Source organism: Mauremys reevesii, linkage group 15, assembly GCF_016161935.1.
Source record: "Mauremys reevesii isolate NIE-2019 linkage group 15, ASM1616193v1, whole genome shotgun sequence".
In the NCBI taxonomy this organism is placed as follows: Eukaryota; Metazoa; Chordata; order Testudines; family Geoemydidae; genus Mauremys; species Mauremys reevesii.
Window position 1 is genome coordinate 2012494 of NC_052637.1, and position 138378 is coordinate 2150871.

The 138378-nt window shown below is 52.0% G+C and overlaps 7 protein-coding genes, 1 long non-coding RNA gene and 2 pseudogenes across 14 annotated transcripts; all 10 read left to right on the top strand.

The window, feature by feature from the left end:
- The first annotated feature begins 10475 nt into the window (after positions 1–10475).
- LOC120382853 (zinc finger protein 11-like) lies at positions 10476–16967 on the top strand. Of its 4 annotated transcripts, none has more exons than XM_039500277.1 (3): positions 10476–10535; positions 11161–11274; positions 11547–15013. In XM_039500277.1, exons 2-3 carry the CDS (start codon positions 11261–11263, stop codon positions 14659–14661), a joined length of 3129 nt encoding a protein of 1042 aa, XP_039356211.1. In that variant the 5' UTR covers positions 10476–10535; positions 11161–11260; the 3' UTR covers positions 14662–15013. The 4 variants fall into 4 exon arrangements, 3 of the variants coding, with proteins under 3 accessions (XP_039356211.1, XP_039356209.1, XP_039356210.1); XM_039500275.1 differs by having other exon boundaries at positions 10482–10535; positions 11582–15013; XM_039500276.1 differs by having other exon boundaries at positions 10482–10535; positions 11585–15013.
- Positions 16968–25521: 8554 nt separating this feature from the next.
- LOC120382870 (zinc finger protein 708-like) lies at positions 25522–28921 on the top strand. The gene is made up of 3 exons (XM_039500306.1): positions 25522–25569; positions 26194–26307; positions 26624–28921. The coding sequence occupies exons 1-3, from the start codon at positions 25536–25538 to the stop codon at positions 28606–28608; spliced, it is 2133 nt and encodes a 710-aa protein (XP_039356240.1). The 5' UTR covers positions 25522–25535; the 3' UTR covers positions 28609–28921.
- An 11691-nt stretch (positions 28922–40612) lies between these two features.
- LOC120382878 lies at positions 40613–44060 on the top strand (annotated as a pseudogene).
- Positions 44061–49268: 5208 nt separating this feature from the next.
- On the top strand, positions 49269–54798 carry LOC120382925 (zinc finger protein 251-like). The gene is made up of 3 exons (XM_039500410.1): positions 49269–49432; positions 49980–50093; positions 54488–54798. The coding sequence occupies exons 1-3, from the start codon at positions 49306–49308 to the stop codon at positions 54649–54651; spliced, it is 405 nt and encodes a 134-aa protein (XP_039356344.1). The 5' UTR covers positions 49269–49305; the 3' UTR covers positions 54652–54798.
- Positions 50061–52184, top strand: LOC120382879 (zinc finger protein 665-like; the record flags this gene model as incomplete). Its single annotated transcript, XM_039500326.1, has 3 exons — positions 50061–50156; positions 50410–51644; positions 51804–52184. Coding segments are annotated over exons 1-3 (1650 nt in total), but the record flags the coding sequence as incomplete, so codon positions are not given.
- Positions 54799–60521: 5723 nt separating the features above from the next.
- LOC120382924 (zinc finger protein 2-like) lies at positions 60522–70031 on the top strand (the record flags this gene model as incomplete). The annotated part of the gene is made up of 4 exons (XM_039500409.1): positions 60522–60572; positions 61093–61206; positions 67194–67406; positions 69985–70031. Coding segments are annotated over exons 1-4 (408 nt in total), but the record flags the coding sequence as incomplete, so codon positions are not given.
- A 28-nt stretch (positions 70032–70059) lies between these two features.
- Positions 70060–75919, top strand: LOC120382938. Its single transcript, XR_005588277.1, has 3 exons — positions 70060–70111; positions 70968–71081; positions 75246–75919. It is a non-coding gene; the product is annotated as an uncharacterized LOC120382938 (long non-coding RNA).
- Positions 75920–82467: 6548 nt separating this feature from the next.
- Positions 82468–89804, top strand: LOC120382881 (annotated as a pseudogene).
- A 10914-nt stretch (positions 89805–100718) lies between these two features.
- LOC120382882 (zinc finger protein 501-like) lies at positions 100719–106528 on the top strand. 3 transcript variants are annotated; one of them, XM_039500332.1, is made up of 3 exons: positions 100719–100778; positions 101344–101530; positions 102835–106528. In XM_039500332.1, exons 2-3 carry the CDS (start codon positions 101422–101424, stop codon positions 104202–104204), a joined length of 1479 nt encoding a protein of 492 aa, XP_039356266.1. In that variant the 5' UTR covers positions 100719–100778; positions 101344–101421; the 3' UTR covers positions 104205–106528. The 3 variants fall into 3 exon arrangements, with proteins under 3 accessions (XP_039356266.1, XP_039356262.1, XP_039356263.1); XM_039500328.1 differs by having other exon boundaries at positions 100725–100778; positions 101344–101457; XM_039500329.1 differs by having other exon boundaries at positions 100725–100778; positions 101344–101457; positions 102838–106528.
- Positions 106529–129575: 23047 nt separating this feature from the next.
- Positions 129576–133724, top strand: LOC120382858 (zinc finger protein 585A-like). Of its 2 annotated transcripts, none has more exons than XM_039500284.1 (3): positions 129576–129613; positions 130239–130352; positions 130666–133724. In XM_039500284.1, exons 1-3 carry the CDS (start codon positions 129580–129582, stop codon positions 132882–132884), a joined length of 2367 nt encoding a protein of 788 aa, XP_039356218.1. In that variant the 5' UTR covers positions 129576–129579; the 3' UTR covers positions 132885–133724. The 2 variants fall into 2 exon arrangements, with proteins under 2 accessions (XP_039356218.1, XP_039356219.1); XM_039500285.1 differs by having other exon boundaries at positions 130669–133724.
- Positions 133725–138378: the final 4654 nt, after the last annotated feature.

A 138378-nucleotide genomic window follows, 5' to 3' on the forward strand; every position in this document is an offset into this window, starting at 1 on the left:
CATGTGGAGCTCACACTTGGAATCTTGTGATCTCAGATGCGGCAAAGTCATCGAAATATGCCGTTGACTTTTTCGGTCTGATTAACAGAATATACGTTATCTTTTCTTCGTCACCTTCACGTTGGGATATACTTCAAGAACATATGCCAATATCTGTTAAAGGGTTATCGGACACTCGTTGGGAGTCGAGAATTGATGCTGTGAAGCCATTGTGTTATCACCTTGAAGAATTGTGCAATGCTTTGTCATCTTTGCGAGAATATGCGCTCGAAAAGAAAGATGGCAATACAGCAACAGAAGCCAGTGCGCTTTTAGACCATGTTACTACGTGGCCTTTTGTTCTGACTGTGTACACGTGGTACGATATACTATTTCACATCAATAAAACCAGCAAATTAATTCAGTCACCAGATGTGTCAATTGACATACTGCAGGCAGAAGTTGGTGCTACAATGAAGTTTTTGGAAGACTATCGAAATACAGGATATAACTCTGTGGTCAGAAATGCACGTGAAATAGCAGAGCATATGGGTATTGAGCAGGTGTTTCCAGAAACCAGGGTGCGACGTAAGAAGAGAATGTTTGATTACGAATGTGCTGATGATTCGAGTCGTCTTTCTGCTGAAGAAAAATTCAAATCGCAGTTCTTTCTTGTTCTCACTGATCAGGCCATATCTTCTGTTTCGTCGCGATTTGACCAACTCGTGGAGTGGTATAAGTTGTTTGGATTTCTGTACAACGCTAACAGCCTGAAGCAGTGTCACAGAGAAAACGAACTGGAGAGTCACACAAAAATTTTGAAAGAAAAATGGGAGACGTTGATGCCAACGAACTCATAATGGAATTGAATCATTTTATTTATGTCATCGAGAAAGAGAGAGGACTTGTCACGGCAAACAATTTTTTAACGTACATATACAAGAACAGCCTTCAGGAGATATATCCAAATCTCTGCATTTGCATCAGAATTCTTCTGACCACACCACTTACTGTCGCCGGTGCTGAAAGGAGCTTCAGCAGAATGAAACTGATCAAGAATATCCTGCGCTCAACCATGAGAGATGACAGGCTTTCTGCGCTTGCAGTTATCTCAATCGAAAACAAGATTGCCAGATCTCTGGACTATGACGCATTGATTAACCAATTTGTGGAGAACAAGGCTGGAAAGAAGCGCTTTGCGTAAATACGGAATACATGTACTCTGTAGACCTATGTATACATAATATGAACCCTGTATATTGTATAAAATAAATACCGCATTCCAGTTTCTGCATTGTAAGGGACCTCGGACATATGTTCGGAGGGGGCCACGTTCTTTGTTGCTACGGCCCTGAGGGAGGGAGTGAACTCTTAGCTGGGGAAGAAGGTGGATTCACTCTTAACAAGGCTGGAGTAGCCCAACACTTTTATTTAGGGGCAAGGGACATTTATTTTTTTCTTGAGGATCCAAGTATCTACAGCTCTGTCTCTCTGGCCGGAAGCAGTTTGAACAAGGGAGAGTTCTAAACAGTGTAGAGTCGAGTGTAGGGTGACCAGACGTCCCGATTTTATCAGGACTGTCCCGATATTTACTTGTTTGTCCCGCATCCCAACTGAACGTCGGTCAGGACACAAACTGTCCCAACATTTTGCCCTCGCGCCCTCCCGGCCCCACCCCGACACCACCCCTTCCCTCCCCCATTGGATCCCTCCCCAAATTCCCGCCCTGGCCCTGCCTCTTCCCCAAGGACGCCGCATTCCTCCTCCTCCTCACCCCTCCCTCCCAGGCTTGCGCCAATCAGCTGTATGGCGGCGCAAGCACTAGAGGGAAGGGGGAGAAGGAGGACTCAGCAGCCAGCTCAGGGGAGGTGGAGGCGCAGCGGAGGGGAGCTGGTGCAGAGGGGTGGAGGGTGGAGCTGCCGGTGGGTGCTCAGCCGGTGGTTGCTATGCTCTGGTGGCACTTTTGCTTTTTTTTTTTTCCTCTGCCACTGGCTCTTGTTTGTTTTTGTTTTTTCACTCTACGAGCACCCCCCCCCCCCGTGGCCGCATCCTGATATTTCATGTCTCTCATCTGGTCACCCTAGTCAAGTGAGACTTTAAACAGCCCTTCAAGAATGCAGCACATGCTTCCTCACCTATGGGAAAGACCTTTAAAAACTGCCTTAAATCATCCTAACCAAAAGCCACTCTTCAAATGAGGCTTGGCCGGCACTGTTGAAAGCGTGTGCCGAGTTATCCCCAGTACAGCCCCACAGAGCCGTGTGTGGCGACTAGGTATGGGATTGTCTACGCTGCCAAGTAGTCGACAAAGCTCTTGTCTTTCCCGGGTACTTTAAAAAGCTCCCCCATCTGAAAGACAAAAGTTTTGCCGCAGCAAGTGGCAGTGTGAACACAGCTTTGCCGGTAGCGCAAACGCCGCTTGTGGGTGTCATAAACAGATAGTTAAGGGTTAATGTCTCTTTTACCTGTAAAGGGTTAAGAAGCTCAGTAAACCTGGTTGACAGCTGACCAGAGAACCAATGAAGGGACAAGATACTTTCAAATCTTGTTGGAGGGAAGTCTTTGTTTTGTGTTCTTTGTTTGGTTGTTGTTCTCTCTTGGATCTAAGAGGGGCCAGACGTGCAACCAGGTTTCTCCAATCTTTCTGAAACAGTTTCTCATGTGCAAGATAGTAAGTACTAGCTAGAAGGTGGATTAGTCTTTTGTTTGTTTTCTTTATTGCAAATGTGTATTTTGCTGGAAGGATTTGTTACCTCTGTTTGCTGTAACTTGTGCTTATGCTAGGGGGGAGGGAATCCCTCTAGTCTATATAAGCTGAATACCCTGTAAGTATTTCCATCCTGATTTTAGAGAGATAATTTTTACCTTTTCTTTTTCTTTAATTAAAAGCTTTCTTTTTAAGAAACTGATTGATTTTTCTCTGATTTTAGATCCAGAAATTGGGTCTGGACTCACCAGGGATTGGTGGGGAAAGGAGGTGGGATGGTTAATTTCTCCTTGTGTTCAGATCCAAGGAGTTTGGATCTGTGTTCCCCAGGGAAAGATTTGGGGGGAATGGGAAGTGTACCAAAACACTCTCTTTTTGGATGGTGGCAGCGCTATCAGATCTAAGCTAGGATTTAAGCTTAGAAGGGTACATGCAGGTCCCCACTTTTGGACGCTAAAGTTCAAAGTGGGGAATCATACCTTGACAGTGGGTCTGGAAGTATTTGGCCGACAAAGAGCATTTACACAGGCCGGCTTTTAGCAACGAGGCTGCATGGACACAGCCTCATCCCCAGGGAAAGATTTGGGGGGAATGGGAAGTGTACCAAAACACTCTCTTTTTGGATGGTGGCAGCGCTATCAGATCTAAGCTAGGATTTAAGCTTAGAAGGGTACATGCAGGTCCCCACTTTTGGACGCTAAAGTTCAAAGTGGGGAATCATACCCTGACAGTGGGGCTGGAAGTATTTGGCCGACAAAGAGCATTTACACAGGCCGGCTTTTAGCAACGAGGCTGCATGGACACAGCCTCATCGCTAAAACTCAGCGTGGTGTAGACAAGTCCTGTGTGAATCAGGGCAGAAAAAAAAGGCTGGTGCCTGAAGAGAATTCCTGTTCTTCCTACACTGCGCACCCCAAGCACTGCTGAGCTGTTCAGGCCTAGAGGGAAATGTTCCATTCTAGGGAGGATGAAAGGCCATTTGGGAGGTGATGGCCCAGAGCCCTGTCAGGCAAGGGCCTGGTGGGGACTGGACTCAACCATTGGTATCAGCTGGACCCTCCATATGTATGTACTGACCAGGGCCCAGGGGGCCGTCCACAAAGTGCGCAGTTATGTGGGCACCAGGAAGTTTGGGGCACCAAAGCCCCTGCCCTGGCTTTGCCCCACCCCGCCTCTTCCTGCCCCTGATCCACCCCAGCCCCGCCCCTGAGGACTCTGCAGCAGGGCCTGGCCTACACTCACAGGCAGGGGCGGCTCTAGCCACCAGCGCGCCAAGCAGGCGCTTGGGGCGGCCGTTTCCCAGGGGGGCGGCATTTGGCTCCGGTGGAGCTCCCGCCGGCATGACTGCGGCGGGTCCCGTCTTCCCGCGGCTCCGGTTGAGCTCCCGCAGGCATGACTGCGGCAGGTCCGCTCGTCCCGGGGTCCGGTGGACCTGCCGCAGGCATGCCGGCGGGAGCTCCACCGGAGCCGCGGGAAGAGGGGACCCGCCGCGGGACCGGGGAAGGGCGGCGCAGTGCTCGGCGCTGCTTGGGGCAGCCCGATTTCTAGAGCCGCCCCTGCTCACAGGTGGCAAGAAGTACAGAGACCTGGCCCCAGCTGTGCCCCCGGTGAGTGCTGGGGGGTGGTTCCTCCCTGTCTCCCAAGCCAACCCCCCTGTGGAGGCCTGGGGCGTCCCCCCACCATAGAGGTCTGCCCCCACCCACAGGGGGGTTGTGTAGGAGCCCAGGATAGCTAGGGACGGCCCTGGTATTGACAAATAAAATGGACAAAAAATTAAAATATTGTGTACAGAATGTTGAAAGCCCTCGGGAATATGGCAGGCTGGACAGTTGTGGGGTGGGGTCTGTGAGGGGGTGCTGGGCAGTGTGGGGAGTTTGTGGGTGGGAGGCCACTGGGCATGAGGGTTGCTGGGCATAAGGGGGTGGGGGGACTTGGGCAGGACAGCGGTGTGGCAGGCACACGGGCAGCGCAGGGCTGGGGTTGGGGGCACAGGTGGGAGGGAAGTGCAGGGGTTAAGGTGAAGGTAGCACTGGAGAGGTTGGGGTGAAGGTGGCAAAATGTAGGGGTTAGGGGCACAGTGTAGGAGTTAGGGTGCAGAAGGGGGTGAGGATTAGTGGCAATGGGGGTGCAGGATGGGGAGCCCGCAGGGGCTAAGGGAAAAGGCCCTGAGGCCGGCCCTGCACCCTGGTGGATATGAGGGTGGGTTTCTGCTGTCACCCTTCCCCTCCCCCTTCCTTCCTCTCTTTCTCCTTTTGCTTCTCTCTCCCACAAGTCTGGCTCCCCCAGCCCAGCCAGCTCCAACATTTGCACCAGTGCAGGTAGGGTGACCAGATGTCCCAATTGAATAGGGACAGTCCCGCTATTTGGGGCTTTGTCTTCTATAGGTGCCTATTACCCCCCATCATCATTCATTCATTCATTCATGCCCGTCACCCCAACCGGGGTATGGGCCGCCAACAACAGATCTCCATAGTCTTCTATCCTGGGCCATTCTCTCTAGCTGGTTCCAGGTATAGCCCATTTTTTTGCTATCAACCTGAAGGTCGCGTCGCCAGGTATTTCTTGGGCGGCCTCTTTTCCGCTTGCCTTGGGGGTTCCACTGCAGTGCCTGTCTGGTGATGTTGATTGGCTGCTTGCGTAGTGTATGTCCTATCCAGCCCCACCTTCTCCTTCTAATTTCTTCCTCTGCTGGGAGTTGATGGGTCCTCTCCAAGAGGTGGATGTTACTGATGGTGTCTGGCCAGCGGATCTGGAGAATCCTTCTGAGGCAGCTATTAATGAAGGTCTGGATCTTCCTGGTGGTTGTTTTGGTTGTCCTCCAGGTTTCAGCTCCATACAGTAAGACTGATTTCACGTTGGAGTTGAACAGTCGAATCTTTATTGCCAAAGACAGCTCTCTGGAGCTCCAGATGTTCTTGAGCTGTAAGAAGGCTGCTCTTGCCTTACCAATCCTTACTTTGATGTCTGCGTCTGTGCCACCCTGCTGGTCGATGATGCTACCTAGGTAGGTGAAGGACTGCACTTCTTCCAGGGGGCTTCCATTCAGTGTGACTGGGTCATTGCTGATGGAATTGATCCTAAGGATCTTGGTCTTGTCCTTGTGGATGTTGAGGCCAACCTGTGATGACGTGGCTGCCACTACGTTGGTCTTCTCTTGCATCTGCTGTTTACTGTGCGAAAGGAGTGCAAGGTCGTCGGCAAAGTCCAGGTCATCAAGCTGGGTCCACAATGACCATTGGATTCCATTCCTACGCTTGTAAGTGGATGTCTTCATAATCCAGTCGATGACGAGAAGAAAGAGAAGTGGTGACAACAAGCATCCTTGTCTGACTCCGGTTCGCACCTGGAAGCTGTTTGTGAGCTGCCCTCCATGGATCACTCTACAGTGTATGCCGTCGTATGAATTCTTGATCAGGTTGACCACCTTTGCTGGGATGCCATAGTGCCGAAGGAGCTTCCAGAGGGTCTCTCGATCCACGCTATCGAATGCTTTCTCATAGTCAACAAAGTTGATGTACAACGAGGAGTTCCACTCCATAGACTGCTCGACTATGATGCGGAGCGTTGCTATCTGGTCCGTGCATGATCTGTTCTGCCGGAAACCTGCCTGTTCATCTCGTAGCTGTGGATCGATGGCATCCTTCATTCTCTCTAAGAGGACTCGGTTGAAGACCTTCCCTGGCACTGACAGGAGTGTGATTCCTCTATAGTTGGCACAGTTGCTGAGGTCTCCTTTCTTGGGGATTTTGATGAGATATCCCTCTTTCCAGTCAGCCGGAATCACTTCTTCTTCCCATATTTTCTCAAAGAGGGGGTACAGCATTTCCACTGAGGCATCCAGGTCTGCTTTCAGGGCCTCTGCTGGGATATCGTCAGGTCCAGCCGCCTTCCTGTTCTTCATCATGGTGATGGCTTTTCTGATCTCGTCTCTGGTTGGTTTATCGCAATTGATTGGGAGGTCCTCGTTGGCTGGGTCGATGTCTGGTGGATTTGGTGGTGCTGGTCTGTTCAGGAGTTCTTCAAAGTGCTCCGCCCATCTGTTCATCTGTAGTTCTATTCCTGTTATAGACTTTCCCTGCTTGTCTTTAACGGGACGTTCTGGCTTGCTGAACTTTCCAGAGAGTCGCTTGGTAGTATCGTACAGCTGTTTCATGTTACCGCTGTATGCTGCCTGCTCTGCTTCTGCTGCCAGTCCATCCACATAATCTCTCTTGTCCTTCCTAATATTCCTCTTCACTGCTCTGTGGGCTTCAGCATACTCTTTTTGAGCTTTGGCCTTTGCTGCTCTAGTCCTGCTGTTGTTGACTGCTGCCTTCTTCTTCTTTCTGTCTTCTATCTTTGTCAAGGACTCTGCTGTGATCCACTCTTTCTGCTGGTGTTTCTTAATTCCAAGCACTTCCTGGCATGCTGACCTAAGTGTGTCTCTCACTTTCTGCCATCTGTTGAGTACACTGTCTTCCTCTTCCTCAGACCGATCCTGTAGTACTGAAAACTTATTCTTCAGCGTCAATCCAAAATCTTCCTTGGTCTTATGGTCCTTCAGAAGGTTGACGTTGTACTTCGCTCTTCTGTCTGACGCGTCTATCCAGTTCTTCTTCAGCTTCAGCTTCAATCTGGCCACCACTAAGTGATGGTCGGACGCCACGTCTGCTCCTCTTCTAACTCTAACGTCCTGCAAGGATCTTCTGAACTTCTTGCTAATGCAGACATGGTCGATCTGGTTTTCTGTCATGCCTGCTGGCGATACCCAGGTACTCTTGTGGATCCGCTTGTGAGGAAAGATGCTGCCTCCTATGACCAGATTGTTAAGTGCACACAGATCCACAAATCTCTCTCCATTCTCACTCATCTCTCCCAGAGCATGGGTCCCCATGACTTGTTCATATCCTGTGTTATCAGGTCCAATTTTGGCATTAAAGTCTCCCATAAGGATGGTAATGTCTTTGTCTGGGAGAGTCTCTAATATTTTCTGGAGTCTGTTGTAAAAGTAGTCTTTGTCCTCCTCTTCACTATCATTGGTTGGAGCGTAGCACTGAACAACATTCATCTTAATCCTCTTCATTTTAGTTCTGAAGGATGCTGTGATGATCCTGGGACCATGTGCCTCCCAACCAATCAGTGCTCTCTGTGCCTGCTTGGACAACATGAAGCCTACTCCCTGTGTGTGGTGTGCGTCGCTCTCTTCATGTCCTGAATACAGCAACAGCTCTCCTGTCAACAGTCGTCTCTGTCCAGCTTGCGTCCATCTTGTCTCGCTAATGCCTAGTAGGGTCAGGTTGTTGCTCCTCATCTCTGCTGCAACCTGCGCCGTCTTTCCTGACTCGTACATGGTCCTCACGTTCCATGTGCCGATGGTAATCCTCCTGGCTGCAAGAAGGGTGATCGGCTTAGTGGCTTCCTCGCGGCTTTCACCACCCAGCGTCATGCATCTTCGAGTTGAAGACCCTTCTTTTTCCAGGCTAAAAGTCTCTGTTAACTCTATTGTTGGCGTTTCTGTAGCAAGCTGATTTTTACAGGGTGGAGTTGCTAGCCCCACGCCCAACCCTCCTCCTTTACCCTGACTTGGGACAGGCAGATGGCCCCAAAGGACCTCTCTGGTGGAGTTATTACCCCCCATCCCCGCCTGATTTTTCACACTTGCTGTCTGGTCACCCAGTGCTGGTAACATGCACCCAGAGATGCTGCATGGAGCCGGCTTGATCGCTAGGACCCAGGAGCAGCCGGGCGGCGGCTCCGGGCAGCGAGCGCTGGGCTCCGGCCCGGCAGCAGGAAGTGACTCGCAGCCGCTGCGGTGACTCTGGCTCCCAGGCTCCTGGCGAGATCCCCGAGCCCCGGGGGCGGCTGGTGCGGGGAGCCCGGAGCCCTGGCTGCAGCCGGGAGAGGGGAATCTCCAGCAGGGCCCTTCCCGCTGCTCCCCCCCAGGAGCCTCTCCCAGGGCAGAGCCCCCAGCCCGGCCCGGCCCCTGCCCGGGGCCCTGCTCGGAGGAAGGTGAGAGACCTGCCCCCGGCACCCCGGGCTGCAGGGGCGGAGGCTAAAGAGGGGCAGGGGGTGAAGGCTGGCGGGGGAGTGGGGTGGGGGCAGGAGGCGGGTGCGGGGCTGCGGGGGGCAGGCTGGGATGGGGGCGGGGGCACTGAAGGGAAGATGGGGCGATGCGGCGGGATCCGGGGTATTGTGGGGCTGAGGGGAGCGAGGCTGGAATGGGGGAAGATGTGGGGGGGGCACTGCGAGGGAAGGGGGATGTGGGGAGGCGGGAGGGGGACAGAGGCAAAAACCCAGCCCCACAGCCCCCCTCCCCGCTCCCAGTGTGTGTTATTGTCAGACACCCCCGGGCTGGCGGGGTCGGTGTCTCATGAGTTTTGGGGTCTGCCCGGGGCCCTGGTCTGATTTCTGGGCAGGATTCACATCTCAGCCCCACCGGAGTCACTGCTGCTTTGGGCAGGCAGGGAGTGTGGATGGGCCACTGGGCTCAGCCTCTGCCTGCCTGTCCCTGGGGGCTGCTGCAGGAGCCCAGGGCAGCTCGTTCTTCAGGTGATGCCACCAGAGGGCTCCGGCTGTTCCTAAGGGAGAGGAGTTTACAGGGCAGTGCGGGGAAATCCCCCAAAGTGGCCCCTTTAGTTCTGCTCTTTTTCTAGCATTTGCCTCAGAGATACTGTTACTGGGAGGGTCTGAAGAGCCTGGGTGGGAATCGGGAGGTGACATGGACTGAAGCCCCTTTTGTAACCTCCCCCAGGGCCGGCTTTAGGCCTGTTCCACCAATTCCCCCAAATCGGGCCCCGTGCCTAAGAGGGCCCCGCACCCAGTGAGAATCCCTTCCCTGGCTAGAGGCGCCTTTCTAATTTTTACTCACCTGGCAGTGCTCTGGGTCTTCGGTGGCACTTTGGCGGTGGGTCCTTCAGTGCCACCAAAGACCTGGAGCGAGTGAAGGACCCACCGCCGAAGTGCCCCCAAAGACTCGGAGCACCGCCCGGTGAGTACAAGCCCCATGTGGTTTTTTACGTGTGTGTGTGTGTGTGTTTTTGATTTAGTCATCCCTGCTGGGGCCCCGTCGAAACAGCTTGAATTAGGCCCCGCACTTCTAAAGCCGGCACTGACCTCCGCCATCACCCGACACGCTGAGGAATCACATTAATATTTCGATCCAGATGGGCCCGTCTTCCAGGACGCAGGGAAGGGAAATGTCTGTGATGGAGCCTGCTTGGGTAGGGGATTTTCAGGGAGTTCCTCGGGTGGGGGGAGGAAAGAGACCGGGTGTGAGAAACCTGCTGATTTTCTGAGTGGCCCATTGGTGATGGGGGAGGGGAGATTGGACATTCCCCCATTTCTCAAACAGGATACAACCCCCTTGCACAGGGCTGGGAACATTTTCAAGGCTCCCAGTGCTGGAGTGAGACCCCACTAGCCTGAGGCTGCTGTGAAATATGCAGGGAAGCTGTTGGGATTCCTGTCCCTGTCCCCAGCTCAGAGCTCTGCTTCTGTATCAGCCTGTGGCTGGCAGTTGTGTGGGAAATGAGAAGACCCTGCCCTGCTCCGTGTGCTGGGGGGACAAGGAGCTCTCACCTTCTCCCACCCCCTGAAGCCTCCTGGCTGCCCTGAGGAGGGTGGGGGTGGGATTCTGTAACTGTGGCCCTCCCAGAGCTTCCATTTCTTTATCCTTCGTCCCATGTGACTATTGGGATTGTGGCTGGAGCAGCAGGTAATGACCGGGGCCTTTTGGTGTTTCAGATGCCGGTGACCTTCGAGGAGGTGGCTGTGTATTTCACCCAGGGGCAGGGCACTCTGCTGGACCCCGCTCAGAGAGCCCTCTACAGGGACGTCATGCAGGAGAACTATGAGATGGTGACCTCGCTGGGTAAGGGATTCCTGTCCCCTCAGATACTAAAAGCCGTGGGGTCTGCCTGTCTGAATCTGGTCATGTTCTTCCCATGTCAGTTTGATCAGAGGTGAGTGGGTTACATAATGCGCAGCTGCCATGTGAGAGAGACTTGCATCTCCGTGCCCCCTCCAGTGGGACATGGGTGTCAACACCCAATGGACAAGCTAAACCATCCCCACCCCTGCAGCTTTCAAAGGGGCATTAATCCAGCATTGTCCTGTCTGTGTTGTTTCTCGGCTGCACACACAATCCCTGTTCACTTCCCTCGTTGGGACTAGCTTCAGCCCTGGTGAGGGCTCTGGGCTCTGCAGGTTTAGAAAGAGGCAGGGGTTTAAGTCCAGAGCCGTGTGTGAGTCGACAAGGCCCCCAGAGCGCACAGATCCTGGGAACTACTAGTGAGGGTGTAGTAATAATTCAACACACCTCCCCAGACAACTTCCTCTGCGTAAGGGGGCTCAGTGACCGTTTTCCCGTCTTCTTGGATTCCACGTTCCTCCAGCAGAGCACAGGGACAGGTTCCATTCACGGAATGTCCTTTCTGACAAATACTCCACCAATGCTCCACGCACCCTGATCCGGTCTGATATCACCCTCTGCGCAGGATTCCCCCTTGCCAAACCTGAACTGATTGTCCAGCTGGAACGAGGGGAAGAGCCGTGGGTGCCCGATCTCCAGACCTGCAAGGAAAGAAGGCTTCCGAGATGCTCCCATACAGGTGAGGACTGACACAGAACCATCTAGGGAATGAAGGAAAAAGTTGAGAATCCCCAAATATGGTGTGGGTAAGCACCTTCAGTTCTTCCTCATTTCAGCCAGGACAGGGCTGCAGTCATCAGATCTACACCATTCCACCCAGCCTCTTACCTGCAGGAGTTTGTTTCCCAGCTTTCCTTCCCTGTGAGTGTTTGTGTGGGATGTGGAGGCGGAGTCCAATTGCTCAGTCTTTGTGTTGGCTTTTCCCTTTGTGCTATTCCTCTTTCTCCCCAGCACAATGACATCTGTCTGGATTGTGTCTCTCCTAGCAGATGCTGAGCGAGAGAGTGAGAATGAGGAGGAGAATCATCATGAGGAAGTTCCCGGGGAAGTAGAAGCACAGGGGACATTTGTGGGAAGAGCTGAAGGGAATTTTTCCCAGTGCTTCGAACTCGAAGAGGCCTGGGGAAGTTGGCACAGGTCAGAGAGGCTGCTGGGAAACCACCCAGGGAAGAGAGTGGATGAATCTATTAATGGTGTGGGAGGAGAGGAGTATCCCAGAGCGCAGCAGACAAATCCCAAGGAAGAGACAGACTGGCACTACCTTAAGTGTGGGAAAGGATTGATTGTGAGATCACAGCTTGTGACACATCAGACAATCCATACTGGAGAGAAACCCCTTCAATGCTTGGACCATGGAGAAAGCTTCAATAAACTCTCAGATCTTAATAATCACGGGAGAAGCCACATTGGAGAAAAACCCTCTCATTCCCTCAAGTGCGGGAAAACTTTCTTTTCCAAGACACAAATAATTAGACATCAGTTAAGCCACACAGGGGAGAGACCCCACAAGTGCTTGGACTGTGGGAAAAGTTTCATAAGAAGGTCACACCTAGTTCGTCATCAGGCATTACACACAGGAGCAAGACCCCACAAGTGCTTGGAGTGTGGGAAAAGTTTCATACGAAGGTCAGACTTTGTTTATCATCAGACGATCCACACTGGAGAGACACCTCACAAGTGCTTGGAGTGTGGGAAAAGTTTCATACGAAGGTCAGACCTTGTTCAACATCAGGCAATACACAAAGGAGAGAGACCCCACAAGTGCTTGGACTGTGGGAAAAGTTTCATACGAAGGTCACACCTAGCTCGTCATCAGGCATTACACACAGGAGAGAGACCCCACAAGTGCTTGGAGTGTGGGAAAAATTTCATACGAAGGTCAGACTTAGTTTCTCATCAGACAATCCACACAGGAGAGAGACTCCACAAGTGCTTGGACTGTGGGAAAAGTTTCATAAGAAGGTCACACCTTGTTAAGCATCAGGCAATCCACATAGGAGAGAGACCCCACAAGTGCTTCGAGTGTGGGAAAAGTTTCATACGAAGGTCACACCTTGTTAAGCATCAGGCAATCCACACAGGAGAGAGACCCCACAAGTGCTTGGAGTGTGGGAAAAGTTTCATACAAAGGTCACACGTAGTTCGTCATCAGGCATTACACACAGGAGCAAGACCCCAGAAGTGCTTGGACTTAGGGAAAAGTTTCACAGAGAGGTCAAACCTTGTTAAACACCAGGCAATCCACACAGGAGAAAGACCCCACAAGTGCTTGGACTGTGGGAAAAGTTTCATACGAAGGTCACACCTAGTTCGTCATCAGGCATTACACACAGGAGAGAGACCCCACAAGTGCTTGGAATGTGGGAAAAGTTTCATACGAAGGTCAGACCTTGTTCAACATCAGGCAATACACAAAGGAGAGAGACCCCACAAGTGCTTGGAGTGTGGGAAAAATTTCATACGAAGGTCACACCTTGTTAAGCATCAGGCAATCCACACAGGAGAGAGACCCCACAAGTGCTTGGACTGTGGGAAAAGTTTCATACAAAGGTCACACCTAGTTCGTCATCAGGCATTACACAGAGGAGCGAGACCCCACAAGTGCTTGGAGTGTGGGAAAAGTTTCCTAAGAAGGTCACACCTTGTTAAGCATCAGGCAATCCACACAGGAGAGAGACCCCACAAGTGCTTGGAGTGTGGGAAAAGTTTCATAACAAGGTCACACCTAGTTCGTCATCAGGCATTACACAGAGGAGCGAGACCCCACAAGTGCTTGGAGTGTGGGAAAAGTTTCCTAAGATGGTCACACCTTGTTAAGCATCAGGCAATCCACACAGGAGAGAGACCCCACAAGTGCTTGGAGTGTGGGAAAAGTTTCGTACGAAGGTCAGACTTAGTTTCTCATCAGAAAATCCACACAGGAGAAAGACCCCACAAGTGCTTGGAGTGTGGGAAAAGTTTCATAACAAGGTCACACCTAGTTCGTCATCAGGCATTACACAGAGGAGCGAGACCCCACAAGTGCTTGGAGTGTGGGAAAAGTTTCCTAAGATGGTCACACCTTGTTAAGCATCAGGCAATCCACACAGGAGAGAGACCCCACAAGTGCTTGGAGTGTGGGAAAAGTTTCATACGAAGGTCAGACTTAGTTTCTCATCAGACAATCCACACAGGAGAGAGACTCCACAAGTGCTTGGACTGTGGGAAAAGTTTCATAAGAAGGTCACACCTTGTTAAGCATCAGGCAATCCACACAGGAGAGAGACCCCACAAGTGCTTGGAGTGTGGGAAAAGTTTCATAACAAGGTCACACCTAGTTCGTCATCAGGCATTACACACAGGAGAGAGACCCCACAAGTGCTTGGACTTAGGGAAAAGTTTCATACAAAGATCAAACCTTGTTCAACATGAGGCACTCCACACAGGAGAGAGACCCCAGAAGTCCTTTGACTGTGGGAAATGTTTCACAGAGAGGTCAAACCTTGTAAAGCATCAGGCAGTCCACACAGGAGAGAGACCCCACAAGTGCTTGGAGTGTGGGAAAAGTTTCATAACAAGGTCACACCTAGTTCGTCATCAGGCATTACACACAGGAGCGAGACCCCACAAGTGCTTGGAGTGTGGGAAAAGTTTCATACGAAGGTCAGACCTTGTTAAGCATCAGGCAATCCACACAGGAGAGAGACCCCACAAGTGCTTGGAGTGTGGGAAAAGTTTCATACGAAGGTCAGACCTTGTTCAACATCAGGCAATACACACAGGAGAGAGACACCACAAGTGCTTGAACTGTGGGAAAAGTTTCATCCGAAGGTCACACCTAGTTCGTCATCAGGCATTACACACAGGAGCAAGACCCCGGAAGTGCTTGGACTTAAGGAAAAGTTTCATACAAAGATCAAACCTTGTTCAACATCAGGCACTCCACAGAGGAGCCAGACCCCACAAGTGCTTGGACTGTGGGAAAAGTTACATACAAAGGTCACAGCTTGTTCAACATCAGTCAATCCACACTGGAGAGACTCCAGAGGTGCTTGGACTGCGGGAAAAGTTTCATATAGGGGTCTGACCTCATTAAACATGGAAAGATCCACACAGGATTTAAACTTCTGTGACACATGGCAAGAAAAGATTACGCAATTTGCATGTAATTCACTCAGATTCAACTTTGAGAGAGAGATTTTAAAAGTGTGTCCACCTTAGTAAGATGGAGTTTGACATTTAAATGTGTATTTTGAAAGACTTGGAAGAAGAGGGCAAGTCAAGTCTGAGTAACCTAAGTGCCTTCTATGAGAAGATAAGTGTCTCTGTGGATGAGGGAAAAGCAGTGGATGTGTTATTCGTTGACTTTTGAGCTGTATAAGTAGGGGCATTGCCAGCAGATTGAGGGACATGATCATTCCCCTCTATTCAACATTGGTGAGGCCTCCTCTGGAGTATTGTGTCCAGTTTTGGGCCCCACACTGCAAGAGGGATGTGGAAAAATTGGAAAGAGTCCAGCGGAGGGCAGCAAAAATGATTAGGGGTTGGAGCACATGACTCATGAGGAGAGGCTGAGAGAACGGGGATTGTTTAGTCTACAAAAGTGAAGAAAGACGGGGCATTTGGTAGCTGCTTTCAACTACCTGAAAGAGTTCCAAAGAGGATGGATCTAGACTGTGCTCATTAATACCAGATGAGAGAACAAGGAGTAATGATCTCAAATTGGGTGAGGAAAGTTTAGGCTGGGTATTAGAAAAAAATCTTTTTCACTAGGAGGGTGGTGAAGCACTGGAATGGGTTACGTAGAGAGGTGGTGGAATCTCCTTCCTTAGAGGTTTTTAAGGTCAGGCTTGACAAAGCCCTGGCTGGGATGATGTAGTTGGGGTTGGTCCTGCTTTGAGCAGGGGGTTGGAGTAGATACCTCCTGAGGTCCCTTCCAACCCTGAGATTCTATGGTTCTAAGAGGGGTAACTGTAGTAGTCTATGTTTAGCTATCCAAAGAGTTCCTGTGTTCTGTTAAATAAGGGATCAATAATTCAGAGATTATACCCGTCAGCCGTGCCACCTGCCTAGTTCTAGCTCAGTGTCATTGCATTCGCTCAGGGTAGGGGCTGAAGGATGGAGGGAATTTTTATAGCTGAAATCACCAAAATATGTTTTGCGAGGTTAGTGTTAATCGGATCTGTTCCCCTCTCCTGCTCGGACATTTTCTGTGGGGATCCCGGAGACGGAAAGGAGCAGGTGTTACCATCTTGGCTACCAATCGCCACGGTGACTCTCTACACTAGCAATTCTCAAACTGTGGGCAGAGCCTCCCAATGGAGGCTCAGGAATGTGTCAAGGGAGGCGTGATCAGTGTGGGTTGTTTGTTTTTTAAAGAGCACTGGCTGTTGTCCCCAGGTGGCTGGGGCTCATGAAGGAGGAACAGGCCCATCTGGGAGGTGGGGATAAATGCTCAGGCTCTCAAACCCAGGTGGAGCAGCAGCACAGAAGTAGGTGTCAATGGGGTGATAAGTCTGCTTATTGAGGAACATCACTTTTCACGTGGCCACCCTCACTTCCGTGCTGCTGTTGGAGGACTCCAGAGCTTGACCTTCACCAGCAATTGCTCTGCCATTACAGCTGGGTGGCGATATATGTGCTTGTGAGGGTGCGGGCGTAATGACCAAAGACACACAGAATCTGGGGCGGTGAGTGGCTGATAAAACGCATTTGAGAACCACTGGTCTACACTATTATGGTCACCACATTTACAAAGTGATAAATCTTCTCCAAAGTATGTCCTGTGAGGTATCATAGGGAAAGTTATCGCCTGCTCAATATTATTGTCCCATTAAAATGTGTCTCTCCGCACTGTCCATGGAGCTCGGAGAGTTTGCTGTATGTTTGTTACATGCTGTAAAGCTGGAAAACGCCCACAGAGAAGCTCCCCAGAGACAGTGGCACCTGCACACCAGCTAGGTGCTATGTGGCCAGTAATGTGCTCAGCCGGCCCTTCACCAGCTGTGGAGCTGAGAACAAGAGAGTTATAGTTCACCAGAATGACGGCTGGACGCTCAATTAAGCCACAGACTGATTGTCGCCTCCCCCCTGGCTGGGGGGTGAACCTCAAAGAGGAGAGCGGTACAAAAGCACAAGGGAGAATTGCCTCCATTTTTACCTCTCCTCCCTTCTTTATAGAAGGCAAGAATCCGCCTTGAAAGGCAACAGGGGCCATGGAGTGGGGAAGACGGACCAAGGCTGGAAGGAATCCAGCCTGGGTACTCAGAACTGTGAACTGCCTGCAACAGTTCTACTTTTAGAACTGTGAACTGCAATTTTCTAGTTTTAATCAGTTCTGACCTTTGACATCCTTCTCCCTCCTAATCCCTGAAAACCCCCTTGCTCCAGTTAGTAAAGTGGTTTTAGTATTTTGTCTGGGCCTGTGTGTTTTCATTGAAGTGTTTGGGGGATGTGACTGGAGAGACCAAGGCTGTGGCCTAATCTGGCCCCTCTCTGGGGGTGACCCACTAATGACTGAGTTTGTCCAGCCCAGTGACCAGACTGATCAGTCCAAGATGCACATTCCCAGGGCGCAAGGCTGGGAGGAGAAAACTGGCTGATGTTGCTGTGTCGTTTGGTAAGTTCCTGAGTGTCTGGCTAGTTGCACTCAGTACAGTGCAGTCAGGAGGACCCACATGGCACCGTTGGGCTTTCATCATCCTGATCCTGAAAGGGAAGCTGAGCAGGGCAAAACAGAGAGGAGGAACCAGCCGACATCCTCAACTGCTTTGGCTTCGGCTAAATCCTGAACTGCCCCTGGCATGTGCAACTTGAGGTTCTGCCACCAGCCTTCCCCCCACACGTCTGTTTCCTTTCCAATGGTCAGGGGTGAAAGTGACTTAAAGGATTTAGCGATATGCGGGAGTCCTGAGCAGAGGGAGGGCCTCAACTGGAATTGGTGGGATCTTAAATCCCTGGGCCCTTTACACTGAGATTTAAAGGGCCCGGGACTCTGGCTGCAGTAGCAGTGGCTGGGAGCCCCAGGCTCTTTAAATCATGGCTGCAGCTGCGGCAGCGGCCGGAAACCCCGGGGCTCCGGCATTGATGTAAAAGCCCCAGGGCTCTGCTGCTGTAGCGGCAGCCAGAGCCCCTGCCCCTTTAAATCGCTGCCAGAGCCCCGGGATAGCAAGAGCAGCTGGGAGTCCCAGGATTTGGGTGGTGATTTAAAGAGTCCAGGGATCCATAAAACACTAGGCTAAACCGAAAGATGGGGAACCTGGAGTATGAAAGGAGGTTCTGCAGTGAATAAGAAAACGGGAGAGGAAAAGTGGGTATCTGAGAAACTGTAAAGAGAAGAGATCATTCACCTGTGTCAGTGTATGGCCCACCGAGGAATAGAAAATACTCTCTTTTAAGGTAAAAGCAGTTTGGAATACAGCCTAAGGTGCAAGAGGACATAGAAAATTTGGTTAAAAGCAGAATAAGATGGGCAGCAGATGGGAATAGACCACCGAATGTGGGACCCTTGTGGCACCAAAGACTTGCAGGGCCATGGAGTAGAATACAGGTTGATTATATTAAGACCCAAAGAGGGAATCAGTATTTATTAGTGATAATAGATTCTCTTTCTGGCTGGGTGGAGGTAGTTTCCTCCAGGAATCATTCTGCAGAGACCACCACCAAGAAGTTGTGGAAAGTTCTGTTTAGTAGATACGGGGCTCCAAAAGTAATTGGTTCAGATGATGGAGCACATTTTATAGGAAAAGTAATTCTAAAAATGTTAAAAGCTTTAGGAGTAAAGCAACAACTGCCTATCCCCTGCCATCCTCAATCGTCAGGGACAGTAGAAAGGATGGATCAGACTATCAAGCAAGCCCTTTGCAAAGTGGTGCACGTCGCTGGCAAAGGTTGGGACAATAAATTACCGATGGTGTTGGCAGCCATCCGGAGCAATGATGGATTGGATACTGACTACCAGCTGTATCCCATTCTCTGTGGAATGTCTATGAGCTTGTGGAACCCTTTATTATATGGAGGAGATGGAGGAGTCTCTATTGTCCTGGGCCTTCATCAGCAACTCCAAGCAGCCAGTCTTGGGCAGGAAGCCAGGATCCAAGGGGTGCCGTTTTCTCCAGTTCTTACACAGTTTTAAAGCCGGCCCGCTGGTGTTATTTCCTTTTTGCCGATTCTTCATTTTTTCCAGGGACATGACAAAACTGGTGTATTATAAACAGTTCTTTTTGACCAATTCACCCTTCAGTTCTCGCTTTGGTTGCCAAAATGCAAATCATGCACTCATGTCGAAACACACTCCAGCCACACGTTACATGGATAGATGGGTTCTATATGTACATATCCCAACATTGCCTGCGTCTCCCAAGGGGGGCTCAGTGAGCCTGTTTCCATCCTCTGGAATTGAATTATCCCTCAGCTGGCTGGCTGAGGGCTCTGGCTCTACCCAGCGGCCCTCTCCCCTCCTCCCGGGAGCTCAGAGCTGCGTGGAGCCCCTCCCTGCCTGTGGTGGGGCCATATAGACCAGCCAGAGCCAGGAGCAAAAGTTTGTAGCATGTGAGTGAGCAGGGCTGGGGGAGTCAGGCCCGGCAGGGGGGTTGAGCAAGGCTGGGAACAGGCTCTGGAGGCTGGGAAGAGGGCGGGTGGAACCGAGCTTGGTAGAGCCGGGCATGGGACTTTGTGGAGTGGAGGAGGAGAAACCTGGCTGGGGATGGCTGGGGTGGTGTGATGTGGGCTGGGAAGGGAAAAGAGCAAGGTGGGGGAGTGTCTTTGTCTGACACAGTGAGCTAGCAGTCATAGGCGCTGACTCCATGGGTGCTCTAGGGCTGGAGCACCCACGGGGAAAAATTGGAGGGTGCTCTGCACTCACCGGCAGCCAAGCTCCCTGCCCCAGCTCACCTCGCCTCTGCCTCCTCCCCTGAGCGCATGGCATAAAAGCTGTTTCGTGGTATAAAAGCTCCGGGAGGGAGGGTGGAGTGGGAATGTGACATGCTCAGGGGAGGAGGCAGGGAAGAGGTGGGGTCAGGACAGGGATTTGAGGAAGGGGTTGGAATAGGGCAGTGGTTCCCAACGCGGTGCCCACGGGCGCCATGGTGCCCGCCGGGGCATTTATATGCACCCGCCTAGTGCCCAGTAGGAGAGAGAAGCTACGGCCTCGTGTCTGCCAGGGACAGAGAACTCTGGGCCTGCAGTCTGCGGGCGCCGGTGTTCTCTTACCCCGGCCGGCACGGGGGTGCGGCTTCTCTCCGGCTTTTCCGGGGCTGCAGGCTGCGGGCGCTGGTGTTCTCGGTCCCCGGCAAGCACAGGGCCGCGGCTTAAGCCGGAGACAAACCGTGTCTCTGTACTTGCATAGGACAGAGAAGTCCGGGACTGCAGGCTTCATTCTATGTTAAAATAAGAATAATAAATATATTTGGACCAGCAGTTCAACAATGTTTAACTTTTTAAAAAATAAATAAGATGAAAACTGTTTATGATTTTTATTTTGAAAAACTCCTTAATTTTTCTTCAGGTGAAAGAATAATTGCTGAAAAATTTAATTAATACTTTTTATATGTAAAATTGCCCTTTTTATCTTATGGATTCATATATTCTATTATATTAAATATGACGTTTTTCGTCTTATTTAATGTACAAATACAAAATAAGGCTTGAAAAATTGTTGGTGCTCCCCACAATCTTCTGAAAACATGATTGTGTTACTGGCCACCAGAAGGTTGGGGACCACTGGAATGGGGCAGGAAGGGGGTGAAGTTGGGGTGGGGACTTTGGGGAAGGGGTTGGAATGGAGGCAGGTTAAGGAGGGTTCGAGCACCCACCGGCGCCAGCAGAAGGCCACACCTATGCTAGCAGGGAATGTGCTGGGGCTTCCTGGGGAGCAGGCTGGTGCCCCTGGAGGGAGCAGCTGTTCCGAACTGCCCCATTCTGCACCTGCACCTCTCCCACCTGTGCCCGCTGCTCTGCGGGCACCTCCCTGCAATCTCCTTTTCACGCTGCCTCCCTCTGCTCTGAAGTTGAAGCCCAGACACCGAGGATCCCCTTTGGCCATTTCCCTCCCCTCCCTTCCCCAGCAGGGATCAGCAGCAGACGTGGGCTGGGAGGAGGGAGAGGTACACACATAACCTGGCTGGGGAGGAGGGAAAGTTAAAGGAATATAAAAGAAGGGGGCATTTGCTTTTCCTGGTTACAGGTCGGGAGGGGATAGCTCAGTAGAGCGTTGGCCTGCTAAACCCCAGGTTGTGAATTCAATACTTGAGGGGGGTCATTTAGGGATTTGGGGCCAAAATTTGTCTGGAGATTGGTCCTTCTTTGAGCAGAGGGTTGGGCTCAATGACTCCTGAGGTGCCTTCCAACCCTGATATTCTGTGATTAACAATATGTCTGTGTCAACAGGAAACTGACACTAAAACAAAAGTGGGGAAATGTACCCATGGGCACCAACTTTTCCTGGTACTAGGGGGTGCTCAACGCCCCTGGCCCAACCCCAACTCCACCACTGCCCCACCCACCCTTGCCGAACGTCTGCCCTCTCCCTGCCCCATTGGACTCCTTCCCCAAATCCCCAGCCCCACCTCTTCCCCAAGCGCACCACATTCCCCCTCCTCCGCCCTCCCTCCCAGCGCTTGCCGCCGTGTAACAGCAGTTTTGCAGCAGCAAGTGCTGGGAGCTGGGGGGAGAAGCGGAGCCGCAGGACGCTCAGGGGAGCAGGCAGAGGCGGAGCAGAGGTGGAGGTGAGCTGGGGTCAGGGGGTGGGCCGGGGAGCTGCCAGTGGGTGTGGAGCACCCACCAATTTTTCCCCATGAGTGCCCCAGCCCCAGAGCACCCCCGGAGTCAGCGCCTATGGATGTACCTGGAGCAGAAAAGCAGCAATCAGGGCTGCAGAATGGAAGGGAGGGAGCGACCTCTTAGCTGGGGAAGAAGGTGGATTCACTCTTAACAAGGCTGCAGTAGCTGAACACTTTTATTTAGGGGAAAGGGACGTTTATTTTTTTCTTGAGGATCCAAGTGTCTGCAGCTCTCTCTGGTCGTGGTCCTGGCGGAGTGGACCCGGTTCTGGCTCCAGGCAGTGTGGTAAGGGGGCAGGGAGGGGGTGGGTTGTGGGGGGTTGGATAGGGGTCAGGGCAGGCAGAGGGCAGGGAACAGGGTGAATGAACTGGGGCAAGGGTCCCGGGGAACAGTCAGGAAAGAGCAGGGGTTGGATGAGGTGGTGGGGGCAGTCAGGTACAGGGAGAAGGGGTGGTTGGATGGGGTAGGTGTCCTGGGGGGCCATCGAGAATGAGAGGGGGGTTAGGTGGGGCGGCAAGGGGCAGTCAGGGGACAGGGAAGGGGGGTATGGGTCAGGAGTCCCAGGGGGTTTGTGTCAAGGAACATGAGGGGTTGGATGGGGCACAACCCCCACGGGGTGGGGGGCGGGCACGACCCCCCCGGGGGGGGAGGAGGGAACCGGTTGTTAATATTTTGGCAGCTCATCCCTGCATACAGGTCCCCACTTTTGGATGCTAAAGTTCAAAGTGGGGACTCATACCTTGACAGTGGGGTTGGAAGTATTTTGCCGACAAAGAGCATTTACACACGCCGGCTTTTAGCGACGAGGCTGTATGGACACGGCCTCGTCGCTAAAACTCGGTGTGGTGTAGACAAGCCCTGTGTGAATCAGGGCAGAAAAAAAAGGCTGGTGCCTGACGAGAATTCCTGTTCTTCCTACACTGCGCACCCCAAGCACTGCTGGGCTGTTCAGGCCGAGAGGGAAATGTTCCATTCTAGGGAGGATGAAAGGCCATTTGGGAGGTGATGGCCCAGAGCCCTGGCAGGCAAGGGCCCAGTGGGGGCTGGACTCAGCCATTGGTATCAGCTATTTTGGGTCCTGGCTGACATATCAGCCACCATGTGAAAGGCTTCCCTGTGGCCTTTTGATATGCACACCGAGGTATGTCACTGCCATGTCCCTCTCCTAGGAGGGGAGGGGAGGGGGAAGGCTGCAGGGTGATCTCCCACCTCCGTGCAGCCAGGGGCCAATGCTTCCCACTGCCATGCTGGAGCCTCCACATGTATGTACTGACCAGGGCCCCGGGGGCCGTCCACAAAGTGTGCAGCTATGTGGGGCACCAGGAAGTTTGGGGCACCAAAGCTCCTGCCCTGGTTTTGCCCCACCCCGCCTCTTCCTGCCTGTGCCCCACCCCAGCCCCGCCCCTGAGGACTCTGCAGCAGGGCCTGGCCTACACTCACCGGTGGCAAGAAGTACAGGGACCTGGCCCCAGCCGTGCCCCTGGTGAGAGCTGGGAGGTGGTTCCTCCCTGTCTCCCAAGCCAACCCCCCTGTGGAGGCCTGGGGCTTCCCCCCACCATGAAGGTCTGCCCCCCCAAACAGGGGGGTTGTGTAGGGGCCCAGAATAGCTAGGGATGGCCCTGGTATTGACAAATAATATGGACAGAATTTTAAAATATTGTGCACAGAATTTTTAATTTGTTGGTTCTGAAAGCCCACGGGAATATGGCAGGCTGGACAGTTGTGGGGTGGGGGCTGTGAGGGGGTGCTGGGCAGTGTGTGGGTGGAAGGCCACTGGGCATGGGGGTTACTGGGCATAAGGGGCTGGGGGGACCTGGGCAGGACAGTGGTGTGGCAGGCACACAGGCAGCGCAGGGCTGGGGTTGGGGGCGCAGGTGGCAGGGAAGTGCAGGGGTTAAGGTGAAGGTGGCACTGTGGAGAGGTTGGGGTGAAGGTGGCAAAATGTAGGGGTTAGGGGCACAGTGTAGGAGTTAGGGCGCTCAGCCAGCCCAACCAGCTCCAACTTTTGCAGCACTGCTGGTAGGGTGACCAGATGTCCCAACTGTATAGGGACAGTCCCGAAATTTGGGGTTTTGTCTTATATAGGTGCCTATTAACCAGGGGCGGCTCCAGGCCCCAGCACGCCAAGCACATGCTTGGGGTGGCATGCCGTGGGGGGCACTCTGCCTGGCGCTGGGAGGGCGGCAGGCGGGTCTGGTGGACCTCCCACAGGTGTGCCTGCGGAGGGTCCGCTGGTCCCGCGACTTTACCAGATCTGGAGCCGCCTGCCGCCCTCCCGGCGACTGGCAGAGCGCCCCCCGCGGCATGCTGCCCTGCTTGCGGCGGTGAAATGTCTAGAGCCGCCCATGCTATTACCCCCACCCCGTCCTGATTTTTCACACTCGCTGTCTGGTCACCCAGTGCTGGTAACATGCGCCCAGGGATGCTGCATTTAGCCGGCTTGATCGCTAGGACCCAGGAGCAGCCGGGAGGCGGCTCCGGGCAGCGAGCGCTGGGCTCCGGCCCGGCAGCAGGAAGTGACTCGCAGCCGCTGCGGTGACTCTGGCTCCCAGGCTCCTGGCGAGATCCCCGAGCCCCGGGGGGCGGCTGGTGCTGGGAGCCCGGAGCCCTGGCTGCAGCCGGGAGAGGGGAATCTCCAGCAGGGCCCTTCCCGCTGCTCCCCCCCAGGAGCCTCTCCCAGGGCAGAGCCCCCAGCCCGGCCCGGCCCCTGCCCCGGGGGGCCCCGCTCGGAGGGAAGGTGAGAGAGACCCGCCCCCCCCGGCACCCCCGGGCTGCAGGGGGCGGAGGCTAAAGAGGTGCCGGGGGTGAGGGCAGGCGGGGGAGCGGGGTGGGGGCAGGAGGCGGGTGCGGGGGCTGCGGGGGGCAGGCTGGGATGGGGGCGGGGGGCACTGAAGGGAAGATGGGGCGATGCGGGGGATCGGGGGGATTGTGGGGCTGAGGGGAGCGAGGCTGGAATGGGGGAAGATGTGGGGGGGGGCACTGCGAGGGAAGGGGTGTGTGGGGAGGCGGGAGGGAGACAGCCCCCCCCCGCTCCCAGTGTGTGTTATTGTCAGACACCCCCAGGCTGGCGGGGTCTGTGTCTCATGAGTTTTGGGGTCTGCTCGGGGCCCTGGTCTGATTTCTGGGCAGGATTCACATCTCAGCCCCTCCGGAGTCGCTGCTGCTTTGGGCAGGCAGGGAGTGTGGATGGGCCACTGGGCTCAGCCTCTGCCTGCCTGTCCCTGGGGGCTGCTGCAGGAGTCCAGGGCAGCTCGTTCTTCAGGTGATGCCACCAGAGGGCTCCGGCTGTTCCTCAGGGAGAGGAGTTTACAGGGCAGTGCGGGGAAATCCCCCAAAGTGGCCCCTTTAGTTCTGCTCTTTTTCTAGCATTTGGCTCAGAGATACTGTTACTGGGAGGGTCTGAAGAGCCTGAGGGGAATCGGGGGGGTGACATGGACTGAAGCCCCTTCTGTAACCTCCCCCATCACCCCGACAGGCTCAGGAATCACGTCCATGTTTCTGTCCAGATAGGCCCGTCTTCCAGGATGCAGGGAAGGGAAATGTCTGTGATGGAGCCAGCTGGGGTAGGGGATTTTGAGGGAGCTCCTGGAGGGACGGGGGCAGGAAGGAGACAGGGTGTGATAAACCTACTGATTTTCTGAGTGGGCCCATTGGTGATGGGGGAAGGGAGACAGGACATTCCCCCATTTCTCAAACAGGATACAACCCCCTTGCACTGGGCTGGGAACATTTTCAAGGCTCCCAGTGCTGGAGTGAGACCCCACTGGCCAAGGGCTGCTGTGAAATATGCAGGGACGCTGTTGGGATTCCTGTCCCTGTCCCCGGCTCAGAGCTCTGCTTCCGTATCAGCTTGTGTCTGGCAGGTGTGTGGGAAATGAGAAGACCCTGCCCTGCTCTGTGTGCTGGGGGGACAAGGAGCTCTCACCTTCTTTCACCCCCTGAAGCCTCCTGGCTACTCTGAGCAGGGTGGGGTGGGATTCTGCTACGTTGGCCCTCCCAGAGCTTCCATTTCTTTATCCTTCCTCCCACGTGACTATTGGGATTGTCGCTGGAGCAGCAGGTAATGACTGGGGCCTTTTGTTGTTTCAGATGCCGGTGACCTTCGAGGAGGTGGCTGTGTATTTCACCCAAGGGCAGGGGGCTCTGCTGGACCCCGCTCAGAGAGCCCTCTACAGGGACGTCATGCAGGAGAACTACGAGACGGTGACCTCGCTGGGTAAGGGATTCCCGTCCCCTCGGTTATTAGACGCCATGGGGTGTGCATGTCTGAATCTGGTCATGTTCTTCCCATGTCAGTTAAATCAGAGGTAAGTGAGTTCCATAATGCACAGCTGCCATGTGAGACAGACTTCCATCTCCGTGCCCCCTCCAGTGGGACATGGGTGTCAACACCCAAGGGACAAGCTAAACCATCCCCACCCCTCCAGCTTTCAAAGGGGCATTAATCCAGCATTGTCCTGTCTGTGTTGTTTCTCAGCTACACACACAATCCCTGTTCACCTCCCTCGTTGGGACTAGCTCCAGCCCTGGGGAGGGCTCTGGGCTCTGCAGGTTTAGAAAGAGACAGGGGTTTAAGTCCAGAGCCGTGTGTGAGACACCAAGGGCCCCAGAGCGCAGAGATCGTGGGAACGCCTAGTGAGGGTGTAGTAATAATTCAATTCACCTCCCCAAACAACGTCCTCTGCGCAAGGGGGCTCAGTGACCATTTCCCATCCTCTTGGATTCCACGTTCCTCCAGCAGAGCACAGGGACAGGTTCCGCTCACGGAATGTCCTTTCTGACAAATACTCCACCAATGCTCCATGCACCCTGATCTGGTCCGATTTCACCCTCTGTGCAGGATTCCCCCTTCCCAAACCTGACCTGATTGTCCGGCTGGAACGAGGAGAAGAGCCTTGGTTGCCCGATCTCTGGACCTGCAATGACAGAAGGCTTCCGAGATGCATCCATACAGGTGAGGACTGACACAGAAACCATCTAGGGAATGAAGGAGAAAGTTGAGAATTCCCAAATATGGTGTGAGTAAGAACCCTCAGTTCTTTCCCATCTCAGCCAGGACAGGGCTGCAGTTATCAGATCTAGCTCACGCCATTCCACGCAGCCTCTTACCTGCAGGAGTTTTCTTCCCAGCTTTCCTGCCCTGTGAGTGTTTGGGTGGGATATGGAGGCAAAGTCCAACTGCTCAGTCTTTGTGTTGGGTTTTCCCTCGGTGCTATTCCTCTTTCTCCCCAGCACAATGACTCCTATCTGGATTGTGTCTCTCCCAGCAGGAGCTGAGCGAGGGAGTGAGAATGAGGAGGAGAATCATCATGAGGAAGTTCCTCGGGAAGTGGAACCACAGGGGACCTTTCTGGGAAGAGCTGAAGGCAATTTTTCCCAGTGCTTGGAGCAGGGAGAATCCTGGGGAAATTGGCACAGGTCAGAGAGGCTTCTGGGAAACCACCCAGGGAAGAAAGTGGATGAATCTATTAATGGTGGGGGAGGAGAGGAGGATCCCAGAGCGCAGCAGACAAATCCCAAGGAAGAGACACCCTGGCACTACCTTCAGTGTGGGAAAGGATTCATTGTGAGATCACAGCTTGTGACACATCAGACAATCCATACTGGAGAGAAACCCCTTCAATGCTTGGACCGTGGGGAAAGCTTCAATAAGCTCTCAGATCTTAATAACCACGGGAGAGGCCACAGTGGAGAAAAACCCTCTCAATCCCTCGAGTGCGGGAAATGTTCCATTTCGAAGACACAAATAATTAGACATCAGTTAAGCCACAATGCGGAGAGACCCCACAAGTGCTTGGAGTGTGGGAAAAAATTCAAAGTGAGGTCAAACCTTATTAACCATCAGGCAATCCACAGAGGAGAGAGACCCCACAAGTGCTTGGAGTGTGGGAAAAGTTTCATACGAAGGGCAGACCTTGTTCAACATCAGGCAATCCACACAGGAGAGAGACCCCACAAGTGCTTGGCCTGTGGGAAAAGTTTCATACGAAGGTCACACCTAGTTCGTCATCAGGCATTACACAGAGGAGCAAGACCCCAGAAGTGCTTGGAATTAGGGAAATGTTTCATACAAAGATCAAACCTTGTTCAACATCAGGTACTCCACACAGGAGGGAGACTCCACAAGTGCTTGGAGTGTGGGAAAAGTTTCATACGAAGGTCAGACCTTGTTCAACATCAGGCAATCCACACAGAAGGGAGGCCCCACAAGTCCTTGGACTGTGGGAAAAGTTTCATAAGAAAGACAAACCTTGTTGAACATCAGGCAATCCACAGAGGAGAGAAACCCCACAAGTGCTTGGACTGTGGGAAAAGTTTCATAAGAAGGTCACACCTTGTTCAACATCAGGCAATCCACACAGGAGAGAAACCCCATAAGTGCTTGGAGTGTGGGAAAAGTTTCAAAGTGAGGTCAAACCTTATTAACCATCAGGCAATCCACAGAGGAGAGAGAACCCACAAGTGCTTGGAGTGTGGGAAAAGTTTCATACGAAGGGCAGACCTTGTTCAACATCAGGCAATCCACACAGGAGAGAGACCCCACAAGTGCTTGGACTGTGGGAAAAGTTTCATACGAATGTCACACCTAGTTCGTCATCAGGCATTACACAGAGGAGCAAGACCCCAGAAGTGCTTGGACTTAGGGAAATGTTTCATACAAAGATCAAACCTTGTTCACCATCAGGCAATCCACACAGAAGGGAGGCCCCACAAGTCCTTGGACTGTGGGAAAAGTTTCATAAGAAAGACAAACCTTGTTGAACATGAGGCAATCGACAGAGGAGAGAAACCCCACAAGTGCTTGGACTGTGGGAAAAGTTTCATAAGAAGGTCACACCTTGTTCAACATCAGGCAATCCACACAGGAGAGAAATCGCATAAGTGTTTGGAGTGTGGGAAAAGTTTCAAAGTGAGGTCAAACCTTATTAACCATCAGGCAATCCACAAAGGAGAGAGACCCCACAAGTGCTTGGACTGTGGGAAAAGTTTCATACGAAGGTCAGTCCTTGTTCAACATCAGGCAGTCCACACAGGAGAGAGACCCCACAAGTGCTTGGACTGTGGGAAAAGTTTCATAAGAAAGTCACACCTAGTTCGTCATCAGGCATTACACACAGGAGGGAGACCCCACAAGTGCTTGGAGTGTGGGAAAAGTTACATACAAAGGTCACAGCTTGTTCAACATCAGACAATCCACACAGGAGAGACTCCAGAGGTGCTTGGACTGCGGGAAAAGTTTCATATAGGGGTCTGACCTCATTAAACATGGAAAGATCCACACAGGATTTAAACTTCTGTGACACATGGCAAGAAAAGATTAAGCAACTTGTATGTAATACACTCAGATTCAACTTTTAGAGAGAGATTTTAAAAGTGTGTCCACCTTAGTAAGCTAGAGTTTGACATGTAAATGTGTATTTTGAAAGACTTGGAAGAAGAGGGCAAGTCATGGCTGAGTAACTAATTGCCTTCTATGAGGAGATAAGTGGCTCTGTGGATGAGGGAAAAGCAGTGGATGTGTTATTCCTTGACTTTTGAGCTGTATAAGTAGGGGCATTGCCAGGAGATTGAGGGACGTGATCATTCCCCTCTATTCAACATTGGTGAGGCCTCCTCTGGAGTATTGTGTCCAGTTTTGGGCCCCACACTGCAAGAGGGATGTGGAAAAATTGGCAAGATTCTGGCGGAGGGCACCAAAAATGATTAGGGGTTGGAGCACATGACTCATGAGGAGAGGCTGAGAGAACGGGGATTGTTTAGTCTACAGAAGTGAAGAAAGACGGGCGATTTGGTAGCTGCTTTCAAGTACCTGAAAGGGTTCCAAAGAGGATGGATCTAGACTGTGCTCATTAGTACCAGATGACAGAACAAGGAGTAATGGTCTCAAATTGGGTGAGGAAAGTTTTGGTTGGGTATTAGAAAAATCTTTTTCACTAGGATGGTGGTGAAGCACTGGAATGGGTTACGTAGAGAGGTGGTGGAATCTCGTCCCTTAGAGGTTTTTAAGGTCAGGCTTGACAAAGCCCTGGCTGGGATGATAGTTGGTGAATGGTCCTACTTTGAGCAGGGGGTTGGAGTAGATACCTCCTGAGGTCCCTTCCAGCCCTGATATTCTATGATTCTAAGAGGGGTAACTGTAGTAGTCTATGTTTAGCTATCCAAAGGGTTCCTGTGTTCTGTTAAATCAGGGATCAATAATTAAGAGATTATACCCGTCAGCCATGCCACCTGCCTAGTTCTAGCTCAGTGTCATTGAATTCGCTGGGGGTAGGGTCTGAGAGATGGAGGGAATGTTTATAGCTGAAATCACCAAAATGTGTTTGGAAGGTTAACATCAATGGGATCTGTTCCGCTCTCCTGTTCGGACATTTTCTGCGGGGATCCCGGAGACGGAAAGGAGCAGGTGTTACCATCTTGGCTACCAATCCCCACCGTGACTCTCTACACTAGCAGTTCTCAAACTGTGGGGCAGAGCCTCCCAATGGAGGCACAGGAATGTGTCAAGGGAGGCGTGATCAGTTTGGGTTGTTTGTTTTTTAAAGAGCACTGGCTGTCGTCCCCAGGTGGCTGGGACTCATGAAGAAGGAACAGGCCCATCTGGGAGGTGGGGCTAAATGCTCAGGCTCTCAAACCCAGGTGGAGCAGCAGCTCAGAAGTAGGGGTGTCAATGGGGTGATAAGTCTGCTGTGAACAGCCATATTGAGGAATATCACTTTTCATGTGGCCACCCTCACTTCTGTGCTGCTCTTGGAGGGCTTCAGAGTTGTGACCTTCACCAGCAATTGCTCTGCCATTAGAGCTGGGTGGCGATATATGTGCTTGTGAGGGTGTGGGCGTAATGACCAAAGACACAAAGAATCTGGGGTGGTGGGTGGCTGATGAAACGCATTTGAGAACCACTGGTCTACACTATTATGGTCACCACATTTACAAAATGATAAATCTTCTCCAATGTCTTGTGAGGTATCATAGGGAAAGTTATCGCCTGCTCAATATTATTGTCCCATTAAAATGTGTCTATCAGCACTGTCCATGGAGCTCGGAGAGTTTGCTGTATGTTTGTTACATGCTCTAAAGCTGGAAAAGGCCTGCAGAGGAGCTCCCCAGAGACAGTGGCACTTGCACACCAGCTAGGTGCTAAGTGGCCAGTAATTGCTCAGCTGGCCCTTCAGCAGCTGTGGAGCCGGGAACAAGAGAGTTATAGTATCAGAGGGGTAGCCGTGTTAGTCTGGTTCTGTAGAAGCAGCAAAGAATCCTGTGGCACCTTATAGACTAACAGATGTTTTGCAGCATGAGCTTTCGTGGGTGAATACCCACTTCTTCGGATGCAAGCAGTGAGTTATAGTTATAGTTATAGTTCAACAGAGCGACGGCTGGACACTTAATTAGGCCACAGACTCATTGTGACCTCCCCCCTGGCTGGGGGTGAACCTCAAAGAGGAGAGTGGTACAAAAGCACTAGGGAGAATTGCCTCCATTTTTACCACTCCTCCCATCTTTACAGAAGGCAAGAATCTGCCTTGAAAGGCAACAGGGGCCGTGGAGTGGGGAGGATGGACCAAGGCTGGAAGGAATCCAGCCTGGGTACTCAGAACTGTGAACTGCCTGCAACAGCGGGTGGGGTGGGAAATCCTGTTTACTTCACATTTTCCTTAGTTTAGTAAAATTTAGGATTTAAAATGCATGTTTTAATTTTCTAGTTTTAACCGGTTCTGACCTTTGACATCCTTCTCCCTTGTAATCCCTGAAAACCCCCTTGCTCCAGTTACTAACGTGGTTTTAGTGTTTTGTCTGGACCTGTGTGTTTTCATTGAAGTGTTTGGGGGATGTGACTGGAGAGAACAAGGCTGTGGCCTCATCCGTCCCCTTTGTGAGGGTGACCCACTAATGACTGAGTTTGTCCATCCCAGTGACCAGACTGATCAGTCCAATATGCACATTCCTGGGGCGCAAGACTGGGAGTAGAAAACTGGCTGATGTTGCTGTGTCGTTTGGTAAGTTCCTGAGTGTCTGGCTAGTCGCACTCAGTACAGTGCAGGCAGGAGGACCCACATGGCACCGTTGGGCTTTCATCATCCCGATCCTGAAAGGAAACCTGAGCAGGGCAAAACAGGAGGAACCAGCCGACATCCTCAACTGCTTCGACTTTGGCTAACTCCTGAACTCCCCCAGGGATGTGCGACTTGAGGTTCTGCCACCAGCCTTCCCCACACGTGTCTGTTTCCTTTCCAATGGTCAGGGGTGAAAGTGACTTAAAGGATTTAGCGATATGCTGGAGTCCTGAGTAGAGGGAGGGGCCTCAACCGGAATTGGTGGGATCTTTAAATCCCTGGGCCCTTTACATTGAGATTTCAAGAGCCCGGGACTCTGGTTGCGGTAGCAGTGGCTGGGAGCCCCAGGCTCTTTAAATCATGGCGGCAGCTGCGGCTCCGGCATTGATGTAAATGGCCCAGGAGCGTTTCATACAAAGGTCGCAGTAGCAGCAGCCAGAGCCCCTGCCCCTTTAAATCGCTGCCAGAGCCCCGGGATAGCAGCAGCAGCTGGGAGCCCTAGGATTTGGGCGGTGATTTAAAGGGTCCAGGGCTCCATAAAACACGAGGCTGAACCTAAAAAATGGAGAACCTGGAGTATGAAAGGAGGTTCTGCAGTGAATAAGAACATGGGAGAGGAAAAGTGGGTACCTGAGAAACTTTAAAGAGAAGAGATCATTAACCTGTGTCAGTCTATGGCCCACCGAGGAATAGAAAATACTCTCTTTTAAGGTAAAACCAGTTTGGAATACGGGCTAAGGTGCAAGAGGACGTAGAAAATTTGGTTAAAAGCAGCATAAGATGGGCAGCAGAGTGGAATAGACCACTGAATGTGGGACCTTTATGGCACCAAAGACTTGCAGGGCCATGGAGTAAAATACAGGTTGATTATATTAAGACCCAAAGAGGGAATCAGTATTTATTAGTGATAATAGATTCTTTTTCTGGCTGGGTGGAGGCAATTTCCACCAGGAATCATTCTGCAGAGACCACCGCCAAGAAGTTGTGGAAAGTTCTGTTTGGTAGATACTGGGCTCCAAAAGTAATTGGTTCAGAGGATGGAGCACATTTTATAGGAAAAGTAATTCTAAAAATGTTAAAAGCTTTAGGAGTAAAGCAACAACTGCCTATCCCCCACCATCCTCAATTGTCAGGGACAGTAGAAAGGATGGATCAGACTATCAAGCAAGCCCTTTGCAAAGTGGTGCACATGGCTGGCAAAGGTTGGGACAATAAATTACCGATGGTGTTGGCAGCCATCCAGAGCAATGATGGATTGGATACTGACTACCAGCCGTATCACATTCTCTTTGGAAGGTCTATGAGCTTGTGGAACCCTTTAGTGTGGAACCCTTTATTATATGGAGGAGGAGGAGGAGGAGGAGTCTCTGTTGTCCTGGGCCTTCATCAGCAACTGCAAGGAGCCAGTTTTGGGCAGGAAGCCAGGATCCAAGGGGTGCCATTTTCTCCAGTTCTTACACAGTTTTAAAGCCGTCCCGCTGGTGTTATTTCCTTTCTTGCTGATTCTTCATTTTTTCCAGGGACATGACAAAACTGTTTTTTTATAAACCGTTCTTTTTGATCAATTCACCCTTCAGTTCTCACTTTGGTTGCCAAAATGCAAATCATGCACTCGTGTCGAAACACACTCCAGCCACACTTTGTCGCAAGACCTATAACATGTTACATGGATAGATGGGTTCTATAGGTACATATCCCAACATTGCCTGCGTCTCCCAAGGGGGCTCAGTGACCCTGTTCCCAACCTCTGGAATTGAATTATCCCTCAGCTGGCTGGCTGAGGGCTCTGGCTCTACCCAGGGCCCCCCTCATCTCCTCCTGGGAGTTCAGTGGTGAGCGAAGTCCCTCCCTGCCTGTGGTGGGGGCTCTATGAGACCAGCCAGAGCAAGGAGCAAAAGTTTGTAGCATGTGATTGAGGAGGGCCGGGGGAGTGAGGCCCGGCAGGGGGGTTGAGCAAGGCTGGGAACAGGCTCTGGAGGCTGGGAAGAGGGGGGTGGAGCCGAGCTTGGTAGAGCCGGGCATGGGACTTTGTGGAGTGGAGGAGGAACCTGGCTGGGGTGGGGCGAGGTGGGCTGGGAAAGGAAAAGAGCAAGGGGGGCAGTGTCTTTGTCTGACAAGTGAGCTAGCAGTCATAGACGCTGACTCCATGGATGCTCTAGGGCTGGAGCACCCACGGGGAAAAATTGGAGGGTGCTCTGTACCCACCAGCAGCCAAGCTCCCTGCCCCAGCTCACTTCGCCTCTGCCTCCTCCCCTGAGCATGTGGCGTCTCCGCTTCTCCTCTCTGCGCTTGCCGCCACAAAACAGGTGTTTCGTGGTGTAAAAGCTCCGGGAGGGAGGGGGGAGTGGGAATGTGACATGCTCAGGGGAGGAGGCAGGGAAGAGGTGGGGCCAGGACAGGGATTTGGGGAAGGGGTTGGGATGGAGGCAGGTTAAGGAGGGGTCGAGCACCCACCGGCGCCAGCAGAAGTCCGCACCTATGCTAGCAGGGAATGTGCTGAGGCTTCCTGGGGAGGAGGCTGGTGCCCCCGGAGGGAGCAGCTGTTCCATTCTGCATCTGCACCTCTCCCACCTGTGCCCGGTGCTCTGCGGGCAACTCCCTGCAATCTCCTTTTCACGCTGCCTCCCTCTGCTCTGAAGTTGAAGCCCAGATGCCGAGGATCCCCTTTGGCCGTTTCCCTCCCCTCCCTTCCCCAGCAGGGATCAGCAGCAGACGTGGGCTGGGAGGAGGGAGAGGTACACACATAACCTGGCTGGGGAGGAGGGACAGTTTCAGGAATATAAAAGAAGGGGGCATTTGCTTTTCCTGCTTACGGGTGGGGAGGGGATAGCTCAGTAGAGCGTTGGCCTGCTAAACCCCAGGTTGTGAGTTCAATCCTTGAGGGGGTCATTTCGGTATTTGGGGCCAAAATTTGTCCGGGGATTAGTCCTGCTTGAGCAGGGGGTTTGGCTAGATACCTCCTGAGGTCCCTTCCAACCCTGATATTCTGTGATTAACAATATGTCTGTGTCAACAGGAAACTGACACTAAAACAAAAGTGGGGGAATGTACCCATGGGCACAACTTTTCCAGGTGCCAGGGGGTGCTCAGTGCCCCTGGCCCAACCCCAACTCCACCACTGCCCCACCCACCCCTGCTGAACATCTGCCCTCTCCCTGCCCCATTGGACTCCTTCCCCAAATCCCCAGCCCCACCTCTTCCCCAAGCGCACCACATTCCCCCTCTTCCCCCTCCCACCCAGCGCTTGCCGCCGTGTAACAGCTGTTTTGCGGCAGCAAGCGCTGGGAGCTGGGGGGAGAAGCAGAGCCACAGGACGCTCAGGGGAGCAGGCAGAGGCGGAGCAGAGGTGGAAGTGAGCTGGGGTCAGAGGGTGGGCCGGGGAGCTGCCAGTGGGTGCAACTCACCCACCAATTTTTCCCCATGAGTGCCCCAGCCCCAGAGCACCCCCGGAGTCAGCGCCTATGGATGTACCTGGAGCAGAAAAGCAGCAATCAGGGCTGCAGAATGCAAGGGAGGGAGCGACCTCTTACCTGGGGAAGAAGGTAAATTCAAGCTTAACAAGGCTGGAGTAGCTGAACACTTTTATTTAGGGGAAAGGGACGTTTATTTTTTTCTTGAGGATCCAAGTATCTGCAGCTCTGTCTCTCTCGCTGGAAGCAGTTTGAACAAGGGAGAGTTCTAAACAGTGTAGAGTCGAGTGCAAGGTGACCAGACATCCCGATTTTATCAGCACTGTCCCAATATTGACATGTTTGTCCCGCGTCCCGACTGAACATCAGTCAGGACACAAACTGTCCCCACATTTTGTCCTCGTGCCCTCCCGGCCCCACCCTGACACCACCCCTTCCCTCCCCCATTGGATCCCTCCCCAAATTCCCGCTCTGGCCGTGCCTCTTCCCCAAGGATGCCGTATTCCTCCTCCTCCTCACCGCTTTTAATTAAAAGCTTTCTTTTTAAGAACCTTATTGATTTTTCTTTGTTTTAAGATCCAGGAAATTGGGTCTGGACTCACCAGGGATTGGTGAGGGGGTGGGGAAGATGTGGGGATGGTTAATTTCTCCTCGTGTTAAGATCCAAGGAGTTTGGATCTGTGTTCCCCAGGGAGAGGATTGGGGGGAATGAAAAGTGTACCAAAACACTCTCTTTTTGGTTGGTGGCAGCGCTATCAGATCTAAGCTAGGATTTAAACTTAGAAGGGTACATGCAGGTCCCCACTTTTGGACGCTAAAGTTCAAAGTGGGGAATCATACCTTGACAGTGGAGCTGAAAGTATTTTGCCGACAAAGAGAATTTACACACGCCGGCTGTTAGCGACAAGGCTGTATGGACACAGCCTCGTCGCTAAAACTCGGCGTGGTGTAGACAAGCCCTGTGTGAATCAGGGCAGAAAAAAAGGCTGGTGCCTGAAGAGAATTCCCATTCTTACTACACTGCGCACCCCAAGCACTGCTGGGCTGTTCAGGCCTAGAGGGAAATGTTTCATTCTAGGGAGGATGAAAGGCCATTTGGGAGGTGATGGCCCAGAGCCCTGTCAGGCAAGGGCCCGGTAGGGGCTGGACTCAGCAATTGGTATCAGCTATTTTGGGTCCTGACATGACAGCCACCATGTGAAACGCTTCCCTGTGGCCTTTTGACATGCACACCGAGGTATGTCACTGCCAAGTCCCTCTCCTAGGAGGGGAGGGGAGGGGGAAGGCTGCAGGGTGATCTCCCACCTCCATGCAGCCAGGGGCCAATGCTTCCCACTGCCATGCTGGAGCCCCCACGTGTATGTACTGACCAGGGCCCAGGGGGCCGTCCACAAAGTGTGCAGCTATGTGGGGCACCAGGAGGTTTGGGGCACCAAAGCCCCTGCCCTGGCTTTGCCCCACCCGTCTCTTCCTGCCTGTGCTCCACCCCAGCCCCGCCCCTGAGGACTCTGCAGCAGGGCCTGGCCTACACTCACCCGTGGCAAGAAGTACAGAGACCTGGCCCCACCCGTGCCCCTGGTGAGTGCTGGGGGGTGGTTCCTCCCTGTCTCCCAAGCCAACCCCCCTGTGGAGGCCTGGGGCTTCCCCCGACCATGGAGGTCTGCCTCTCCCGCCCCCCAGGGGAGTTGTGTAGGAGCCCAGGATAGCTAGGGACGGCCCTGGTATTGACTAATAAAATAGACAAAATTTTAAAATATTGTATGCAGAATTTTTATTTTTTTGGTGTTGAAAGCCCTCGGTAATATGGCAGGCTGGACAGTTGTGGGGTGGGGGCTGTGAGGGGGTGCTGGGCAGTGTGGGGAGTCTGAGGGTGGGAGGCCACTGGGCATGGGGGTTGCTGGGCATAAAGGGGGTGGGGGGACCTGGGCAGGACAGAGGTGTGGCAGGCACACGGGCAGCGCAGGGCTGAGGTTGGGGGCGCAGGTGGCAGGGAAATGCAGGGGTTAAGGTGAAGGTGGCACTGTGGAGAGGTTGGGGTGAAGGTGGCAAAATGTAGGGGTTAGGGGCACAGTGTAGGAGTTAGGGTGAAGAAGGGGGAAGGATTAGTGGCAAAGGGGGTGCAGGATGGGGAGCCTGCAGGGGCTAAGGGAAAGGGCCCTGAGGTCAGCCCTGCCCCCTGGTGGATAGGAGGGTGGGTTTCTGCTGTCACCCTTCCCCTCATCCATCATTTTCCTTCCCCTCCCCCTTACTTCCTCTCTTTCTCCTTTTGCTTCTCTCTCCCAGGAGTCTGGCTCAGCCAGCCCAGCCAGCTCCAGCGTTTGCACCAGTGCTGGTAGGGTGACCAGATGTCCCAATTGAATAGGGACAGTCCCGCTATTTGGGGCTTTGTCTCATATAGGTGCCTGTTAGCCCCCATCCCCTCCTGGATTTTCACACTTGCTGTCTGGTCACCCAGTGCTGGTATCATGCGCCCAGAGATGCTGCATGGAGCCGGCTTGATCGCTAGGACCCAGGAGCAGCCGGGAGGCGGCTCCGGGCAGCGAGCGCTGGGCTCAGCCCCGGCCGCAGGAAGTGACTCGCAGCCGCTGCGGTGACTCTGGCTCCCAGGCTCCTGGCGAGATCCTCGAGCCCCGGGGGCGGCTGGTGCTGGGAGCCCGGAGCCCTGGCTGCAGCCGGGAGAGGGGAATCTCCAGCAGGGCCCTTCCCGCTGCTCCCCCCCAGGAGCCTCTCCCAGGGCAGAGCCCCCAGCCCGGCCCGGCCCCTGCCCCGGGGGTCCCGCTCGGAGGGAAGGTGAGAGAGACCCGCCCCCCCCCCGGCACCCCCGGGCTGCAGGGGGCGGAGGCTAAAGAGGTGCCGGGGGTGAGGGCAGGCGGGGGAGCGGGGTGGGGGCAGGAGGCGGGTGCAGGGACTGCAGGGGGCAGGCTGGGATGGGGCAGGGCGCACTGAAGGGAAGATGGGGCGATGCGGGGATCAGGGGATTGTGGGGCTGAGGGGAGCGAGGCTGGAATGGGGGAAGATGTGGGGGGGCACTGCGAGGGAAGGGGTGTGTGGGGAGGCGGGAGGGGGACAGCCCCCCCACCCTGCTCCCAGTGTGTGTTATTGTCAGACACCCCCGTGCTGGCGGGGTCTGTGTCTCATGAGTTTTGGGGTCTGCCCGGGGCCCTGGTCTGATTTCTGGGCAGGATTCACATCTCAGCCCCACCGGAGTCACTGCTGCTTTGGGCAGGCAGGGAGTGTGGATGGGCCACTGGGCTCAGCCTCTGCCTGCCTGTCCCTGGGGGCTGCTGCAGGAGTCCAGGGCAGCTCGTTCTTCAGGTGATGCCACCAGAGGGCTCCGGCTGTTCCTCAGGGAGAGGAGTTTACAGGGCAGTTCGGGGAAATCCCCCAATGTGGCCCCTTCAGTTCTGCTCTTTTTCTAGCATTTGGCTCAGAGATGCTGTTACTGGGAGGGTCTGAAGAGCCTGAGGGGAATCGGGGGGTGACATGGACTGAAGCCCCTTCTGTGACCTCCCCCATCACCCCGACAGGCTGAGGAGTCACGTCCATGTTTCAGTCCAGATGGGCCCGTCTTCCAGGACGCAGGGAAGGGAAATGTCTGTGATGGAGCCAGCTTGGGTAGGCGATTTTCAGGGAGCTCCTGGGGGGACGGGGGCAGGAAGGAGATCGGCTTCGGTACCCAATGACTGGAAGTTAGCTAATGTAACGCCAATATTTAAAAAGGGCTCTAGGGGTGATCCCGGCAATTACAGACCGGTGAGTCTAACGTCGGTACCGGGCAAATTAGTTGAAACAATAGTAAAGAATAAAATTGTCAGACACATAGATAAACATAAACTCTTGAGCAATAAGTCAACATGGTTTCTGTAAAGGGAAATCGTGTCTTACTAATCTATTAGAATTCTTTGAAGGGGTCAACAAACATGTGGACAAGGGAGATCCGGTGGACATAGTGTACTTGGATTTCCAGAAAGCCTTTGACAAGGTCCCTCACCAAAGGCTCTTAAGTAAATTAAGCTGTCATGGGATAAAAGGGAAGGTCCTTTCATGGATTGAGAACTGGTTAAAGGACAGGGAACAAAGGGTAGAAATTAATGGTAAATTCTCAGAATGGAGAGGTGTAACTAGTGGTGTTCCCCAAGGGTCAGTCCTCGGACCAATCCTATTCAATTTATTCATAAATGATCTGGAGAAAGGGGTAAACAGTGAGGTGGCCAAGTTTGCAGATGATACTAAACTTCTCAAGATAGTTAAGACCAAAGCAGATTGTGAAGAACTTCACAAAGATCTCACAAAACTAAGTGATTGGGCAACAAAATGGCAAATGAAATTTAATGTGGATAAATGTAAAGTAATGCACATTGGAAAAAATAACCCCAACTATACATACAACATGATGGGGGCTAACTTAGCTACAACGAGTCAGGAAAAAGATCTTGGCGTCATCGTGGATAGTGCTCTGAAGATGTCCACGCAGTGTGCAGAGGCAGTCAAAAAAGCAAATAGGATGTTAGGAATCATTAAAAAGGGGATAGAGAATAAGACTGAGAATATATTATTGCCCTTATATAAATCCATGGTACGCCCACATCTCAAATACTGTGTACAGATGTGGTCTCCTCACCTCAAAAATATATTCTAGCACTAGAAAAGGTTCAGAAAAGGGCAACTAAAACGATTAGGGGTTTAGAGAGGGTCCCATACGAGGAAAGATTAAAGAGGCTAGGACTCTTCAGCTTGGAAAAGAGAAGACTAAGGGGGGACATGATAGAGGTATATAAAATCATGAGTGATGTTGAGAAAGTGGATAAGGAAAAGTTATTTACTTATTCCCATAATACAAGAACTAGGGGTCACCAAATGAAATTAATAGGCAGCAGGTTTAAAACAAATAAAAGGAAGTTCTTCTTCACGCAGCGCACAGTCAACTTGTGGAACTCCTTACCTGAGGAGGTTGTGAAGGCTAGGACTATAACAATGTTTAAAAGGGGACTGGATAAATTCATGGTGGCTAAGTCCATAAATGGCTATTAGCTAGAATGGGTAAGAATGGTGTCCCTAGCCTCTGTTCGTCAGAGGATGGAGATGGATGGCAGGAGAGAGATCACTTGATCATTGCCTGTTAGATTCACTCCCTCTGGGGCACCTGGCATTGGCCACTGTCGGTAGACAGATACTGGGCTAGATGGACCTTTGGTCTGACCCGGTACGGCCTCTCTTATGTTCTTATGGGTGTGAGAAACCTCCTGATTTTCTGAGTGGGCCCATTGGTGATGGGGTAGCGGAGACGGGACATTTCCACTTTTCTCAAACAGGATACAACCCCCTTGCACAGGGCTGGGAACATTTTCCAGGTTCCCAGTGCTGGAGTGAGACCCCACTAGCCCGAGGCTGCTGTGAAATACTCAGGGAAGCTGTTTGGATTCCTGTCCCTGTCCCTGGCTCAGAGCTCTACTTCCGTATCATCCTGTGGCTGGCAGGTGTGTGGGAAATGAGAAGACCCTGCCCTGCTCCGTGTGCTGGGGGGGACAAGGAGCTCTCACCTTCTCCCACCCCATGAAGCCTCCTGGCTGCTCTGAGCAGGGTGGGGTGGGATTCTGCAACTCTGGCCCTCCCAGAGCTTCCATTTCTTTATCCTTCTTCCCATGTGACTACTGGGATTGTGACTGGAGCAGCAGGTAATGACCGGGGTATTTTGGTGTTTCAGATGCCGGTGACCTTCGAGGAGGTGGCTGTGTATTTCACCCAGGCACAGGGGGCTCTGCTGGACCCCGCTCAGAGAGCCCTCTACAGGGACGTCATGCAGGAGAACTACGAGACAGTGACCTCACTGGGTAAGGGATTCCTGTCCCCTCAGATACTAGAAGCCGTAGGGTCTGTGTGTCTATATGTGGTCATGTTCTTCCCATGTCAGTTAGATCAGAGGTGAGCGGGTTCCATAATACACAGCTGCCATGTGAGAGAGACTTGCATCTCCGTGCCCCCTCCAGTGGGACATGGGTGTCAACACCCAAGGGACAAGCTAAACCATCCCCACCCCTCCAGCTTTCCAAGGGGCATAAATCCAGCATTGTCCTGTCTGTGTTGTTTCTTGGCTGCACACACAATCCCTGTTCACCTCCCTCGTTGGGACTAGTTCCAGCCCTGGGGAGGGCTCTGGGCTCTGCAGGTTTAGAAAGAGGCAGGGGTTTAAGTCCAGAGCCGTGTGTGAGTCACCAAGGCCCCCAGAGCGCACAGATCGTGGGAACACCTAGTGAGGGTGTAGTAATAATTCAGTTTACCTCCCCAGACAACTTCCTCTGCACAAGGGGGCTCAGTGACCATTTTCCCATCCTCTTGGATTGCACGTTCCTCCAGCAGAGCACAGGGACAGGTTCCGCTCACGGAATGTCCTTTCTGACAAATACTCCACCAATACTCCAGACACCCTGATCTGGTCTGATTTCACCCTCTGCGCAGGATTTCCCATTCCCAAACCTGAGCTCATCGCCCAGCTAGAACGCGGGGAAGAGCCTTGGTTGCCCGATCTCCGGCCCTGCAAGGAAAGAAGGCTTCCGAAATGCACCCATACAGGTGAGGACTGACACAGAAACCATCTAGGGAATGAAGGAAAAAGTTGAGAATCCCCAAATATGGTGCGAGTAAGAACCCTCAGTTCTTCCTCATCTCAGCCAGGACAGGGCTGCAGTCATCAGATCTAGCTCATGCCATTCCACCCAGCCTCTTATCTGCAGGAGTTTGCTTCCCAGCTTTCCTTCCCTGTGAATGTTTGGGTGGGATGTGGAGACAGAGTCCAATTGCTCAGTCTTTGTGTTGGGTTTTCCCTCTGTGCTATTCCTCTTTCTCCCCAGCACAATGACTCCTGTCTGGATTGTGTCTCTCCCAGCAGGTGCTCAGCGAGGGAGTGAGAATGAGGAGGGTAATCATCATGAGGAAGGTCCCGGGGAAGTGGAACCGGAGGGGACCTTTGTGGGAAGAGCTGAAGGGAATTTTTCCCAGTGCTTCGAACCCGAAGAAGCCTGTGGAAATTGGCACAGGTCAGAGAGGCTTCTGGGAAACCACCCCGGGAAGAACGTGGATGAATCTATTAACAGTGGGGGAGGAGAGGTGGATGCCAAGGAAGAAACACCCGGGCACTACCTTCAGTGTTTGAAAGGGTTCATTGTGAGATCACAGCTTGTGACACATCAGACAATCCTTACTGAAGAGAAACCCCTTCAGTGCTTGGACCGTGGGGAAAGCTTCAATAAGCTCTCAGATCTTAATAACCACGGGAGAGGCCACAGTGGAGAAAAACCCTCTCAATCCCTCAAGTGCGGGAAATGTTGCATTTCGAAGACACAAATAATTAGACATCAGTCAAGCCACAGTGTGGAGAGACCCCACAAGTGCTTGGAGTGTGGGAAAAGTTTCAAAGAGAGAGCAAACCTTATTAAACATCAGGCAATCCACACAGGAGAGAGACCCCACAAATGCTTGGAGTGTGGCAAAAGTTTCCTACGAAGGTCAGACCTTGTTCAACATCAGGCAATACACACAGGAGAGAGACCCCACAAGTGCTTGGATTGTGGGAAAAGTTTCATACGAAGATCACACCTAGTTTCTCATCAGGCATTACACACAGGAGAGAGACCCCACAAGTGCTTGGACTGTGGGAAAAGTTTCATAAGAAGGTCACACCTAGTTCGTCATCAGGCATTACACACAGGAGAGAGACCCTACAAGTGCTTGGACTGTGGGAAAAGTTTCTTAGAAAGGTCCAACCTTGTTAAACATCAGGCAATCCACACAAGAGAGAGACCCCACAAGTGCTCGGACTGTGGGAAAAGTTTCTTACAAAGGTCCAACCTTGTTAAACATCAGGCAATCCACACAAGAGAGAGACCCCACAAGTGCTCGGACTGTGGGAAAAGTTTCTTACAAAGATCACACCTTGTTAAACATCAGGCAATCCACACAGGAGAGAGACCCCACAAGTGCTTGGACTGTGGGAAAAGATTCTTGCAAAGGTCCAGCCTTGTTAAGCATCAGGCAATGCACACAGGAGAGAGACCCCACAAGTGCTTGGACTGTGGGAAAAGTTTCATAAGAAGGTCACACCTAGTTCGTCATCAGGCATTACACACAGGAGAGAGACCCTACAAGTGCTTGGACTGTGGGAAAAGTTTCTTAGAAAGGTCCAACCTTGTTAAACATCAGGCAATCCACACAAGAGAGAGACCCCACAAGTGCTCGGACTGTGGGAAAAGTTTCTTACAAAGATCACATCTTGTTAAACATCAGGCAATCCACACAGGAGAGAGACCCCACAAGTGCTTGGACTGTGGGAAAAGATTCTTGCGAAGGTACAACCTTGCTAAGCATCAGGCAATGCACACAGGAGAGAGACCCCACAAGTGCTTGGACTGTGGGAAAAGTTTCTTAAAAAGGTCAAACTTTGTTTATCATCAGGCAATCCACACAGGAGAGAGACCCCACAAGTGCTTGGAGTGTGGGAAAAGTTTCATACGAAGGTCACGCCTTGTTAAACATCAGGCAATCCACACAGGAGAGAGACCTCACAAGTGCTTGGACTGTGGGAAAAGTTTCTTACAAAGGTCAAGCTTTGTTTATCATCAGGCAATCCACACAGGAGAGAGACCCTACAAGTGCTTGGATTGTGGGAAAAGTTTCATACGAATGTCAGATTTTGTTTATCATCAGGCAATCCACACAGGAGAGAGACCACACAAGTGCTTGGAGTGTGGGAAAAGTTTCCTAAGAAGGTCAGAGCTTGTTAAACATCAGGCAATCCACACAGGAGAGAGACCCCACAAGTGCTTGGAGTGTGGGAAAAGTTTCATACGAAGGTCAACCTTTGTTTATCATCAGGCAATCCACACAGGAGAGAGACCCCACAAGTGCTTGGACTGTGGGAAAAGTTTCATATAGGGGTCTGACCTTATTAAACGTGGAAAGATCCACACAGGATTTCAGCTTCTGTGACACATGGCAAGAAAAGATTACGCAACTTGCATGTAATTCACTGAGATTCAACTTTTAGAGAGAGATTTTAAGTGTGTCCACCTTAGTAAGCTAGAGTTTAACATGTAAATATGTTTTTTGAAAGACTTGAAAGAAGAGGGCAAGTCATGGCTGAGTAACTAATTGCCTTCTATGAGGAGATAAGTGGCTCTGTGGATGAGGGAAAAGCAGTGGATGTGTTATTCCTTGACTTTTGAGCTGTAAGTAGGGGCATTGCCAGGAGATTGAGGGACATGATCATTCCCCTCTATTCGACATTGGTGAGGCCTGCTCTGGAGTATTGTGTCCAGTTTTGGGCCCTACACTACAAGACGGATGTGGAAAAATTGGAAAGAGTCCAGCAGAGGGCAGCAAAAATGATTAGGGGTTGGAGCACATGACTCATGAGGAGAGGCTGAGAGAACGGGGATTGTTTAGTCTACAAAAGTGAAGAAAGACGGGGCATTTGGTAGCTGCTTTCAGCTACCTGAAAGGGTTCCAAAGAGGATGGATCTAGACTGTGCTCATTAGTACCAGATGAGAGAACAAGGAGTAATGATCTCAAATTGGGTGAGGAAAGTTTAGGCTGGGTATTAGAAAAAAATCTTTTTCACTAGGAGGGTGGTGAAGCACTGGAATGGGTTACGTAGAGAGGTGGTGGAATCTCCTTCCTTAGAGGTTTTTAAGGTCAGGCTTGACAAAGCCCTGGCTGGGATGATGTAGTTGGGGTTGGTCATGCTTTGAGCAGGGGGTTTGAGTAGATACCTCCTGAGGTCCCTTCCAACCCTGATATTCTATGGTTCTAAGAGGGATAACTGTAGTAGTCTATGTTTAGCTATCCAAAGAGTTCCTGTATTCTGTTAAATAAGGGATCAATAATTCAGAGATTATACCCGTCAGCCGTGCCACCTGCCTAGTTCTAGCTCAGTGTCATTGCATTCGCTCAGGGTAGGGGCTGAAGCATGGAGGGAATTTTTATAGCTGAAATCACCAAAATATGTTTTGCGAGGTTAGTGTTAACTGGATCTGTTCCGCTCTCCTGCTTGGACATTTTCTGTGGGGATCCCGGAGATGGAAAGGAGCAGCTGTTACCATCTTGGCTACCAATCGCCACGGTGACTCTCTACACTAGCAATTCTCAAACTGTGGCCAGAGCCTCCCAATGGAGGGACAGGAATGTGTCAAGGGAGGGGCGTGATCAGTGTGGGTTGTTTGTTTTTTAAAGAGCACTGGCTGTCGGCCCCAGGTGGTTGGGGCTCATGAAGAAGGAACAGGCCCATCTGGGAGGTGGGGATAAATGCTCAGGCTCTCAAACCCAGGTGGAGCAGCAGCTCAGAAGTAGGTGTCAATGGGGTGATAAGTCTGCTTATTGAGGAACATCACTTTTCACGTGGCCACCCTCACTTCCGTGCTGCTGTTGGAGGACTCCAGAGCTTGACCTTCACCAGCAATTGCTCTGCCATTACAGCTGGGCGGCGATATATGTGCTTGTGAGGGTGCGGGCGTAATGACCAAAGACACACAGAATCTGGGGCGGTGAGTGGCTGATGAAACACATTTGAGAACCACTAGTCTACTCTATTATGGTCACCACATTTACAAAGTGATAAATCTTCTCCAAAGTATGTCTTGTGAGGTATCATAGGGAAAGTTATCGCCTGCTCAATATTATTGTTCCATTAAAATGTGTCTCTCTCCGCACTGTCCATGGAGTTCGGAGAGTTTGCTGTATGTTTGTTACATGCTGTAAAGCTGGAAAACGCCCACAGACGAGCTCCCCAGAGACAGTGGCACCTGCACACCAGCTAAGTGCTAAGTGGCCAGTAATTGCTCAGCCGGCCCTTCACCAGCTGTGGAGCTGGGAACAAGAGAGTTATAGTTCACCAGAACGATGGCTGGACGCTCAGTTAGGCCACAGACTGATTGTCGCCTCCCCTCTGGCTGGGGGGTGAACCTCAAAGAGGAGAGTGGTACAAAAGCACAAGGGAGAATTGCCTCCATTTTTACCTCTCCTCCCATCTTTACAGAAAGCAAGAATCCGCCTTGAAAGGCAACAGGGGCCTTGCAGTGGGGAGGACCGACCAAGGCTGGAAGGAATCCAGCCTGGGTACTCAGAACTGTGAACTGCCTGCAACAGCGGGTGGGGTGGGAAATCCTGTTTGCTTCACATTTTCCTTAGTTTAGTAAAATTTAGGATTTAAAATGCATGTTTTAATTTTCTAGTTTTAACCGGTTCTGACCTTTGACATCTTTCTCCCTTGTAATCCCTGAAAACCCCCTTGCTCCAGTTATTAAAGTGGTTTTAGTGTTTTGTCTGGACCTGTGTGTTTTCATTGGAGTGTTTGGGGGATGTGACTAGAGAGAACAAGGCTGTGGCCTAGTCCGGCCCCTCTGTGAGGGTGACCCACTAATGACTGAGTTTGTCCATCCCAGTGACCAGACTGAGCAGTTCAACATGCACATTCTTGGGGCGCAAGGCTGGGAGTAGAAAACTGGCTGATGTTGCTGTGTCGTTTGGCAAGTTCCCGAGTGTCCGGCTAGTCGCACTCAGTACAGTGCAGCCAGGAGGACCCACATGGCACCGTTGGGCTTTCATCATCCTGATTCTGAGAGGAAACCTGAGCAGGGCAAAACAGGAGGAACCAGCCGACATCCTCAACTGCTTCTGCTTCGGCTAAATCCTGAACTGCCCCTGGCATTTGCGACTTGAGGTTCTGCCACCGGCCTTCCCCCCACGTGTCTGTTTCCTTTCCAATGGTCAGGGGTGAAAGTGACTTAAAGGATTTAGCGATATGCCGGAGTCCTGAGCAGAAGGAGGGGCCTCAACTGGAATTGGTGGGATCTTTAAATCCCTGGGCCCTTTACACTGAGATTTAAAGGGCCCGGGACTCTGGCTGCAGTAGCAGTGACTGGGAGCCCCAGGCTCTTTAAATCATGGCGGCAGCTGCGGCAGTGCCCGGAAGCCCCGGGGCTCCGGCATTGATGTAAAAGGCCCAGGGCTCTGCTGCAGTAGTGGCAGCCAGAGCCCCTGCCCCTTTAAATCGCTGCCAGAGCCCCGGGAGAGCAAGAGCAGCCGGGAGCCCTAGGATTTGGGCAGTGATTTAAAGGGTCCAGGGATCCATAAAACATGAGGCTGAACCTAAAGGTGGGGAACCTGGAGTATGAAAGGAGGTTCTGCAGTGAATAAGAAAACGGGAGAGGAAAAGTGGGTATCTGAGAAACTTTAAAGAGAAGAGATCATTCACCTGTGTCAGTCTATGGCCCACCGAGGAATAGAAAATACTCTCTTTTAAGGTAAAGGCAGTTTGGAGTACAGCCTAAGGTGCAAGAGGACGTAGAAAATTTGGTTAAAAGCAGCATAAGATGGGCAGCAGACGGGAATAGACCACCGAATGTGGGACCCTTGTGGCACCAAAGACTTGCAGGGCCTTGGAGTAGAATACAGGTTGATTATATTAAGACCCAAAGAGGGAATCAGTATTTATTAGTGATAATAGAGTCTATTTCTCGTTGGGTGGAGGCAGCTTCCACCAGGAATCATTCTGCAGAGACCACCCCCAAGAAGTTGTGGAAAGTTCTGTTTAGTAGATACTACTCCGCTGGTCCCTTGACTTTACCAGAGCTGGAGCTGCCTGTAGCCCTCCTGGCGCTTGGCAGAGCGCCCCCCGCGGCATGCTGCCCTGCTTGGGGCGGTGAAATGTGTAGAGCCGCCCCTGCTATTAACCCCCACCCCGTCCTGATTTTTCACACTCGCTGTCTGGTCACCCAGTGCTGGTAACATGCGCCCAGAGATGCTGCATGGAGCCGGCTTGATCGCTAGGACCCAGGAGCTGCCGGGAGGCGGCTCCGGGCAGCGAGCGCTGGGCTCAGCCCCGGCCGCAGGAAGTGACTCGCAGCCGCTGCGGTGACTCTGGCTCCCAGGCTCCTGGCGAGATCCCCGAGCCCCGGGGGGCGGCTGGTGCTGGGAGCCCGGAGCCCTGGCTGCAGCCGGGAGAGGGGAATCTCCAGCAGGGCCCTTCCCGCTGCTCCCCCCCCAGGAGCCTCTCCCAGGGCAGAGCCCCCAGCCCGGCCCCTGCCCCGGGGGGCTCCGCTCGGAGGGAAGGTGAGAGAGACCCGCCCCCCCCGGCACCCCCGGGCTGCAGGGGGCGGAGGCTAAAGAGGTGCAGGGGGTGAGGGCAGGCGGGGGGAGCGGGGTGGGGGCAGGAGATGGGTGCGGGGCTGCGGGGGGCAGGCTGGGATGGGGGCGGGGGGCACTGAAGGGAAGATGGGGCGATGCGGGAGGATCGGGGATTGTGGGGCTGAGGGGAGCGGGGCTGGAATGGGGGAAGATGTGAGGCGGGCACTGCGAGGGAAGGGGGGTGTGGGGAGACTGGCGGAGGTAGGGGGGGGAGATGCCCAGGCAGCTTCTGCGCCCCACGGGACACGAAGGGGGCGGGGGGGCGGAGAGAATCAGGAGGGCGACAGAGGCAAAAACCCAGCCCCACAGCCCCCCCCCTGCTCCCAGTGTGTGTTATTGTCAGACACCCCCGTGCTGGCGGGGTCTGTGTCTCATGAGTTTTGGGGTCTGCTCGGGTCCCTGGTCTGATTTCTGGGCAGGATTCACATCTCAGCCCCACCGGAGTCACTGCTGCTTTGGCCAGGCAGGGAGTGTGGATGGGCCACTGGGCTCAGCCTCTGCCTGCCTGTCCCTGGGGGCTGCTGCAGGAGTCCAGGGCAGCTCGTTCTTCAGGTGATGCCACCAGAGGGCTCCGGCTGTTCCTCCCGGAGAGGAGTTTACAGGGCAGTGCGGGGAAATCCCCCAAAGTGGCCCCTTTAGTTCTGCTCTTTTTCTAGCATTTGCCTCAGAGATGCTGTTACTGGGAGGGTCTGAAGAGCCTGAAGGGAATCAGGGGGTGACATGGACTGAAGCCCCTTCTGATACCTCCCCCATCACCCGACAGGCTGAGGAATCACGTCCATGTTTCGGTCCAGCCCGTCTTCCAGGACGCAGGGAAGGGAAATGTCTGTGATGGAGCCAGCTGGGGTGGGGGATTTTCAGGGAGCTCCTGGGCAGGGGCAGGCTGGAGACAGGGTGTGATAAACTGGCTGCTTTTCTAAGTGGGCCCATTGGTGATGGGGGAGGGGAGACGGGACATTCCCCCATTTCTCAAACAGGATACAACCCCCTTGCACTGGGCTGGAAACATTTTCAAGGCTCCCAGTGCTGGAGTGAGACCCCACTAGCCTGAGGCTGCTGTGAAATATGCAGGGAAGCTGCTGGGATTCGTGTCCCTGTCCCTGGCTCAGAGCTCTGCTTCCAGTATCAGCCTGTGGCTGGCAGGAGTGTGGGAAATGAGAAGACCCTGCCCTGCTCCGTGTGCTGGGGGAACAAGGAGCTCTCATCTTCTCTCACCCCTCCCACAGCTCCCATTTCTTTATCCTTCCTCCCACGTGACTATTGGGATTGTGGCTGGAGCAGCAGGTAATGACCGGGGCCTTTTGGTGTTTCAGATGCCGGTGACCTTCGAGGAGGTGGCTGTGTATTTCACCCAGGGGCAGGGGGCTCTGCTGGACCCCGCTCAGAGAGCCCTCTACAGGGACGTCATGCAGGAGAACTATGAGACGGTGACCTCGCTGGGTAAGGGATTCCCGTCCCCTCGGATACTAGAAGCCGTGGGGTCTGTGTGTCTATATGTGGTCATGTTCTTCCCATGTCAATTAGATCAGAGGTGAGTGGGTTCCATAATGCACAGCTGCCGTGTGAGAGAAACTTGCATCTCCGTGCCCCCTCCAGTGGGACATGGGTGTCAACACCCAAGGGACAAGCTAAACCATCCCCACCCCTCCAGCTTTCAAAAGGGCATAAATCCAGCATTGTCCTGTCTGTGTTGTTTCTCGGCTGCACACACAATCCCTATTCAATTCCCTCGTTGAGACTAGCTTCAGCCCTGGGGAGCGCACAGATCCTGGGAACGCCTAGTGAGGGTGTAGTAATAATTCAATTTACCTCCCCAGACAAATTCCTCTCTGCAAGGGGGCTCAGTGAGCGTTTTCCCGTCTTCTTGGATTCCACGTTGCTCCAGCAGAGCACAGGGACAGGTTCCGCTCACAGAATGTCCTTTCTGACAAATACTCCACCAATGCTCCATGCACCCTGATCTGGTCTGATTTCACCCCCTGCGCAGGATTCCCCCATCCCAAACCTGAGCTGATTGTCCGGCTGGAACGAGGGGAAGAGCCTTGGTTGCCCGATCTCCGGACCTGCAAGGAAAGAAGGCTTCCGAGATGCACCCATACAGGTGATGACTGACACAGAACCATCTAGGGAATGAAGGAGAAAGATAAGAATCCCCAAATATGGTGTGAGTAAGTACCCTCAGTTCTTCCTCATCTCAGCCAGGACAGTGCTGCAGTCATCAGATATAGCTCACGCCGTTCTACCCAGCCTCTTACCTGCAGGAGTTTGCTTCCCAGCTTTCCTGCCCTGTGAGTGTTTGGGTGGGATGTGGTGGGAGGAGTCCAATTGCTGAGTCTTTGTGTTGGGTTTTCCCTCTATGCTATTCCTCTTTCTTCCCAGCACAGTGACTCCTGTCTGGATTGTGTCTCTCCCAGCAGGTGCTGAGCGAGGGAGTGAGAATGAGGAGGGGAATCATCATGAGGAAGTTCCCGGGGAAGTGGAACCGCAGGGGACCTTTGTGGGAAGAACTGAAGGGAATTTTTCCCCGCGCTTCAAACTCGGAGAAGCCTGGGGAAATTGGCACAGATCAGAGAGGCTTCTGGGAAACCACCCAGGGAAGAAAGTGGATGAATCTAGTAATGGTGGGGGAGGAGAGAAGGATCCCAGAGCACAGCAGACAAATCCCAAGGAAGAGACACCCTGGCACTACATTCAGTGTGGGAAAGGATTGATTGTGAGATCACAGCTTGTGACACATCAGACAATCCATACTGGAGAGAAACCCCTTCAATGCTTGGACCGTGGGGAAAGCTTTAATAAGCTCTCAGATCTTAATAACTACGGGAGAAGCCACAGTGGAGAAAAACCCTCTGAATCTCTCGAATCCGGGAAATGTTTCATTTCCAAGACACAAATAATTAAACATCAGTTAAGCCACACAGGAGTGAGACCCTACAAGTGCTTGGACTGTGGGAAAAGTTTCATAAGAAAGTCAACCTTTGTTAAACATCAGGCATTACACACAGAAACGAGACCCCACAAATGCTTGAACTGTGGGAAATGTTTTACAGAGAGGTCAGACCTTGTTAAACATCAGGCAATCCACCCAGGAGAGAGACCCCACAAGTGCTTGGAGTGTGGGAAAAGTTTCATAAGAAGGTCACACCTTGCTAAACATCAGGCAATCCACACAGGAGAGAAACCCCACAAGTGCTTGGACTGTGGAAAAAGTTTCACAGAGAGGTCAAACCTCATTAAACATCAGGCAATCCACACAGGAGTGAGACCCTACAAGTGCTTCGACTGTGGGAAATGTTTCATAAGAAAGTCAAACCTTGTTAAACATCAGGTAATACACACAGGAGAGAGATCCCACAAGTGCTTGTACTGTGGGAAAAGTTTCATAAGAAAATCAACCCTTGTTGAACATCAGGCACTACACACAGGGCTGAGACCCCACAAGTGCTTGGATTGTGGGAAAAGTTTCATACAGAGGTCACACCTAGTTCGTCATCAGGTATTACACACAGGAGATAGACCCCACAAGTGCTTGGAGTGTGAGAAAAGTTTCATACGAAGGTCAGACCTTGTTTATCATCAGGCAATCCACACAGGAGAGAGACCCCACAAGTGCTTTGACTGTGGGAAAAGTTTCATACGAAGGTCACATCTAGTTCGTCATCAGGCATTACACTCAGGAGCGAGACTCCGCAAGTGCTTGGACTTTGGGAAAAGTTTCATACAAAGATCAAACCTTGTTCAACATCAGGCACTCCACACAGAAGGGAGGCCCCACAAGTCCTTGGACTGTGTGAAAAGTTTCATAAGAAAGACAAACCTTGTTGAACATCAGGCAATCCACACAGGCGAGAAACCCCACAAGTGCTTGGACTGTGGGAAAAGTTTCATAAGAAGGTCACACCTTGTTAAGCATCAGGCAATCCACAGAGGAGAGAGACCCCACAAGTGCTTGGACTGTGGGAAATGTTTCACAGAGAGGTCAAACCTTGTTAAACATCAGGCAATCCACACAGGAGAGAGACCCCACAAGTGCTTGGACTGTGGGAAAGGTTACATACAAAGGTCAGACCTTGTTAAACATCAGTCAATCCACACAGGAGAGAGACCCCACAAGTGCTTGGACTGTGGGAAAAGTTTCATAAGCAGGTCACACCTTGTTCAACATCAGAGAATCCACACAGGAGAGAGACCCCATAAGTGCTTGGACTGTGGGAAATGTTTCACAGAGAGGTCAAACCTTGTTAAACATCAGGCAATCCACACAGGAGAGAGACCCCACAAGTGCTTGGACTGTGGGAAAGGTTACATACAAAGATCACACCTTGTTCAACATCAGGCAATCCACACAGGAGAGACTCCAGAGGTGCTTGGACTGCGGGAAAAGTTTCATATGGAGGTCTGACCAGGGGCGGCTCTAGGATTTCCGCCGCCCGAAGCAGGGGAGCACGCCACGGGGGGCTCTTTGGCGGTCGCCGGTCCCGCGGCTCCAGTGGACCTCCTGCAGACGTGCCTGCTGAGGGTCCGCTGGTCCCGCCCCTCCAGTGGACCTCCCGCTGGCATGCCTGCGGATGCTCCACCGGAGCCACGGGACCAGCGGACCCTCCTCAGGCATGCCTGCGGGAGGTCCACCGGAGCCGCCTGCCACCCTCCCGTGGGATGCCGCGCCAAGCGGTCTGGAGCTGGCCCTGGGTCTGACTTTATTAAACATGGAATAATCCACACAGGATCTAAACTTTTGTGACATATAGCAAGAAAGGATTAAGCAACTTTCATGTAATTGATTCCCTGGGGGTAGGGGCTGAAAGATGGAGAGAATGTTTATAGCCGAAATCACCAAAATGTGGATCTGTTCCACTCTCCTGCTTGGACATTTTCTGTGGGGATCCCGGAGACGGAAAGGAGCAGGTGTTATCATCTTGACTACCAATCCCTATGGTGACTTTCTACACTAGCAATTCTCAAACTGTTGGCATAGCCTCCCAATGGAGGCACAGGCAGGGCCGGCTCTAGACCCCAGCGCGGCAAGTACGCGCGTGGGGCGGCCCTTTCCCGGGGGGGCGGCGAGCTGGGCAGGTCCACCGGAGCCCCGGGACGACCGGACCTGCCGCAGGCATGACTGCGGAGGGGGCGCTGGTCCCGCGGCTCCAGTGAACCTCCCGCAGGCATGACTGCGGCAGCTCCAGCGGAGCCGCCGGACCTGCGAACCGTCCGCAGCTGCGGGAGGTCCAGCCGAGCCGCGCGACCAGCGGACCCTCCGCAGTCATGCCCGCGGGAGGTCCGGTCGTCCCGGGGCTCGGGGGTGTCTCCCGGGCATGACTGCTTGGGGCGGCCAAAAACGTAGAGCCGCCCCTGGGCACAGGAATGTGTTAAGGGAGGTGTGACCTCTGTGTTGTTTGTTGGTTTTTTAAAGAGCACTGGCTGTCATCCCCAGGTGGTTGGGGCTTATGAAGGAGGAACAGGCCCATCTGGGAGGTGGGGATAAATGCTCAGGCTCTCAAACCCAGGTGGAGCAGCAACACAGAAGTAGGGGTGTCAATGGGGTGATAAGTCTGCTGTGAACAGCGATATTGAGGAATATCACTTTTCACGTGGCCACCCTCACATCTGTGCTGCTGTTGGAGGGCTTCAGAGCTGGGCACATCGCCAGCACCACGTTTACAAAATGATAAATCTTCTCCAAAGTATGTCCTGTGAGGTATCATAGGGAAAGTCATCGCCTGCTGAATATTATAGACACATTTTAATGGGACAATCAGCACTGTCCATGGAGCTCAGAGAGTTTGCTGTATGTTTGTTACATGCTGTAAAGCTGGAAAACACCCACAGACGATCTCCGCAGAGACAGTGGCACCTGCACACCAGCTAGGTGCTAAGTGGCCAGTAATTGCTCAGCCGGCCATTCATGAGCTGTGGAGTCGGGAACAAGAGTGTTACAATTCACCAGAAGGACGGCTGGATGCTCACTTAGGCCACAGACTGATTGTCGCCTGCCCCCCGGCTGCGGGGGTGAACCTCAAAGAGGAGAGTGGTACAAAAGCACTAGGGAGAATTGCCTCCATTTTTACCTCTCCTCTCCCTTCTCTACAGAAGGCAAGAATAGGACTTGAAAGGCAACAGGGGCTGTGGAGTGGGGAGGACGGACCAAGGCTGGAAGGAAATCCAGCCTGGGTACTCAGAACTGTGAACTGCCTGCAACAGCAGGTGGGGTGCAAAAACTTGTTTGCTTCACGTCTTTCCTTAAATTGGTAAAATTTAGGATTTAAAATGCATTTTATAATTTTGTAGTTTTAACCGGTTCTGACCTTTGACATCCTTCTCCCTTGTAATCCCTGAAAACCCCCTTGCTCCAGTTACTAAAGTGGTTTTAGTGTTTTGTCTGGACCTGTTTGTTTTCATTGAAGTGTTTGGGGGATTTGACTGGAGAGAACAAGGCTGTGGCCTATTCCAGCCTCTCTCTGGGGGTGACCCACTAATGACTGAGATTGTCCATCCCAGTGACCAGACTGAGCTGTCCAAGATGCACATTCCTGGGGCGCAAGGCTGGGAGGAGAAAACTGGCTGATGTTGCTGTGTCGTTTGGTAAGTTCCTGAGTGTCTGGCTAGTTGCACTCAGTACAGTGCAGCCAGGAGTGACTTTGAAGGCTGGTGGCTGTGTGTGAGCAGAGCGTGGAGGGGTTTGTTGTTCACACAGGGAAGCATCAGGGTGGATTTGATTTAAAACACTAGTCAGGAAGACTCCATTTAATCATGGTTTTCTACATAAAAATATATTCTTTTTGGGTGTTATAACCTTAGTACATATTGTTCACAACGTAGAGATAAATGTAGGTTTCATTTTTGGAAGGTACACACTATACATTTTTAAACAGTGATTTATTTTGAAAACTTTTCAGATGAAATTTGGTCAGAAGAATGTTTGGTTATTTCATTTCATTTGGTTATTTCATTGTTTGGTTATTTCCTTCCTGCCATGTTGTATTAGGAGGAGAACATCACCAGACAGACATTTAAATAACAGAAATCTGATTTTCTTGATTTTTTTATTTTTAAGTCATAGATTTTTATTCACCCTGGGATAAAACTTGCCCTGGGATGGAGAATTAAGCAGTTCAACAGTCCAGATTGGACCCTGGGGTATGTCTCACACCCGCTGTCTCCTGGGACCCACAGGGCACCGTTGGGCTTTCATCATCCTGATCCTGAAAGGGAAGCTGAGCAGGGCAAAGCAAAGAAGAGGAACCAGCCGACATCGCCAACTGCTTCGGCTTTGGCTAAATCCTGAACTCCCCCTGGCATGTGAGACTTGAGGTTCTGCCGCCAGCCTTCCCCCCACGCATCTGTTGCCTTCCCAATGGTCAGGAGTGAAAGTAACTTAAAGGACTTAGCGATATGCCGGAGTCTTGAGCAGGGGGAGGGGCCTCAACCAGAATTGGTGGGATCTTTAAATCCCTGGGCCCTTTACATTGAGATTTAAAGGGCGCGGGACTCCGGCTTTGGTAGCGGTGGCTGGGAGCCTCAGGCTCTTTAAATCATGGTGGGAGCTGCGGCAGCGGCTGGGAGCCCCGGGGCTCTGGCAGTGATGTAAAAAGCCCAGGGCTCTGCTGCAGTAGCCGCGGCCTGAGCCCCGGCCCTTTAAATCGCTGCCAGAGCCCTGTTGTCGGAGCCCCAGGATTTTGGCAGTGATTTAAATGGTCCAGGGCTCCATAAAACAGGAGGCTGAAGCTAAAGATGGGGAAGCTGGAGTATGAAAGGGGGTTCTGCAGTGAATAAGAAAACAGGAGAGGAAAAGTGGGTACCTGAGAAACTTTAAAGAGAAGAGATCATTAACCTGTGACAGTCTATGGCCCACCGAGGAACAGAAAATACTCTCTTTTAAGGTAAAAGCAGTTTGGAATATGGCCTAAGCTGCAAGAGGGCATAGAAAATTTGGTTAAAAACTGCATAAGATGGGCAGCAGATGGGAATAGACCACCGAATGCGGGACCCTTGTGGAAGCAAAGACTTGCAGGGCCGTGGAGTAGAATACAGGTTGATTATATTAAGACTCAAAGAGGGAATCAGTATTTATTAGTGATAATAGATTCTTTTTCTGGCTGGGCGGAGGCAGTTTCCACCAGGAATCATTCTGCAGAGACCACCCCCAAGAAGTTGTGGAAAGTTCTGTTTAGTAGATACGGGGCTCCAAAAGTAATTGGTTCAGATGATGGAGCACATTTTATAGGAAAAGTAATTATAATAATGTTAAAAGCTTTAGGAGTAAAGCAACAACTGCCTATCCCCTGCCATCCTCAATCGTCAGGGGCAGTAGAAAGGATGGATCAGACTATCAAGCAAGCCCTTTGCAAAGTGGTGCATGTCGCTGGCAAAGGTTGGGACAATAAATTACCAATGGTGTTGGCAGCCATCCGGAGCAATGATGGATTGGATACTGACTACCAGCCGTATCCCATTCTCTGTGGAAGGTCTATGAGCTTGTGGAACCCTGTAGTGTGGAACCCTTTATTATATGGAAGAGGAGGAGGAGTCGCTGTTGTCTTGGGCCTTCATCTGCAACTCCCAGAAGCCAGTCTTGGGCAGGAAGCCAGGATCCAAGGGGTGCCATTTCCTCCAATTCTTACACAGTTTTAAAGCCGTCCTGCTGGTGTTATTTCCTTTCTTGCCGATTCTTCATTTTTTTCCATGGACATGACAAAACTGTTTTTTTATAAACAGTTCTTTTTGATCAATTCACCCTTTAGTTCTCGCTTTTGTTGCCAAAATGCAAATCATGCACTCATGTCGAAACACACTCCAGCCACACGTTACATGGATAGATGGGTTTTATATATGTACATATCCCAACATTGCCTGCATCTCCCAAGAGGTCTCAGTGACCCTGTTTCCATCCTCTGGAGATGAATTATCCCTCAGCTGGCTGGCTGAGGGCTCTGGCTCTACCCAGCGCCCCTCTCCCCTCCTCCCTGGAGCTCAGAGCTGCGCGGAGCCCCTCCCTGCCTGTGGTTGCGGCCCTAGAGACCAGCCAGAGCCAGGAGCAAAAGTTTGTAGCATGTGAGTGAGCAGGGCTGGGGGAGTCAGGCCAGGCAGGGGGGTTGAGCAAGGCTGGGAACAGGCTCTGGAGGCTGGGAAGAGCGGGGTTGGGATCAAGCTTGGTAGAGCAGGGATGGGACTTTGTGAAGTGAAGGAGTAGGAACTGGTCTGGGAAGGGAAAAGAGCAAGGAGGGGTGTCTGTGTCTGACTCACTGAGCTAGCAGCCATAGATGCTGAGTTGTCGCTAAAACTCGGCGTGGTGTAGACAAGCCCTGTCTGAGTCAGGGCAGAAAAAAGAGGCTGGTGCCTGACGAGAATTCCTGTTCTTACTACACTGCGCACCCCAAGCACTGCTGGGCTGTTCAGGCCTAGAGGGAAATGTTCCATTCTAGGGAGGATGAAAGGCCATTTGGGAGGTGATGGCCCAGAGCCCTGGCAGGCAAGGACCCGGTTAGGGCTGGACTCAGCCATTGGTATCAGATATTTTGGGGCCAGGCTGACATGCCAGCCATCATGTAAAATGTTTCCCTGTGGCCTTTTGACATGCACACCGAGGTATGTCACTGCCAAGTCCCTCTCCTAGGAGGGGAGGGGAGGGGGAAGGCTGCAGGGTGATCTCCCACCTCCGTGCAGCCAGGGGCCAATGCTTCCCCCTGCCATGCTGGAGCCTCCACATGTATGTACTGACCAGGGCCCAGGGGGCCGTCCACAAAGTGCGCAGCTATGTGGGGCACCAGGAAGTTTGGGGCACCAAAGCCCCTGCCCTGGCTTTGCCCCACCCCACCTCTTCCTGCCCCTGATCCACCCCAGCCGCGCCCCTGAGGTCTCTGCAGCAGGGCCTCGCCTACACTCACGGGTGGCAAGAAGTACAGAGACCTGGCCCCAGCCGTACCCCCGGTGAGTGCTGGGAGGTGGTTCCTCCCTGTCTTCCAAGCCAACGCCCCTGTGGAGGCCTGGGACTTCCCCCCACCATGGAGGTCTGCCCCCCCCCCAAAGGGGGGTTGTGTAGGGGCCCAGAATAGCTAGGGACGGCCCTGGTATTGACAAAATTGACAGAATTTTAAAATATGGTGCACAGAATTTTTAATTGTTTGGTGTTGAAAGCCCTCGGTAATATGGCAGGCTGGACAGTTGCGGGGTGGGGGTGCTGGGCAGTGTGGGGAGTCTGTGGATGGGAGGCCACTGGGCATGGGGGTTGCTGGGCATAAGGGGGTGGGGGGACCTGGGCAGGACAGAGGTGAGGCAGGCACACGGGCAGCGCAGGGCTGGGGTTGGGGGCGCAGGTGGCAGGGAATTGAAGGGGTTACGGTGAAGGTGGCACTGGAGAGGTTGGGGTGAAGGTGGCAAAATGTAGGGGTTAGGGGCACAGTGTAGGAGTTGGGGTGCAGAAAGGGACAAGGATTAGTGGCAAAGGGGGTGCAGGATGGGGAGCCCGCCGGGGCTAAGGGAAAAGGCCCTGAGGCCGGCCCTGCCCCCTGGTGTATATGAGGGTGGGTTTCTGCTGTCACCCTTCCCCTCCCCCTTACTTCCTCTCTTTCTCCTTTTGCTTCTCTCTCCCACAAGTCTGGCTCCCCCAGCCCAGCCAACTCCAGCGTTTGCACCAGTGCTGGTAGGGTGACCAGATGTCCCAATTGAATAGGGACAGTCCCGCTATTTGGGGCTTTGTCTCATATAGGTGCCTATTACCCCCCATCCCCTCCTGATTTTTCACACTTGCTGTCTGGTCACCCAGTGCTGGTAACATGCGCCCAGAGATGCTGCATGGAGCCGGCTTGATCGCTAGGACCCAGGAGCAGCCGGGAGGCGGCTCCGGGCAGCGAGCGCTGGGCTCAGGCCCGGCCGCAGGAAGTGACTCGCAGCCGCTGCGGTGACTCTGGCTCCCAGGCTCCTGGCGAGATCCCCGAGCCCCGGGGGGCGGCTGGTGCTGGGAGCCCGGAGCCCTGGCTGCAGCCGGGAGAGGGGAATCTCCAGCAGGGCCCTTCCCGCTGCTCCCCCCCCAGGAGCCTCTCCCAGGGCAGAGCCCCCAGCCCGGCCCGGCCCCTGCCCCGGGGGGCCCCGCTCGGAGGGAAGGTGAGAGAGACCCGCCCCCCCCGGCACCCCCGGGCTGCAGGGGGCGGAGGCTAAAGAGGTGCCGGGGGTGAGGGCAGGCGGGGGAGCGGGGTGGGGGCAGGAGGCGGGTGCGGGGGCTGCGGGGGGAGCGGGGTGGGCTGGGGGCGGGGTCTCACTGAAGGGAAGATGGGGCGATGCGGGGACATCGGGGGGATTGTGGGGCCGAGGGGAGCGAGGCTGGAATGGGGAAAGATGGGGGGGCACTGCGAGGGAAGGGGTGTGTGGGGAGGCGGGAGGGGGACAGAGGCAAAAACCCAGCCCCACGCACCCCCACCCCGTTCCCAGTGTGTGTTATTGTCAGACACCCCCGTGCTGGCGGGGTCTGTGTCTCATGAGTTTTGGGGTCTGCCCGGGGCCCTGGTCTGATTTCTGGGCAGGATTCACATTTCAGCCCCACCGGAGTCACTGCTGCTTTGGGCAGGCAGGGAGTGTGGATGGGCCACTGGGCTCAGCCTCTGCCTGCCTGTCCCTGGGGGCTGCTGCAGGAGTCCCGGGCAGCTCGTTCTTCAGGTGATGCCACCAGAGGGCTCCAGCTGTTCCTCAGGGAGAGGAGTTTACAGGGCAGTGCGGGGAAATCGCCCAAAGTGGCCCCTTTAGTTCTACTCTTTTTCTAGCATTTACCTCACAGATGCTGTTACTGGGAGGGTCTGAAGCGCCTGGGGGGAATCGGGGGGTGACATGGACTGAAGCCTCTTCTGTAACCTCCCCCATCACAGGCTGAGGAATCACTTTAATCTTTCAATCCAGATGGGCCCGTCTTCCAGGACGCAGGGAAGGGAAATGTCTGTGATGGAGCCAGCTTGGGTAGGGGATTTTCAGGGAGCTCCTGGACAGGGGCAGGAAGGAGACAGGATGTGATAAACCCGCTGATTTTCTGAGTGGGCCCATTGGTGATGGGGGAAGGGAGACAGGACATTCCCCCATTTCTCAAACAGGATACAACCCCCTTGCACTTGGCTGGGAACATTTTCAAGGCTCCCAGTGCTGGAATGAGACCCCACTAGCCTGAGGCTGCTATGAAATATGCAGGGAAGCTGTTGGGATTCTCTGGCTCAGAGCTCTGCTTCCCGTATCAGCCTGTGTCTGGCAGGTGTGTGGGAAATGAGAAGACCCTGCCCTGCTCCGTGTGCTGGGGGGACAAGGAGCTCTCACCTTCTCGCATCCCCTGAAGCGTCCTGGCTGCTCTGAGCAGGGTGAGGGTGGGATTCTGCAACTGTGGCCCTCCCAGAGCTTCCATTTCTTTATCCTTCCTCCCACGTGACTAGTGGGATTGTGGCTGGAGGAGCAGGTAATGACCGGGGCCTCTTGGTGTTTCAGATGCCGGTGACCTTCGAGGAGGTGGCTGTGTATTTCACCCAGGGGCAGGGGGCTCTGCTGGACCCCGCTCAGAGAGCCCTCTACAGGGACGTCATGCAGGAGAACTACGAGACAGTGACCTCGCTGGGTAAGGGATTCCCGTCCCCTCAGATACTAGAAGCCGTGGGGTCTATGTATCTATATGTGGTCATGTTCTTCCCATGTCAGTTTGATCAGAGGTGAGTGGGTTCCATAATGCACAGCTGCCGTGTGAAAGAGACTTGCATCTCCGTGCCCCCTCCTGTGGAACATGGGTGTCAACACCCAATGGACAAGCTAAACCATCCCCACCCCTCCAGCTTTCAAAGGGGCATAAATCCAGCATTGTCCTGTCTGTGTTGTTTCTCGGCTGCACACACAATCCCTGTTCACCTCCCTCGTTGGGACTAGCTTCAACCCTGGGGAGGGCTCTGGGCTCTGCAGGATTAGAAGGAGGTAGGGGTTTACGTCCAGAGCCGTGTGTGAGTCAGCAAGGCCCCCAGAGTGCACAGATCCTGGGAACGCCTAGTGAGGGTGTAGTAATACTTCAATTCACCTCCCCAGACAACTTCCTCTGCGCAAGGGGGCTCCATGCACCCTGATCTGGTCTGATTTCACCCTCTGCGCAGGATTCCCCCTTGCCAAACCTGAGCTGATTGTCCGGCTGGAACGAGGGGAAGAGCCTTGGTTGCCTGATGTCCAGGCCTGCGAGGAAAGAAGGCTTCCGAGATGCCCCCATACAGGTGAGGACTGACACAGAAACCATCTAGGAAATGAAGGAAAAAATTGAGAATCCCCAAATATGGTGTGAATAAACACCCACAGTTCTTCCTCATCTCAGCCAGGACAGGGCTGCAGTCATCAGATATAGCTCACGCCAATGCACCCAGCCTCTTACCTGCAGGAGTTTCCTTCCCAGTTTTCCTGCCCTGTGAGTGTTTGGGTGGGATGTTGAGGCAGAGTCCAATTGCTCAGTCTTTGTGTTGGGTTTTCCCTCGGTGCTATTCCTCTTTCTCCCCAGCACAATGACTCCTGTCTGGATTGTGTCTCTCCCAGCAGGTGCTGAGCGAGGGAGTGAGAATGAGGAGGGGAATCATCATGAGGAAGTTCCCGGGGAAGTGGAACCACAGGGGACCTTTGTGGGAAGAGCTGAAGGGAATTTTCCCCAGTGCTTGGAGCAGGCAGAAGCCTGGGGAAATTGTCACAGATCAGAGAGGCTTCTAGGAAACCACCCAGGGAAGAAAGTGGATGAATCTATTAACGGTTGGGGAGGAGAGGAGGATTGCAGAGCGCAGCAGAGAAATCCCAAGGAAGAGACACCCGGGCACTACCTTCAGTGTGGGAAAGGATTTACTGTGAGATCACAGCTTGTGACACAGCAGACAATCCATACTGGAGAGAAACCCCTTCAATGCTTGGATTGTGGGGAAAGCTTCAATATTCTCTCAGATCTTAATAACCATGGGAGAAGCCATAGTGGAGAAAAACCCTCTGAATCCCTCGAATGCGGAAAATGTTTCATTTCGAAGACACAAATCATTAGACATCAGTTAAGCCACACTGGGGAGAGACCCCATAAGTGCTTTAACTGTGGGAAAAGTTTCACAGAGAGGTCACACCTTGTTAAGCATCAGGCAATCCACACAGGAGAGAAACCCCACAAGTGCTTGGAGTGTGGGAAAAGTTTCACAGAGAGGTCAAACCTTATTAAACATCAGGCAATCCACACAGGAGAGAGACCCTACAAGTGCTTGGAGTGTGGGAAAAGTTTCATACGAAGGTCAGACCTTGTTTATCATCAGGCAATCCACACAGGAGAGAGACCCCACAAGTGCTTGGAGTGTGGGAAAAGTTTCATACGAAGGTCAGACCTTGTTTATCATCAGGCAATCCACACAGGAGAGAGACCCCACAAGTGCTTGGAATGTGGGAAAAGTTTCATACGAAAGTCACACCTGGTTCGTCATAAGGCATTACACACAGGAGCGAGACCCCACAAGTGCTTGGACTTAGGGGAAAGTTTCATAGAAAGATCAAACCTTGTTCAACATCAGGCAATCCACACAGGAGAAAGACCCCATAAGTGCTTGGACTGTGGGAAAAGTTTCATAAGAAAGTCAACCCTTGTTGAACATCAGGCATTACACACAGGAGCGAGACCCCATAGGTGCTTGGATTGTGGGAAAACTTTCATACAGAGGTCACACCTTGTTCGCCATCAGGCATTACACACAGGAGAGAGACCCCACAAGTGCTTGGACTGTGGGAAAGGTTACATACAAAGGTCAGATCTTGTTAAACATCAGGCAATCCACACAGGAGAGAGACTCCACAAGTGCTTGGACTGCGGGAAAAGTTTCATAAGCAGGTCACAACTTGTTCAACATCAAAGAATCCACACAGGAGAGAGACCCCACAAGTGCTTGGACTGTGGGAAATGTTTCACAGAGAGGTCAAACCTTGTTGAACATCAGGCAATTCACATAGGAGAGAGACCCCACAAGTGCTTGGACTGTGGGAAAAGTTTCATATGGAAGTCTGACCTCATGAAACATGGAAGAATCCACACAGGATCTAAACTTCTGTGACACATGGCAAGAAAGGATTAAGCAACTTGCATGTCATTCACTCAGATTCAACTTTTAGAGAGAGATTTTAAAAGTGTGTCCACCTTAGATAACCTAGAATTTGACATGTAAATGTGTATTTTGAAAGACTTGGAAGAAGAGGGCAAGTCGTTTCTGAGTAACCTAATTGCCTTCTATGAGGAGATAAGTTGCTCTGTGAATGAGGGGAAAGCAGTGGATTTGTTATACAGCCCAAAAGTCAAGGAATAAGTAGGGGCATTGCCAGCAGATTGAGGGACGTGATCATTCCCCTCTATTCGACATTGGTGAGGCCTCCTCTGGAGTATTGTGTCCAGTTTTGGGCCCCACACTGCAAGAGGGATGTGGAAAAATTGGAAAGAGTCCAGAGGAGGGCAGCAAAAATGATTAGGGGTTGGAGTACATGACTCATGAGGAGAGGCTGAGAGAACGGGGATTGTTTAGTCTACAGAAGTGAAGAAAGACGGGGGATTTGGTAGCTGCTTTCAGCTACCTGAAAGGGTTCCAAAGAGGATGGATCTAGACTGTGCTCATTAGTACCAGATGACAGAACCAGGAGTAATGGTCTCAAGTTGAGTGAGGAAAGTTTAGGTTGGGTATTAGAAAAATCTTTTTCACTAGGAGGGTTGTAAAGGACTGTTCCCCTCTCCTGCTCAGACATTTTCTGTGGGGATCCCGGAGACGGAAAGGAGCAGGTGTTACCATCTTGGCTACCAATCCCCATGGTGACTCTCTACACTAGCAATTCTCTAACTGTGGGCAGAGCCTCCCAATGGATTGGATACTGACTACCTGCCGTATCCCATTCTCTGTGGATGTTCTATGAGTTTGTGGAACCCTGTAGTGTGGAACCCTTTATTATATGGAGGAGGAGGAGTCTCTGTTGTCCTGGGCCTTCATCAGCAACTCCAAGGAGCCAGTCTTGGGCAGGAAGCCAGAATCCAAGGGGTGACATTTTCTCCAATTCTTACACAGTTTTAAAGCCGTCCCGCTGGTGTTATTTCCTTTTTTGCCAATTCTTCATTTTTTTCCAGGGACATGACAAAACTGTTTTTTTATAAACAGTTCTTTTTGACCAATTCATCCTTCAGTTCTCGCTTTCCAGCCACACTAGGTCGCAAGACCTATAACATGTTACATGGATAGATGGGTTATATTTGTACATATCCCAACATTGCCTGCATCTCCCAAGAGGTCTCAGTGACCCTGTTCCCATCCCCTGGAATTGAATTATCCGTCAGCTGGCTGGCTGAGGGCTCTGGCTGTACCCAGCGCCCCCCTCCCCTCCTCCCAGGAGCTCAGAGCTGCGCAGAGCCCCACCCTGCCTGTGGTGGGGGCCCTAGAGACCAGCCAGAGCCAGGAGCAAAAATTTGTAGCATGTGAGTGAGCAGGGCTGGGGGAGTGAGGCCTGCCGTGGGGTTGAGCAAGGCTGGGAACAGGCTCTGGAGGCTGGGAAGAGGGGGGTTGGAGCTGACCTTGGTAGAGCCGGGCATGGGACTTTGTGGAGTGGAGGAGGAGGAATTAGGCTGGGGATGGCTGGGGCGAGCCGGGCTGGGAAAGGAAAAGAGCAAGGAGGGGTGTCTTTGTCTGACTCAGTGAGCTATCAGCCATAGGCGGTGACTCCATGAGTGTTCTGGGGCTGGAGCACCCACGGGCAAAAATTGGAGGGTGCTCTGCACCCACGGGCAGCCAAGCTCCCTGCCCCAGCTCACCTCGCCTCCACCTCCTCCCCTGAGCATGTGGCGTCTCCGCTTCTCCTCTGTGCGCTTGCTGCCACAAAACAGCTGTTTCGTGGTGTAAAAAGCTCTGGTGGGGGGGAGGAGTGGGAATGTGGCGTGCTCAGGGGAGGAGGCAGAGCTGGGACAGGGATTTGGGGTAGGGGTTGGAATAGGGGCAGAAAGGGGGTGGAGTTGGGGTGGGGACTTTGGGGAAGGGGTTGGAATGGGGGCAGGGTAAGTGGGGGTCGAGCACCCACCAGCGCCAGCAGGAGTCCGCACCTATGCTAGCAGGGAATGTGCTGGGCTTCCTGGGGAGCAGGCTGGTGCCCCTGGAGGGAGCAGCTGTTCCGAACTGCCGCATTCTGCATCTGCACCTCTCCCACCTGTGCCCGGTGCTCTGCGGGCACCTCCCTGCAATCTCCTTTTCACGCTGCCTTCCTCTGCTCTGAAGTTGAAGCCCAGATGCTGAGGATCCGCTTTCGCCTTTTCTCTCCCTTTCCTTCCCCAGCAGGGATCAGCAGCAGATGTGGGCTGGGAGGAGAGAGAGGTACACACATAACCTGGCTGGGGGGGGTGTTACCAGTCTTGCCCAATACTTTGGGGTATGCTAATTTATTCAGGTTACTCTTCTGGGGAAGAGGATTCTGTAATTCTATCAACGTGCTGCTTGTGTCACATGTGTTTTCATACGAAGCTCTACTTCTTCCTTCTGCAAGTCCCCTCCCAATGGAGCTACCCTGCAGGACCTCGGTTCCCTAGGGCTGGGTTTCTCCAGCCCCAGAACCAGATGAACCTCCCCCCCCCCCATACATTAACAGGAAGTCTGAGCAGACCGGGTCAATCAGCACTGTCAAGCTGACCCCTTATATTTCTCTGGACTCACGGAGCTGGAAGAAGCAGCACTTCCAAGCTGACTCTCCTTATATGCCCCTGGGCTCCATGGACTGGGTCAAGCAGCACTTTCAAGCTGTTACCTTTATGTGTCCCAGATTCAGCAGGTCCCTATCCCCACTCTCACATCACAATTGTACGGGCAGTAACGTGCTTGATGAGCAAACCCCACAGTATTTTGGGTGCTGCAGGGAGCTTTAGCTTAGGTAAGAGAAGCGTTGCTGCAGAGTGAATGAGGGAAACTAAAAACACAAAAGAGTAAAGTTCAGCAAGAGAGAGAGAAGCAACCAGCTTAACCATACAAGTTATTTATTGAATAATAGTGATAACTGCACAAGGAGCTTAAACCAACATAACCTACATTATTACAGGTTAATACCTAAGGTAGAAAGGAAAATGAAGAGAGCGGGTGGGATCTCACTGTTCCCTGAAGCTTGAATTGGTCGGGTTTACCAGATGATGCTGGTAGCTGAGGGTCCTGTGGGCAGGAGACAGGCATAGTCCCCAGCACGATCAGTCAGGAGAATATGGAGTCCCAGTGGAACTGATGCAGAGTTTGGATCTAAGCATTAGAAGAACTCTGACTGGAGGGTGATTGGGGATTTTTGTAGAGAAATTACAGTGGTTGAAGGGAGAACACTAGATTTGTTCATAGGTAAGCTGATGACTCAAGGGTTTTCTTTAGGCTAGACAATAGGAGCTGATCACTCTTGGCTATGGGTGATGGTTTCTTCCAGGGAGCTCACAGTGCAACTAGGCTGCTTCACTATTTGGATGTCAGTTAAGGATTCATTACTAGAATTGGTCTGATAATTGCTGAGCTGGGTGTGTGCAGACATAGGTTCGTTAGCATCTGGAGCAGAGATTCCCATGATGCAGTGCTTCCCTGCTTTTTCTGGTCCCAGAGTTCAGTGTGGTTCTCTGTTCTCCATTCTGTATGTAAATTGAGATGTCTTCCTGTCCCATCTTTCATGCAGATGAGGCTAGGGGAGTTGTCTCTGCTCTCCATTCTGTATGCTAATGGAGATGTCTTAATCTTGTCACCCATGTCAGGAGGGGTCTAGGTGTGTCTCCCAACGCCGTGCACTGCTCTCTGCAAGTTTTTTCCTCTGATGGGTTTTGGTTTAAGCAGAGGCTGTGTGAGTGGGGGGTGTCTTTCATGAGTCAGGCTGGATACTGCACCCTGGTTCCCCAAGAACACAGAGGTGTCTGGTATCAGACATTATGCTAAAAGAAAGAATTCTAAATATGGGGAAATAACATTTGATGTTAGGGACACTGTTCTGTTACTGAATGCTAGAAAGAGAACAAGAAAAGGAGGAGTTCTAGAAACTAGGTATTGGGGACCACACAAAATTACGACTGTTGAGGGTAAGAGAGTGAAATTACAAACCATCTCAGGGAAGCGGTTAGGAACCAGGTACAGTATCGCACACTTAAAACCATTTGAAGAGCCACCAACATTAGCTGCTGATGAAAGCACATCAGAGGGAAAAATCAGAACTGAAATTGCAGGTGGTGACACTGAACCAGAAACTCCCACAGAAGAGGTTAGAAAAGTGGATGGCACTGGATCTCACGACAGCAAAAATAAACCCACAGAGGTCGCAGCAATGGAAGAAGAGGCGTATATAGGGCAAGATGGTTCAAACAATACAAGTGATGCTGATGACCATTTTGATGACATGCTTATGGAGGAGGTAGAAGACAAGCAATGGATTCTGAAAGGTAATTGGTTATCGCACCTTTCTTAAACAGATTAACATACTTCATAAATGGAACTATGTTAAAGGTTTTCATGTACAAAGTGGCTGCATTCACAGTAGTAAAACAGAGACATGGGAGTTCCCTTCCCAAGTTGGTTGTGTCATCCCAGCCCCAGTGAGGAGATGTTTGTATGTCACTATGATGGTAGCCTGAACCTCACTGTGATATGTTGCTCTCCAGCCTGCACTCTGGGCCATGTGCTTTACATAAACGTACATCAGAGATTGTTCAGCTGTGCTCTCGAGCTGGTTGGCTCACTTTACTTCTCAGCTTCCAAATCTGTCCAGATACATTAGCCAGCCCGTGACATGTTCCTTTCCAGCCTGCCTGGCTCTTGACTGCATATAAGCATGTAACTCGGGAGCTGGCTGGTCACAATACCCAACAACGTTCAAACATGCCAGGAGGCGACACTAGCAAGAAACTTTATGTGCTGAATGGCTGAAATGTGGAATAGCTTTGTCTGGTTGTACATCACTCCATAACCTACAGAGATAAATAGTGTCAAGGCAGCAAGCCTTTAAAAACAACAACATAGATCATTAATTTCATTTAATTAAACCCAAATACAAAGCACACTGAACTACCAAGTTCCCCTGCCTGGCTCTGCTACAGGATTTGTCACAGCGCTTCAGTTCCTCACCACACACCCCACCACATTAGCTCTCAGAACAACAGGGGGAGTGAGGGGGAGTGGGGAGGAGGGGTAGCTCAGTGGTTTGAGTATTGGGCTGTTAAACCCAGGGTTGAGAGTTCAATCCTTTAAGGGGCCATTTAGGGATCTGAGGCAAAATCAGTACTTGGTCCTACTCCTGAAGGCAGGGGGCTGGACTTGATGAACTTTCAGGGTCCCTTCCAGTTCTGAGATAAGTATCTCTCCAATTGCTTACACTTTCCACTGGGGCTTCCACATTAGAGACCCTGGTTCTAGTCCTCATTTTGACTTCAGTGACCTTGTGCAACTTCTGCAAAATGGGCTGCAATGGTGTCCAATACTTGACTGTCTTCTAGGGCTGGGAATAGGTCATGATCAGTCATAGGGCTGGGAGGTGCCTGCAAACACAAACAGCACTCAGTAGGCGATTTGTACTCAATGTTTCTAGCTTGTTTCACTTTACCCCAGGCCATGTGATTTGTCCTGGTTGTTGGAGATCTCTCCAGCCTCCTCCCCAAGATTACTACAATTCTCAGGCGTATTTCGTATTCTCAGGCATATTGTTCACCAGCCAAAAAAACAACAACCCAGCAGTAGTGAGATCCTCTGCTTGAACCCCTCCACCACAGCTGACAGCATCTGGCTGCCAAGAAGCAACAAGACTAGTCAGAAGCAAGTTTTCAACCATGTAACCAGTTTGCCTTACACGCGGGTAACAGTGTATTTCATCACTTCTGGTTGCTTGTGAAGTTACGAGCTGCTTCCACAGCAGCAGCTCTGCCCAGCACGTCTTTCCCATCGCAGTTGCCGCTCCTTTTCTGGCTCCAGAAGGCCTCTCCCCAGATTCCCTATTGAATCTGATCTCAAATCCACTCTGCCGCAATGGAGTCCTGGCTACAGTGCCCAGCCGCATGAAACAGCAGCAGAATGAAGGTGTGTGGCGGATGGCTAAAGATCTCCAGCCATGTGTTCTCCAGCAAAATGGGAGCAGTGACAGCCTTGCCCATAAGGAAAATAATTTCAGCTCACAGCATCCAGCTGCAAGAATGTAGGAATTCCCCAGTGTAAGGCATTAAATAGCTGCAACATTATATTCAGCTCTCCGGCTGCCCCTATAACCAGCCACTGGCAATCACTCCTTTCTCACCACAGCTGGATTTCCATTTCCAGTCTCAGGTGGCTGCTCCCCAGACTCTCCCAGGCCCCCTCTGTCCCCTGATCCTCTCCCGCAGCCAGACTGGACAAGTCTGAGAACAGAGCTTGGTAGCACAGACATCAGGAATATTCAGCAAAGTCCATCTTTGGGGGCATCCAGAGCCCTGGGTTCTCTTCACTGAATCCCAAACCAGGAGACTGACCCGCTTCCAGCCCCCCAGCTACCCCTCTTCTGTGTTTTGTCCCTTTCCTGGGCAAACAGGTCCCCGAGCTCCACCTCTCTCTTTGTTCTCTAATACCTTCGGCTGGCTCCTTGCAGAGGATGGGCACCAGCCACCACTTGCCGGGATCCAGAGTGCTGGCACTTCTCTTTGCCCAGATAGTCGGCAGTCACACCTGCCCATGAGGGGTCTCTGCAAGGATCACACACCCATATCCCACCACCTCGATACTTGAGTAACACATTGGGGAAACTGAGGAACACACCGTATTCAGGGAGACCATAACGAACATGCTCACCTCATCATATCCTGGTGTTGGTATGAAAAGACCAGGATATGATCCGGGGGGGGGGGGGGAGATGGGGACAGGGAGCTCTCAACTTCTCCCCCACCCCCAAAGCCTCCTGGCTGCTCTGAGCAGGAGGGGGGATTCTGTTTTTCTGGGCCTCTACCCCTGTGAAAAGTGAGATTGTGGCAGGTGCTGAGTGGGGGACTTTTGGTGTTTCAGATGCCGGTGACCTTCGAGAAGGTGGCTGTGTATTTCACCCAGGGGCAGGGGGCTCTGCTGGACCCCGCTCAGAGAGCCCTCTACAAGGACGTCATGCAGGAGAACTACAAGATGGTGACCTCGCTGGGTAAGGGATTCCTTTCCCCTCGGTTATTGGAAGCCATGGGGTCTGCATGTCTGACTCTGGTCAGGTTCTTCTCTGGTCAGTTAGATCAGAGGGGAATGTTTTGCGTAATGCACAGCTCCATGCCCTCTCCAGTGGGACATGGGTGTCAAAAGCTAATGGACATGCTAGTTCATCCCCATCCCGCCAGCTTTTCAAGGAGGAGAAGCTGTGTATTCTCCCATCTGTATTGTTTCCCATTCACACAAAAAATCCCTTTTCACTTCCCTCCTTGGGACTAGCTCCAGCCATGGGGAGGGCTCTGGGCTCTGCAGGTTTAGGAAGAGGCAGGGGTTTAACCAGGGGCAGCTCCAGGCCCTAGCACACCAAGCGCATGCTTGGGGCAGCAAGCCACTGGGGGCGCTCTGCCAGTCGCTGTGAGGGCGGCAGGCAGGCTGCCTTTGGTGGCTTGCCTGTGGAGGGTCCGCTGGTCCCGCGGCTTTGGTGGACCTCCCACAGGCATGCCTGCGGAGGGTCTGCTGGTCCTGCATGCCGAAGGCAGCCTGCCTGCCTGACGTGCTTGGGGCGGCAAAATGCCTAGAGCCGCCCCTGGGTTTAACACCAGAGCTGGGTGTGTGGCAACAAGGCCCCCAGAGAGCACAGATCCTGGGAATGCCTAGTGAGGGTATAATAATTTTCCCCACCTCCTCAAATATCTGCCTGTCCCAAGGGGGCTCAGTGACCATGTTCCCATCTTCTTGGATTCCACAATCTTCAAGCACAGAAGAGGACACTTTCAATGCACAGAATGTCCTTTGTGACACACACTCTCCCACTACTTCAAACATCCTGATCTGGTCTAATTTCACCACCTGCGCAGGATTTCCCATTCGCCAACCTGAGCTGATTGCCTGGCTGGAGCGAGGGGAAGAGCCGTGGGGGCCCGATCTCCAGGCCTGCGAGGAAAGAGAGATCCCGAGAGGCACCCACACAGGTGAGGACTGTCATAGAAACCATCTAGTGAATGAAGGAAAAAGTTGAGAATTCCAAAAATGTGGTGTGAGTAAGCACCCTCGGTTCTTCCTCATCTCACCCAGGGCAGGGCTCTAGTCAGCAGATATTGCTCACAGCTTTCCACCCGTCCTGTTAGCTGCAGGAGTTTCCTTCCCATCTTTCCTTCTCTCTGAGTCTTTGGGTGGGAAGTGGAAGCAGATTCCAGTTGCTCAGTCTGTGCACATTTAGTGTGTGGGGTTTTCCCTTTGTGCTATTCCTCTTTCTCCCCAGCACAATGAGTCCTGTCTGGATTGTCTCTCTCCCAGCAGGTGATGAGATAGTGAATGAGAACAAGGAGGAGAATGATCATGAGGAAGTTCCTGGGGAAGCGGAACCACTGGGCATCTTTGTGGGAAGAGCTGCGGGGAATTTTTCCCAGTGCTTGGAACAGGGAGAAGCCTGAGGAAATGGCACAGGTCACAGAGGCTGCAGGGAAACCACCCAAGGAAGAAAGTGGTTTGATCTATTCTATTTGAGGGAGGAGAAAAGAGTCCCAATGAAACCACAGGCCCACAGACAAACTTTACCAAAGAGAAACCCTATCAATGCCTCGAATATGGGAAAGGATTCATTCTGATATCACACTGTTGCCAGCACAGAGAGCCCGAGGGGGCAACAGCGGGGTTTGTTGCCTGGTGTGCTTCGCGCCAATGAACACACCAGGGTGGAGAAGCAGACAAAGTTTATTTGAGATCTCAAAGCGGTGCAAGGAGACTAGCACATCTCAACTCAAGCACGCAGATACAAGCAGCTTTCTCTTTTTATATTCAAGTCATTTGCTTCAGCTTAGATCCTCCCCCTTTCTTCCCCCCTTCCTCCCTCCCTCTCTCCCCCCTGTAGCAGCTACAGTAAGCAACCTTGGCCGCTGCAAGGGTAGCTTGTTAGCAAATTTTCCCAGACCTGGTATCTTGTCCTTCACAGAGGCATGTAGGCTTTCCTTATCACTACTGCTTCAGACTGCCTTGAGCTGTTAGCTGACTGTTACGCATTCTGTTTTGCAGCTACTTAGGTTGGTTAAAGTTCATCATGGAGGAGCCTTGGTTCACTTAGGCCTAGAGCAGGGGGGCTTCATCGACACTCGTGGTCTTCCACCCCCCCCCCCCCAAGTTACCTAGAGTTATGCCTAGTGACACCAACAACACCTTGTTACACATCAGACAATTCATACTGGAGAGAAACCCCTTCAATGCTTGGAGCATGGGGAAAGCTTCAATAACTGCTCAGACCTTATTAACCATGGGAGAAGCCACACGGGAGAGAAACCCTATCAGTGTCTCAAATGCGGGAAATGTTTCAGTTGGAATTCAGCCCTTATTGCGCATCAGATAATCTACACTGGAGAGAGGCCCCATAAGTGCTTGGACTGTGGGAAAAGTTTCATACAAAGATCAAACTTTGTTACACATCAGATAAGCCACAGAGGAGTGAGACCCTATAAGTGCTTGGACTATGGAAAAAGTTACACAGCAAGATCAGGCCTTGTTACACATCAGGCAAGCCAAACAGGAGGAAGACTTTATAAATGCTTGGCATGTGGGACAAGCTTCAGTAATAGCAGAAACCCTAATAACCGTTGGTGAATCCACACAGAAGAGAGAGCCTATAAATGGGAATGGTTTCCATTGGAAGTCAGCTTTTAAAAACAACGAGGAGTCCGATGGCACCTTAAAGACTAACAGATGTATTTGGGCATAAGTTTTCATGGGTAAAACCCCCCACTTCAGATGCATGGTGTGAAAATTACAGATACAGGCATAAATATACTGGCCCATGAAGAGAAGGGAGTTACCTTACAAGTGGAGAGCCAGTGTTGACAAGGCCAGTTCAGTCAAGGTGGATGTGGTCCAGTCCCAATATTTGATGAAGAGGGGTCAATACCAAGAGAAGGAAAATTGTTTTTGTAGTGAGCCAGCCACTCCCAGTCCCTATTCAAGCCCAAATAGTTGGTGTTAAGTTTGCAAATGAATTGTAGCTTGGCAGTTTCTCTTTGAAGTCTGTTTTTGAAGCTTTTTGGTTGAAGGATGGCTACTTTTAAATCTGTAATTGAATGTCCAGGGAGATTGAAGTGTTCTCTTACTGGCTTTTGTACGTTACCATTCTTGATGTTGATTTGTGTCCATTTATTCTTTGACGTAGAGACTGTCCAGTTTGGCCAATGTACATGGCAGAGGGACATGGCTGGCACATGATGGTATAGATCACATTGGTAGATGTGCAGGTGAATGTGACCCTGATGGTGAGGCTGATGTGGTTGGGTCCTATGATGGTGTCACTAGAGTAGACATGTGGACAGAGTTGGGAACGGGGTTTGTTGCATGGATTGGTTCTTCAGTTAGTGTTTCTGTGGTGTGGTGTGTAGTTGCTGGTGAGTATTTGCTTCAGGTTAGGGGGCTGTCTGTAAGCGAGGACAGGCCTTTCTCCCAAGATCTGTGAGAGTGAGGGATCATCTTTCAGGATAGGTTGTAGATCGTTGATGATGCGCTGGAGAGGTTTTAGCTGGATGCTGTACGTGATGGCCAGTGGTGTTCTGTTCTTTTCCTTTTTGGGCCTGTCCTGTAGTAGGTGATTTCTGAGTACCCGTTTTGCTCTGTCAATCTGTTTCTTCACTTCCCCAGCTGCGTATTGTAGTTTTAAGAATGCTTGATAGAGATCTTCTAGGTGTTTGTCTCTGTCTCAGGGTTTGGAGCAAATGTGGTTGTATCTTAGGGCTTGGCTATAAACAGTGGTATGACGGTACCTCCCATAAGGCTTTATGGGAATATGACATAACTGGAATATGTTTTGTGCTGCCTGTGCCATGTAACATCTCTCTGTAAAGGTTATGGTCTACTGTATCTATTCATCCTATTTGTACACACACATTATTTTTTACTTGAGGTTAAGAATATTGGCTGTATACTTGCTTGATTTCTAAGTAAGCTTTGTGAGGCATTTGGTCAGCTTCTTTAGGAAGGAATTTGCAAGGTTAAGTACCGGATCAGGAAGCACTTGGGGAACAATGCATCTTGGAACGCTGCAGTCCACATAAGAAGTCTTCCTGAAGACATAGAAGATACCATAAAATGCCAAAGAGTTCTGTGGCACCTTATAGACTAATAATAAGGTGCCACAGAACTCTTTGCTGCTTTTACAGACTAACACTGCTACCCCTCTGATCTTTAACAAGATACCATGTGAGCAATGGCTTCTGCCTGTGAAGACTGTGAGTCATGCATGGACATGTGACTTGCCCAGGTGACTCCAGAACTCCATCTTGGAGCTGGACTTTGCACAGGAGTGAGGAGGGGGGTCTCCACCCACAAAAGAAAGTCTATTTAAACCCATGGGAGGCCCCTCCATTTGGTCTTCAGCTGGCTATAGAGGAAGCCTCTCCACCCCCCAGGATACTTGGAAGAAACTGGAACAAAGGGGTGTGAGTGATTGCTGGACCCAGGCTAAAAGGAGATTAGTCTGTAAAAGGGAGCATTCTGGAACTGGTGAGGATCTTATCTGTATTCAGTTTGATTAGACATAGATTTGCGCATTTTATTTAATTTTGCTTGGTCACTTACTTTGTTCTGTCTGTTACTACTTGGAACCACTTAGAAAATCACTTTTTACCTATTAATTAACTCAGAATATGTATTAATACCTGGGGAAGCAAACAACTGTGCATCTCTCTCTATCAGTGTTATAGAGGATGAACCCATTATACAGGGTAAAATGGATTTATTTGGGTTTAGATCCCACTGGGAGTTGGGCATCTGAGTGTTAAAGACAAGCACACTTCTGTGAGCTGCTTTCAGGTAAACCTGCAGTTTTGGGGCAGGTAATTCAGACTCTGGGTCTTTGTTGGAGCAGACAGGAGTGTATGGCTCAGCAAGACAGGGTGCTGGGGTCCTGAGCTGGCAGGGAAAGCAGGGGGCAGAAGTAGTCTTGGCACATCAGGTGGCAGCTCCCAGGGTGTTTCTGTGATCCAACCCGTCACAGTAGTGTAGTCGAGCAGGATCTGTGCACAGCTGATTGCTTTGAGGTACTGGTAGTGATTTTAAATGTGTTTAAGTGTGGTGGCTGGAGAACAGACAAAGTGGTTACTGGTTTGATATTTTCTGTTTGCTTATTTCAGGTAAGAAAGCTGGGACAGAAAGGGAAGCAAAATAGATAAGATTGAAGGTCAGAAGAAGCTAAAACTGCACAGGTTGCAAATTATCCAGAAACTGTGAAAGTGAACTGAACTGTGAAAGTCTCTGTTAACTAAGCATCCCCTGAGATGAGTGCATTTCAGTTTCAGTGAACTGCAGAGGGCTTGTGGCCCAGCACAAGAAAGCAGGAAAATGAGTACCAGTGACACTGCCAATAAACTAGAGCTGGCCAGACTGGAAGCAAAAGAGAAAGAAAACGAACATAAGAGATGCCTAGAACTAAGACGATTAGAACTTAATGCGGTGGAGGCAGAAAAAGCCAGGGAAGAGGCTGCCCACAAGAGAGCTATGGAGGCAGACACAGCAAGAGTGGAGGCAGAGGCAGCTGCCCCCAGAGAGCTATGGAGGCCCAGAGGGAGGCCCAGAAACATGAACTGGCTGTTATGGAGTTGAAGGGACAAAATCCTTCACCTGCTGGCTCCAATTCCCCAAAAATCCACAAATTGGAGCGACTATGTCCACAGTATGATGAGTCTAGCGATATTGCTGAATATTTCATCACCTTTGAGAGATGGTGCACCCTCCATGCCATCCCTGAAGATCAGAAGATGACCACATTGATAGCAAAATTGACTGGCAGAGCTCTGGACATATTCAATAAGATGCCTATTGATGATGCTTCAAACTATGGTAAATTTAAGGAACTGGTTTTGAAACAGTTTGAGGTTACACCTGAAACCTACAGGGTTAAATTCAGGAGTCTTAAGAAGGGATTTGGATTGAGTAATGTGGCTTATGCCAATGAAATGAGAGATTTGGTAGATATGTGGGTGTGGGGGAAGGGCATTACAAGCTTTGAAGGAATGTGTGATCTGGTTACTCAGGAACAATTCCTGAATATGTGCAGTGATGATGTAAAACAGTATTTGTGGGACAAAAAGGCAAATGCAGTGGATGAATTGGCTGGGTATGCAGACTCTTATGAGCAAGCACAAGCTGCAATCAAACATAAACCACTGGCAGAGGGGTATAAGGTTGCGAGAAAGCAGAATCACCGTTTTACCCCTGGGACTGGGAAAAAAGAGGCTGGACGGTCACCTCCCCATTCCCCTGGTACTTATCCCAAATTCCCTGTGCAAGCAGAGGAGCCCAAGAGGTGCTATCATTGTAAGTCCACTGGGCACCTGAGGAATAAGTGTCCCTTGCAGAGTGGAAACAGGCAACAAGTAACACATGAAGCTGCTGTGGTCTCTTTCCACCCGGGATTTGTAAAACTTGCTTCCACACAACCAAGCAATGAGCATATGCATGCTGTTAAAATTAATGGCGAAGTGCTTCTGGGATTAAGGGACATGGGTGCTGAGATTTCTGTGGTCAAGAGGAGTGGACTTGATCCAGGAGAAGGATTTGTTGCCAGGTCAAATGCCAGAATTAGAGCTGGTAGGGGGTTACAAAGTCCTTGCACCTTTAGATAAAGTACACATGCAAACTCGGGAGTTGCAGGCTGAACTGACGGTCGCAATGGTGGCACACAATTTTGCACCGTTTCTACTGGGGAATGATTGATTTAATGTGGCAGAATCTGTCCCAGGGTTGGTTAGCAGTGAGAAGGAATCTTGTGGTAAAAGCCCTGGAGGGTTGGGGTGAAGTCACATGGACTGCTGGGATTCCTCTGCAGCAGTAAATTGCCCCTCTTGCCCCCCCCTCTGGGCGGCCCTGTCCTGTCCCATAATCATCTCCCCGGGGGCGGGGGAGAGGGATGTACCACCTTGTTACAGGGGGACACCCCAGCTGTTGACTGCCAGGAAGTTGCAAGTCATCAGGGGGCAGGGCCTGCCCTGGGGTGCACAGAGGCGGGTGTCCCAAAGGTGGAAGTTGGGGTCCTGGTGACCACTGCGGTGGAAGCAGATCCCAAGATCTCTATAGCTGGATGCAAACCCAACCTGAGTGAAAAGGGGCGAATTTTGCTGGCCAGTGAAGTCTGCCATAGCTGGTTGCTGTGAGCCCACAGCTGGACCAGGGTCACCTTCCCTTTTGGGGACACAAGAGTGTCTGACCCAGAGAGGGAAGCCTAGAGGGAAGGTGGGGGGGGGGGCAGAGAGTCCGCCCACCTTTTGTAGGAAGGGACTTTCTCAGGAGGAGGGTGAAAAGTCTGCATTAAAATGCCAGTCCCCTCTCCTGTGGATCAGGTTTTAAGGGAAACCGGGGGTCAGGTCTCCTGGAGGGGGGGGGATCTATCCAGATGACCTGTTGGGAACAGAAAGTGAGGTGTCCAAAGGGGTCCAGAGCACCCCATTGAAAGATGTTGTCCTTGCTACACTTGTAAGAGATAAAAACTATCTGGGGGGGAATCTCTGCATGGGTGGGTCCAGCCCAGAGAAATTCCAGAGGGAGGGGCCGAGGGCAGGCATGCTTGCAGTACACCCTTTCCTGGCCAAAGACCCAAACACATGTGTGAATTAAAAGCCTTCCCCAAAGAGGCAGAAGAATCTGCATCAGAGTGTCTACCAGAGGGCACAGAGAACTGGGAAAATGCAACAGACGCTAAACACGTCAAATTGAGCGAATGAAGCCTGTCCACCGTAGATTTGCTGTTAACCTTGTGTCTTTTGCTAATTCACCTATGAGATGAAACAAAAGAATTCATACTAGTGGTAAACCCTTTACAGATGTGGGATATACCTGATTTGTGGCAGAAACTGTTGTACATGCTAGGGATGGTGACAAGACAGCCCCCCAAGCATGTTACTTTTCAGCCTATACCTGTAAACAGACTGGAAGCTTGGCACAGCAGCAAAATCATAACAGGCTCATGTTGCTGTGTAGAAGGGGAAACTGAGGCACACCACCTCATGGCATTGGTGGCTAAATGTCAAGACACCTCCACTTTAACATATATTGCTGTCTGCATTCTGTTAGCAATACTACACCCCAACCTGTTTTCAGGCATCAGGGGACCAGGAGCCCCAAAACTAGCTAGAACCCCTAGGAATGACATCATATTGTTTCAAGGTACTGAAAAGGAATGTGACCAAAGACAAACAGGAATTTTACAGGTACCTCCTCCACCATGGACAGTGTGTCTGGCAGTAAGCTCAGGGGGAGGGTGTGATGGTACCTCCCATAAAGCTTTATGGGAATATGACATAACTGGAATATGGTTTGTGCTGCCTGTGCCATGTAACATATCTCTGTAAAGGTTATGGTCTACTGTATCTATTCATCCTATTTGTACACACGTATCATTTTGTACTTGAGGTTAAGAATATGGGCTGTATACTTGCTTGGTTTCTAAGTAAGCTTTGTGAGGCATTTGGTCAGCTTCTTTAGGAAGGAATGCACAAGGTTAAGTACCGGATCAGGAAGCACTTGGGGAACAATGCATCTTGGAATGCTCCAATCCACATGAGAAGTCTTCCTGGAGACACACAAGATACCATGTGAACAATGGCTTCTGTCTGTGAAGACTGTGAGTCATGCATGGACATGTGACTTGCCCAGGTGACTCCAGAACTCCATCTTGGAGCTGGACTTTGCACAGGAGTGAGGAGGGGGGGTCTCCACCCACAAGAGAAAGTCTTTTTAAACCCATGGGAGATGCCTCCATTTGGTCTTCAGCCCCTAAAGAGGGAGCCCCTTAACCGAAGCTTAATGGAGGGAGGGAGGGGGTGTTGCTTGGCCATCTCCTAGTACCAAAAGAAAGGGGAAGGGCCAATGAGAAATCAAGAGCCTGAGACTGACAATGGGGAGGGGCCAGTGCTCTAGGTCAGCCTGATTGCCAGGACTGGCAGGCCAATGAGGGAGTCAGCGGCCCGGGGTCCCATCATCTGTGTGAGCTGGAGCTGGCTGAGCCAGAGCAGAGCGGGAGCTGCCAAGGAGAGAGGAGAGTTGGGCTGGAGGCAGAGCAGCAGCAGTGCTGTGGCAGAGGGAAACTGGAGCAGTGAACAAAGGGGACCCTGGGCAAGGAGACGCCTTCAGCCAAGGGGCCTTGCAGGCCAGACTGGGTGGGGGAGAGGCTGATCTAGGAAGAAGAGTCCTGCCATTTAGAGCCTGAGGGCGTGTGGCCACCAGCAGAGTAAGTGTCTGACCCAAAGCATCCCTGCAGGAGGCCTGGGACATGGGAGGAACAGTCTGTGAACTGCCCTGACATTCCAGAGATGCTGGTTGTGGTCCCCCCCTCCCCCGAGCGAGGTGATGTGTTTTCCTTTAATCTTTCCCACTTTTCTCCTTTTTTTTTAATTACTTGCTGTTTAATGAATTGTATTTGTTCTGAACTCTGTGCAACGGTCAAGGAAGCATTCAGGGAAGCACCCCACAATGGGGACACCTGTCCTGAATGATCACAACCAGATTGGGGCTCGAGCCCCTCAGGAGTCCTGGGCCCAGCCTTGGGGTTACGGGGACCAAAGTGGAAGGAGAGTCCATGAGGTCAGGCAGGCCTCTGGGTGAAGGGAGTGGGAGCGAGGACTCAGATCCTTTCCCATGTCCACCGGGGCTGTGAATAAGCCAGGAATGTTCCCCACAAAAGCAGGACTGTTTTCCCCGCTTACCCAAGAGCGTATGTATTGGTTTGTCCTAAAGTTAATGAAGTATTTTAAGAAAAAGTGGCAGAGCAGCCACCAGTGAGAGATGCTGGCCACACTCTGAGACCAGGAAAAAACTGGAGGTAAGAACCCCATGGACAGATGCTCATGATGGTCCCTTCTGACCTTAAAGTCTGAGAGTGGAACAGGAGCCGGACCCAGAGAGAAGCTACGTGGTGGGTTTATTGCTAGGACCCAGGAGCGGGGAGGGGGGGGGAGGCGGCTCTGGGGCAGCAGGAAGTGACTCGCAGCCGCTGCGGTGACTCTGGCTCCCAGGCTCCTGGCGAGATCCCCGAGCCCCGGGGGGCGGCTGGTGCTGGGAGCCCGGAGCCCTGGCTGCAGCCGGGAGAGGGGAATCTCCAGCAGGGCCCTTCCCGCTGCTCCCCCCCCAGGAGCCTCTCCCAGGGCAGAGCCCCCAGCCCGGCCCGGTCCCTGCCCCGGGGGGCCCCGCTCGGAGGGAAGGTGAGAGAGACCCGCCCCCCCCGGCACCCCCGGGCTGCTCCCAGCGGAGCTGGCTGCGATTCCCAGACCGGGGCCCGGAAAAGCTGCCGCCAGCCCCGGTGGGGGCAGGGCGGGAAGAGGGGCATAGTGTATATATGGGGGGAACAGGGATGTGGGAGGGGCAGGATGGGGGGGCTGAAGGGGGGTGGGGCGATGTAGGGGAATCGTGGAGGTTTATGGGGCGGATGGGAACACGGCTGCAATTCAGAGAAACTCGGGGGTGTGTGGCGTAGGGAGACTGTGAGAGCCAGACTGGCTGGGGAACGGAGAGAAAGAGGGAAGGGGGCGGGGAAAAGGGGTGGGGAGGGACACGAGGCAGCTCCCCCGCCCCGTGGGACAGGAGAGGAGGACGAGGGGAAGCTACAAGGCAAATATCCAGCCCCCCCCTTCCCTTACCCCCCCCCCCGCCACCCACCCACCCTGCTCCCAGTGTGTTATTTTCAGACACACCTGTGCTGGTGGGGTCTGTCTCTCCTGACTGTTGGGGGCTGCACAGGGCCCTGGTCTGATTTCCAGGCAGGATCCAGATCTCAGCCACACCGGAGTCAGACCGGAGTCACTGCTGGCTCTGGCATGGGGGATGGGCCAGTGGGATCAGCCTCTGCCTGCCTGTCCCTGGGGGCTTCAGGAGCAGGACAGGGAGGCTCAGGCATTAGCTGCTGCCAGCAGAGGGCTCCGGTTCTGACTAAGGGAGAGGAGGAGGCTGGTGCTGAAACTGCTGCTCCCCAGCTGGGGCTGTACCAGGACAGACCTTCATTAATCACCCTCCGGGCCAGCCCAGGTGGGGCCTTTCACTGTGCCTGGAACCAGCCCCTGCAGCAGCCCCGGGCTCTGCCCACACCAGCCCCTGAGCCGCAGCCTGGAGGTGATGGGGAGACCTGGGGGAAAGCGCTGGGGCTGGGCAGGAAAGTGACGCTGCACAAAGGGCCCCTTTCCGGGACCTGCTGGTGAGTTTGTACTGGAGGGGGAGCGGGATCCCCGTGCGTCTGCAGGTCCCAGAGCTGCTGCCCTCAGTGACACAGCCAGGGTCACACTGGAGAGCAAACACCCACGGGAACGGGACAGTCCCCGGTTCTCCCAGGCAGAGGGGGAGGGAAGGAGACAGGAAGGGGAGGGGTGAAACCAAAAGGGGCAGCAGGAGCTGAAGTGGGGAGGGAGGTTCCCAGCTCCCAGCCCTGCCTGGATCCATTCACTGCACCCCCACCTCCACCCCAACAGACTGACTCCCCTGGGAACAAGGGGAGGAGCTGACAGAGGAGAAGCCAGGTCCTGCCCTAGCCAAGTCCCTTTGCTGCTGGGGGGACACGCTGCCCTTGGGGCCAATGTCAGGGGGGATCCCCCAAAGTGGCTCCATTGATTCTGCTCCTTTCTAGCATTTGTCTTAGTGACTCTGTCCCTGGGGGGGTTAAAGGTGTCTCAGGGGTTCAGTGCTGGGGGGAGGGGCCGGGTCTGTGTTGGGATAAAGTGACTGAGGGTTTTCCCAGCGTGGCAGAGTCTAGAGCATCTGTCTGCAGGGAGAGAGCCTGGGGGGAATCGGGGTGTGACATGGACTCAAGCCCCTTCTGGGACCACCCCCATCACCCCTCTCACCCCGACAGGCTGAGGAATCACGTCCACAAGTTGCTCCAGATCGTCCCATCTTCCAGGGGACAGGGAAGGGAAATGGCTGCGATGGAGCCACCTAAGGTAGGGGATTTTCAAGACAGGGCTGGGAAAACTGATCAGACTCCCACTGGTGGTGCCTGACCCCACTGGGCACAGGCTGCTGTGAAATACAAAGGGAAGTTGTCGAGATCCCTGTCCCCTGCTCAGAGCTCTGCTTCCCGTATCAGCCTGTGTCCAGCAGGCAAGTGGGAAATGAGAAGACCCTGCCCTGCTCTGTGTGCTGGGGGGACAAGGAGCTCTCACCTTCTCCCACCCCCTGAAGCCTCCTGGCTGCTCTGAGCAGGGTGCGGGGAGGATTCTGCTTCTCTGGCCCTTCTCCCCCATGACTAGTGGGATTGTGGCTGGGGCAGCAGGTGCTGAGTGGGGGACTCTTTTTCTTTCAGGTGCCGGTGACCTTCGAGGAGGTGGCTGTGTATTTCACCCAGGGGCAGGGGGCTCTGCTGGACCCCGCTCAGAGAGCCCTCTACAGGGACGTCATGCAGGAGAACTATGAGATGGTGATCTCTCTGGGTAAGGGATTCCCGTCCCCTCGGATACTAGAAGCCGTGCGGTCTGCTTATCTGAATCTGGTCAGGTTCTTCCCTGGTCAGTTAGATCAGAGGTGAGTGGGTTCCACAATGCACAGCTGCCATGTGAGAGAGACTTGCATCTTCGTGCCTCCTCCAGTGGGACATGGGTGTCAAAACCTAATTGCACAACATACGGGCCCATGGGTAGGCAAGCGGTGGGGTGGGGCAAGCCGCTGGCTGGCTGGCTGGCCGGCCGGCGGCTGGGCTGGGTGGTGAAGAGTCCAGTGGCAGGCTGGGGAGTGAGGGTGAGCCGGCAGCAGAAGGTAAGAGGCCGGCGGCGGTCAGGCAGGTGAGGTGGTGGCAGGGGGAGCAGGCAAGCTGGCAGCGGACAGGCAGGTGAGAGCTGGCAGTGGTGGCAGCAGCAGGGCGGGGGGGAGTAGGCGAGCCGAGGAGGCGGGCCGGCATTTGCGGGGGGGCAGGTGAGCTGGCGGCAGGGAAGGGGGACTGAGAAGGCGAGCGGGCAGTGAGTAGGCAAGCCAGGGTGGGTAGGGGGCTGAGAAGGCGAGCGGGCTGCGGGGGGGTGAGTAAGCGAGCCTGGGGGGTGGGGGGATGACGAGCCAGGCGGGCAGTGGCGGGGGGGGCTTTATACTTGGTGGGGGTGAGGAAGCAAGTGGCAAGTCAGTGGCTGACTTGTTCTACCGATCTTGTCTCTCATAAAAAATTGGTCCTTTTTTGCCATTTTTCTCTGGGCTGGGGGCTGTCCCAATGCTGCAAAGAGAGTGTTCCCAAAGGAAGGCGCTTGCTTCTAACCTCCGAGGCCGTCAGTACCTCTGCTCTTCTCTAGTCAGCCCACTTGAGAAGTGTGATTGTCCTTGCTCTGGCTCCCAGCCCCTCTCCAAGGGCTGCAGCTGCCTGGAGGTGCTGCCTTCCTCCTTCACACCTCGTTCATTCAACAGGACAATTGATTACAAAGTGGGGGGAAGATCTTATTCTACCTCTAGCAAAAAGACATTTTTCTTTTACCTTAATTATCCTACCTTAGGGGCCCACTATAACATATTACCAAGGTTTATTTCTGTGGGGTGTGCGGTGCTGGGGGAAGGATTCAGGGGGTGGGCTGGGCGGTGCTGGGGAGGTGTTTCGGGGCGGGGGACAGTGGGTTTTGGCCCTCAGCTGTTTTCTTTGGAGTAATATGGCCTTCACTGCTTTACGAGTTGTGCAGGCCTGAGTTAAACCATCCCCACCACTCCAACTTTCAAAGAGGCATAAATCCAGCATTGTCCTGTCTGTGTTGTTTCTCGGCTGCACACAAAATCCCTGTTCACCTCCCTCGTTGGGACTAGCTCCAGCCCTGGGGTGGGCTCTGGGCTCTGCAGGTTTAGAAAGAGGCAGGGGTTTAAGTCCAGAGCCGTGTGTGAGTCAGCAAGGCCCCCAGAGTGCACAGATCCTGGGAACGCCTAGTGAGAGTGTAGTAGTAATTCAACTCACCTCCCCAGACAACTTCCTCTGTCCATGGGGGCTCAGTGACCGTTTTCCCATCCTCTTGGATTCCACATTCCTCCAGCAGAGCACAGGGAAACATTCCACTCACAAAATGTCCTTTGTGACAAATGCTCCATGCACCCTGATCCAGTCTGATTCCACCCTCTGCACAGGATTTCCCATTCCCAAACCTGAACTGATTGTCCAGCTGGAACGAGGGGAAGAGCCGTGGGTGCCCGATCTCCAGGCCTGCGAGGAAAGAAAGCTTCTGAGATGTGCCCGCACAGGTGAGGACTGACACAGAAACCATCTAGGGAATGAAGGAAAAAGTTGAGAATCCCCAAATATGGTGTGAGTAACGCCCTCAGTTCTTTCTCATCTCACCCAGAGCAGGGCTGGAGTCAGCAGATATCGCTCACGACTTTCCAGCCATCCTGTTAGCTGCAGGAGTTTCCTTCCCATCTTTCCTTCCCTGTGAGTGTTTGGGAGGGATCTGGAGGCGGAGTCCAACTGCTCAGTCTTTGTGTTGGGTTTTCCCTTTGTGCTATTCCTCTTTCTCCCCAGCACAATGACTCCTGTCTGGATTAAGAACAGGAGTACTTGTGGCACCTTAAAGACTAACAAATTTATTTTAGCATGAGCTTTCGTGAGCTACAGCCCACTTCTTTGGATGCATAGAATGGAACACACAGACAGGAGATATTTATACATACAGAGAACATGAAAAGGTGGAAGTATGCATACCAACAGGAAAAGTCTAATCAATTGAGATGAGCTATCATCAGCAGGAGGAAAAAAACTTTTTGAAGTGATAATAAGATGGCCCATAGAAGGTGTGAGGAGAACTTAACATAGGGAAATAGATTCAATTAGTGTAATGACCCAACCATTCCCAGTCTCTGTTTAGGCCAGTGTTAATTGTATCTAATTTGCATATTAATTCGAGTTCAGCAGTTTCTCTTTGGAGTCTGTTTTTTTGTTGCAAAATTGCCACCTTCAAGTCTGTCACTGAGTGGTTAGAGAGGTTGAAGTGTTCTCCCACTGGTTTTTGAATGTTATGATTCCTGATGTCAGATTTGTGTCCATTTATACTTTTGCATAGAGACTGTCCGGTTTGGCCAATGTACATGGCAGAGGGGCATTGCTGGCACATGATGGCATATAGCACGTTGGTAGATGTGCAGGTGTACGAACCCCTGATGGCGTGGCTGATGTGATTAGGTCCTATGATGGTGTCACTTGAATGGATATGTGGACAGAGCTGGCATCGGACTTTGTTGCAAGGATAGGTTCCTGGGTTAGTGTTTATGTTGTATGGTGTGCGGTTGCTGGTGAGTATTTGCTTCAGGTTGGGAGGCTGTCTATAAGCGAGGACTGGCCTGTCTCCCAAGATCTGTGAGAGTGAGGGATCCTCTTTAAGGATAGGTTGTAAATCTTTGATGATGTGCTGGAGAGGTTTTAGTTGGGGGGCTGTAGGTGATGGCTAGTGGCGTTCTGTTATTTTCTTTTTTAGGCCTGTCCTGTAGTAGGTGGCTTCTGGGTACTCTTCTGGCTCTGTCAATCTGTTTTTTCACTTCAGCAGGTGGGTATTGTAGTTTTAAGAATGCTTGATAGAGATCTTGTAGGTGTTTATCTCTGTCTGAGGGATTGGAGCAAATACGGTTGTATCATAGAGCTTGGCTGTAGACAATGGATCGTGTGGTGTGTCCGGGATGGAAGCTGGAGGCATGTAAGTAAGTATAGCGGTCAGTGGGTTTCCGGTATAGGGTGGTATTTATGTGACCATCGTTTATTAGCACAGTAGTGTCTAGGAAATGGATCGCTTGTGTGGATTGGTATAGGCTGAGGTTGATGGTGGGATGGAAATAGTTAAAATCACGGTGGAATTCCTCGAGGGCTTCTTTTCCATGAGTCCAGATGATGAAGATGTCATCAATGTAGCGCAAGTAGAGTAGGGGCGTTAGGGAATGAGAGCTAAGGAAGCGTTGTTCTAAGTCAGCCATAAAGATGTTGGCATACTGAGGGGCCATGCAGGTACCCATAGCAGTGCCACTGACTTGAAGATATATATTGTCCCCAAATGTGAAATAGTTGTGGGTGAGGACAAAGTCACAAAGTTCAGCCACCAGGTTAGCCGTGACATTATCGGGGATACTGTTCCTGATGGCTTGTAGTCCATCTTCGTGTGGAATGTTAGTGTAGAGGGCTTCCACATCCATAGTGGCCAGAATGGTGTTTTCTGGAAGATCACCGATGGATTGTAGTTTCTTCAGGAAGTCAGTGGTGTCTCAAAGATAGCTGGGGGTGCTGGTAGCATAGGGCCTGAGGAGAGAGTCCACATAGCCAGACAATCCTGCTGTTAAGGTGCCAATGCTTGAAATGATGGGGCGTCCAGGATTTCCAGGTTTATGGATCTTGTCTCTCCCAGCAGGTGCTGAGCAAGGGAGTGAAAACGAGGAGGAGAATCATCATGAGGAAGTTCCTGGAGAAGTGAGGCCACAGGGGACCTTTGTGGGAAGAACTGAAGGGAATTTTTCCCATTGGTGGGAGAAGGGAGAAGCATTGGGAAATTGGCACAGGTCAAAGAGGCTTTTGGGAAACCAACCAAGGAAGAGAGTGGATGAATCTATTAATGGTGGGGGAGGAGAGGGGGATCCCAGAGCGCAGCAGACAAATCCCAATGAAGAGACACCCTGGCACTACCTTCAGTGTGGGAAAGGATTCATTGTGAGATCACAGCTTGTTACACATCAGACAATCCATACTGGAGAGAAACCACTTCAATGCTTGGACCGTGGGGAAAGCTTCAGTAACCGCTCAGATCTTAATAACCACGGGAGAAGCCACACTGATGAGAAGCCCATTCAGTGCCTTGAGTGCGGGAAATGTTTCAGTTCAAAGTCAGTACTAAATTCACATAAGAAAAGCCACAGAGGAGAGAGATCCCATAAGTGCTTAGACTGTGGGAAAAGTTTCAAGCGGAAGTCAGACCTTGTTAATCATCAGGCAATCCACACTGGAGAGAGACCCCATAAGTGTTTGGACTGTGGGAAAAGTTTCACATGGAGGTCAGCGCTTGTTAATCATCAGGCAATCCACACAGGAGAGAGACCCCATAGGTGTGTGGACTGTGGGAAAAGTTTCACATGGAGGTCAGCGCTTGTTAATCATCGGGCAATCCACACAGGAGAGAGACCCCACAAGTGCTTGGATTGTGGAAAAAGTTTTAGGCAGAGGTCGGCGCTTGTTCAACATAAGGCAACCCACACAGGAGAAAGACCCCACAAGTGCTTGGATTGTGGGAAAAGTTTCATACAAAGGTCAAGTCTTGTTCAACATCAGGCAACCCACACAGAAGAGAGACCCCACAAGTGCTTGGATTGTGGGAAAAGTTTCAGACAGAGGTCAACCCTTGTGAAACATAAGGCAACCCACACAGGGGAGAGACACAAGTGCTTGGACTGTGGGAAAAGTTTCATAGAGAGGTCAACCCTTGTTAAACATCAGGCAATCCATATATGCGAGAAACCCCACAAGTGCTTTTACTGTGGGAAACGTTTCAAGCGGAAGATAGACCTTGTTAATCATGAGGCAATCCACACAGGAGAGACCCCATAAGTGCTTGGACTGAGGGAAAAGTTTCACTTGGAGATCAGCACTTGGTTATCATAAGCCAATCCATATAGGAGAGAGACCACACAAGTGCTTGGACTGTGGAAAAGGTTTCATACGGAGGTCAGACCTCATTAAACATGGGAGAATCCACACAAGTTCTAAACTTGTGCAACACATGGCAAGAAAGGGTTAAGCAACTTGCATGAAATTGACTCAGGTCAACCTTTAGAGAGAGATTTCAGAAGTGTGTCCACCTTAGATAAGCTAGAGTTTGAAATGTTAACGTGTATTGTTAAAGATTTGGAAGAAGAGGGGTAACTGTAGTGGTCTATGTTTAGCTGTATCTTGTTAGAGGTTAACAATTTATCCCAAGGGTTCCTGTGTTCTGTTCACTCAGGGATCAATAATTCAGAGATTATACCTGTCACTCCTGCCACCTGTCCAGTTCTAGCTCAGTCACATTGAACTCACTAGGGGTAGGGCTGAAGGATGGAGGGAATGTTTATAGCTGAAATCACCGAAATGTGTTTTGCAAGGTTAGCGTTAATCGGATCTGTTCCGCTCTCCTGCTCGGACATTTTCTGTGGGGATCCCGGAGATGGAAAGGAGCAGGTGTTACCATCTTGGCTACCAATCCCCACGGTGACTCTACACTAGCAATTCTCAAACTGTGGGGCAGAGCCTCCCAGTAGAGGCACAGGAATGTGTCAAGGGAGGTGTGATCAGTGTGGGTTGTTTGTTTTTTAAAGAGCACTGGCTGTCGGCCCCAGGTGGTTGGGGCTCATGAAGAAGGAACAGGCCCATCTGGGAGGTGAGGATAAATGCTCAGGCTCTCAAACTCAGGTGGAGCAGCAGCAGCACAGAAGTAGGTGTCAGTGGGGTGATAAATCTGCTGTGAACAGCGATACTGAGGAATATCACTTTTCACGTGGTCACCCTCACTTCTGTGCTGCTGTTGGAGGGCTTCAGAGCTGGGTGTATCGCCAGCAACTGCTCTGCCGTTAGAGCTGGGTGGCGATATATGTGCTTGTGAGGGTGGGGGCGTAAATGACCACAGACACAAAGTTGGGGTGGTGATGAAACACCTTTGAGAACCACTGGTCTGCACTATTATGGTCACCACACTTACAAAATGATAAATCTACAAAGTATGTCTTGTGAGGTATCATAGGAAAAGTCATCATCTGCTGAAAATTATTGTCTGGTTAAAATGTGTCTGTGAACTTTCCTGGGCCTCCCCGCCCCATCCGGGAGCATCACAGAGCTGAAGCCGGCAGGGCCCTCCTTCCCCAAAGCCGGGTACAGTGGGGAGGCTGAAACTGGGAACCTCAATGCCCCCTGAAGTTGTGAGTTGTACTGTGAGCCCCCCTGCCACTACACAGCCCCTAGCTACCCCCCTGCCTGCACCCCGAGCTTCCCCGCTATCTGTACACAGCCCTTAGCTACACCCCTGCCCATAACTTGAGTGGTTTTCAAACTTTTTAAGCTGAGTCCCCCCCCACTGAGTTACATTTTTTTGGTCGCATCCCCCCACTACCCAGACTGGGTGGCCTCCTGAGTGAGTCGGGGTGGAAGTGCCGCACCCTCCCTGGACCCTGCTGTGCAGAGCTGGCTTGAAACCTGCCAACCCTTACCCCCCTGCCCTCCCCCCCAGAAGTAAAACTATGCCTACGCCCAAGGGTGTCCCCTGGCCCGGTGCCCTGTGCTCCTCCACCCCTCCCCGCCTCTCCCCCGCTTGGGCCCTGGCATTTTTATAGGATGCAGAAGGGGGCCTCAGCCAGAGAAAGGTTGAGAACCCCTGCCCTGAAGGACGGCGGGACGCTCAGGCCACAGACTGATTGTCACCTGCCCCCTGGTTGGGGGGTGAACTTCAAAGAGGAGAGTGGTACAAAAGCACAGGGGAGAATTGCCTCCATTTTCACCTCTCCTCTCCCATCTTTACAGAAGTCAACAAGATGGCTTGAAAGGCAACAGGGGCCTTGGAGTGGGGAGGGCAGGCCAAGGCTGGAAGGAAATCCAGCCTGGGTACTCAGAACTGTGAACTGCCTGCAACAGCGGGTGGGGTGGGAAATCCTGTTTGCCTTGCATTTTCCTTAGTTTAGTAATATTTAGGATTTAAAATGCATGTTTAAATTGTATTTTTTTAACCAGTTCTGACCTTTTACATCCTTCTCCCTTGTAATCCCTGAAAAAAACCCTTGCTCCAGTTAGTAAAGTGGTTTTAGTGTTTTGTCTGGACCTGTGTGTTTTCATTGAAGTGTTTGGGGGATTTGACTGGAGAGAACAAGGCTGTGGCCTAATCTGGCCCCTCTGTGGGAGTGACGCACTAATGACTGAGTTTGTCCATCCCAGTGACCAGACTGATCAGTCCAAGATGCACATTCCCAGGGCGCAAGGCTGGGAGGAGAAAACTGGCTGATGTTGCTGTGTCGTTTGGTAAGTTCCTGAGTGTCTGGCTAGTCTCACTCAGTACAATGCAGCCAGAAGTGACTTTGAAGGCTGGTGGCTGTGTGTGAGCAGAGCATGGAGGGGTTTGTTATTCACACAGGCAGCAGTGTAAAACATGCCCTGGGATGGAGAATTAAGCAGTTCAACAGTCCAGATGGTACCCTGGGGTATGTCTCACACCCGCTGTCTCCTGGGGCCCACATGGCACCGTTGGGCTTTCATCATCCTGATCCTGAAAGGGAAGCTGAGCAGGTCAAAGCAGAGAAGAGGAACCAGCCGACATCCTCAACTAACTCCCCCTGGCATGTGAGACTTGAGGTTCTGCCGCCAGCCTTCCCCTCATGTGTCTGTTTCCTTCCCACTGGTCTAAACTACTGTGCCAGCCTCCCTCCCCCTTCTATTCTCTTTTGCCTTCTCTCTCTCTCCCCTACAAATCTGGCCCAGCCAGCTGAGACAACCAGAGGTTTTGCACCAGTGCCAGTAGCCTGTGACCAGGGAGGCAGGTTAAAGCCAGGCCTTAGCCAGCCCAATGCGGAGAGAAGTTTGCCACAGACGAGTGCTGAGTGAGGGAGTGAGAATGAGGAGGGGAATCATCATGAGGAAGTTCCCGGGGAAGTGGAACCGCAGGGGACCTTTGTGGGAAGAGCTGAAGGGAATTTTCCCCAGTGCTTGGAACAGGGAGAAGCCTGGGAAAATTGGCACATGTCAGAGAGTCTTCTTGGAAACCACTCAGGGAAGAAAGGGTGGGAGGAAACAAAGATCCCACAGCCCAGTAGACAAATCCCAAGGAAGAGACACCCAGGCACTGCCTCCAATTTGGGAAAGGATTAATTCTAAGATCACAGCTTGTGACACTTCAGACAATCCATTCTGGAGACTAGGGCCGGCTCCACGTTTTCTGCCACCCCAAGCAGCAAAAAAAAAAAAAAAAAAAAAAGCCGCGGCAGCGCAATCGCACCGCTCCACTCTGCGGCGGCAATTTGGCAGCAGGCCCTTCGTTCCAACAGAGACTGAGGGACTTGCCGCTGAAGACCTGGACGTGCTGCCCCAGTAGCGACCAGAGTGCCGTCTCTTGATATTGGCCGCCCCAAGCACCTGCTTCCTTAGCTGGTGCCTGGAGCCGACCCTGCTGGAGACAAACCCCTTCAATGCTTGTACAGTGGGGAAAGCTTCAGTAAGTGCTCAGATCTTAATAAACATGTGAGAAGGCACACTGGAGAGAAACCCTATCAATGCCTTGAGTGTGGGAAATGTTTCAGTTCTAAGTCAGTACAAATTTCACATGAGAAAAGTCACACAGGGGAGAGACCTCACAAGCGCTTGTACTGTGGGGAAAGTTTACCATGGAGAACAGTCCTTGTTAAACGTCAGGCAATCCACAGAGGAGAGAGAGACCCCATAAGTGTTTGGACTGTGGGAAAAGTTTCAGACAGAGATCACATCTCATGAAACATGGGAGAATCCACACAGGCTCTAAACTTCAGTGACACGGGGCCAGAAAGGGTTAAGCAAGTTGCAGGTTAATTGACTCAATTTCAACCTTTAGAGGCATGTTAGAGAAGGATGTAAATGGCAATTAGGGCCATTTTATGTTAGTTGAGGTAGAGTTTGAAATGTACACTTCTATTGTTAAAGACCCAGAAGAAGATGATGATAGATGATTAACGATGTAACCAAACAGTTCCTGTAGTCTGTTACTTCTGAGATCAAAAGGAAATATTAACATTTAGAATCACAGAATATCAGGGTTGGAAGGGACCTCAGGAGGTATCTAGTCCAACCCCCTGCTCAAAGCAAGACCAATAGCCAGACAGTTTTTTGTTTTGTTTTTTTAATACCCCCAGTTGCCTAAATGGCCCCCTCAGGGATTGAACTCACAACCCTAGGTTTAGCAGGCCAATGCTTAAACCACTGAGCATTTCAAAAAAACATCTATGTAATAATATCATGGTATATCTCTTTAAAGTTTGTGGTAAATCGTCTATAAACTGCTTTATGGATCGTTCTTTTATGTTAATCCCACATAATTAATTACCAGTGATGTTTAGGAAATAGAAGGATACTTCATTAGCCTATTCTTCACCCAAAGACTGTGTGCTGTTAAGAGAATGAAAAAAATCCATACTAAAACTCTTGGGACCTGATTATTTTATCTCAGATCTTCATTGGTCACAACTTCAGAAATGTGGGAAAAGTTTCATTCAGCCATCGCACTTCATTAAATATCAGAGAATCCACAAAGCTGTGAGAGACCCTAGGAATAGCTTGACTGCAGGAAAAGATTCCATCTGAACTCCACATAGAATCATAAAAGATTAGGATTGGAAGAGACCTCAGGGGATTATCTAATCCAATCCTCTGCTCAAAGCAGGACCAACCCCAACTAAATTATCCCAGCCAGGGCTTTGTCAAGCCCGGCTTTAAAAACCTCTAATGATGAAGATTCCACCACTTCGCTAGGTAATCGATTCCAGTGCTTCAGCACCCTCCTAGTAAAATAGTGTTTCCTAATATCCAACGTAAATCTGCTGCAATGCAACTTGAGATCATTGCTCCTTGTTCTGTCATCTGCCACCACTAAGAACAGCCGAGCCCCATCCTCTTTGGAACCCCCCTTCAGGTAATTGAAGGCTGCTATCAAATCCCCCCTCATTCTTCTCTTCTGCAGACTAAACAATCCCATTTCCCTCAGCATCTTCTCATAAATCATGTGTCCCATCCCCCTAATTATTTACGTTGCCCTCCACTGGACTCTCTCCAATTTGTCCACATCCTTTCTGTCGCAGGGGGCCCAAAACTGGGTGCAATACTCCAGATGTGGCCTCATCAGTGCTGAATAGAGGGGAATAATCACGTCCCTCGAGCTGCTGGCAATGCTCCTACTAATGCAGCCCAGTATGCCGTTAGTCTTCTTGGCAACAAGGGCACACTGCTGACTCATATCCAGCTTCTCATCCACTGTAACCCCCAGGTCCTTTTCTGCAAAACTGTTCCTTAGTCAGTTGGTCCCCAGCCTATGGCAGTGCATGGGATTTCCCACTGTGGCAGGGAGAGCACGCTGCTCTGGTATGTAAGGATCAGGCCCTTTTCATGTAGCCATATTGTAAGGCCTAAAACTCTACGGCCTTTGTCTGCAGCCAGACTGAAAGAGCAGCAGCCATTAGTTGAGTAGCAGGAAGTCACATCCTCTCGTTCTATCTAAATTACATTAATATAATGCAATGCCAGGCTGTTAAGGACACCCCGTCCTAATGGCACCCACTAGCACCAGATAAAGAACCAGATCTTAAGATGGTTAATGCTACAAAACTACGTTTTTCTTTCTGTCTGACAAGAAATCACTTATCAATAGCTGGGGTTGTGAAATCCCCATTTCTTTACTGGAAAGCAGCAAAGAATCCTGTGGCACCTTATAGACTAACAGAAGTTTTGCAGCATGAGCTTTCGTGGGTGAATACTCACTTCTTCGGATGCAAGCACTGCCCTCCCGGTAACCGGCAGCACGCCCCCCGTGGCATGCTGCCCCAAGCAGAGGGTGCTCCGCAGCTGGCCAGAGCTAATTCTCAGGGGCAACCAGCAGGAGAAGGTGCGGTGGTGAGTCTCCATGTGCTACAGCCAGGTAGCCTGCAATGACTTGCTCAAGGTCATTCTTGGCAGTACCATTGGTGCCCACATGGAGAAGTAGGAAGGGTAGAAGTCCGGGGGCTTGATCCGTCTTGGCAGACACTTCATCACATCCTGAATTCTAGCTCCAGGCAAGCGGCACTCTTCTCGAGTCTCCCAGTATGGTCGGCAGATGGATGACTGTGTTCCCCTTAGGAGAGAGTCCCTGACCACCACCACTCATCTCCTCTTCTTGGGAGTGGTGGTCATGGAACCCCCATCCCTAGGGTAATACATGTCATGCCTTCCAGTCGATGGAGTCTCCTTCTGATCCCTTCCCTCAGATGGCTCTTCCAAACCATTCTCTGCCATAGTACCTGTGCAGAGAGCCTGAAAATGGTTTCTTATCTCTATCTGCACTGGGGGTACCTGGGTTCTTCTCTTTCTTCTTCTGGAAGTCACATGCTGGCAATTTTCTTCCCTGTTCTGTGCTGCCCTCTCTGATTCTTCAGTATGTTGTGCCTCCAGAACCAAACAGTAACTTCTGTCCAGAAAGTCTTCATTTTCTCTTATGCAACGCAGGATTGATGCTTGGTTCTCTAGTCCTTTACCCTTCTCTTCCAATATGGAGACCAGCCTGCATTTTGTACAGATGAAGTTGCTTCTATCCTCTGGGAGAAAGGACAAACATGGCACATCCTGTACAGGTCAAAGAGCTGTTCACTCATTATCCGTGTTTTCCTTCTAAGAGCCTCCTCATACATTGTATTTACTGCTCACAGAAGCCCGAAAGGGAAAAACATTCTGTGGGAACTCCCACCAGGCAAACTCCCTCTGTTTGCCTGTCCTCTGTTCGCAGCTCATTCAGTTCACTACTGGCTGTATTTTTTTATAGGTCTGCTGACTTGAAGCAGTAGGCCCAGCTCAAAGCTCAGTGATCCACACAACAGAGAGACCTTGAATGCTGCAAGTGGAGCGAACCCCATGTTAGACATCAGAGCAGGGAAATTCTCTGAGTGTCCTGGCTAGGGCTGGAAATAGTAACAACCCCATTTCCTCATAACATTCCCACACACATCAGGGGCATTTGGCTCCCAAGGATCCAGCTGCCCATTGCTGAGGTGAGGATCCAGCAGCAGCTGGTCAGTGACCCTCTGGCTGCGCCTGGTCTAAGCAAACCCCAGGCAGAGGAGGAGAAGCCCTAATCAGCCCCTGCTCCCTGCTGCAGCCCTGGCTGCTGAGCTGATGGGCCACAGGTGGGGAAAGGGAGAGAGAGAAACTCCTCCAGCTGCTCCCTCTGCCTGGCTGAAGTTCCCCCTGTGACGGGTTGGATCACAGAATCCCCCTTGGGGCTGCCAACTGATGCGCCAAGTCTACCTCTGCTCCTGCTTTCCCTCTGCCAGCCTGGGACTCCAGAACCCTGCCTGGGTGCACCAGACACGCTTGCTGGCCACAAATAGAAACCCAGGTCTGAATCACATCCCCCAAACTGCAAGCTTAATTAAAAGCAGCTTAAGAAGTATTCCTGTCTTTAACACTCAGCTGCCCAATTCCCAATGGGGTCCATACCCCCAAAAAATCCGTTTTACTTTGTATAAAGCTTATACAGGGTAAACTCACAAATTGTTTGCTCTCTATAACATTTACTGTCTGTACATTTTCTCCCTTATAGGCCAGCATTGACTGGATGCTAAATAGATGGGGAGCAGGGACAGTAAAATGTGGTCTTGGGGCTTCTGTGCTATTTCAGGTCAATGCAGTGAGTTTGAGGGATTCCCTCCTTCCCCGCTCACCATCCTCCTCCACTCTTGACACTGTAACATCTGTCCAAGCAATGGAGAGATTTATCCCATCCCCGTTCTACCCCTCTGCATTCAAAGATGTAACTTACCACTGGGTCCCTGGTTCTCCATGCTAAAGAATCACAGTTTTGATGTCTGTGATCCTAAGTCAGACTCTGGAGGGCTGGAGAACAAAGTGTCATAGATCTGAGAGTGGGTAGGGAAATTCCAATGGACCTCAAAGGACAGTTTGACCTTTCAAAGCTCATAGCCCTGTTTCCACCTATTGGTAAAATTGCTTCCCGGCTCTTTCTCGGCTTAGTACAGATCATTTGTAGATGGGAAGGTTTCTCTTCCTTTTTCTTTTATTATAATGATGCTAAAACTTTTGCAACTAATATAACCGAATAATGAAGTGAGAAATGAAACCAGTTTAGCCACTTCAGAAGAAAATGGGTACGTTTATTTTCCTGATTTTTTGAGTCTTGAAGGATTCTCTGAGATTTCACTTTATGAATGTAAAAGAGTTTTATAGTCCACCCTGGACTGTGGGTTTTTCTCTCTTTTTGAAGGCCGTGAGGTCATTTACTTTGATATTAGTGTAGTTTGACAGGCTGTAGCTCAGATTTATTGAGGACTTCACGAGACAAATGATCATTTGCTAGAATCGTCCTTTTTTAGATTTTATTTTATCTCAATCTTTATCGAACTCTTTGTCATGGGATTCTTTTGTGTGGTTTGAAAAATGACAGTGATCAGTATCTCTCAGCAGGAATACAGATGGTGCAAACTAGATCGACACTCCGGCGAGGCAGAGACTGAAACGGAAATGAAGTTACTGCCTGATCTCTGCAGTGATGTGAGATATCATTCAGAGGGGGGAGAAGGTGAAGGGGAACAGAGCTGGGAAACTGCTGGGTTTGCTCCTTGGAGCCAGACGGCTGAGACTGAGAACTGTGAACTTGCTGCACCAGTGCCAGAGAGCGACCAGACTTGGCCCGTGTAGTGTGAAGCTGGACCTGAAATCTAAAAGCCCATGAACAACACCCGAAGAGAAATGATGTGAGGAGAGGGCAACATCTCCCTATTGCTAAGATGCTGAGGTTGGGCACAGGCAAGAAGGGAGCAGGGGATGTTAGGAGACCTGGGCAACCTTGAAGCCAGGCCGATCCCCATCACTGAGGCCAGAGGGAGATGAGGACCCTGACAGCCCAGCCAGTCACGCCCTCCCCATATACCACCCTGTCCTGCATTGGGATGACAGAGAGTTTCTTTGCCTCACTTGCCCATCACTGCATCCCTCTTGTGACTAACCCCTGGGCCCCATGTTTGCCACTGTGTATGGTTTGGGTATATTGTGTGCAAAGTGTGCCTGATGAGGAATCATTGGAATCTCATGATCTCCTGAATGTTGTGCCGTTGAAATATGTCTAACCCCAGGGCATGTAGAATGGTAAGATTTGAATATGTTTGTTGCTAGGCTGATCATATTCCAGGTGCCCCCAAAAGAGGGCACTGATGGGGGGTGGGAGCTGGCGGGGGTGTGTGTAGATTTAGGAGTGCTGGAGAGGGTACGGTGGGGGTACTCATGAGGTGAGGGCAGTGTTGGGCACTCTCACAGTGGCAGGGTGCTGGCAACAGCTGTCAGTCAGCGCTGACCTGCGGGGCCCCCTCCCCAGAGCTGGAGCCAGGGCCTGGATGGGCAGGATCCAGCAGCAATCAATCAGCTATTCATCACCAACAGGAAGAAGGGGGTAAATGAAGAAACAAAGAAATGTATAGGTTTCAGAGTGGTAGCTGTGTTAGTCTGTATCAGCAAAACCAACGAGGACTCCTTGTGGCAGCTTTAGAGACTAACAAATTTATTTGGGCATAAGCTTTCGTGGGCTAGACCCCACTTCATCAGATGCATGGAGTGGAAAATATGGGAGCAGGTATAAATACATGAAAAGATGGGAGTTGCCTTACCAAACATGAGGTCAGTCTAAGGAGACAATTCAATTAACAGAAGGATACCAGGCGAGGAAAAATCATGTTTGTAGTGGTAATGAGAGCGGCCCATTTCAAACAGTTGACAAGAAGGTGTGAGTAACAGTAGGGATAAATTAGTATGGGGGAAATTAGGTTTAGGTCATTACAAAACCTAAACCTAATGAAGAGAGCACCCCAGACTGGGGATAGGACACTGTAACCTCCGTCCTGAGTGATCACAACAAGATGGGGGGTGAAGACCCTCAGGAATCCGGGTCCAGCCTTGTTGGGATTTCAGGGACGAGCGTGGAAGGGGAGTCCTCGAGGTCAGGCAGGCCTACGGGTAAAGGGAGTGGGAGCGAGGACTCAGATCCTTTTGCTATTTGATTCCACTGGGGTGGTGTATAAGCCAGAGAAGTTCCCCACAGTAGTCGGACCATTCCCCCGTTACCTCTGTGCATATTTATTGGTTTCTCCTAAAGTTAGTTGGGATTATAAGGGAAAGTGTCAGAGCGGCCACCAGCTGAGAGTTGCTGGCCACACTCTGAGACCATCAAATTTGTTTGTGAGACCCCCTGGGCTAGATGCTCATGATGGGCCCTTCTCACCTTAGCGCCTGGGAGTGGAACAGGAGCCGGACCCAGAGATGCTGCAGCGCGATCCCTTCAGCGCTAGGACCCAGGAGGTGCCGGGAGGCGGCTCCGAGCAGCGAGCGCTGGGCTCAGGCCCGGCCGCAGGAAGTGACTCGCAGCCGCTGCGGTGACTCTGGCTCCCAGGCTCCTGGCGAGATCCCCGAGCCCCGGGGGGCGGCTGGTGCTGGGAGCCCGGAGCCCTGGCTGCAGCCGGGAGAGGGGAATCTCCAGCAGGGCCCTTCCCGCTGCTCCCACCCAGGAGCCTCTCCCAGGGCAGAGCCCCCAGCCCGGCCCGGCCCCTGCCCCGGGGGGCCCGCTCGGAGGGACGGTGAGAGCGACCCGCCCCCCCCCCCCCGGCACCTGCAGGGGGAGGTTTGGCCCCAGGCTGCTCCCCGCGGAGCTGGCTGCGATTCCCGGCCGGGGCCCGGGAAAGCTGCCGCCAGCCCCGGTGGGGGCAGGGTGGGGCGGGGGGAGCCACTCCTGGGGGGCTGAAGGGGTGGGAGCGGGAAGAGGGGCAGGGTGTAGATAAGGGGGGAACAGGGATGTGGGAGGGGCAGGATGGGATGGGGCAGGGGGTGGCTGAAGGGGGGGTGGGGCGATGTAGGGGAATCGGGGAGACTTATGGGGCGGATGGGAACAGGGCTGCAATAGAGGGAAACTCTGAGTGGGGGGGGTCACTGCGAGGGAAAGGGGGGATGTGGGGGGGCTGGAAATGGAGAGAAAGAGGGAAGGGGGCGGGGAGAAGGGGCGAGGAGACACGCAAGGCAGCTCCCCCGCCCCATGGGGCACCCAGCAGCCAGACGGGGTCAGAAGCTAAAAGGCAAATATCCAGATTCCCCCCCTCCCCCTGCTCCCAGTGTGTTACTGTCAGACACACCCAGGCTGGTGGGGTCTGTGTCTCCTGAGTGTTGGGAGCTGCTTAAGGCCCTGGTCTGATTTCCCTGTAGGATTCAGACCTAGGGTGACCAGACAGCAAAAGTGAAAAATTGGGACGGGGGTGGGGGGTAATAGGAGCCTATATAAGAAAAAGCCCCCAAAATCAGGAGATCTGGTCACCCTGCTCAGACCGGAGTCACTGCTGGCTCTGGCAGGGAGTGAGTGCGGATGGGCCCGTGGGATCAGCCTCTGCCTGCCTGTCCCTGGGAGCTGCCGGGGCAGGACAGGGAGGCTCAGGCATTAGCTGCTGCCAGCAGAGGGCTCCGGTTCTGGCCAAGGGAGAGGAGGAGCCTGGTGCTCCCTGGCTCCGATGCTGCTGCCTCCTCTACCTGAGAGCCCGGAGTGTGAAACTGCTGCTCCCCAGCTGGGGCTGTGCCAGGGACAGACCTTCATTAACCCCCCCGCTTCCCCCAGGCCCAGCCCAGGTGGGGCCTTTCACTGTGCCTGGAACCAGCCCCTGCAGCAGCCCCGGGCTCTGCCCACACCAGCCCCTGAGCCGCAGCCTGCAGGTGATGGGGAGACCTGGGGGGAAGCGCTGGGGCTGGGCAGGACAGTGACTCTGCACAAAGGGCCCCGTTCAGGGACCTGTTGGTGAGTTTGTACCAGAGGGGGTGGGGCTCCCCGTGTGTCTGCGGGTGCCAGAGCTGCTGCCCTCAGTGACACAGCCAGGCTCACCCTGGAGAGCAAACACCCACGGGAACGGGACAGTCCCTGGTTCTCCCAGGCAAAGCGGGAGGGAAGGAGACAGGAAGGGGAGGGGTGAGACCAAAAGGGGCAGCAGGAAGTGGGGAGGGAGGTTCCCAGCCCTGCCTGGATCCATTCACTGCACCCCCACCCCGACAGACTGATTCTCCCAGGGAGGAGCTGACAGAGGAGAAGCCAGGTCCTGCCCCAGCCAAGTCCCTTTGCTGCTGGGGGGACACGCTGCCCTTGGGGCCAATGTCAGGGGGAATCCTGCAAAGTGGCTCCTTTGATTCTGCTCCTTTCTAGCATTTGTCTTAGTGACTCTGTCCCTGGGGGGGTTAAAGGTGTCTCAGGGGTTCAGTGCTGGGGGGAGGGGCCGGGTCTGTGTTGGGATAAAGTGACTGAGGGTTTTCCCAGCGTGGCAGAGCCCAGAGCTTCTGTCTGCAGGGAGAGAGCTGGGGGGAATCGGGGTGTGTCATGGACTCAAGCCCCTTCTGAACACAACTCCCCAGTGGCTCTTTTGCCCTGACAGCCTGAGGAATCACGACCACGTTTCGCTCCAGATGGTCCCATCTTCCAGGGGACAGGGAAGGGAAATGGCTGTGATGGAGCCAGCTCAGGGAAGGGATTTTCAAGGCGGGGCTGGGAAATGGACCAAACTCCCACTGCCGGAGCCTGACCCACTGGCCAGAGGCTGCTGTGAAATACGCAGGGAGGCTGTTAGGATTCCTGTCGCTGTCCCTGGCTCAGAGCTCTGCTTCCCGGATCAGCCTGTGGCTGGCAGGTGGGTGGGAAATGAGAAGACCCTGCCCTGCTCCGTGTGCTGGGGGGACAAGGAGCTCTCACCTTCTCCCACCCCCTGAAGCGCTTAACAGGGTGTGGTGGGGGGAGGATTCTGCTTCTCCAGGCCTCCTCCTCTGTGACTGGTGGGTTTGTGATTGAGGCAGCAGGTGCTGAGTGGGGGACTCTTGTTGTTTCAGATGCCGGTGACCTTCGAGGAGGTGGCTGTGTATTTCACCCAGGGGCAGGGGGCTCTGCTGGACCCTGCTCAGAGAGCCCTCTACAGGGACGTCATGCAGGAGAACTACGAGACGGTGACCTCGCTGGGTAAGGGATTCCTGTCCCCTTGGTTATTGGAAGCTGTGGGGTCTGCGTGTCTGAATCTGGTCAGTTGGATTGTGGGGGAGGATCGTGTAGTCCACAGTTGCAGTGAGAGAGAGAGAGAGACTTTCATCTCCATACCCCCTTCAAGGGAACAGGAGAGTCAGAAATATAATAGACATGTTAACTCCTCCCCATCTCTCCAGCTTTCAAGGGGCCAGAAGCAGGGTATTGCCCTGCCTGTTATTTCTCCTTCACACACCGTTCACCTTCCTTCCTGGGACTAGCTCCAGCCGTGGGGAGGGCTCTCGGTTCTGCAGGTTTGGAAATAGGCAGGAGCTTAGCACCCGAGCTGTGTGTGTGTCATTGAGTCCCCGCAGCGCATCAATCCTGAGAAATCATAAAGAGGGTGTGACAACACCCCCCCCCGCCCCCAGATGTCTGCGGTTGCCAAGGGGTCTGAGTTACCACAATCCCATGTAGGGGCAGGTTAAACTCAGGGAATGTTCCTTGTGACAAACTATCACTGCTCCATTCACCCTGACCTTGCCTGATTTCACCCCCTGCGCAGGATTCCCCATTCCCAAACCTGACCTGATCGCCCGGCTGGAACGAGGGGAAGAGCCGTGGGTCCCGGATCTCCAGGCCGATGAGGAAAGGGAGAGGCCGAGAGGAAGCCGCACAGGTGAGGAGTCAGGGAAACGGAGACAGAAACATCTGGCGAGTGAAGGAAAAAGCTGGGACTCCAAACATGTGCTGTGAGTTAAAACCCTCAGTTGTGCCGCAACTCACCCAGGTGAGGGCTGCGGTCAGCAGGTGTCGTAGCATCAAGTCAAATATCAGTCCTGGCTTCCCACCCATCCTGTTATCTCTCAGGAATTTCCTCCCTGACTTTACTTCCCTGGGAGCGTTTGGGTGGGATGTGCAGGCAGAATTCAATGTCTCTATCTCCCCATCTCTATCTTCCCTGTTTGCTATTCCCCTTTCTGTTCTTTCTCCCCAGCACAGGCAGTGACTCCTAACATAAGAACATAAGAAAGGCCGTACCGGGTCAGACCAACGGTCCATCTAGCCCAGTATCTGTCTACCGACAGTGGCCAATGCCAGGTGCCCCAGAGGGAGTGAATCTAACAGGCAATGATCAAGTGATCTCTCTCCTGCCATCTATCTCCATCCTCTGACGAACAGAGGCTAGGGACACCATTCTTACCCATTCTGGCTAATAGCCATTTATGGACTTAGCCACCATGAATTTATCCAGTCCTCTTTTAAACATTGTTATAGTCCTAGCCTTCACAACCTCCTCAGGTAAGGAGTTCCACAAGTTGACTGTGTGCTGCGTGAAGAAGAACTTCCTTTTATTTGTTTTAAACCTGCTGCCTATTAATTTCATTTGGTGACCCCTAGTTCTTGTATTATGGGAATAAGTAAATAACTTTTCCTTATCCACTTTCTCAACATCACTCATGATTTTATATACCTCTATCATGTCCCCCCTTAGTCTCCTCTTTTCCAAGCTGAAGAGTCCTAGCCTCTTTAATCTTTCCTCGTATGGGACCTTCTCCAAACCCCTAATCATTTTAGTTGCCCTTTTCTGAACCTTTTCTAGTGCTAGAATATCTTTTTTGAGGTGAGGAGACCACATCTGTACACAGTATTCGAGATGTGGGCGTACCATGGATTTATATAAGGGCAATAATATATTCTCAGTCTTATTCTCTATCCCCTTTTTAATGATTCCTAACATCCTGTTTGCTTTTTTGACCGCCTCTGCACACTGCATGGACATCTTCAGAAAACTATCCACGATGACTCCAAGATCTTTTTCCTGACTCGTTGTAGCTAAATTAGCCCCCATCATGTTGTATGTATAGTTGGGGTTATTTTTTCCAATGTGCATTACTTTACATTTATCCACATTAAATTTCATTTGCCATTTTGTTGCCCAATCACTTAGTTTTGTGAGATCTTTTTGAAGTTCTTCACAATCTGCTTTGGTCTTAACTATCTTGAGAAGTTTAGTATCATCTGCAAACTCCTGTCTGGATTCTCTCTCTCCCAGCAGGTGATAGGACAGTGAGTGAGAACAAGGAAGAGAATCCACAGCAGGAAGGTCCTGAGAAAGTGAAACTGCAGGAGATATTTTTGAGAGGAGCTGAAGGGAATTTTTCCCAGGGCTTGGAACAGGGAAATGCCTGGGGAGAGCAACACAGATCAGAGATGCAGCTAGGAAATTATCCCAGGAAGAAACTGGATGAATCCTCTCAACGTGGCAGAGGATGGAAGGATGCCAAGGAAGCCACAGTCCAGCAGACAAGTCACAATGAAGAGAAACCCTACAAATGCCTTGACTTTGGGAAAAGATTCCGTTTCAGTGCAACCCTTAATACACGCTGGAGAACCCAGACAGGAGAGAAGTCCTATGAATGCTTGGACGGTGGGAAAAGCGTCAATAAGAAGCCATGTCTTTTTATACACCAGAGAGTGCACACAGGAGAGAGACCCTATAGATGCCTCAAGTGTGGAAAACGTTTTGGAAAGAATTCATCCCTCATCAATCATGGACGAATCCATATGGGAGAAAAACCCTATAAATGCCTTGAGTGTGGGAAAAGTTTCATTCAGAGATCAAATCTTACTAAACATCAGAAAACCCACAAGGGAGAGAAACCCCATAAATGCTTGAACTGTGGGAAAACTTTCAGTCAGCGCTCAAGACTTATTAATCATAGGAAAATCCACACAGGAGAGAGACCGTATAAATGCCTTGAGTGTGCGAAAAGTTTTGTACATAATTCATCCCTTACTATACATGGGAGAATCCACACTGGAGAAAAACCCTATAAATGCCTTGAGTGTGGGAAAAGTTTTCTGCTAAATTCATCCCTTACTGTACATAGGAGAATCCACACTGGAGAAAGACCCTATAAATGCCTTGAGTGTGGGAAAAGTTTTGTACAAAATTCATCCCTTACTGTACATGGGAGAATCCACACTGGAGAAAGACCCTATAAATGCCTTGAGTGTGGGAAAAGTTTTCTGCTAAATTCATCCCTTACTGTCCATAGGAGAATCCACACTGGAGAAAGACCCTATAAATGCCTTGAGTGTGGGAAAAATTTTATGGCAAGTTCATCCCTTACTAAACATGGGAGAATCCACACAGGAGAAAGACCCTTTAAATGCCTTGAGTGTGGGAAAAGTTTCCACCACAAAACAACCTTTAATACACATCAGAAAACCCACACGGGAGAGAAACCCCATAAATGCCTGGACTGTGGGAAAACTTTCAGTCGGCGCTCTCACCTTTCTCGACATGGTAGAATCCACATGAGGGAGAGACCTTATAAATGCCTTGAGTGTGGGAAAAGCTTCAGTAAGAGCTCAGAGCTCACCAAGCATCAGAAAATCCACAAGGGCGAGAGACCCTAGAAATAGCCTGACTGCAGGAAAAGATTCAATTTGACTTCACACATCAGTGATCCACACAACAGAGGGACCTTGAATGCGGGGGAAGGATCATGTGGTGCTCCTGGAGTATCAGGCATCCGCAAATCCGCATAGGGAAGAAACCTCTGAGACGTTCTCAGTGTGGAAAATGCTCCAAGTGGAGTTAACACCATGTTGTACATCAGAGACTCCTCCACACAGGAGGGAAATTCTCTCAGGGCCCTGCCTAGGGCTGGCCATGGTGACAAACCCATTTCTTCATTCCCACACACATCAGGGGCATTTGGCTCCTAAGGATCCAGCTGCCCATTGCTGAGGTGAGGATCCAGCAGCAGTCGAGCATCAGCTGGTCAGTGACCCTCTGGCTCTGCCTGGTCTAAGCAATCCCCAGGCAGAAGAGGAGAAGCCCCAATCAGCCCCTCCTCCCTGCTGCAGCCCCGGCAGCTGAGTTAATGGGCCACAGGTTGGGGAAAGGAGAGAGAGAGAGAAACTCCTCCAGATGCTCCCTCTGCCTGGCTGAAGTTCCCCCCACTCCCTTCCCCTCCCAGCCGGGATCCCCCTGCCATGGAGATGAGGAGAAGGACATTTGGGCCAGGACCCACCTTCAGTCTAGACCCCTGTCTCCACTCCCCATCTTCCACCAGCCCCTGACCTGCATCTGTTCCCTGCACTGGCCTGGGACTCAAGAGATCTAAGATCTATTCCCAGCGCTGCCAGCAGCTTGCGGGGTGACCTGAGACAAATCTGTGCCTTCCAGAGAGGGAATAAATGGGGAGTGATAATATCAGCCTCCGTGTGTCTGTGTAGGGCAGGAAAAGTAGCTGGGATTAGCGAGGGCGTCTCCTTTGTTCCTCCGCCCCTTTTTCTAGTCTGGACTGACCCTGCGCAGTTTATTCCAATCCCCTGTTAGCAGAGAGATTTAGAGTCACTTAAGTGCCCCCTTTGCAGTGAGATTGTCTCATTCCCAGATACCCTCACATTGCTCCAGGTTGTGATGAAAACCATTTCAGTTGTGGTGGCGTTTCTCCATTACGCACCAGCATTCGATAGAGTCTAAAGAAGCTGGAGCAGGGACAGCAAAAGAAAGTGGTGTTTTAGCGGCTGTGGTGTTTGAGGGGGAAAGGGTGAGTCCGGGAGATTCCCTCCTGCCCCGTCAGTCTCACGCATCTTCTCTGACAGAGCAGCCTCTGCCCAAGCCGTGGAGAGTTTATCCTCTTCCTGTTTCCCCCCTCCACCTTCTTGTGTGTCATTCACCACAGTGTCCTTTGCCCACCGTGCTTAGGAATCAGGCTTTGATTCTCAATGAGACCCCTGAGGGCTGGCGAAGAAAATGTCCCATGAATTCAAATGAACCCCAAAGCACCGTTTGAGCTTCAATCTCCATCCTCCATCTATTGGTAAAGTGGCATCTGGAGTTTTTCCAGCCAAATCCAGATCATTTGCAGATATAAAGTTTTGGGTTAGATTTGTCTTGTTTTTCTCTTATGATGATGATGCTAAAACTTCTGTCAATAACACAGCCCAGTAATGCGGCGGTGCTGAGTAAAACACGTTCAGCCTGTTCAGAAGGAAATGAGTAAATTTGTTCTCCAGATTTTGAGTTTTAAGATTTTCTGGGATTTCACGTCGTGACTCAGAAAGTGGCTTGTAACCCACCCTGCATTGTGGGTGTTTCTCTTTTTGCTGACGGCTGTTCTGTGATGTATTTTGATATTAAATTATTCTGACTGGGATGGAGCTCAAGAGTGATTGAGGACTTCAAAAGACAAATGATCGTTTGCCAAAGTAGGCTTTTCTAGTTTTCTTTTCATGTTTCACTAGCCTTTGTCATGAGATTTTCTTCTTCTTGGAACAGTGAAAATGACCAGTGCGAGTGCTGGATACGCACGCCGAGAGTCAGAGACTGAAATGGGGAAGGAAGTTACAGTCTGATCCCAGCAGAGAAGTGAGATACAGTCAGGAGGGGGTGGGTGGGTAGGGCCTTGAAAGGGCACTGTTTGCTCTTGCGAGCCAGAGAGCTGAGGCTGAGAACTGTGAACTCACTGCACGGGTCCCAGAGAGAGGAAATGTCCTATGAGTGCTGGGTGAAGTTGCCCTTGAACTCTCAATGATGCCCGAAGAGGACTGATATGGAGAGGGGTCACCGTCTCCCCGTTGCTGAGAGGAGGAGGGAGGGCAAATGCCTCTCTCACGGATTGTGAGTGGTTTTCTACCAGCTTTTACTTGTTCCTCTTTCCCGGGGGGCCGTGTGTGGCTGGAGCAGGCATGTGCTGGGCTGGGGCTATGCCGAACTGGGCATTGGATGGGGGCAGGATTTAGCTTTTATTTCTTGCTTTGAAAAGAATAAAGTAGAATTTAGTCTTTCAAACTCCCAGTGTCCCTTGTCTTGAATAATGTGGGGGGGAAAAGGTCTTTAACAGACACAGCAGCATGGGAAGCCCCTTGCAGGTGTTACTTCACCATCCCTGAGCTCCACATGCTGCAGGTTCCGGCTGTAATGTTTTTTCCAGGTGTCCCGGACTGTGAATCACCTGGCTACCCTCCTGCCTCAACACGAGGGAGACGTGCTTCTGCTAAACTGGGTGTCAGTTCCCTCTCACCCCGGGCCTTTAGCTCCCCAGACAAACTCCCCAGGGCTCTGCCAGTCCTTACTTTGCCTTGCAGGTTCACACTAGACACAAGCTTTTCCTCCAGCTCCTCTGACGTGTCATTCTGTAGCCTCCAGCCCCGCTCCACCGGACACTCAGAAACTCCCAGGTAAGCCGGCCCCCAAAGGGACAGTGCCAGCTTGTTTGATTCAGTTGAGCATCAGCACCAATATAACATCAACATGTTGAGAGATTTTTAGTGGAAACAAACAGGAGTTTATTAACTAAGATTTAAGAGAGAGTGAGCAAAGAAATCAGACCAAACCTGTTACACATCAAACAGCAGGTATAACAGGATTCAGACAGTCTGAATTTAACGAGTAAAATCCATGGCTAAAGCATTCTCCCAGGGTCACCAGCCTAGGGTGACCAGATGTCCCCATTTTATAGGGACAGTCTCGATATTTGGGGCTTTTTCTTCCAGAGGTGCCTATTACCCTCCCACCCCCTGACCTGATTTTTCACACTTGCAGTCTGGTCACCCTACGCCAGCCACCATCGTTGGGATCCTCCTTTTCGTGAATGCAAAATGTGCTCTCTTGTTTGCTGCCTGAAGGATTGCAGGTGCTGGTCTATTCCCCCAATTATAGTCCAGGAAACTGCTGAAGTGCCCCCCCCCACACACCCCGTTTCTTCTCCAGTGTGCTCTTTCTGTTGGTCCTATATGCAAACTTATCTTGGTTTGTGTTCACCTACAATGCTTCATCTACATATGAATGGGGGTGACAGATGAGTAGACATTGCTTTGTCTGGCAAACCCTGTTTGTCACCCCTGCTTTGATTCTGACGTTAAAACATATTTTCCAGTATATAAACATAGTTCCTTAAAGATCATCTGCCCACACTTCCTGCAGTGATCCTGAGGAACAGTGTGAAATGAGCCTTTATTAGAACCCACCCATGACCTACTGTGGGTAAATGCTATGAGAGCAATGCATTAAGTATAGCGAGTTTGTCAGGCCTGAGAGGCATTGCAGTCATAGAACGATCCTCCCTTTTCCAGATGACATTGAGAGGCTTTTAGGGTCACACCAGAGCTGCCAGTTCTTCAGGTTTTTTATGGGATGGTGAGGAAAATTTGTCACCTGCAAGGGAAATCCCCTCTGGCTGGCATTTCCCATGTGCCCACCTCCTGTGAAAGGAGAGTCCGTCCATCTGGGGAGGCAGATCTTTGAACCTAGGTGGAGCAGTTGGGGGTAAGAATGATAATAGTGTGTTTTGTAAAGGGCTGTGAGGTCTCCTGATGAAAAGTGCTATCCAAGAGCCAGGCAATATTATTATTTGTGGGGGGAGACTAGCAAAATGAGGCTCTCCACTTAACTTGGTGGCCTTTATCTGTTTGGAGTTGATGCAAAAATGTTTGGATTGCTGCATCTGATCAATTAAAAATGGCATAGGCACCCCTCTGGAGATGGCTGGTGATTTGGGTGAAAACTGGAAAACTATTAGAGGATATGGAGGGGGGCACTTGGGACTCTTCTCCATAGACCCTTCTGCTTCAACCAGGTTTGCAAGTGTCTATAGATCAAAGATCTGGCTGATGGCGGCTGCTAAGGCCTGGCTCAGCAAATGGACTTGGTTGGTGCAAAGCCAAACTTTTAGATGTCTCAAAGCCTGCGTTGATCACCTAGGTTCCCTGCACCAGGCATGTGGACAGACAGGCACCTTAGAATGGGATTCACACAACCCAGCATGCTAGGCACTGGCAGGGAGCTGCAGAAAGTAGCCAACAGGAGATATTGAGGGGAAGGACATGTCCTAATTCCCACCCCTCTCCAGATATCAGCCCTTCCCAGATTTAGGTACCTCTCTCTAATCGTGGATCCCTACCTGGGAACCCCCTGTTCTGGAGTCAGATGTTGACGTGCTTGTAAGAATGAGTGAGGCAGGCACCCAGGTCCCCACAAAGCAGCCAGAGGAGGGGAGCGTGGGATGATTCCACCCTTCAACTCTTATCCCAGGAGTTGGGTCTGTCACCCTGATGTGGGAGACCCAGGTTCAATTTGCCCCTCTTCCTGATAGGAAGAAAGAATTTGAACAGGGGGTGCCCACTGCGCCATGGGATTTGGGGGTCCCTGAATCTCTCCTGTGGAATATGTAATGACTGCTCCAGAGTCCTTAGGAAGGGGGACTGGGCCCTCCCAGGCATCTGCCCCAACCACTGGTCTGCAGAGTCAATCTCTCGCTCTGGCCCAGTGAACCGTTTGCACCTGAGCTGGGAAAAGAGGGAGGGTGACCAGATGTCCTGATTTTATAGTGAGTGCGACAGTCCCGCTATTTGGGATTTGTCTTCTATAGGTGCCAACTCCCCCCACCCCATCCTGATTTTTCACACTTGCTATCTGGTCACCCTACCAAGGGGGCTTGGGTGGGTCTCCCTACCACAGACCCTGCTTGGGACTCAGCAGCTGCTCCGTTCCAGCTCCCAATAGAGGAGGCAGCAGCTCGTGACCCAGGCTGGAAAACAGAGACAGATGGAGCGCAGCTCCCTCTGTCTAAGCAGGGACTAGACCCCTTTGGACACAGCAGCTACTGAATCAACTACCCCCCCCCCCCCCGATGCCCAACCTTGGAAGGATCAAGAGAAGTCCAAGCTGGATGAAGGCCCAGGCAACCTAGAAATGAGCCTGGGACTCACTCCGGTCTTGGGGCAAGGGCTCAGGAATCTGCCCCACAACCGTGCTCAGAAGGAGCTGTGTTGGCTGCCTGCCCCACTGACCCCATTTCAGGCAGGAGGTGGGAGGAACGCGGCCGAAATTGAGTGAGGGCGAGTCGGCGCCCGGGCGTGAAGCTGAGTGAATGAGGCGATAACCCCCTGTGCCAGGTCACAGTGCCCCTCCCCCATTACGATAGGCAGGGGGGCATCAGTGGGGCCACACCTGAGTGGGCAGCAGAGCACTGGTCCCTAAACGAGCCCAGCCGGAGCTTTGCTGCTGCCATCCAGGTGCCTGACGGGGAGCTGTGGTCAGTGCCCACATGGGGGAGCCAGCGGGGACATGGGCAGAGGGGATCCCTGCGAGGGGGACAGACATGAGGGGGGTTAAATAGAGCCCAGGGCCTACTAGAGCCCAGTGGCAAAGCTCTGACAGCTCCATGGCCCGAGCCAGGGGAGCTGAGCTGGTTGCTCCGGTCCAGGGCTGGTAGCCAGTGAGCCTGGGGTGGAGACAAGAGCCCAGCTCTGCCCAACTGCTCCCTGTGCCCGTCTGTTACCAGAGCGAATCACACACAGAGTGTCCCGGCCCCCCTCACCCCTGGCTCCTCTGGAACAACCCGAGTCTCCCTAGAAACCCCCATTCTCCCCCCGCCCCGGGATCTGCCCGGCTCCCTTCTGTGCCCCCACTGATCCTGTGGCTTCTATGCAGGATGCCCACATAAGGCTGGGAGAAGGGGAGGCGGAGCCCCGATGGGCAGCGGGGCCGGGATGATGGGTTGATCGCTAGGACCCAGGGGCAGCCGGGAGGCGGCTCCGGGCAGCGAGCGCTGGTCTCCGGCCCGGCCGCAGGAAGTGACTCGCCGCCGCTGCGGTGATTCTGGCTCCCAGGCTCCTGGCGAGATCCCCGAGCCCCGGGGGGCGGCTGGTGCGGGGAGCCCGGGCGGGATCACGTTACCCCCCATCTGCTGCTTTGTTTCCCTGCCCCTGGCCGCGCTGGTGCGGACGGAGGCTGCAGCTCAGGGGGATTTGAGGAGGGCAGATGGGGGGTGGAAGGTGGGCAGGGGCCAAACTGAACGCAGGGTGGGGGGGTCCAGCTGGGTCCGGGGAAGGAGAGGGGCCCAGGGGCACAATCAGGGCGGGGGGGGGCAGCACAGGCGCTGGACCGGGGCTGGGATCCGGCTGAGATTCTGCCGCGGCCACGTGGCCGAGACGGGCGCTGGGGTCCCAGCGCCAGGGGGTCCCTCCGGCCAGCATGGGGCTGCCGGAGTTAATGGTTAAAGCCGGTTAACCGCGTTTATCGGTTAAGCCTTTACATCCCCCTCAGCAACCACATCTCCCGGTGTGTCTGGTGTAACAGTTCCTGTTTCTATTGCAATGGCGTAATGTGACTGATTTCCTGGGCTGGTCTCAAAACTCCTTCAGCTTCCTTTGACCCCCCCCAATGGGGGTTGCCTTAGCCAATTGCTATTTTGTCTCTCTGTCCAGCACCCCAGTGCTTTATCCCATGTCCCATTTGTGTGTAGAACTTGGTTCCCAAATACTCACTATCGGCCAGAAGTTTCAAGGTTGAAGGCACCTGGATACTTTGTAATATGCCACTAGTGGAAATCCCTTTAAAAATCTGTCCCTAAGGGCCTTAGATTGTCTCCTATACAGGGCTTCTCAAAAGGAACTTTCTGTGGTGTTTTTGTTGTTTGTTTTTTTAACAAAGGATAGATGTACAATCCCAAGATAAGTTGACAACCCCAAGAATTCAAACCCCACCAGTTATGAACCCAACAGTCTAGAATTTAAATAAAGAACTGAATAAACTTTGTTTTTGTCTTATTATGTTGTTGGATCTGAGCCTTTGGGTCCTACTAGCTAAGTAGGTTTACTGCTCCCCCTCCCAAAGGATCCATATATCTCGGATGGTTGTACAATCCTGTAACATCTGATGCCATTTTACACTTCCAGGAACATGTGATTTCCCACCACCCCTTGCAACTGAAAATTGATTTTAAAACCCTATTTCTGTAAGTAAACCCCCCCCCACACACACACACACTCTGAATGGCCCACTTGACTTTTTTATGACTTCATTTATTGCAGCAGCAATGTAGATTTTTCTACCACATTGTTTCTACTTCTAATGGCCTATTTAAGTTCCCAGCCTTTTATGGATGCTACGTTTTGTGTTGTGATACATTTTCAGGGATGTTCTTCCTTCTGGCAACTACCGGTTTCTACGGCCCAAGTCAAATAATTTTAAAATGAATTGCTCTGTTTCTCCTTTGCATTGGTCAGGCCAGGGACACCGTGCCGACCTCACCCTTTCTTTTATGTTTTCGCAGTAGGCTAGTTAATGCAGGTTAGTTGCCCCATGGTAAATGTGCCCATTTTCTTATAGGCACAGACTCTGTTGCTGATTCCGATGTTAAACGACCCATTATTGTTCATGGACTGAAAACTCCGATACTGATTGTGTGGCTACTGCTCCTGTTCCTTTGCCAAGCGCTGCCTCTGAATGTCTGCACCTGTTTGAGGGGGCATCATGGAAAAGAAATGAAAACATTTAAAACTAAAGAGTTAGCACTCTCCCGCCACCACTGATTTCCCACATTCCCTTTCCTTTCCTTCCTCACGGCTTGTCTGATGCTAACAGCGTAAAGTTAATGCAAATAACTCCCAGGGCTTCAAACCCCTGTGTGGATGCTCTCATTCAGATGAGATCAGGTGGCCTTAGTTTCGACAGTGGCAGTCAAGGCAAACACAGACAAGTGCAGGAGACCTTCCCCCCAACACTGTCAATTATCAGTCCTTTGATCTCTTCTTGAACATGTTAAAAGCTTGGCTAGTCCAGGTGCAACCCACATCCGATGTTTCAAGTCCAAAGAGAAGGCAGAGGGGTGCTCATCTCATCTTCCCTGAGTGTTGCCTGGTGTGGAAGCGGCATTACGCTATTTCACAGCTTTGGCCTGACAAAATTTCATGAAAGGTGTTTGAGGTTGAAATGTAAAGTGATCTCGCGCCTCCTCTCTCTCCTGCACAGGACAGAACTTCCTGCATGAGCAGGAGAATGAAGGCCGGATCGTTTCATGGCAGATCCTGCCGTGCTGTACTGTGCAGGGATCCCCTTTATAAGCAACACAGACCACATGGGGGCACTCTTGTCCCATGAGAATGAACCACAGTTTTGGTGCTTTAAACTGTAAAGACTCTTTGAGCTCAGCATCTCCCTGCTCGCTAACCACAGGGTCGCTAAACTATATCTCTTACTGACTAGGCAGTGCCACGAAAATGTAACTTACACAGGCAGCATACACTGTCTGTTACTCCTGTCATACGTGGGGATGGTCATATCAGTGACTCTGACTGCGATGCTCACAAAGGTGTGAGGCCCAGTCTGGCAGCTGTAACAAAAATATATTAAGCTCATTTCACACGTTGTCGTGTTGTGGCTCAGCACAGGTGCAGAGCGCAGGGCTGATCTTGCTCCAAAGCATCCAGAAGTAGGGTGCGGCAGTTACCAGACAGGTTCTGTATTTGTTTCCAAAGCTGCACCGGATGTTTTCATTGCAGGCCAGCCACCAAGCTCGGCTGCACCTTCTTTACTCACCTGAGAGCTGAGGCAGTCAGAGCTCGGAGGGGAGATAGGTGTTTACGACAGCCTCATGTCACAGAGTCACAGTCTCCATGCTCTGGAGCCGCTCTGAATGAAGCCAGGCAGGACTCTGGTGCAGGGTGTCCTGTCTCCCCTTGTAGCACACTCTCACCAGGGCAAGAAGCTTCCTGGGTCTGACCTTGTAGTATTCAGCACCCCTGTTCACACCATGAGTCCACCTGGATGGGACACCTGGGGAAGCCTGACACACCCTTCAGAGGGGCCCTGCACCCCACCTCCAGAGTCAGCTGTGACTCTCAGCTGGCTCGGAAAATAGGTTTATTGGTCACTGGGAACACAGCATAGAACAGAGCTTGTTAGCACAGAAATCAGGAGCTCTCAGCAAAGTCCATCTGGGGGGAATCCAGAGTCCCGAGCCCTGAGCTCTCCCCGCTGAGTCCCAAACCAGGAGACTGACCCGCTTCCAGCCCCCACTCCTCAGTGATGCTCAGCTGCCCCTCCTCCATGTTTTCCCTCCTTCCCAGAAAAACCTCCCCCTCTCTCTTTGTTCTCCCACACCTTCGGCTGACTCCTTGCAGCAGACAGGCTCCAGCCATCTCTTGTCAGGATACAGAGTGTCGGCCATTCTCTGTGCCTAGGCAGCCACTCTGCAGTCACACCTGCCCTCTAGGGATGTCCACCATCATCACACACCCGTATCCCACCCAGGGGCTGGGAAACAGTCCCTAGGATACCTGAGCCTGCAGGTGATGGAGAGACCTGGGGAAAGGGCTGAAGCTGGGCAGGGAAATTACTCTGCACAAAGGGCCCCTTTCAGGGACCAGCTGGGGAGTTTGGCCTACAAGGGCAGGGGCTCCCTGTGTCGGTGAGTCCCAGAGCTGCTGCCCTCAGTGACACAGCCGGGTTCAACCCCCGTTAGCAGTGTCAGTGGCTGAGCTGCCTGATGACAGCCAAGGCCCAGGGCAATGGGGCAGTCGCCCGTTCTCTTAGGGCGAGGGAAGAAGATAAAAGGGGGAGCGGAGAGACTGGAAGGGCAGCAGGAGCAGGGAGTGGGGAGGGAGGTTCCCAGCTCCCAGCCCTGCCCGGCTCCATTCCCTGCACCCCCGGGGCACTCAGCTCTCCTGGGAACAAGGGGAGGAGCTGAGGGAGGAAAAGCCAGTTGCCGACTCTGCTGAGCACCACAGGACTGAGGGAGCCGGGGCAGAGCTACAGGGGTTACAATACACCGTGGGGCAGTGCCCTAAAGTGACTCCTTTGATTCTGCTCTTTTCCCCGCATTTGGCTCAGAGATGCTGTTCTGGGGAGGTGTAGAAGGGACTTGGTGGGGTTAGTTCTAATGGGGAAGGGGGCCAGGCCGGGAGGGGAATGAATTAACTGGGTTTCTTCCCAGCATGGCAGAGTCCAGAGCATCTGTCTGCAGGGAAAGAGCCTGGGGGGAATCGGGGTGTGACTTGGACTCGTCCCTTCTGTAACCTCCCCCATCATCCCTCTCACCCCAACAAGCTGAGGAAACACATCTAGACTTTGCTCCAGATCATCCCGTCTTCCAGGAGACAGGGAAGGGAAATAGCTGTGATGGAGCCAGCTCAGGTAGGGGATTTTCAGGGAGCTGCTGGATGAGGTGAGGGAGAGGCAGGGAGGAGACAGGGTGTGAGAAACATTCCCCCATTTCTAAAACAGGACCCAACCCCTCTGAGCAGGGCTGGGGAAACTGACCAGACTCCCAGTGCTGGAGCCTGACCCCATTGGCCAGAGGCTGCTGTGAAATACTCAGGGAAGCTGTTGGGATTCCTGTCCCTGTCCCCGGCTCAGAGCTCTGCTTCCCGTATCAGCCTGTGGCTGGCAGGTGTGTGGGAAATGAGAAGACCCTGCCCTGCTCTGTGTGCTGGGGGGACAAGGAGCTCTCAGCTTCTCCCACCCCCTGAAGCCTCCTGGCTGCCCTCAACAGGGTCAGGATGTGTTTCTGCTTCTCCAGCGCTCCCAGAGCTTCAGTGTTTTGTTCTCTCCTCCCACAAGCCCCCGTGACTAGTGGATTCTGGCTGGGGCAGCAGGTGCTGAGTGGGGGACTCTTGTTTCAGATGCCGGTGACCTTCGAGGAGGTGGCTGTGTATTTCACCCAGGGGCAGGGGGCTCTGCTGGACCCCGCTCAGAGAGCCCTCTACAGGGATGTCATGCAGGAGAACTACGAGACGGTGACCTCGCTGGGTAAGGGATTCCCATCCCCTCGGTTATTACAAGCTGTGGGGTCTGCGTGTCTGAATATGCTCAGGTTCTTCCCTGGTCAGTTGGATTCAGGGGGAGGGTCGTGTAGTCCACAGCTCCAGTGAGAGAGAGATTTTCATCTCTTTCCCCCTTCAAGGAAACAGAAGAGTCAGAAGCATAATGGACATGTTAATTCATCCCCATCTCTCCAGCTGTCAAGGGGCCAGAAGCAGGGTATGGCCCTGCCTGTGTTATTTCTCCTTCACACACTGTTCACTTTCCTTCCTGGGACTAGCTCCAGCCTTGGAGAGGGCTCTCGGTTCTGCAGGTTTGGAAATAGGCAGGAGTTTAGCACCCGAGCTGAGTGTGTGTCAGTGAGTCCCCGCAGCGCATCTATCCTGAAAACTCCGAGTGAGGTTGTAACAACACCCCTGTGCCCCTAGATTTCTGCTTCTCCCAAAGGGTCTGGGTTACCACAGTCCCATGTAGGGTCAGGTTAAATTTAGGGAATGTTCCTAATGGCAAATACTCTACCAGTGCTCCCTGCGCTCTGAGCTATCCTGATTTCACCCCCTGCGCAGGATTCCCCATTTCCAAACCTGAGCTGATAGCCCGGCTGGAACGAGGGGAAGAGCCATGGGTCCCGGATCTCCAGGACTCCAAGGACAGGGGGAGCCCGAGAGGCATCTGCACAGGTGAGGAGTCAGGGAAACTGACAAAGAAATCATCTGGCGAGTGAAGGTAAAAGCTGGGACTCACAAAATGTGCAGTTAATTAAAGCCCTCAGTTCTGTCCCTTCTCACCCAGGTCAGGGCTGCAGTCAGCAGGTGTCGTAGCATCAAGTCAAATATCAGTCCTGGCTTCCCACTCATCCTGTTAGCTGTCGGGAATTTTCTCCCTGGCTTTCCTTCCCTGGGAGTGTTTGGGTGGGATGTGGAGGCAGAATCCAATGTGTCTGTTTCCCCAACAGTTACTGTGTTGTGTTTTCCCTCTTTGCTATTCCCCTTTCTGTCCTATCTCCCCGGCACAGGGAGTGACTCCTGTCTGGATTCTCTCTCTCCCAGCAGGTGATAGGACAGTGAGTGAGAACAAGGAGGAGAATCAGCAGCAGGAAGGTCCTGGGGAAGTGGAACTGCAGGAGACATTTTTGAGAAGAGCTGAAGGGAATTTTTCCCGGGGCTTGGAACAGGGAAATGCCTGGGGAGATCGACACAGATCAGAGATGCATCTGGGAAACTATCCCAGGAAGAAACTGGATGAATCCACTCAACGTGGCAGAAGATGGAAGAATCCCAAGGAAACCACAGTCCAGCAGACAGATCACAATGACGAGAAACCCTACAAATGTCTTGACTGTGGGAAAAGTTTCTGTTTTAGTGCAAAGCTTAGTACACATCAGAGAACCCACACAGGAGAGAAGCCTTATAAATGCTTGGAGTGTGAGAAAAGCTTCAGTAAGAAGCCAAGTCTTATTAAACACCAGAGACTGCGCACAGGAAAGAGACCCAATACATGCCTTGATGATGGAAAAAGTTTTAGCAAAAGTTCATCCCTTATTAAAAAAGCGAGAATCTACATAGGAGAAAGATCCTACAAATGCCTTGAGTGTGGGAAAAGTTTCAGTTTGAAGTCAACTCTTAATACACATCAGAAAATCCACAAGGGAGAGAAACCCCATAAATGCTTGGACTGTGGGAAAGCTTTCAGTCAGAACTCATATCTTATTGAGCATAGGAGAATCCACACAGGAGAGAGACCGTATAAATGCCTTGAGTGTGGGAAAAATTTCATTTGTCGTTCACACCTTGCTAAACATAGGAGAATCCACACGGGTACCAAACCCTATAAATGCCTTGACTGTGGGAAAAGTTTCATTGACAGTACAAAACTTATTAGACATCAGGCAATCCACACAGGAGAGAGACCCCATCAATGCTTGGACTGTGGGAAAAGCTTCATTCAGAAGATACACCTTATTACACACCAGAGACTGCACACAGGAGAGAGACCCTATACATGCCTTAAGTGTGGGAAAAGTTTCAATTTGAAATCAACCCTTAATACACATCAGAAAACCCACACGGGAGAGAAACCCCATAAATGCTTGGACTGTGGGAAAACTTTTGGTCAGCGCTCACAGCTTACTAAACATAGGAGAATCCACACAGGAGAGAGACCGTACAAATGCTTTGGGTGTGGGAAAAATTTCATTAGCCGCTCACACCTTATTAAGCATCAGAGAATCCACACAAGTGCCAAACCCTATAAATGCCTCGACTGTGGGAAAAGTTTTGTTGACAGAACAAAACTTATTAGACATCAGGCAATCCACACAGGAGGGAGACCCCATAAATGCTTGGACTGTGAGAAAAGCTTCAGTAAGAAGTCAAACTTTATTAGGCACCGGAGACTGCACACAGGAGAAAAACCCTATAAATGCTTTGAGTGTGGGAAAAGTTTTAGTCAAACTTCAAGCCTTATTGCACATCAGAGGACCCACACAGGCGAGAGACCCTATAAATGCCTTGAGTGTGGGAAAAGTTTCAGTTTGAAATCAACCCTTAATACACATCAGAAAACCCACACAGGAGAGAAAACCCATAAATGCCTTGACTGTGGGAAAACTTTCAGTCAGAGCTCACAGCTTACTAAACATGGGAGAATTCACACAGGAGAGAGACCGTATAAATGCCTTGACTGTGGGAAAGATTTTAAGGAAAGTTCATCCCTTACTAAACATAGGAGAATCCACACAGGAGAAACACCTTACAAATGCCCTGAGTGTGGGAAAAGTTTTAGTCAGAGCTCACACCTTATTGCACACCAAAGAATCCACACAGGATTACGACCCTATAAATGTCTTGAGTGTGGGAAAAGTTTCATTTGCCGTTCAAACCTTATTAAGCATCAGAGAATCCACACTGGTGACAAATCCTATAAATGCCTCGATTGTAGGAAATGTTTCCTTGACAGAACAAAACTTATTACACATCAGGCAACCCATACAGGAGAAAGACCCCATAAATGCCTGGACTGTGGGAAAAACTTCATTCAGAAGTCAGAACTTATTAGACACCAGAGAGTGCATACAGGAGAGAGACCCTTTAAATGCCTTGACTGTGGGAAAACTTTCAGGCAGCACTCACACCTTATTACTCATCAGAGAATCCACACAGGCGACAATCCCTATAAATGTCTTGACTGTGGGAAAAGTTTTGTTTACAGAACAAAACTTACTGATCATCAGAAAACCCACACGGGAGAGAAAGCCCATAAATGCTTGGACTGTGGGAAAACTTTCAGTCAGCGCTCATACCTTACTCGACATGGGAGAATCCACATGAGGGAGAGACCTTATAAATGCCTTGAGTGTGGGAAAAGCTTCAGTAAGAGCTCAGAGCTCACCAAGCATGAGAAAATCCACGAAGGTGAGAGACCCCAGCAATAGCCTGGCTGCAGAAAACGATTCAGCTTGACTTCACACATCAGTGATCCACACAACAGAGAGACCTTGAATGTGAGAGAAGCTTCATGTGGTGCTCCTGAAATATCAGGCATCCGCAAATCCGCACAGTGAAGAAACCTCTGAGATGTTCTCAGTGTGGAAAATGCTCCAAGTGGAGCTAACACCACAGTGGACATCAGAGACTCCTCCACACAGCAGGGAAATTCTCTCAGGGCCCTGACTAGGGCTGGCCGTCGTGACAAACCCATTTCCTTGTTCCCACACACATCAGGGGCTTTTGGCTCCCAAGGATCCAGCTGCCCATCGCTGGGGTGAGGATCCAGCAGCAGCCGAGCAGCAGCTGGTCAGTGACCCTCTGGCTTTGCCTGGTCTAAGCAAACCCCAGGCAGAGGAGGAGAAGCCCCCATCAGTCTCTCCTCCCTGCTGCAGCCCTGGCTGCTGAGCTGATGGGCCACAGGTCGGGGAAGGGAGAGAAACTCCCCCAGCTGCTCCCTCTGCCTGGCTGAAGTTCCCCCCTCTCCCTTCCCTTCCCAGCCGGGATCCCCCTGCCATGGAGATGAGAAGGACACTTGGGCCAGGCCCCAGCTTCAGTCTAGACACCTGTCCACAGCCCCTGAGATGGGCTCCCCCACTTACCTGGAGCTGTTCCCTGCAGAGCGAGTGTTCCTGGGGGCTGGTAACTCCTCCACTCCCCAAATCCCACAGAACACTGGATTCTGGGGGATCCAACATTAAGGCACCAGGACATTGGGTTCTGGGGAGGTCACTGGGGATTGAATGGCTGGGGCTGGGGGAGCTGGGTGCTGGGCTATCAAGTGTTTGGGGATCATGGGATAAGAGGCAAGGAAGAGCACAGGGGTAGAGAGGTGCTGCCTCTCCTCACTCAGCCCCCCTGCCCCTTCCCACTGCCCCCTCTGCATTCAGACAGCACCACTGAGAGGGGCTGAGTCCCATAGGGCCTTTTGTCAGAGGCCTGGAGATCCCACCTCTGCCTCTGCAGCATCAGCCTCCGAGCATCTGTCTATGGTAGGAAACGTGGTCAGGATCAGCCAGAGCATCTCTGTGACCCTGTGTCACGGAGTGTGGGGGAGTCCGGCCCTGCACCCCTCTTCCTGGGACTCACAGTGACTCTCAGCCAGCCAGTAAAACAGAAGGTTTATTAGACAACAGGAATGCGGGATACAGCAGAGCTTGGAAATATGGCCAGGACCCCTCAAACTGGTCCTTCTGGGGGTGCAGGGAGCTTAGTTCCCAGCTTGGGATTCCCTGCACTGCACCCCCCCCAGCTCCAAATCGAAACTGACCCAACCCTCTCCCCTCGGCTCTCTGCCTTTGTCTAGCTTCCCGGGCAAAGGTGTTGACCTCCCCTCCCCCCTGCCTAGCTCAGGTTACAGGCTCAGGTCCTGTCCCTCACCTAAAATCCTCCTCGGCTCTCCCATCTCCCACACAGACAGTCCCTACTCCTTCACATCCTGCACCAGATTTCCTAGTGTAAATTCGCCCTGAGCATCTTATGTGTAAGGCTAAGAGTTTGTCATGGATATTTTTAGTAAAACTGATGGACAGATCACAGGTAATAAAGAAAAATTCCCAGAATCCCATGACCCGTCCATGAGTTTTATTAAAAATATCTGTGACAAAATGGGGAGGGAGAAGGCTCCAGCACCCATCGCTGCTTGGGTTTGGTGTCCCTTGACTGCTTACTAATGTGTTCTAACTCTCTCCCATTAGCAGGGTGATCATTGGTCCCTGAGTTTCCCCTTTGGGGCCGGATTGTCTCATTCCCAGATCGTCTCACATTACTCCTGGCCAGGCTGAAAAGCATTTAGTGTTTGTACATTTTCTCCCTTATGGAGCAGAATTAACTAGATGCTAAAAGAATGTGCAGCAGGGATAGTAAATGTGGTGTTTTACCTTCTGTGCTATTTCAGGGTGATGGGGTGAGTCCGAGGGTTCCCTCCTTCCCCCATCACTGTCACCCTCCACTCTCCACACAGGAGAGCCTCTGTCTCAGCCATGGAGAGTTTTATCATGACCCAGTTCTACCCCTCCGTGCCCCAATGTCACTTACCACCGTGTCCATGGCTCTCCATGCTTAGGAGTCACAGTTTTGATGTCTATGATCCTAAGTCAGACCCCTGAGGGCTTGGGAAGACAGTGTCCCAGAACTAGGAGTGGGCAGGGAAATCCCAATGAACCTCAAAGCACAGTTTGACCTTTCAGATCTTGTAGCCCTGTTTCCATCTATTGGTAAAATTGCTTCCTGACTTTTTCTAGGCTAGTCCAGATCATTTGTAGATGGGAAGATTTTTCTTTCTTTCTCTTTCTTTTATTATAATGATGCAACCAATACAACCGAATAATGAAGCTAGAAGTGAAGCTGGTTTAGCCACTTCAGAAGAAAACGGGTACGTTTATTTTCCTGATTTTGAGTCTTAAAAGATTCTTTGAGATTTCACTTTATGAATGTGAAAGTGTTTTATGGCCCACCCTGGATTGTGGGTTTTTCTCTCTTCGAGAAGGCCGTGAGGTCACGTACTTTGATATTAGTTTAGTTTGACAGGATGTAGCTGAGGTTTATTGAGGACTTCAGGAAACAAATGATCGTTTGTTGGAATCATCCTCTTTTAGATTTTATTTTAATTTTTATCTGATGCTTTGTCATGAGATATTTTTGTGTGGTTTGAACAATGGCAGTGATCAGTATCTCTCAGCACAAACACAGATGCTGCAAGCTAGATTCACAGTGCAAGAGGCAGAGACTGAAATGGAGAATAAAGTTACTGCCTGATCCCTGCAGTGATGTGAGGTACTGCTGGGAGGGGAAGAAGGCAAGAACAGCAGAGCTGGGCAACTGCTGGGTTTGCTCCTGAGAGCCTGATGGCTGAGGCTGAGAACTGTGAACTCGCTGCATCACAGCCACAGAGCGACCACACTTGGCTTGTCAGTTTCATGTGAAGCTGCCCCTCAAATCTAAAGGACCATGAATGACACTCCAAAAATGATAGGGGGAAGGAGTCAGTATCTCCCTATTGCTGAGATGCCGAGGTTGGGCGCAGGCAAGAAGGGAGCCTAGGATGTCAACAGACCGGGGCAGCCTTGAAGTCAGGCCGACCCCTATCGATGAGCCCGGAGTCCGACCAGGTGGTGGATCCTCCAGTGCCAGCCGACACCCAAAGCACCACACCGGCCTCCTCACCCCGTTCGAAGGAGCTGATTGTGGCCCCACCCCACTCCGTCCCGCAGGACTACCAGGCCTACCAAGAACTGGGTCCTCTAAGGGCAAGCAGGGGGGTAAAAGGCGGTTTTGATGGGATGCTCGGGGGTACCTCACCAGTTCTCAGCAGAGATGCACCCCCAATAAAGCTTCCTTTCTCCAGCGCGTTGTGTACTTTCCTCCCGGAATGGTCATGGCTCACTTCAGACCGATGGGTCCTCAACACCATTTCCCGAGGTTACACCTCTCAGTTGACCTCCTATCCCCTCTGAGGAGCGCCGTCGCCACACGCTTGATGTGAGGCGGGCTCTGGCTTTCTACCTCGAGCAAACCAAGCTTGCAACTGTTTGTCGCTTTGGCTGAGTGCGTGAGAGCCAGCCGATTTCCACTCAGCAGCTTTCCAACTGGATCACCTTGTGCATCTGCTCCTGTTATGAGCTGGCAGGTGTCCCCACCACCACCCATTGTGAGGGCGTACTTGACGTGGGTACAGGCCTCATCGGCTGCCTTCATAGCCCACGTCCCTATACAGGACATTTGTAGAGCCACCGTATGGTCTTCAGTTCACACGTTCACTTTGCACTATGCAATAGCCTCCCAAACCAGGGATGACACCATGTTTGGCAGGGCGGTACTCCATCCTGGGAACTTGTGAACTCCTACCCACCTCCAACAGACATAACTTGGAATCACCTGCTGTGGAATACACATGAGCAATCACTCAAAGAAGAAAAGACAGTTACCTTTCCATAACTGGTGTTTTTCGAGATATGTTGCTCATGTCCATTCCACATCCCGCCCTCCTTCCCCTCTGCCGGAGTTGACTGGCAAGAAAGAACTGAGGGGGGGGGAACATGCAGCTCCCCTTATACCGCGCCAGGCAGGCACCACTCCAGGGGTCGCGGGGGGCACTCCCCCCTTATGGGTACTGCTAGGGGTAAAACTTCCAGCACCAGTGCACATGGTGAGCATGCACCGACCATGGAATAGACGTGAGCAACATATCTTGAAGAACGCCAGTTACGGAAACGGTATCTGTCCTTTATCTGGCCGTCCACCAATTGGAAGAAAGGAGTAAACAAAGAAATTTACAATTCATCTGTAGAACACTTCAGAGCTCACTTACGCCATGGAGTTGCCTGACCCCAAGACCCAGCAAAGACTTTTCCAGTATAAAGGATGGGAGAATGAGAAGGAGGAAAAAATGCCTCTGGCCATCTGCCCTCCCCTATTCCAATTCATGGCAGCAAGGTCCTGGCTGGAAGACTTTCCAGTGAGTTCAGGCTGCTGACTGCTTTTGGGTGAGCGACATCCTTTTGCTGATGGGGGAACCTATAAGTTGTCCACACTATCCTCCTTGGGTCAGTGGTGTGAGTCCTCATGAGGAGCACTTCCACCGACCAAAGAGGGGGCATGTGAGGAGCTGAGAGCCTGGTCTCTTAGCTCCAGCAGCAGGTCCCTCCCAGGAGCCTGGTTGCCCGATAGGCTCTGGGTGAGCTGCCCCACTCTATACTCCATTCCCTGGAAAGAGCAGGGGAAGCCACCTGGAGCTTCTCCCCTACACATACACAGTACCCCTCCCACACCTTGTTAAACATCAGAGAATCCACCCAGGAGAGAGATTCCATAAGTGTTTGGGCTGTGGGAAAAGTTTCATGCAGAGGTCAAACCTTGTTAAACATCAGGCAATGCACACAGGATAGAGACCGCACAGGTGCTTAGACTGTGGGAAAAGATTCAGCCAGAAAACAGCCCTTGTTTCACATCAGAGAATCCACATGAGAGAGACCCCAGAAGTGCTTGGACTGTGGGAAAAGTTTCACACAGATCACACCTCATTAAGCATGGAAGAATCCACACAGGATCTAAATTTCTGTCACACGTGGCAATAAAGGGTTAAGCAACTTGCATGCAATTGACTCAGAGTTAACCTTTAGAGAGAGATTTAAATGTGTGTCCACCTTAGATAAACTAGAGTTTGAAATGTAAATGTGTATTATTAAATACTTGGAAGAAGCGGGGTAACTGTAGTAGTCTATGTTTAGCTGTATCTTGTTAGAGGTTAACAATTTATCCCAAGGGTTCCTGTGTTCTGTTCACTCAGGGATCAATAATTCAGAGATTATACCTGTCACCCCTGCCACCTGCCCAGTTCTAGCTCAGTCTCCTTGAAATCACTGCGGGTAGGGCCTGAAGGATAGAGGGAATGTTTATTTCTGAAATCACCAAAATGTGTTTTGGAAGGTTAATGTCAATGGGATCTGTTCTGCTCTCCTGCTCGGACATTTTCTCTGGAGATCCTGGACACAGAAAGGAGCAGGTGTTACCATCTTGGCTACCAATCCTACAGGTGACTATCTACATGAGCATTTCTCAAACTATGGGGCAGAGCCTCCCAAGGGAGGCATGTGGGTTGTTTTTTTTTTTAAAGAGCACTGGCTGTCGGCACTGGGTGGCTGGGGCTCATGAAGGAGGAACAGGCCCATCTGGGAGGTGGGGATAAATGCTCAGGCTCTCAAACCCAGGTGGAGCAGCAGCACAGAAGTAGGTGTCAATGGGGTGATAAGTCTGCTGTGAACAGCGATATTGAGGAACTTCACTTTTCACGTGGCCACCCTCACTTCTTTGCTGCTATTGGAGGGCTTCAGAGCTGGGCGCATCGCCAGCAACTGCTCTGCCGTTAGAGCTGGGTGGCGATATATGTGCTTGTGAGGGTGGGGGCGTAATGACCAAAGACACAAAGAAGATGGGGGGTGGGGTGGCGGGGACTCATAAAATGCGTTTTTGAGCCACTGGTCTACACTATTATGGTCACCACGTTTACAAAATGATAAATCTTCTCCAAAGTATGTCTTGTGAGGTATCAGGAAAAGTCATCATCTGCTGAATATTATTGTCCCATTAAAATGTTTCTATCAGCACTGTCCATCGAGCTCGGAGAGTTTGCTGTATGTTTGTTACATGCTGTAAAATTTAGGATTTAAAATGCATGTTTTAATTTTATTTTTTTAACCAGTTCTGACCTTTTACATCCTTCTCCCTTGTAATCCCTGAAAACCCCCTTGCTCCAGTTAGTAAAGTGGTTTTAGTGTTTTGTCTGGACCTGTGTATTTTCATTGAAGTTTTTGGGGGTATTTGACTGGAGAGAACAAGGCTGTGGCCTAATCTGGCCCCTTTGTGGGGATGACCCACTAATTATTGAGTTTGTCCAGCCCAGTGAACAGACTGAACAGTTCAAAATGCACATTCCCGGGGCGCAAGGCTGGGAGTAGAAAACTGGCAGATGTTGCTGTGTCGTTTGGTAAGTTCCTGAGTGTCTGGCTAGTCGCACTCAGTACAGTGCAGCCAGGAGTGACTTTGAAGGCTGGTGGCTGTGTGTGAGCAGAGCCTGGAGGGGTTTGTTGTTCACACAGGGCAGCAGTGTAAAACATGCCCTGGGATGGAGAATTAAGCAGTTCAACAGTCCAGATTGTACCCTGGGGTATGTCTCACACCCGCTGTCTCCTGGGACCCAGCATGGCACCGTTGGGCTTTCATCCTGATCCTGAAAGGGAAGCTGAGCAGGGCAAAGCAGAGAAGAGGAACCAGCCGACATCCCCAACTGCTTCGGCTAAATCCTGACTCCCCCTGGCATGTGAGACTTGAGGTTCTGCTGCCATCCTTCCCCTCATGTCTGTTTCCTTCCCACTGGTCTAAACTATTATGCCACCCTCCATCCCCCTTCTATTCTTTATCCTTTTGCCTTCTCTCTCTCTCCCCTACAAATCGGACCCAGCCAGCTGAGACAACCAGAGGTAGCCTGTGACCAGGGAGGCAGGTTAAAGCAAGGCCTTAGCCAGCCCAATGCAAAGAAAAGTTTGCCACAGACGGGCTGATCAGCCAGCAGCCTGTGCCCAGGTTTCTCCTGCAGGGAGGCTGCAAGCAAGACTAAATGCTGACAGGAGACGTTTCTATGCGGGATGCCCCCTTAATGCTGGAAGAAGCTGCCCGAATCCAGGGGTGGTGGATCCCCAGGGGGCAGGGACTGGGACTGGGGGCTGCAATGCAATGGGTTTATTGCTAGGACCCAGGAGTAGCTGCAGGAGTGATCGCTGCCTGGGCTCAGGCCCAGCAGCAAGAAGTGACTCAGGAAGCAGGATCGCTTGAAAGACAATAGGAGCATCATTGAACTGGGGTGAGTGGTCCTCGCTGGCAGGTTTCCAGTGAGCAGGGACTGCTGAAACCTCTTGGGTGAGAGAAATCCCTTTGCTTGTAAGGGTACGTCTACACGCCAAACCTAACTCAAGCTATATTAGGTTGACTTACAGCCACCAGAGTAATTACTGCGGAAGGCAATGTCCACACTACCCTCCTTGGGTTGGGGGACCTGACAGCGCCAGGAGCACTTCCACCGACCTAAAAGAGGCCATGTGTGGAGCTGAGAGCCTGATCTCTCAGCTCCAGCAGTTGCTCCCTCCCAGGAGTCTGGCTGTCCCAGAAGCTCTGGGTGGGCTACCACTCCCTGTTCTCTGTCCCCCACCACACCCACCCGCTGCCATAGGTGGTGACTCTGTGGGTGCTCCGGGGCTGGAACAATCAGAGAAAAAAGAGTGGGTGCTCTGCAATCACAGGCAGCCAAGCTCCCCTTCCCCCCACCCTCCGCATCGTGTCCCTGCTTCTCCGCCTACCTCCTAGCACTTCCTGCCCTACCGCTGCCAAACAGCTGTTTGGCAGCGTTCACATGCTGCAGGAGGAGCAGGAACATGGCGCTCAGAGGAGGAGGCAGGGAAGAGGTGGGACTGGGCTGTGATTTGGGGAAGGGAATGGACTAGGGGCTGAGTTGCAGGGCCGGTGCTTGGGGCGGCGTGCCGCGGGAGGGCGGCAGGCGGCTCTGGTGGACCTCCCGCAGGCGTGCCTGCGGATGCTCCACCGGAGCCGCGGGACCAGAGGACCCTCCGCAGGCACGTCTGCAGAAGGTCCACCGGAGCCGCGGGACTGGTGACCGCCAGAGCGCACCCCCCCCCCCCCGCGGCGTGCCGCCCTGCTTGGGGCGGCGCAATTCCTAGAGCCGCCCCTGCCGAGTTGGGTGGGGATTTTGGGAAAGGGGTTGGAATGGGGGTGGGGTAGGGGCGGCGCGGGGCCTCATGGAAGGCGTGGTGTGGGGGTGGGGCTGGGGGCAGATGAGGGTTCAAGCACCCAGGGGAAAGCGGGGAAGTCAGCGCCTATGCTCCCTGTTCCCTGTAAAGAGCAGGAGAAGCCACATGGGGCTTCTCCCCACCCCCACTGTTCCCATCCCTGTTTGACCCCAGACCATTGGTAACTACTCTGTCTCAGAGTACAGTCTTTCAACCAGTTGTGCACCCACCTTCTTGTAATTTCCTCCAGACCAATGGCTTTGTCCCTGCTGGTGAGAACCGAGTCTAACCCGGCTGCCCCCTGCTCACGTCCCCCATCTTTGGAAAGCCAAAGTTGTCCCCGACGCGTTCCCAGCACTTATTGCACATTGGGGGCTATTAGGGTGGCCAGGTGCCCGGTTTTTGGCTGGAAAGTCCAGTCGAAAAGGGGACCGGACAGTGTCTGATCAGATCTATTCACTAGACACCCAAAGTCTAGTTACTGCAGGTGGCGGAGCACTGGGTCATCACTCACACCAGCCCCTACACATCTGGGTCTGCCTCCTATCTGCAGCTCCCAGCCCTGACTCGACAGGCAAATCCCTCCAGACCCGGGGCATTGCACTGGCAAAAAGCATCGCACTCCCCGTCGGGGAACCCGGTCTCCCGCGTGACAGGCGGGAATACTCACCACTGTACTAACAAGGAAGTGGTTTAGAAGAGACCTAGGCCAGATGCTCGTGATGGGCCCTTCTGACCTTAGCGCCTGGGAGCGGAACAGGAGCCGGACCCAGAGATGCTGCAGCGCGATCCCTTCAGCGCTAGGACCCAGGGGCAGCCGGGAGGCGGTTCCGGGGCAGCGGGCGCTGGGCTCCGGCCCGGCCGCAGGAAGTGACTCGCAGCCGCTGCGGTGACTCTGGCTCCCCGGCTCCTGGCGAGATCCCCGAGCCCCGGGGGGCGGCTGGTGCTGGGAGCCCGGAGCCCTGGCTGCAGCCGGGAGAGGGGAATCTCCAGCAGGGCCCTTCCCGCTGCTCCCCCCCAGGAGCCTCTCCCAGGGCAGAGCCCCCAGCCCGGCCCGGCCCCTGCCCCGGGGGGCCCCGCTCGGAGGGAAGGTGAGAGAGACCCGCCCCCCCCCCGGCACCCCCGGGCTGCAGGGGGCGGAGGCTAAAGAGGTGCAGGGGGTGAGGGCAGGCGGGGGAGCGGGGTGGGGGCAGGAGGCGGGTGCGGGGGCCGAGGGGAGCGAGGCTGGGATGGGGGAAGATGGGGGGGACACTGCGAGGGAAGGGGTGTGTGGGGAGGCGGGAGGGGGACAGAAACTTAGCCCCACCCCACCCTGCTCCCAGTGTGTGTTATTGTCAGACACCCCCGGGCTGGCGGGGTCTGTGTCTCATGAGTTTTGGGGTCTGCCCGGGGCCCTGGTCTGATTTCTGGGCAGGATTCACATCTCAGCCCCACCGGAGTCACTGCTGTTTTGGGCAGGCAGGGAGTGTGGATGGGCCACTGGGCTCAGCCTCTGCCTGCCTGTCCCTGGGGGCTGCTGCAGGAGCCCAGGGCAGCTCGTTCTTCAGGTGATGCCACCAGAGGGCTCCGGCTGTTCCTCAGGGAGAGGAGTTTACAGGGCAGTGCGGGGAAATCGCCCAAAGTGGCCCCTTTAGTTCTGCTCTTTTTCTAGCACTTGGCTCAGAGATGCTGTTACTGGGAGGGTCTGAAGAGCCTGGGGGGAATCGGGGGGTGACATGGACTGAAGCCCCTTCTGGTACCTCCCCCATCACCCCGGCAGGCTGAGGAATCACGTCCATGTTTCGGTCCAGATGGGCCCGTCTTCCAGGACGCAGGGAAGGGAAATGTCTGTGATGGAGCCAGCTTGGGTAGGGGATTTTCAGGGAGCTCCTGGGCAGGGGCAGGGAGGAGACAGGGTGTGATAAACCTATTGATTTTCTGAGTGGGCCCCATTGGTGATGGGGGAGGGGAGACGGGACATTCCCCCATTTCTCAAAGAGGAGACACCCCCCTTGCACTGGGCTGGGAACATTTTCAAGGCTCCCAGTGCTGGAGTGAGACCCCACTAGCCTGAGACTGCTGTGAAATACGCAGGGAAGCTGTTGGGATTCCTGTCCCTGTCCCTGGCTCAGAGCTCTGCTTCCGTATCAGCCTGTGGCTGGCAGGTGTGTGGGAAATGAGAAGACCCTGCCCTGCTCTGTGTGCTGGGGGGGACAAGGAGCTCTCACCTTCTCCCACCCCCTGAAGCCTCCTGGCTGCTCTGAGCAGGGTGGGGGTGGGGGGTGGAGTGGGAATTTCCATTTCTTTATCCTTCCTCCCACATGACTAGTGGGATTGTGGCTGGGGCAGCAGGTAATGACCGGGGCCTTTTGGTGTTTCAGATGCCGGTGACCTTCGAGGAGGTGGCTGTGTATTTCACCCAGGGACAGGGGGCTCTGCTGGACCCCGCTCAGAGAGCCCTCTACAGGGACGTCATGCAGGAGAACTACGAGACAGTGACCTCGCTGGGTAAGGGATTCCCGTCCCCTCAGATACTAGAAGCCGTGGGGTCTATGTATCTATATGTGGTCATGTTCTTCCCGTGTCAGTTAGATCAGAGGCGAATGGGTTCCATAATGCTCAGCTGCCATGTGAGAGAGACTTGCATCTCCGTGCCCCCTCCAGTGGGACATGGGTGTCAACACCCAAGGGACAAGCTAAACCGTCCCCACCCCTCCAGCTTTCCAAGGGGCATAAATCCGACATTGTCCTCTCTGTGTTGTTTCTTGGCTGCACACAGAATTCCTGTTCACTTCCCTCGTTGGGACTAGCTCCAGCCCTGGGGAGGGCTCTCGGCTCTGCAGGTTTAGAAAGAGGCAGGGGTTTAAGTCCAGAGCCGTGTGTGAGTCGGCAAGGCCCCCAGAGTGCACAGATCCTGGGAACGCCTAGTGAGGGTGTAGTAATAATTCAACTCACCTCCCCAGACAACTTCCTCTGCGCAAGGGGACTCAGTGACTGTTTTCCCGTCTTCTTCGATTCCACGTTCCTCCAACAGAGCAGAGGGACAGGTTCCACTCACAGAATGTCCTTTATGACAAATACTCCACCAATGCTCCACGCACCCTGATCAGGTCTGATTTCACCCTCTGCGCAGGATTCCCCCATCCCAAACCTGAGCTGATTGTCCAGCTGGAACGAGGGGAAGAGCCGTGGGTGCCGGATCTCCAGACCTGCAAGGAAAGAAGGCTTCCGAGATGCCCCTATACAGGTGAGGACTGACACAGAAACCATCTAGGGAATGAAGGAAAAAATTGAGAATCCCCAAATATGGTGTGAGTAAGCACCCTCAGTTCTTCCTCATCTCAGCCAGGACAGGGCTGCAGTCATCAGATATAGCTCATGCCATTCCACCCAGCCTCTTACCTGCAGGAGTTTGCTTCCCAGCTTTCCTGCCCTGAGAGTGTTTGGGAGGGATGTGGAGGCGGAGTCCAATTGCTCAGTCTTTGTGTTGGGTTTTCCCTCGGTGCTATTCCTCTTTCTCCCCAGCACAATGACTCCTGTCTGGATTGTGTCTCTCCCAGCAGGTGCTGAGCGAGGGAGTGAGAATGAGGAGGGGAATCATCATGAGGAAATTCCCGAGGAAGTGGAACTGCAGGGGACCTTTGTGGGAAGAGCCGAAGGCAATTTTCCCCAGTGCTTGGAGCAGGCAGAAGCCTGGGGAAATTGGCACAGGTCAGAGAGGCTTCTGGGAAACCACCCAGGGAAGAAAGTGGATGAATCTATTAACAATGGGGGAGGAGAGGAGGATCCCAAGGAAGACACACCCTGGCACTACCTTCAGTGTGGGAAAGGATTCATTGTGAGATCACAGCTTGTGACACATCAGACAATCCTTACTGGAGAGAAACCTCTTCAATGCTTGGACCCTGGGGAAAGCTTCAATAAGCTCTCAGATCGTAATAACCACGGGAGAAGCCACAGTGGAGAAAAACCCTCTCAATCCCTCGAGTGCGGGAAATGTTTCATTTCGAAGACACAAATAATTAGACATCAGTTAAGCCACACAGGGGATAGACCCCACAAATGCTTGGAATGTGGGAAAAGTTTCATAAGAAAGTCAAACCTTTGTGAACATCAGGCAATCCACACAGGAGAGAGACCCTACAAATGCTTGGAGTGTGGGAAAAGTTTCATACGAAGGTCAGACCTTGTTTATCATCAAGCAATCCACACAGGAGAGAGACCCCACAAGTGCTTAGAATGTGGGAAAAGTTTCATACAGAGGTCACACCTAGTTTGTCATCACGCATTACACACAGGAGAGAGACCCCACAAGTGCTTGGACTGTGGGAAAAGTTTCATACAGAGGTCACAGCTAGTTCATCATCAGGCATTACACACAGGAGAGAGACCCCATAAGTGCTTGGAGTGTGGGAAAAGTTTCATACGAAGGTCAGACCTTGTTTATCATCAAGCAATCCACACAGGAGAGAGACCCCACAAGTGCTTAGAATGTGGGAAAGGATACATACAAAGGTCAGACCTTGTTAAACATCAGGCATTACACACAGGGGAGAGACCCCACAAGTGCTTAGAATGTGGGAAAAGTTTCATACAGAGGTCACACCTAGTTTGTCATCAGGCAGTACACACAGGAGAGAGACCCCACAAGTGCTTGGACTGTGGGAAAAGTTTCATACAGAGGTCACAGCTAGTTCATCATCAGGCATTACACACAGGAGAGAGACCCCATAAGTGCTTGGACTGTGGGAAAAGTTTCATAAGAAAGTCAAGCCTTGTTGAACATCAGGCAATCCACACAGAAGAGAAACCCCACAAGTGCTTGGACTGTGGGAAAAATTTCACACAGAGGTCACACCTAGTTCGTCATCAGGCATTACACACAGGAGAGAGACCTCACAAGTGCTTGGACTGTGGGAAAAGTTTCATAAGAAAGTCAAGCCTTGTTGAACATCAGGCAGTCCACACAGGAGAGAAACCCCACAAGTGCTTGGACTGTGGGAAAAATTTCATAAGGAGGTCACACCTAGTTCGTCATGAGGCATTACACACAGGAGAGAGACCTCACAAGTGCTTGGACTGTGGGAAAAGTTTCATAAGAAAGTCAAACCTTGTTGAACATCAGGCAATCCACACAGGAGAGAGACCTCACAAGTGCTTGGACTGTGGGAAAAGTTTCATAAGAAAGTCAAACCTTGTTGAACATCAGGAAATCCACACAGGAGAGAGACCCCACAAGTGCTTGGACTGTGGGAAAGGTTACATACAAAGTTCAGACCTTGTTAAACATCAGGCAATCCACACAGGAGAGAAACCCCACAAGTGCTTGGACTGTGGGAAATGTTTCACAAAGAGATCAAGCCTTGTTAAACATCAGGCAATCCACACTGGAGAGAGACCCCACAAGTGCTTGGACTGTGGGAAAGGTTACATAAAAAGGTCAGACCTTGTTAAACATCAGTCAATCCACACAGGAAAGAGACCCCACAAGTGCTTGGAGTGTGGGAAAAGTTTCATCAGCAGGTCACACCTTGTTGAACATCAGAGAATCCACACAGGAGAGAGACCCCACAAGTGCTTGGACTGTGGGAAATGTTTCTCAGTGAGATCTAACCTTGTTAAACATCAGTCAATCCACACAGGAGAGAGACCCCACAAGTGCATGGACTGTGGGAAAAGTTTCATAAGAAGGTCACAGCTTATTCAACATCAGGCAGTCCACACAGGAGAGACTCCAGAGGTGCTTGGACTGCGGGAAAAGTTTCATATGGAAGTCTGACCTCATTAAACATGGAAGAATCCACACAGGATCTAAACTGCTGTGACACATGGCAAGAAAGGATTAAGCAAGTTGCATGTAATGGATTCAATGGGGATAGGGGCTGAAAGATGGAGAGAATGTTTATAGCTGAAATCACCAAAATGTGTTTTGCAAGGTTAGTGTTAACTGGATCTGTTCCGCTCTCCTGCTTGGACATTTTCTGTGGGGATCCCGGAGATGGAAAGGAGCAGCTGTTACCATCTTGGCTACCAATCCCCACGGTGCATCTCTACATTACCAATTTTCAAACTGTGGCCAGAGCCTCCCAATGGAGGGACAGGAATGTGTCAAGGGAGGGGCGTGATCAGTGTGGGTTGTTTGTTTTTTAAAGAGCACTGGCTGTCGGCCCCAGGTGGTTGGGGCTCATGAAGAAGGAACAGGCCCATCTGGGAGGTGGGGATAAATGCTCAGGCTCTCAAACCCAGGTGGAGCAGCAGCACAGAAGTAGGTGTCAATGGGGTGATAAGTCTGCTGTGAACAGTGATATTGAGGAATATCACTTTTGACGTGGCCACCCTGAATTCTGTGCTGCTATTGGAGAGCTTTAGAGCTGGGCCCATCGCCAGCACCATGTTTACAAAATGATAAATCTTCTCCAAAGTATGTTCTGTGAGGTATCATAGGGAAAGTCATCACCTGCTGAATATTATTGTCCAATTAAAATGTGTCTATCAGCACTGTCCACAGGGGTGGCTCCAGACCCCAGCACACCAAGCATGCCGCAGGGGGCACTCTGTGGTCACCAGGAGGGCGGCAGGTAGCTCCGGTGGATGTCTTGCAGACGTACCTGCGGAGGGTCCGCTGGTCCCGTGGCTCCGGTGGAGCATCCGCAGGTGTGTCTGCAGGAGGTCCACCGGAGCCGCGGGATCGGTGACCGGCAAAGCGCCCCCCGTGGCATGCCGCCATGCTTGGGGCGTCTAAATCGCTAGAGCCACCCCTGACTGTCCATGGAGCTCGGAAAGTTTGCTGTATGTTTGTTACATGCTGTAAAGCTGGAAAACGCCCACAGACGAGCTCCCCAGAGATAGCGGCACCTGCACACCAGCTAGGTGCTAAGTGGCCAGTAATTGCTCAGCCGGCCCTTCACCAGCTGTGGAGCCGGGAACAAGAGAGTTACAATTCACCGGAAGGACGGCTGGACGCTCCCTTAGGCCACAGACTGATTGTCGCCTGCCCCCCGGCTGGGGGGTGAACCTCAAAGAGGAGAGTGGTACAAAAGCACAAGGGAGAATTGCCTCCATTTTTAACTCTCCTCTCCCTTCTCTACGGAAGGCAAGAATGTGACTTGAAAGACAACAGGGGCCGTGGAGTGGGGAGGACGGACCAAGGCTGGAAGGAAATCCAGCCTGGGTACTCAGAACTGTGAACTGCCTGCAACAGCAGATGGGGTGCAAAAACCTGCTTGCTTCACATTTTCCTTAAATTGGTAAAATGTAGGATTTAAAATGCATGTTTTAATTTTATAGGTTTAACCAGATCTGACCTTTGACATCTTTGTCCCTTGTAATCCCTGAAATCCCACTTGCTCCAGTTAGTAAAGTGGTTTTAGTGTTTTGTCTGGACCTGTTTGTTTTCATTGAAGTGTTTGGGGGATTTGACTGGAGAGAACAAGGCTGTGGCCTAATCCGGCCCCTCTGTGGGGTTGACCCACTAATGACTGAGATTGTCCATCCCAGTGATCAGACTGAGCTGTCCAAGATGCACATTCCTGGGGCGCAAGGCTGGGAGGTGAAAACTGGCTGTTGTTGCTGTGTCGATTGGTATGTTCCTGAGTGTATGGCTAGTCCCACTCAGTACAGTGCAGCCAGAAGTGACTTTGAAGGCTGGTGGCTGTGTGTGAGCAGAGCATGGAGGGGTTTGTTGTTCACAAAGGGAAGCAGCAGGGTGGATTTGATTTAAATAACTAGTCAGGACGACTCCATTTAATCATAGTTTTCTACATAAAAATGTATTCTTGTTGGTTGTTATAACCTTAGTACATATTCTTCACAATGCAGAGATAGATGTAGGTTTCATTTTTGGAAGGTTCACACTATACATTTTTAAACCGTGATTTATTTTGAAAACTTTTCAGATGAGTTTTACAGCTGTATCAGACAATGAATGTTTGGTTATTTCATTTAATTTAATTTCATTTGGTTATTTCATTGCTTGGTTATTTCATTCATGCCATTTTGCATTAGGAGGAGAACATCACCAGGCAGACATTTACATAACAGAAATCTGGTTTTCTTGATTATTTTTTTATGTCATTGATTTTTATTCATCCTGGGATAAAACAGTCCAGATTGTACCCTGGGGTATGTCTCATACCACTGTCTCCTGGGACACACATGGCACCGTTGGGCTTTCATCATCCTGATCCTGAAAGGGAAGCTGAGCAGGGCAAAGCAGAGAAGAGGAACCAGCCGACATCCTCAACTGCTTCAGCTTCGGCTAAATCCTGAACTCCCCCTGGCATGTGAGACTTGAGGTTCTGCCGCCAGCCTTCCCCCCACGCGTCTGTTTCTTCCCAATGGCCAGGAGTGAAAGTAACTTAAAGGACTTAGCGATATGCTGGAGTCTTGAGCAGGGGGAGGGGCCTCAACCGGAATTGAGATTTAAAGGGCCCGGGACTCTGGCTGCGATAGCAGTGGCTGGGAGACCCAGGCTCTTTAAACCATGGCGGGAGCTGTGGCAGCGGCTGGGAGCCCCGGGGCTCTGGCAGTGATGTAAAAGGCCCAGGGCTCTGCTGCAGTAGCGGGAGCCAGAGCCCCTGGCCCTTGAAATAGTGGCCAGAGCCCTGCTGCCGGAGCCCTGGGGTAACAGCAGCAGCTGGGAGCCCCAGGGTGTGGGTGGTGATTTAAAGAGTCCAGGGCTCCATAAAAGAGGAGGCTGAACCTAAAGGTGGGGAAGCTGGAGTATGAAAGGGGGTTCTGCAGTGAATAAGGAAGCAGGAGAGGAAAAGTGGGTACCTGAGAAACTTTAAAGAGAAGAAATCATTAACCTGTGTCAGTCTATGGCCCACCGAGGAATAGAAAATACTCTCTTTTAAGGTAAAAAACAGTTTGGAATACGGCCTAATGTGCGAGAGGACGTAGAAAATTTGGCTAAAAACTGCATGAGATGGGCAGCAGACAGGAATAGATCACTGAATTTGGGACCCTTGTGGCACCAAAGACTTGCAGGGCCATGGAGTAGAATCTAGGTTGATTATATTAAGACCCAAAGAGGGAATCAATATTTATTAGTGATAACAGATTCTTTTTCTGGCTGGGTGGAGGCAGTTTCCACCAGGAATCATTCTGCAGAAACCACTGCCAAGAAGTTGTGGAAAGTTCTGTTTAGTAGATATGGGGCTCCAAAAGTAATTGGTTCATATGATGGAGCAAATTTTATAGGAAAAGTAATTCTAAAAATGTTAAAAGCTTTAGGAGTAAAGCAACAACTGCCGATCCCCCACCAACCTCAATCCTCAGGGACAGTAGAAAGGATGGATCAGACTATCAAGCAAGCCCTTCGCAAAGTGGTGCACGTCGCTGGCAAAGGTTGGGACAATAAATTACCGATGGTGTTGGCAGCCATCCGGAGCAATGATGGATTGGATACTGACTACCAGCCGTATCCCATTCTCTGTGGAAGGTCTGTGAGCTTGTGGAACCCTTTAGTGTGGAACCCTTTATTATATGGAGGAGGAGGAGGAGTCTCTGTTTCACAGCTTTGGCCTGACAGAATTTCAGTAGATGGGTTGAGGTGGAAATGTAAGGTGATCTCGCTCCTCTTCTCTCTGCTGCAAAGGACAGGACATCCTTCATGAACAGGAGGGCAAAGGCCAGATAGTATCATGGTAGATCCTGCTGTGTGCACAGAGGGTGTTGGCCTGGCTGCTTGGTGATCACCTATATAAGGAACACAGACCAAGTGGCTGCACTCTTGTCCCATGGGAGTGAACTATAAAGACTCCTTTGATCCCTTTCCCTGGTGAGAGTGTGCCCTGAGGGAGAGACACTGCACCAGAGTCCTGCCTGGCTTCATTCAGAGCCGTGTCAGGGCATGGAGACCGTGACTGTCCTAAACACCTATCTCCCCTCCAAGCTCTGATTGCCTGAGTTCTCAGGTGTGTAAAGAAGGAGTGGCTGTGCTATATGACGGGTGCCCAATGAAAACATCCGATACAGCTTTGGAAACAAGTACACAACATATCTGGTAATGGCCCCTCCCTACTTCTGGATGCTTTGGAGCAAGATCAGCCCTGCTCTCCGCACCTGTGCTGAGACACAAAATGACAACGTGTGAAGTGAGCTTAATATATTTTTGTTACACCTGCCAGACTGTGCCTCACACCTTTGTGAGCATCGCAGTCACAGACTCACCGATATGACCATCCCCATGTACGACAGGGGTAACAGACACAGCTGTCTGTCCAAGTTACATTTTCCTGGCAGTGCCTAGTTACAAGGCAAATATCCACATGCAACGACTTCCCTTCCCTCACACACACATACTGCTCCCGGCTTATGCTGGATTTTTTTAAAAAGAGACAAACTCATGGTCTTTGGGGCTTTGATTCTTGGGTGTTCAGGGCTGCCCTAGGTCTTGGTCTGATTTGCGGGCAGGATTCAGATCTCAGCCACACCGGAGTCACTGCTGGCTCTGGCAGGGGGGGAGTGCGGATGGGCCAGTGGGATGAGCCTCTGCCTGCCTGTCCCTGGGGGCTGCTGTAGGAGTCCAGGGCAGCTCATTCTTCAGGTGATGCCACCAGAGGGCTCCAGATATTGCTAAGTGGGAGGGGTTTACACTGCAGTGTGGGGAAATCCCCCAAAGTGGCCCCTTTAGTTCTGCTTTTTTTCTAGCAATTGGCTCAGAGATGCTGTTACTGGGAGGGTCTGAAGAGCCTGGGGGAAATCGGGGTGTGACATGGACTGGAGCCCCTTCTGTAACCTCCCCCATCACCCCTCTTGCCCTGACAGGCTGAGGAATCACGTCCACATTTTGCTCCAGATCGTCCCGTCTTCCAGGAGACAGAGAAGGGAAATGGCTGTGATGGAGACAGGTCAGCTAGGGGATTTTCAGGGACCTGCTGCGTGGGGGGAGGGAGAGGTAGGGCGTGATAAACCTGCTGATTTTCTGAGTAGGACCATTGCCAGCAAAGGGGAGAGAGACATTCGCCCATTTCAAAATCAGGACATAAGCCCCTGTACACTGCTGGACCCTGAACCCACCAGCCAGAGGCTGCTGTGAAATACGCAGGGAAGCTGTCGGGATTCCTGTCCCTGTCCCCGGCTCACAGCTCTGCTTCCGTATCAGCCTGTGGCTGGCAGGCGTGTGGGAAATGAGAAGACCCTGCCCTGTTCCATGTGCCTGGGGGGACAAGGAGCTCTCACCTTCTCCCACCCCCTGAAGCCTCCTGGCTGCTCTGAATAGTAGGGGTCTGATTCTGCTACTCTGGCCTCCCAGAGCCTCGAGATTTTCC

Bases quoted from the DNA above. Each gene is read 5' to 3' on its own strand.
- LOC120382853 (XM_039500275.1), top strand. From the start codon at position 10,502: ATGCAGGAGAACTATGAGATGGTGACCTCGCTGG. The intron at 10,536-11,160 runs GTAAGGGATTCC...CCCTCTGCGCAG, and splicing joins TGAGATGGTGACCTCGCTGG to GATTCCCCCTTGCCAAACCT. The intron at 11,275-11,581 runs GTGAGGACTGAC...TGTCTCTCCTAG, and splicing joins TCCGAGATGCTCCCATACAG to CAGATGCTGAGCGAGAGAGT.
- LOC120382925 (XM_039500410.1), top strand. From the start codon at position 49,306: ATGCCGGTGACCTTCGAGGAGGTGGCTGTGTATTTCACCCAGGGGCAG. The intron at 49,433-49,979 runs GTAAGGGATTCC...CCCCCTGCGCAG, and splicing joins TGAGACGGTGACCTCGCTGG to GATTCCCCCATCCCAAACCT. The intron at 50,094-54,487 runs GTGATGACTGAC...TGTCCATCCCAG, and splicing joins TCCGAGATGCACCCATACAG to TGACCAGACTGAGCTGTCCA.
- LOC120382882 (XM_039500328.1), top strand. From the start codon at position 100,745: ATGCAGGAGAACTACGAGACGGTGACCTCGCTGG. The intron at 100,779-101,343 runs GTAAGGGATTCC...CCCCCTGCGCAG, and splicing joins CGAGACGGTGACCTCGCTGG to GATTCCCCATTCCCAAACCT. The intron at 101,458-102,834 runs GTGAGGAGTCAG...TCTCTCTCCCAG, and splicing joins GCCGAGAGGAAGCCGCACAG to CAGGTGATAGGACAGTGAGT.
- LOC120382870 (XM_039500306.1), top strand. From the start codon at position 25,536: ATGCAGGAGAACTACGAGACGGTGACCTCGCTGG. The intron at 25,570-26,193 runs GTAAGGGATTCC...CCCTCTGTGCAG, and splicing joins CGAGACGGTGACCTCGCTGG to GATTCCCCCTTCCCAAACCT. The intron at 26,308-26,623 runs GTGAGGACTGAC...CTCTCCCAGCAG, and splicing joins TCCGAGATGCATCCATACAG to GAGCTGAGCGAGGGAGTGAG.
- LOC120382858 (XM_039500284.1), top strand. From the start codon at position 129,580: ATGCAGGAGAACTACGAGACAGTGACCTCGCTGG. The intron at 129,614-130,238 runs GTAAGGGATTCC...CCCTCTGCGCAG, and splicing joins CGAGACAGTGACCTCGCTGG to GATTCCCCCATCCCAAACCT. The intron at 130,353-130,665 runs GTGAGGACTGAC...TGTCTCTCCCAG, and splicing joins TCCGAGATGCCCCTATACAG to CAGGTGCTGAGCGAGGGAGT.